General features: G+C 40.8%; 1 protein-coding gene across 4 annotated transcripts; it reads left to right on the top strand.

Annotated features, from left to right (window-relative positions):
* Window positions 1-25,591: 25,591 nt before the first annotated feature.
* Window positions 25,592-126,872, top strand: LOC127371589 (chemokine-like protein TAFA-1). 4 transcript variants are annotated; one of them, XR_007886420.1, is made up of 6 exons: window positions 25,607-26,350; window positions 28,593-28,729; window positions 108,008-108,148; window positions 119,072-119,196; window positions 120,559-120,650; window positions 121,878-122,988. XR_007886420.1 is itself a non-coding variant. In XM_051414470.1 (5 exons), exons 2-5 carry the CDS (start codon window positions 28,606-28,608, stop codon window positions 125,515-125,517), a joined length of 408 nt encoding a protein of 135 aa, XP_051270430.1. In that variant the 5' UTR covers window positions 25,601-26,350; window positions 28,593-28,605; the 3' UTR covers window positions 125,518-126,872. The 4 variants fall into 4 exon arrangements, 1 of the variants encoding a protein (XP_051270430.1); XR_007886419.1 differs by lacking the exon at window positions 121,878-122,988 and adding an exon at window positions 125,500-126,872 and having other exon boundaries at window positions 25,609-26,350; XR_007886418.1 differs by lacking the exon at window positions 121,878-122,988 and adding an exon at window positions 125,500-125,524 and having other exon boundaries at window positions 25,592-26,350; window positions 119,072-120,650.
* Window positions 126,873-144,179: the final 17,307 nt, after the last annotated feature.

The raw sequence follows: 144,179 nt of genomic DNA, 5'->3' as shown, positions 1-144,179 counted from the left end.
CTCTTCTCTCAAGCAACTCAAGAAAAAAAAAAGTTTATATAATTACCTTTGTTTATGGCTACTGGCAAATTACACATTATACACAATATCAGAATTAGTACAGCAACCTGTTTCCTATTCATGCCTACGTCTGTCATTTCTGTGTTGTTGTTAAAAGGCAAGATATGAAAATCTTTAAACCTTTGATTTATGCAGCTCAAACACTTCAGAGAACAAAGCAGCCATAGGCTAGCAAGAGGTTTGACAGCGCAGCCTCAATACAATGTATTCAGTCTGTGTGTTTGAAAAGGTCATTAATGATGGGCACGGACCCCTCTGGTCAAAATGCCGATATCTCTTTATAGGGCAAACAGGCCTGAGTCAGTCCCTGCTGTGACTCTCTGTCAAACCCTGGTGTGTGTCACTTTCCAAACAATACCAAACAAAATCACACACGTCATTCCTCATCTATTTTGTTATAAAAGACCACAAGCCTGCGAGCACTAAAGAGGAGAAAAAAAGGGTAAATTATATGCAAAGTGAGTGGAGTAGGGGGCGTTTGGTTTGGTAAGCTGCAACCTTGTTTCCATAGCGAACAATATGCCTCCCTGTTTGAAGAGAGGTCGTGGACAAAGAGAGCAGGTAGAGTGAGTAGAGGTAGGAGCAGGTTGGTGCTACACTGTGAGCGCAGTTTTGGTAATTCATAGGTGAAACAAGAGTAAAGAGCCATGCTAGCAGCTCTATATGGCTGTATTGAGGCAGAGTAACATGCTGATGCTAAGCAGGTGTAATGTTTACCACACACAAAACATTTCCAGGTTATAACTGAACCAGTGTGGGGTCAATATAGCACCGACAATACTGGGTTCATTATGCAATCTATTCAGTCAATTTTTAGTATTTTTGTTTTTTACTGTGAATGTTCACCATCTTAATTATGTTTATTAGCATGCTAGCATGTGTTAATTAGCACTAAACACAAAGTACAGCGAAGGATGATGGGAATGAAGATATTTGGTCATAAACCAAAGTATTGGACAATTTACCACTCAACCACAAGGGTGACTCGATGATGAAGCTAGATAAAAAGTTAAGGGACTCGTGTAGAAGTTCACCTTTGGACATTTGTAAATGATGTAGATGTTTCACAGGACAAGTGACATTTCTGACCTGCCGGTGGCGCTAGAGGAAGAGTTACAGGACCACTAAAGTCAGTAGGATTAATCGTTAGGGGACCATGAATGTCTGTACAAAATTTCAAGGAAATTCAAACCAGCATCACCAACAAACATCTGTGTATGCAAGTTAAAATTGGGCTAAATTTGTGTAAGCTCTGTTAAACATATACTGTTGTTTCAACCTTTTAAATATTATTTTAGTATGTAACCTAGCCATCTAAAAAAACCTTTTCGACCTCAGCAGAAGCCACAGATGAGAAAATAAATTAAAGAAAATACAGAAGAATAGGGAAACTGTTGCAGAGCAGAGGTGAGAGGAGAACAAAAAGTGAGCAGTGTATGTGGCAATGAGTGTGTAGTGATGTGAAATCAGTGAAACTTCATTCAACAATAAAAGAGGAGAAGGTGTCGTTTTCAGTGTCCTTGAATACAGCTCCATTGATATTTCCAGCCCCGCTGATAAGCACTTTCACATGTGTGTTTCATGTGTGTTTAAAAAAAACATACTATTCATGCTGTCTCATTGGGTCTATGTGTGACTAAACTATATGGATTTCTTCTTGAATGAAAAGTAGCGTTTCATTATGAAGATGCCAGCTGTTAACATCAGCAGTCATGTGGTTTCTGTTGCAGTTATTGCTGCTGTTGATATTGCAACTTTTACTGCTGTTGTTGTTCATAATGGAGATGATGCTGATTAGTGACGGAGTTGCTAGCTGTGAGGGTGATGAGTGCTGATAATGGTGATAATAATTACATTTGATCATACAAGATCTAATAACATGACAATAACATGGTTGTTGATTCATTTAATATGTCACATTTTCTTATCAGGAAATGTCTGTTTGCTGCTTTATTGTTGGTTAATAAACAAAATGGCAATTGAACATACAGATCTGAGTGACAAGCTCTCTCTTTTTTTTCTCACCATCATAAAAAAGAATTTGCCAGAAGACCACCTTTCATTTTATTTTCTGTCAGCATCAGGGAGCTTTTTGTGTTATCTGTACAAGCCGGGCCAGTTGTTCTTTATTATGCTTTTTATGAATTTCTACCTAATATTGTGAGTCTACTGACAAACACTGAGAAGATCATCGAATGGAATGTGACACCCCCAAAATAAGCCCTCGTGCACCAGCGCAGTTTTCACAGAAGCTCACAGAACTGATGAAGTGTGAGTGTAAAACAAAATTAATTAGCAAAAAGGCTAAGAGAGGGGTGATGGTGAGATGAACTTAAAGTACAGAGGCGGAGGGGCGGGTCCGGGTACAGATATAGCATACACAGAAGAATGAGACAAGGCAGCAGTGAGGGGAGAGCTGAGGGATAGGGAAATCAGCATTTCAATTACATGAAAGCAATTGTTTTTTATCTTGAGTGCAAGTTAATGAAACTAATTAGTCTTTGCAGCATGAACCCTCTGGCACGTCAGATAATCGCCAGAGGCTTAGATAGTGCCAGTCAATTTTTAGCTTACTGCAGTAGACGGGAAAAACAAACAGGGCTTTATCGCTCCAGCAGGCATTACACCTGGGGTTTACATCAACTTCAAGACCTCTTTTCACCTTCCCAGGTTACTTAATGGCCATTTACATGAGGTATCTGCAACATAACACTTCCATCATCTATAAGCCTTAGGGTCCTTAGAACAACTTAATTAGCATTTGATTGAGAACTCCATCAGGAAATTTTAACATTCTATCTGGAATAGTATGTAGCAGCCCTTAGAAAGCCAAGGCTTCCATCTGCTTTACCAAAGTGTGGGCATTTGATGCATTGCTATGCAGCACAGGTAGACAAAGACCTGCACATTGCTGTATCACAATAAGAATATTAAGAATTTCACTGAAAGCCTGAACTACCCAAGAGTGAAGACACCTGCAGTGGGCTTGTTTGTGTGACTCATTGTGTCAATGAAGAAGAATCAGAATCAGACAAGGCTCTAGTGCTGTGAAGGAGACCCGAATTTTACAGCACACACAAGGATAGACAATATGCTCAGGCTTTATCGTGGAATGCTCTCAAATATCTCACTAGACAATCAATGATACTTCATTTACACAGCACCGTTGCAAACAGAGTTACATAGCGCTTTACAGTAGAAGCAAACAATAAAAGAAAATCAAATAACATATATTATAAAACCAGATTAAGTAATTTAAGCCTTTAGAAGAGATTTAAAAGAAGATACTAAGTTTGCCAGGCAAGTCTGGAGGAGATACAAACATGGATGACCTTTTCTATAATGACCTGATAAATGTCTCAGTTGTACACAGAAGGACTGCACCACTTTTGTCACACCTCAAAAGACAACTCTTTCTTTGCTGTTAAATTGTCGATTTAACATCTATATAAGACTGTCTCACTTGCAATAACAGCAGAGATGCAACGACTGCACACAAGTGTTCCAGTTTAGCTTGGACACAAGCAGAAATCTAAAGGTTAGCTACAAGGTCTGTGATAATGGCATTTGGCCATGTAACAAGCCATGACAGCAGGTCAGAGAAGAGAAAGTGCAGGCCTCTTCATATACCATATATGTATTGATTTATTCTATTTTCTATGTCATTCTATACATTTAATTATGTTTTCCTATAGGTGTAGCATGAAGCAACCGCAAATTCTCATTTTGATATACAACCATGTGTTGTATAATGATAAATGCATTTCTTTGTTTCCGTGATTCCAAACAGTATGCAGAGTGAGAGCTATCCGTGGTGCTGAACTCAAACTCTAACATGACATACCAGTTGGTGGAGAGCTGTCCATGGTACTGTACTGTTATGTACAGAAGCCCTCTCACTGGCAACAAAAATAAAGACATCTGAAATGATAACCCTTTTCTGTGACATCTAACATGAACTTTAGTTTATAGCATATTCATAAAACAGCTTTCTAACAGCTACACAAGATTCATGAATAATTGATCTCCTTTGTTGTAGCCTAAGTTCATCTAGATTGTTAGCCACGTGTTTTGATGTGAATGTTTAAGCATGTTAAATATGCTTCTGGCAAATATTTTATGCATTCAGTTTAATTTTTAAATTGATGCTTACAGAGAACTTGTTCAAAGCAAACAGGCAAAAAAAGGCACTGAGTGATCCAAGGAGATTTAGAATTAAACTGAAAAGGTCAGAACTTTGTGGAGTTACAGCAATAGATTGCTCGCACATTGATCTCAGAAAGCATCACCTTGTGTTTCTTGTTTTAATACCAACTATTGATTGACTGACCTTCATGTATATAAATGGACACTACCCTCAATGTGGCCAGCATGGATTATTTCCACTTATATCTGTTTGTCAAAGCTCTTAGAACTCCCGGCTTGTCAATCAATAGTCAGAACTGCATGGGGATCTTTCGATCCACATCAGAAAGTAATGAAAAAACAGTATTAGGTGCATTGACTTCAGTCACATTAGGGGATGCATGGGTAAAACTGTTTTGCAAAGGCTTTTATATAATAATGCAATATCTTGATTTGCAGTTCATTTTTCATCAAGGGAGATTTGAGCAATAGTATTTACAATTTACTAACTTTCTAAACAATGTAGGGCATGAATTATATGAATATGACAAATTTATGGAAGCTTAACTACAGCCAGTATAAACTGAGTGCTTATTGAAGAGAACTACATAAAAACTTACAGGGTAAAGTTAGTGAAGATATTTGGCTCTGGTACCCAGTGCATGGCAACCCAGAATCTAGTGGGAGATAGAAGTTTGATGGTGAAGTACAGAAGCTCCAACTAGGTCAGAACTATTCCTGGTCTCCCACCATATGCTAAAAGGTGCTCCAGTATACTGGCGAGTGAGAGTGGAAGAATATCAATGTAGCTGCAAATTCATCAGCTGGCACTATGGGTATACAAACCTCGGGGTGTTTACTGCAGTGTAGTCAGTGTCCAGCAGCTGGTCAGCCATCCAGCTCTTTAATACTGGGCCTGGCTAAAACCCAGTCCACACACAGAAGAGAGATAGCTAGCATGCATATACCAGAGGCTATCTGATTTATCTATTCTTTGAAGCTGGTATTTAACAACAAGGTGCTAGCTCTGAGATTATACCAAATCAATACATCAGGGGAAAAGTATCAGAAACACGTACTAAAATCTCTGAAATCTAAAAAATAATTTAAACTTCATCTCTGGACTCAATTCCTGTTTAAACCTGACATTAACCAAAAACCGCTGCTGCTGATACATCTCTTCAGCTATGAAACACACACATACACACAAAAAAGGATTGGATGAGATTGGATGAATCTACAAATAGCGTAGGACCACAGTGTGGACCACAACCAGGTTGTGCACAGAAGGCGTGAAGAGGCGGCTCATGCATTTTTATTTTTTTAATACCAGGCAGCATCTTTGGACAACATCTTGCAACTGTGTAGGTACATCTCATGAATACATTGTGGGTTTTCTACTATTAGCTATTTCTGAGTGCTGAAAAGCAAGTAACGTTACAGAATATAATGTACTGTATGTCGCATTTGAAGGAAAGGAAGAGTTTTGAGTTTTTGGAAATACGTTTACTATGACCAGTTGCCTGGCAACCAGTGGAACATGACCAGGAAATAGTACGACATACGACACAACCATTTGTAGAATGGTGATATGACTTTTGTACACTTCGATTTTTATAGTACAGATTAAATAAACACACATAACTGTTGAACTAGAGGTGCTGACTGGTGGACCTTGTTACCTTCAGAGCCGGGTTAGCTGTTTGCCACTTTTTCCAGTGTTTGCACTAAGATAAGATAACTGGCGGCTGGCTGGAGTTTCATATTTAAATATTATTAAATGTATTTCTCAAAATGTCAAACTTTTCTTGAAATGAAGAACAGTAACACAAGTTGAGACGTTTGTGTCCCTCAGACACCCTCAGTGATACAGTGAAGACAACACTGGCTTATTATTCACTTACAATGCTAACTTTACAACTGTCATGTGGTAGAAGAACATGCCAGCATCACAGAACATCCCCGTCATCATTGTTTTTACTCTTGGAATCTCTGAGATGTGTCCCAGATCTTTAATTAAGTCTGCAGTGTCAGGAGGGGATGTCCATATTACTCCTCTGACATTTCAGCTCCACTGATATGGAAACCAGAAGTGCACAGATTCCATTAAGTGTGCAGGGTGCGTGGCGGCAGAAAACGGGACACCCACGGGATTCCTAAAGTGGCATTTCTTCGGCCTGTCATATCCGCTCTGCGAATAATGAAATCAGTTTGACTCCTTCACTCCTAGCTCAGCACTGTCTGATATATATTTTAGAGTTTTAGTGAAAAAATTTAAAACAAAAATGATGTGCAGCAGGGACAGTGATGAAGATGAAAAGTAAAAATGTTTATTTAAGTTGCTGTTTTAGAATTAAACAGCTTTCAGTGCAATGATAGAGGCTATGATTAGATGAAAGATATAGCAATTGCTCAATCAATAAAGTGTTTCCACCAAAGAAATCTATCCGTCTCATATTTTACAGTCTTGTTTATTTCCATACAAGATTCAAAGCATTACTTCTAACCAGAATTCCACAAAGTGCAGCACACCTGACTGAGCTCTCTATCATTTCCTTTTGCAGCCCAACTGCCTCATTAGAAAAATGTTTTCCTCATGGCTTCCATTAAAGGATAACATTGCCTGATTTCAGCTCAATTTAGAAATCATTAGATCCACACTGTCAGGGTTGTAATATTTCCAGTGGAGACTCTTTCACAAGTACAGTTCTGACGCCTAAAACGTGCATGGTTAGTGTTCCCTAGTAGGAAAAGTCTGATGTATCGTAGTATCAAATCCAATCCCATGTAGACCTGCTTAAGGTTTCTGAAAGGAGCCTTGTCTTTGTGAGTCCCGACCAATAAATGAACCCTAACAACACCATCCTCAGAGAAGAGGGCTGTGTCAGCCAAGCTGTCAGAGGAGCAGCTGGATTCTTTCTGAGCCGAATCTCTTGAAGACAATTGAACACTTTGTGTGTTACCTCACCAGAATGAAGCTTGAAGTAGGATTATCTGGTTATCTGCTTATGCCCTTGATATCTGCTATGACTGACTGCACAGGCAAAAACTGATGATGGGACAAAGAAATACTGGAGAAAGATTTTTGGGCTGCCACTGTAGCGAAAGGCTAAGGAGAGGCTGCTTTGAGGTGTAGAGAGATGAATTTCAAATCCTACTCCTGGAAATAAAACAAAAACAGCTGGTGCTAACTGCTCCAAGGCAACAACAACACGAAATGATATGCACTCTTCAGGGCCACATGTCATCATACAGAAACAAAAGCCTTAATTTATTCCAATAGACTTGAGGAGTTTATAACAATGGCTTCACTGTGCAAAACATTTTTTTACATCTTCTGAGTGTGTCTAGTATGTCTACATGAGAAGTATGTCAACCTCATGAACCTGCTTCTTCATGCCTAAAACATTCTCCACAAGGTGAGCATAAATCTATCACCCTGTCCTGTTTTTACATGGAAAATCTCTGCCTTGGTTAAAAAATGGGCTGCCAGCTCAGCGTCCTAAATTTCACTGGGCCTTGACAGGTTGATGCCATATTTACTGTGTGAAATATAATGCAATGAGATGTGGCTATTAGAATGGCTGTAGCTCTTTTTGATCAGAGCCCTCTGCAGCACAGAGCTGTCAGCGGAGCTCCATGAGTTTTTTATTGGGTCGGAGATGCACAGCTCATCAGGGAGCAGGAGTAAGAGATAGATGGATCCTATGGGGTTCATGTATACAAGTCCAACACAGACAAGCTCAATAGGTCTGGATGTTTCTGCGGTGTTGCTTTACTTATTGTTTAACAACCCTTTGCAGTGTGAAAACGGTGATGAACACACACTAATACTCAACTTTTTTCCACTCCTGTCAGATACTTTGCAGTGCTATAATGAGACAAGATGATGTATGTAAATAAACTGGAACATGAATTTGTGAGCATGAAAATCCTGCTAATAACACAACTTTCTTTAAATACACAATATCAAGTAATGATATTTGAGAACAGACTGCAGTTCAGAAACATACTTTAAACACTAAAACATTAAAACATTTAGTCAAATAGTTTTTTCACTGACAGATTTAAACTGACAACAGTTCAGTTCAGTATAGTTCCTAAAGTTTAACTACTAAGGTAATTCAAAACAAGTTTTTCTATCTGCTGATGCTATCGTTATTCATTTATTTTACATTTTTGTAAGTTTGCCCCTCTGTCTGCTGTTTCTAAATTTGCTTGCACTTCTCTGCTTAGATAAGCTAAAGTTATCACCTTTGGGGTATGAATGTAATCCCTGTCACCGGTTTAGGTCTACTGAAGTAAACAAATTACAAGCAGGCATGACCCCAACTAAGAGCATGGTAGAGTTGTTCAGATAGATAGATAGATAGATAGATAGATAGATAGATACTTAACTTTATTTATCCCGAGGGAAATTCAAGCATCAAGTAGCATACAAAACATACATTAGAATAAAATTAAAAAATTAAATTAAAATTAACAAAATAAAATTAAAGTTAACTAAAATAACATTAAAGTTAACAAAATATAATTAAAGTTAACTTAACAGCAATAGAAGCAAGAAAACATATTTTATCTCAGGTTTCCACATATTAAGGATCTGGCCATAATAATCTCTAAACTTTTATTTATTCATAATAGCATTCATTCCTTCTAACAAACATTAGTATGGGCACTGTAATTGACTTTAGCAAGCTATCTTTCAAGAATAATTGCTGATTATGAAAATCTACTTTTAGGCAACTTATATGCCATCTGTAAAAGTGTCATTTTGTCTGTAATAAAAGAGCTGATGATTCAAAACATCCAATTTTGCACAATTCCATAATATTTTAAGCTCCTTTAACCTCAGTTACAGAGTATTGAAGTGGCACAGTAAAACGGTGGATTGGTCCCACTTATTGCTTCGAAGATATAACCTTTTAGAGCCAATAATGAATTAACCTATGAATAAACCTATAAAAGATGGTATTAAGTATTTTGTTTTATGTAACTAAAATGTAAAATATAACAGCCACGAACTGAATAGCCTACTGAAAAGTGTAAACAAACCTGCAAACATGTGCTGTACATAGCACACAGCACATACTCTATTTTTATGCAGGTCACCACACGGCAGACATGCCTGTGACAACACAGCAGCACCTTCCATTTCTTTGAGGATATTAGCCGGGGAAGAATAAGAACATAGGCTGTACCAAATAACAATGAAATAGCCATGGCGTTCCCCAGACCAGATCCAGCTCCATTGTGCCAGCTGACATTGACGGAAGCCCTGAGCCTTCCTATAAGAGAAGCTTCTAATATCTCCCAGCCCGCTGATGACTGTGCCCTTTCTTCCCCTGTTCCCCATTGTGTCCAATCCACAGATTCAATTTACAGGCCTTTAAAAATGATTCAAACTTTTATTACGGTGCTCACCGAACAGAGCACCACTGAAATGAAATATAGGAGGAACAAGGCAGACATATTTTATTTGAAAGTTTTACTCAATTCTAATGTCACAGCTGGTACACAGTGTGGGGTCAGACTTTCATTGTTTTAGTTTTTAAGCTCCATTTTTACTAAGGCTGTAAAAATACATTTTACTATTTTTACGGAGCAAATGGGCAGTCTGATTTTAAAAGGACACTGATATATAGTAGATGGTCACAAAAAGTTTCTCTCATCCTCTTGCCTGTCTTCTTTCTCCAGATTAATTGGATGAAAAAAAACAAGACCACAGCAGTCACTTTGTCTCAGTAGGAAATAGAGAAAGCCTCGATATAGATTAATTTGAGACGAGATGACAATAACGCACAGTTATGATGCATTTACTTACTGTAGTGGAGATGAGGGAAGTGGAGGGAAATGGTTTGAAAGTTACCTCTAATGGCATGCTATAGTATGTATATTAAGATGATTATGCAGACCTCATGTCGTGTAAATATACAGAAATTATTCTAAGAGCTGCAGACAATATCCAGCCTTGCCCATGAGGTCTGCATTATACAGTACAGTAGGTTAGCTATGCATATATGTATAGGGAGAAAGAGGTTTGAATTGGGTGGCAAACTGCAGGTAGTGCCATCACCTCCCATCGCAGCAATGCAGTGAACTCATTGATCTGCTCACATGTAGGGGAGGGCCAGCTAAATCACACTTGGGAAATCATCTTTGACCTAAAATGTCACTAGTGGATTTCCACACGTAAAATAGGCAGTGGAATTGAATGTTAAGGGAAGAGGACAGCCTTGAGAGGATTGTCAGCATGGATTTCCTGGATTAGTGTTTGGGGGCAGTGGTGCGAAGTGACTGAAGCTGTGCTTGTGGCTACGGAAAGGTAATTAATTAAAAACGCTTGTAACGCACCCTGCTCCGTCTCATAATGCCAGTGCTGATTCGATGTAGTGAAGGAGGTTATCTGAGCAGACCGTGCCCAGAAATCATTTCATTAGGCCGGCATAGTCGATGCGTATGTATCTTTTCTCCACATCTCTCTTAATGTTATCATCTGCCTCTTCTAAAAATGCCAGACCATGTTTCTTAACAGTCTCCAACCTCAATCACTTAAGATTCATCCCATTAAAATCCAGAGCAGTCAATTTACCAGCATGCTTTAATAAATGAGTCAGGAGGCAGGACTTAGCGGGAGATTGGAGCTGATTGCGCCCTTGTTCTGTTCATTTGCACAGACCCCAGTTAATTGACTCCTGAGCAGCGATCCGTTGGACACACACTATCTGCTGCCAGCCTCCTCCTGACCCCACTCGCGGCAGGGAACAAAAGAGCAGCGCTTGTTTAAACAACCGGTTTGTTTTTCGTGTGTGGAATGTGCGCAGGTACTTGTTTGTGTGTGTGAAACAGAGACAGGGAGAAAGAAAAAGAAGAAGAAGGAGAAAAATATATATTTTGCAAGACTAATAGGCAAGACGAGTAACGGGAGATGAGATCAGCAGAACAAAAGTGAGAGGCAAGACTGATGTAGATAGCCAGTTGTGCTTAGTATAAGTCAGCAAATGATTCATAGCTCTATAAAAAGAGTAAGTATGCAATGAACATGTATAATACTTTGATGACAGCTGCAGCCTCTCGCCAGTTGTTGCACTAGATGCAACTGACGTGCAGGTAAAGCATAAACAAAACATTTACTTCTTATTGCTGGTCTAGTTCATCTTCACACTTGCTTTTTACAAACTAACCAAGAGGGATAGATTATTCAGTAAGATAATTTGGACAGAAGTTATTTGGACTGTCAGGTAACTCATTCATTAGACAGTTTTGGTCATCATCAGTGCTACAAGGACCCACATGGAGAAATCAAATTCCAAACAGCGTGTCAGGCAGCACATTACTGCATTTTTGAGCATATTTATCTTCTTTAGCAGTCACAGAGAGCTCATGAAAAATGACTGATTATGAACATTATTAGTCCAGACAGCGACTGGACCTAAAGTGATGAACAGTCAGAAACTGGACAAAAAAAGAGGCATTTGGTTCTGTAACATTATGGGGGGGAAAGTTAACATCACTTCACAATGTTTCACTCTATTTTTTTTACTCAATTGGGAAACTCCTAAAATAGACAGGGTAGGACACATTGTCCACACACACAGCTGCTTGAACTTCTTTTCTGATGTTTCAGGGAAATTCCCTACACTCACATATGTGTGACAAGCATGGGTTTCCATGGTTACAAAATAATCCTGCTTAACGTTAAATATAGGCTATATGTTGCTGTGTAAGAGTTGGAAAGATTGTTTTCTTAAGAGTTCCGGCTCAGCAGTTGGATTTCATCATAGTTTAGCTTTTGAATTTATGCTGAATCCACATATCTACTGTCACAAAATCCTTTCACACCACAACTGAAACCACACCAGAGTCAGCTTGAGAGCAGACCAAGACCCTTTTTTCAGGCAGTCTTGGTCCAGTTGTTTGCGCCAGAGTTGAATTTATAGTCCTAATAGAGATGGAAATAACAAATCCCTTTACAGATTCAAATCATGTCGTTCAGTTGAGATCAAAGATTCACTCTGAAGTTTGTTTGTTTTCTCCAATTCACTTCACCAATGTGAGTAAGTGAAAGCATCACAGTTCATACAGCCCGACGTTGAGGCTATCTTCAGTTCAGTTGTAAGTTCAATTTGTTGCTAGTTCAAGCTGTAACTCGCACTGTTCAGTTCAGTACAAAATTAGCCTATACAAGCACTCCTCATGAGGTTAATAGCTCATCAGCCAATTATCAACAACAGAGTTAGCAGATTATGATTGTTTCAGTGGCTTTCATTGTCTTTTAATATGCTTTTAACGAGAAAGTCTGCACTGTGAACCACAGCTGAATGGTACTTTCAGTCACCAATGAGGGGAGATCCCCACTGGTGACTACAATGAGGGGAGATCCCCACTGGTGACTACAATGAGGGGAGATCCCCACTGGTGACTACAATGAGGGGAGATCCCCACTGGTGACTACAATGAAAATGACAACAGTAATTCAGCCTAGTCAGTTCAGTTTAAAGATTTGGTCACACATACATACTGAACACTTCTACAGCCTCAGTGAACTGTACAGACCGGGCAAACGTACCACCAGTTTGTTTTAGAAGAGCCCAAGGGATAGGCATGAAAGCACCCTAAGCTTTGATCAGGTTGGGTTTCCTTCAATCCCACCAGCAGTCACGTCTATCAAACCATAGCTGTTAGGAAACTCTTGCCGACTGCAGTTCTGCCATGTACTGTGGTTTTCACTCAGGCTTTCAATCTGAAAGCATATCATACAGCATTGACAGTGTCATGTGAATGTCTGGGATTTCAGAGATTGAGCAAAGGAGCCCATTGCTTAAATTTCTGTCAGGGGTCAAAGGTGACAGATGAGCTTGTGACAGGTGAAGCAGGCACTTGTCAGCAGCTGTGCCACAAAGACAGAAGTAACCATGGCAATAAAGCATGAACATGTCAGCTCTGGGAGCCTGAACACGCTCTGTTCCTCTTCTATCATTATTCTGCTATGGATATACCAGCTGAAGAAAGCGCCACACAGAAGACTGCAAAACAACCAAAACAATAACATAGCTTGTAGAGTGATACTGAATGATGCTGGAATCGATGTTGTTGTGCTGAGTCCAAATATTTTCCACTTCTTTTTAACATGAAGCATATATCTGGATCCAGCGCTGCCGCTTAGTGACTCACAATTTTGGAAGCAGGGCATTGGATTTCCCTCATAAATGTTTTAAAATCCAGCAATATTTATGATCATCCACTTTTATGGCTAATCTATAGTAGAACCATTAAGCATGCATTAGTGAGTGAAGTATATTTGACCTAATCCTGGTCATCATTCAGAAGTCAATAGCCTGCATTAAGCCTGCCTAAATAAAAACTATGGCCTCGCAATCTTTTTGCACCAGTCACTTGAGTACCACTTTCAAGACCCTCTCCCTCCACCTCCTGCTAATTGGGACATTCATAACTCGAACATGATCCCTCTGTGACTATTTTAAACCTCAGGGATACAGAAGAAGAGGCAGGAGTGGGGGAACGAGAGACAGAGAGAAGAAGAGAGGTAAAAACAGACAGTCACATTAGGAACAGATGTATTGCTACATGTACAGTAAAAGGAAAAGTGACTTTGCTTCTATAGCCAGTCCACTCCACAATAGTCCCAAGAGTACCAGTATCCATCCAATTACCTCTCCTTCAAATGACCTTTATATTTATGACTTTAAATATTGTTTGAGCAGTAGCTGGATTCTTAAAATGCTCTGAATGGGCTTATCAAATTTGTGTCTTTATAATTACATCAAAGCAAGGAGCAAATGTATAAAAACTGGATTAGTGGCGCCATGGCAGCTTCCATGAAAACAGCCTAACAGGCAATTTGGCATCCTACTGAGTGCACTTCTAAGGTACAAACTAGAATATGAATATAGCTGTTTTTGAATGCCACAGTGTTCCTTTCTGCAACTTACTGCCGAGTCCCACACAATTGCTTAATATAACAAAAGGACCAATCCAAGCATTCACAAACAAAGGCTGAAACTTGTGATTTTCACTCTTGGGGAAAAAGAGAAGTCTGTCGGCGTGGTTCCACCTTCTAGAAACCAAGCCTGCTGCAGTGTAGTAGCTTTGGGCATATGTGCTGTGTTTGTGAGATAAATGGCAACACGTAGAAGACTCTTCACAACTCTCCACCTCCTTTGTCACCAAGTCAAACTCTCAGGCTGCTCTGGATCAGCTGTCTGGCTGAGGTGAATGGAGACATGAGGGGTAGGACGACTGTCAGGATCTGTTCCCAGCAGCCCTCGGCCACTGTGGCTTATCACACCCTCAAGTGCGTTATATCTCCGCAGCTCTCATCGCGCCCAGGGATCTGCTGAGAACAACAAAGAAAAACCTTCAGCAAAATGATTACCTCAGTTCAACCACGATGTGTCACATGGCTGTCGCCTAAGAAAATGCACCAGATAGGTTTCAGTTATGGCAACATTGTCAAGGCAGGTTAATGAGAAGAGACATGTTAACCTGCTTAAAATGCAATTATACTTAGCATTTTCTCCAGAGCTTTTAAATGGGTTTTCCCAGTGCTTTTAAGTGGTTTGAGACATTACATGTCTACTATTTGAATCCAATTTATAGACATATTGACCCATGAAAATCACATGCAAATGGGATCAGTCATGCCCAGGTTAAGTGAGTGATCTTGGCTGCGAGTAAGAACTTTGTGGCTCACAAATAGCAAATGGATGACTAGACCAGGCCCACTTGAGTCTCTCTCTCTCTCTCTCTCTCTCTCTCTCTCTCTCTCTCTCTCTCTCTCTTCCTCAATAACTCAGCCCCAGCATGAATATAAATGGAGACCGGTGAAGAGCAGGGACCGGGTGCCAGTGAATGGCTTTCTGCTCGGCCTCCGACAGCAGTGCTCCCCTAATGGGTTCAGCCTGACTGGATTCAATCATGTCCCCTGATACCCTCTGAAGAGGATGCAAATTGTCAATCAGACCTCTCTCCCCTCCCCTCATGCTTCCCCATCTTTTGCTGCTGTCTTCACCTCGTTCCCCGTGATCATCTTGCCATCATTCACCTTGCTCTTCTTTCCCATTTTCTCTTCTTACAGCTTTTTACATATTAGCCCCACCTCCTGCTTTCCTGTAAGGTCTGTCTCGATCTGCCCCGAAGATATTGACATGAATTTCCAGGTTGAATGAAGTAATGAGCGTGGAGAAGGTCATGTGCATGCAAAATTCAAGGAAAATATTGCTTGCCTAGGATGCATTTTTCAGCGTTTTGCGCTGCATGTGGCATTTTAAATGAAAAAACACCCTTCAACTCTAATGAGGAGATAAACAGAAGATTTTATGCTCATGGCATTTCTATCATTTCCATTCAACAGGTCCACTGAGTCAATAAACACTGGACAGCCCAGTAAAAATGAAAGAGGATAATTATGTTTTTGTTTAATACAACCATTTAAAGGCAAATAGCAACAGCTAGGAAGTGATGACATGTTTTGATTAGTAAAGGTTAATGTATTTATTGGATTGCCTCATAATGCAATCATATTTCATTAGCTTCATTTAAAAGCAATCAGACTGTGAAAGCTCTTGCTGGGGGGCAGGCACAATGAGGAGAAAATTAAATATATTTCCACAATAGATGACAACTTAATCCACCCTGCTAGGTACAGGTGCACCCAGCTTCCCTTTGAAATAGTGGGACCTCTTCATAAGTCTCATTATGTGCCAAAAACCACAGTGTCCTTGAGGCCTGGTATAAGACAAATACAATGTGACCAAATCTTGGTTAGAAAGAACAAAATGGGTAATTTCTCACTGCCTTTCAAAACAACCCACATGTGTTTTTTCTGATATTATGACCCATGGTCAAGTTCAAGTAAAGAGTGTTGACAATCAACAATCTCTGGTGTCATAGACAAACACTGTACGCCCACCATTCATGCATCTCAACCTTCTACCTAAAGGTGTGTTCACACAAAAAGCAAAACAGATTTTAGATGTGATATGATTGCAAAGTCAATGGAAATAGTGTGTGCAAACATACGCAATTTTTTCTAGTTGGTGCAAATTTAGACGAAACCTGTCTGCAAGTTGAAAGTGTTCCAATGTGGGTGTCGGGAGGATACTTCCATTCATTACCAGGAAGGTGGGGCAGGTTCCAGTCTAGGCTCTTGTCACCTCATGTCTAGACTACTGACATCAGTACAGCAGAGGCTCTACATACCTTCTGTCACAGATTAAAAACCTGCTCAGACTTCACCTTGCCCCATAAATTAATTTAAAAAAAATTAATTGTTATAAACGTAGCCCTTGAAGCAATTCAGCATATTTGATGAGGTTTGATGTACTTGTGTGATAATTGCAATTGTTATATCCACATGGTTGAATGTACTTATTGCTTTAGATAAAAGCGTCAGCTAAAGGAATGTAATGAAGGCACAAATGTAATTTTGTGGGGTGCCCTGGTGTGCACTTTGTAGGTGCTAATAAAATGTCACCTCAGACCACAATAGGTTTGTTGTCAGGAAAACTTGATGATCTCAAGTGATCAAATTAACCACAAGTCTCATAGCTTGTGCTATATATTACCAATGCTACAAAAAGCAAGCAAACTTACAAATACTTAAACAAGGTAAAACCAACTACTGTCATCTAAGTTACTGATAACTGTGAGACTATTTGGTTTCATAGTGAACAGGATTCAGGCTGCAATGGTAGGTAAATTGCTCGGCTCCGTTTTTTTTACCATTTCACAGCTTGCACTGTCAGAAACATTCACTACCATTCCTCCATAATTTTAAATAAAGTTGAAAAAGAACAAGATGGCACTGACAGAGGTGATGCACTGCAATTAGCTCTGATGAATTGCAAGACTTAGATACGGTGTAAATAATTGATTTTAAAAAGAAACATCAGATGTAGGCATTCCAAAACTACAAGCATCAGTGTCAGTGGGTGATGTATGGAAACCCAGTTAAGAGCCCATTTCCCTCCCATTCCACCGGGAGAGAAGAGGCCGCAGTAAATAACTACTACATTGCCAGAGGGGGAAAGGGAGAGAGTGGAGAGGAGTGGAGAGGAGAGGAGAGGAGAAAATCCCCTGTACTCTCACCACCTTTCTTTCTCTCTCTGCTTCCTGCTTATGCTACTTCATGCATTCATTTCCTCCTGCCCTCTCCCCATCGCCCCAGCCCCCATCTCCCCTCAGTATGTCTCAATCTCCTTTGCTTTCTTGCCCTCTCAATCCTGCTTCTTTCATTCCTATGTGCCTGGCGGACGATTGCTGAAAGGAAGGTGGAATTGGATGCCTCCCTCGCTGAGCTTCCTTTGAGACTTGTAGGAGATTTTGTTTTGCTGGAGTGAGGTGTTACAGCTCACTGGCTCATCGTCATCCAAAACATCAACTGTCTGTCTGTTACAGTCAGCTGTGGTCCGTAGGAGAGTTCAAAGCATTCATGATAACAAACATGCTTCTATCACACAATTCAGTACATACACGTGAGAGAAGAACATGATGATTTATTTATCATATATAATAGATGTTTTTTTTGTTGATGGCTTTCATCTTCTGTTCTGATTGAAGGGATGACAAAACATGTTTCTGCCATAGCCTGCTCCTCAGAGCTGTACTCAGGTTCTCGATTAAATTGCAGTCATTATTATCTAGATTTGGTGAGTCACTTTAACAGATGTGTGCTCTATAATGCTGCTTTCAAGTATGGTTGAGTCATCCCTAGTACCTTTCAATAAAGAGTTGGAAATCCCTCTCCAACTCCAATGAATCGTATTGGAAAATGCAATTCTTCGTGGGTGGAACTCTGGGTGTTTGGCATTCAGTGGCAGCTGAATTTTTCCTCAGGGCTTCACTGCCACTTCTGACAGATCATAATTGTCAGCAGAGGGAAAATGTTGAACACCCTTGTCTCATGGTTGATGAAAAAGGTCACTTTAGTTCTTCCATATTACAGTGACCTGCTGAGTCACTGGTACATTTGGCAGCCGCTGCGGTGGCTGACAACTTTTTCCTCCCCATCTTTCCACAGCAAAGAAACAGAGGGTTTAATCCCCTCCCACAGGTTGAAACCATCTCCTCTCTTATCTCCCTCTCTTTCTGTTTCTCTTTGAGTGATGGGCAGGCAGCTTGAGCTGTTATGGAAGGTAGCCAGACAGGTCAAAGGTGACTGAGCGGAATAATCCCTTTATGAAACCCTCCTCCCCCACTGAAGTAAAGCTGGCGTAAGGAAGGTCAGTGTGTAGGCTCTGTCCCTCCTCAGCATCAGCTGAAGATTGTACTGCTCTATTCACTCTCTTACCTTGAGAAGCACACAGCTGGCTTATCGCCCTGTGCAGCATGAATGCAGCAGAAGAGAGAAGCCAGATGAATGTTTGAATGGGGCTTGAGTGTGAATGCCTTACCTGTTTCACTCTCATCTGCTGCCAGTTTCTCTCTATCCTCTATCTCTTGTTTCTCTGTCTCTTACTTTTTTTCTCAATCTATTCTGCACATTCTCTGAGTCTATGTGCAGGGTATTGAATCCATACCCTGTCTGTGATCTGTGTGTTTTTAAGATCTCCCGAGTGAAGAGTGAATCTTGCTGAAAGGGATCATGTCCTTTTGCACAGGTCAGCTTGGGATCAAGCCTGTTCTACTGCTACACTGTGTCCAGATGAATACAGCAAAAATCAGTTGAGAAAACTTTCCAGTGGCTAAATGCAGGTCCCTGACATCAAAGAGGGAGTTTAACATTTTGTTGCTTTAAAGCAGCGCCAAACAATATTTTTATGGTAACAATAGAATAAATGACCATGGGTAATGTGAACACACAGACTCTGATATTTCCACTGTATGCTACCTGCCCAACACCAAATGGAAGACGATATTAATGACATTAATGGTGAACATAGTGGAGTATTTACCAGCTTAAGAGCCAGATATCTACTGTTCCTCCAGCATATTTACATTGATGTAAAAAAAACATGTTCTATTATTCATCATGTGACAATGTTATCTAATGGTTGAGTTGAGTTAATTAAAAGCAGCAAAGGATAAGTTTACAGTTTGGCTTTAGTATCTCAGGCTGAAAAATGAGAAAAGGATTTTGGTCATGGCCAAATAAGAAAGCTTGAAGGTAAAAAATAAAACTTAACTCGGTAGAAAATGTGTTGTGCAGTGTTGAACAGTGATCAGTTACTGTTAAGTCAAGTTTAGTCTCTTTTATGAATTTCTTTTGTGGTAAAATAAATTTCTTTTACTTTAGCAACTTTGCTGTTTTGGTTCACTCTGACTGCTCTCATCAGTGCCATTTCCAAACAAAGCACACAACTAGTTTTAGGGGAAAAGATATCCTAAACCCACTTTACATTACCTGCCCAGTACCTAACATCAGACAAAGTATTTAGCATTTAACAGCTAAAGAGTCAGATATTTCCTTCAGGAGTTGTTGGAGACAAAAAAGAACAGCAAAACAAAGAGTCTTCAAATGTCTGCTCTATGTATAAATAGATAACTGTTTTGGTAACATATGAGGTGTTAATATGTTGATGTCTTGTTCACAGCTTGTTGCAAACCCCCCAGGTGGCCATAAAATCTAATATTTAATTAATACAGATTTAAAAATTTACACTTTGTTTGCAGTATCCAATTTTATTATTAAGGTTTGACATTTGATTCAGCATACGGTAGCTCTAAACCAGAGTCTCCTCACTACACAGTCCCAATCTGTATATTCAAGCAGTCAAATAAATCACTCACTTTTTCTCACTCTGACTCCTTGATTCATTTCTGATATCAGTTAAGTAGGGCTGAGGGACATTGACAGCTATCATTCAGAGGAAGCCTTGAGCAATTACATATCTACTACTTTTCCAATTTGAAAAGTGAAAAGCAGTGGGTGCAGCTTTATTTTTTGTCTCCTTGTTCTCATCAGCATCACTCTCTTTATCACGCTTTTTTCTCTCAGCGAGTCCCCTGTCTCATCAGTTTAATAGTGGTGTATTGAGCAAAGCATTTCCACAGGTGGTCTCCTCGGGCCAGAACCCAACCCCACTGTCCCTGGTCCAATTACAGCAAGAAGGAGAGGACATTTTTATTGGTCTGTGAGGGGACATTTCCATGGCTGCCATCGTCTCCAGGAGTAGAGTCATCTAGCGCTCAATTACTCCTCCATTCTGAACTGGCAAGGGAAAGAAAACGTACCCTGCTGAGACTTGGTGAGTCCCAGCGCATTACCAGCACAGAATTTCTGACCTACTTCAAACACAAAAACCCCACAACTTATTTTCACTGCTACCTACAGTATATGATTGAATATGTGGCAAGTAATATTCCCTTGGAGTTTGGGGAGAGAGGCACCAGCACACAGACTCTTTAATAACAGGCTTTTCCATACACGTAACAAAAGCATTTAAAGCAATTTCAATAGGTTTGAGTGCAAAGATGTCATAAGTAATAAATCTCAAAGGTGCACATTAATAAAAAGTGAAAGCCAATTTAATAACAATAATACCTATGATTTGTGTAACACTTTATAAAACAGAGTAGGTATACAGAAGTGCTTTAATTCTTTTGTATGCGGATGATCTGGTTGTATTTCCTCCCTGCAGTACTTTTTTTCAATGGTATATATGAGTATAGCGTATGTATGCAAGTGTATGTATAGTTATTATTAAAAAAATGCAATAATAAAAATAATTAGTAAATGTTTGTTGAATTCTACTTAAAGGTCCAGTGTGTCACATTTAGGAGGATCTATTGGCAGAAATGGAATATAATATTCATATATGTATTCATTAGTGTATAATCACCTGAACAAAGGAATTGCGTTTTTGTTACCTTAGAATGAGCCGTTTATATTTACAGATGGCATGGGTCACCTTCCAATGGATTCCTCCAAGTTGTGTATTTCATGTTCTCATTTGATGTAAAAGCATGGCTTCTCATGGCTTACTTGATGCTGCTTGGTATAAAAAGAGCAGTATACAGAGACTGACAGTCATGAGAATGCTGATTTGTTTGCCAAGATTTATGGTGCTAGTCATATGTTCATTTGGCATAAATATACCCACAAGCCAGGCAGGAATAAGGAACCTCATAATTGGAGCATTAACAGATAGTACCTATTTTGCACACATTATATGTCTGAGATTTGGTGATCCTTGTGCAGGCGTGTATTTTTGGGTGACAAAGTTTTAGATTTTTGTGTTATACACTATTTTTTATTCATGAGGGGGTGTTTTTGATGTTTGAAATTGTACCTTTTTTCGGACATAGGGCCTGACCAATCAGGCCAACGTAGCTTCCAGTACTTCCTCAAAGGACACTGATTGATCCGGTACCACTGTCCGGCCACAAACGTATAGATTGAAGTCTGGCAAGATGGATTCCCCCATGATCTCCTGATCTTGCGAGTCCAGCTGCCTTGCAAGGTTAGCTTTGTATTCCCATCCATAAAACTTGACCTCTCTCCCTTTAGACTTTTTAAAGGTAGATAACAGTGCCATACTACATCAATCTTTATTAAATTTAAGGGAGTTATTAGATATAAAACATTTAAAATCAACCAGGCAGCATTACAGGGAAGTGACACTTTTGGTGTTATCTGATTTCATAGACAAATACATTTGCATGTGGGCATTTTAGCAGCTGCCCAAAGGCCCTCATAGAGGACCGCTGGCACCATGAGTGTAGAGCACATGCCACCAACCGAACGACACCATTACATTGACATCACTGAGGCCTGATGTGGTCATACTGTCAGAAGTCTCAACACAGATAATCATGTTTCAGCTGACAGTGCCCTGGTGGGTACTGGACTGAGGAGGCCCAAATATTGAAGAAAGTTGGTAGAGCAGTGTCAGAGGAATTGCTGGATAATTGGTGAAGACATACAACAGAAGTCCAGATTTTTTTCTAAAATGGTTGAAGGTACACACAGCAGCCAGTGGCCAGTTACAACAGCTGGAAACAAAAAACAGACTCTAGAGACTTAGCAGGTGTAGTAAAAACTAAAATCCTTACCTTGTTGAGAGGCGGGCTTACAGTCAGCAGTGCGAAGGTAGTCAGGACAGGCAAACCAATCGAAATGGCTATAGCAAGTAAGCAGGTCATAACAACAGCTTGAATGGCAAGATAACATGGCAGAGAATGACCACTGGTAGCTATAAATATGCCCTGCACTAATGCGATGATTAGGGGCAGCTGTAGAGACTGATAACTGGGTCAGGTGATAGCAAAACCGCAATTTACCACAAAGTCACTCACATACCATCAAACCCGACCACCTCCCCAAAATTTTATATTGTGGTACAATGTCACACTACTATTGCCTTTGTTATTAGACATAAACATAACCAGTGAATTAAAATAGTCCAATTATAGAGGAGTGAAGTGTGTCAATGACTAAGTGACTTGAATTTGCCTCTTTATGAAAATGAGCAAGTAATTAGAGACGTGACAGCTGAATTGATTTGTTTATGGCTATGAAATAACAATTGGCTTTTGTGGAACTGTGTATCACTTCCTTTCAGAGTTCCTACAGACATGTTAGGGTTTATTCTCACACACAAGACAAAAGCTAAAGGTAAAGCCTAAGAGGTTTTGTGTATTGACCAGTATATCCGCTAACCTTTTACATTTAAAATTCACTGTTACAAATCGACAATATCCTCAAAGCCTGGCTCACTCAGTAATGAACACCTGTGAGCCAAAGCAGAAAAAGGACGCTCTGATAAATGCGAAATAAATTATTTCTACAGATCAGGCTCCTTCATTTCATTAATCATCTTCTTCCCTTCACCATCCACCACTGAGCAAGAGTTGCTGCTGCATACTTCTTCCAAATGAATTTCCTCTCCCTGCCTTAATTTTTACTTCGTTCTTGCTATTTTCTTCCTCTCCTTCTGTCTCTGCCTCCTTGTGTCACTTTACCTTTTTCTCTGAAAGAATGTTTTATGGAGAGCGCCTTAAGAGAGTAGGTTAAGAAACACAACAACTTCCCTCATCACAAGAAGAAATGCTTGGTTTGCTCCAGTGAGGACTGTTGAGAAGTATGAAGGAATAATAGTGGACTAGAGCTTGTTTTTTAAAGGAAAGCAGAAAACTGCTGGGGGGTGGGTTAAAATGGTATTTTGGTACTGCTAGTGGGTACATATTAAAGCTTGTTGGCTGCACTGGAAGAAAGAATCTTATTAGCCAGAGGGAGGAACAGAACGAAAGAGAATGACAGAATGAGAAAGAAAGACGGAGAGCGAGAGAGGCTATTGGCAAACGCTGGTGTTTAACAGGGCTGCCCAGATCCAAACACAGAGTTGGCCAGCGATTGGTCGGTTGTGGTTAGGTCTTGGCAAAGGCTGCAGCGACAGCTGTTTGGAAATGATGGAAGCCCCTGAGAGGGGAGACAGGAAAGAGTGGGACCACGACAACAATCCAGAATTACTGTGAAATTCTGTTGTCCCAGTCCGTTCTCTCAACACAGCTCAGACTGACACAGAATGAGAAATAGGAAGCCGCAACAAATCAACAAAAGGAAGCAAATTAAGATACAAATGGGAGACTTGTGTTGGTACTGCACATTGCTGAAAGTAACATGTAGTAATTGGATGCCTTCAATCTTAAGTTCTCCTCTGAGGCTTGTTTGTGGGCCTGTTTCATTTCACGCCTTCATCTCAGTCTAGTGGGACAGATCATAAAGACATTAAGCGCTGAAGACAAAATGAAATTCAAGCGTGTATGCTATTAATGCCCCTCACAAAAGGAAATATCAACAACTATGCACAAATACAAATAAGCCTATTTACTGGTAATCAAGCCATTTTGTGCAAATATAGCTTGACAGTGTAGAAACACTAATCAATGTGGTAATTACTCGGCAGTTCCTGCTTAATGTGAATCTGGTCACTTAACATGTGGTGTGCTTTACCCAACAGAGATCCAGATGGCAGCTTCACTATTCATAACTGTGTCCCCATTAGATTATTACAGAACTATGTGAATACAAAGGACACAGTCCAAAGGCAAAAAAAACAAAACAAAAAAAACGGAACATAGCTTAAAACACATCCAGGAATAATTTGCCACACCACTCTTATTGCCCAGTTATCAGCTGTAAGAGGAGGTCTGCTACTACTATTTTACTCACTCACGTACCCACATCACTCTGTAAGTAATCCAACAAAGTAAACCCCCCCCCCCATCTCTTCCTCCATTTTGTTATACTGTGTTTTTTCAGATTCTGCCCATCTCTCCCCTGCAGATTGTAACTCTGTGGGGCTGTGCACATCTGGCTGTCAAATCTTACTATGGCATGTAAAAAACAAGCAGAGGTGATAGCAGCAGCACCAGAGATAGTCCAGGATGCCCTGTGGCATGGCACAGTGACCAGCAATTTAAGGGCTTGTTAACCATCTTGAAAATTCCACCCACTAGATAACTGGATTACAACAGGAAGCTGATCATTTTGCACCATGGCTCTCTGGAACATACATGGATAAACTGTAATCATAGCATGCAAAGAAAAGAGGGTGCAACTACAGCTCTGAGACAAAGTTTATCTGGAAATGTATCATCAAGTTCATCTGTCTGTACTCCCCCACAGTACCAACACTATCCTCACTGTCTGCCAGCTTATTTAGCCCCTCAGCTGTGTATTGTTGTGAGTAGCATAGGGTTCGTTTTCTGTGAAATGTCAGACTGTGAGTGAGTCAGCCATGGCAGGTGCGTGGGATTGGCATATACTGTAAATCTCTGGTTAACAGTATAATGAGTTAAAGGGGAGCTCCTCCATATGGAAGGAAATGTGTTGGAGGAAAACATACTCCACACAAACCAGACTGGTTGTTTCACCTGCCTGCATGGCTCAGCCACAGCGGAAACACACACATGCAGACACCCACACAAAAAAACACACACACACATACAAAAGACAATGGATTTCTGTCCTTCTGAGCCAGAACAGATTTGGTTTGCAAGTGACAGAAGGATGCTCACAGGTTCTTTCAGGCTGCCGCTGCAGATGCGAGTTTGTTTCAGTGGTGGGAAACAGCCAAAAGGGGCAGGCAGTAAAAACAAATCCCCACTCATCACCACGAACACAGGTAGAAAGAGCACAGCCGACTCGTAATGGATAATATGGAGATTGCAGTGCTCTGATGAGGCACTCTGCCTTCTATTAAAAGTGCCACGCTTGGAGCATATTTCACTTTCACCCCTCAAATGCTGGAAGGTGATGACTAAAAGAGGCATATTCAGTCATCCTCCCTCCACACCCGCTCCAACACTCACACACACACATGGGTACACGGATACACTCAGACACATCCGAAGTGAGCTGAAGGCTACACTCTCATGTCTCCTGACGTTGTGGATGGGAGGTTGGGATGTATAGAGGGGTAGGTTAATAAAGCATGCTTCATTTGCTGATGAAGTCTTGATGCAGAAGTGGGCAGTCTTGCTTTAAGACATGTGATCTGACTCTCTCTCAGCTCTCTCTCACTCTCTCTCTCTCTCTCTCTCTCTCTCTTTCTCTCTTTCCAGCTGGGCTACATTGTAATAGCCTACACACACACACACGCACGCTCACTCACACACTCTCCCTCTGCCTCTCTGACACAGACTCTCTACTTAGTGCGTTGGAGAGAGGACTGAGGCTCACACTATCAGCGCAGCTTCTCAATGGGGGGACGCAGCCAAGAGCAGACAGAGCAGTCATTCCACTGGAGCCTTCCGCTGCATGCGTGAGAAGGAGACGACAAGTGAGGGGGGTAAATTAGCTCCCTGTCATCACAACAGAGGAGTTCTACTGACGGAGAGGAGTGAAGGGAGGAGAGGACAAGAAATCTGATCGTATACGTGGCTGATACAGCAGTGACATGATCAGCCTCCCATCCCTCAAATCCTGGCCAGTTTGTGACTTAGAGCCCTGGGTGTCTTGCTTTTGGTGACTGACTGTGTTGCCACGGACTTCAAAAGAGAACCACGAAACGCTCCAGATTAGAGAATATTGACGAGAAGAACATCATTTTGTGCAGTGTTCGGCTTATCTGGTACTGGAATTTCAGGCGGGAATCCCTGGCTTCAAAGTATGGATGGATTAAAGACAGAGGAGTGAGTCTGCTGGGAAGGCAGGCAGTGATTCTGACTGAGCACCTTTCCTCCTGAACACACTGCTCAGGTAAGGGTGTGGGACTTTCAGGAATACCTCTGGTGTTTGGGGAAGGGATTTGTGGGGTGGGGTGGGGGGTACTTAGACAACTGTATCGTAGGATACCCACACAATACTGCTTGTTGAAAAATGTTGAGTAAAGGTGAAATGTCTGGCCTCAGTGTATGTAAGTAGTGAAATATGAAAAACAGCGTCTATTAAAAACATCCTGTATACCATAATACTAATAATTTTTAAGCAATATGTTATATAAGTTTTAATCATGTTTAAATGGGGCACATATGTTGCATTTATCTTGTAAAAAAAAACTACAAACACGAGTCAATGTACAGGCTGAAATAAATACTTTAAGTGCATGGTGTTTAATACAATTCTAGTTGAGATGTATTTAGACAGGAGCCTGTATCGTCTCGATCATTCTGAGTGTGTGGCAGTCAGACAGTATGATTCATCACTGAAGTTGCGATAAAAAAGCCCACTTATAATTACCTTAAATCAACGTTGCAGGCAGGTGCATGAGTAGGTTGTGCGCCTGCAGGTGTGTCTGCTGTTCTGTTCCTCGACCGCGTTTACTATCTCATGTTGGACTTTAGGAACAGAGGAGCTGTCCTCTCCCGTTTTATGTGAGACTACAATACTGAGAGTAAACTGTTTTCTTTCTTGCTTGGCAAACAATACATATATATATTTATTAAAGAAAATGAGGCTACAACAGCGACTAAGAGAGTTTGGGTCTGTGTTCCTGAAAGCTGCTCTCTTTTCCTCTGAAGTTCCTTTAAAACGATGCCCATACTTGTTTTCGTTTTATTTAAAGTCGGCCGTGTGTCTTCATCGCTGGTAAAACGCTGCTGGTAAGAGCACATTTTATTTTCGACAAGAATGCATTCCGATAACCGGGAGGAGCTCAGAGTCTATGCAATATGCAGTTAACCATGCAAGCGCAACGCTTCTTTTTGAATATGCACCCAGCTTGGCGAACAGAAATACTGTGTGGTTAAAAAAAGAGAGGAAAACATACCCATGGGAGCAGTTCACATTTCCACAAAACCGCGGATTATGTTGGATTTAGTGCAGGGGTGGGGATTTACAATGTGCTGTTCATAAGTATATGCTTAATTTTCGCTGAATATTAAGCAGCCTGAATGTCACTGAGGGCGCAAAACACATTAACACACACGGCACAATTTAGTAATGTCTAAATGGCTTTAATCTCAAATGCACATCAAAACACAAAGTGGTCTAGTTGGAGCAAGCAGTGGCTATAGTGCCTTTCTGGAAACAATTTACTGGATCAGACCATCATATTCCCCCAGAAAGTCCCCACCTCAGAGAAAAATGCCAAATGCAAAACAAATGCATTCAGCGCCTGCCATACAGCAAGTGCTTTAGGTGAAATATATTCTTCTTCAGAACTAATGATCAGTCCAAGGATTATTTGTTCTTCCAAACAGACATCAACAGTTTCATTGTATTTGGCAGGGAGCCTATAAACACACCAAGCCAGAGTTTTGTTTAGAGGAGGTGGGGTGATGCTTTTAAATTTCCCACTGTGGGGTCCTGAATGGAGAGAAGTGGTAATAACACCTGGAAAGGAGGAGAGACTCATTATTCAGTGAGGGCTAAGGCGTGTCTCCATATGCTGGCCCTCACCAGCCATTAGGCAGTTGCTGAACAAATCTGCAAGAAGGGTGTTCCTGCTTTGTAATGCAGCCTTTTATAAACTTTTAAAGTGTTCAAAGATTCAGTGTTGTTACTGTTTCTGTTAATGGAACTGTAGTTTTCATGAAGAGGTGACATATTTCATTATACAATTATTACAGTCTGACAAGAGATCGCAGCAGGTTATTTTCCTTTTTCTTTATTTCATTCTTTATTTTTGTGTGGTACATGTCCTTTTCACACTGCAGCAGGTTTGGACAAGGCAGATATTGACTAGATTAACTTAGTGTTTTCTCATTTGTTTGAGTCTTTCGTCTGCAGGATTTTTTCCTTGAAACCTTGATCTCTTTTTCTTTTCATTCCTAGCATTATTATTGGAAAGTAACCCATGCACATACCTTTTGAATAAATTATACTTTATATTGGTCTAAATATTTCTAGGTGATATCAGAGTATATCAGACAAACATCACCTATTTGTTTCTTTCAATCGATACATTTAACACAATATGTGTGTTGTGAATATATAGACATGCTATATAATACCCCTTTTTCCTTGTTGTTTCTCCCCCGCTGTGTGTGCTGTCCTGCAGACTCGGCCTTACCATGTCCTGGTTGTTGGCCATGTGGATTAGCCTCGGCTTCCTGCTGTTGTGCCAGGCCTCACTCTACCAGACCATCCAGCAGCACCATGTGGCCCGGCCCGGTCACACCGACATTCTCACCCTGGGTACGTGTATCTCCTTGTCATACTTCAGCTTCACAGCACAGCCTTAACGGTGCGAGACGTTGCCCCCTCGGTGGGACAGGAGTTCTTGGCTTTGCCTGTTTAAAAAGCAACAGCAAGAGACTGCTGCAGTATGTCAGAATGATTTGCCACAGTACTGTACTGTAACATGATGATTCACCATGCTTGCAGTCATACAGGATAAGCAAAGAGGGAGACTACTAATTGTGCTTCTGATTGCAGGTTACGTACTTATATTTAGTCATACTCAGATTTATGTACCCATATACATTTTGTGCTATTTATGGAAGAAATATTTAGACTCTATATATTGTTGCTGCATACTTCGGTTTGAATCTGACTATGGAAGCGCTGTTAGACAAAGAGCATCTTCAGACACTGAGAGTTAGCTGGTGGCAAGATGATTTGTGAGTGCGGTGAGGAATTCTTGACTACTACACCCTGAATCTTCCTGGCAGACTGTTACGAGTAGGACAAGCTGGGGCAAAAATCCCTATTACTCTGCTGGTAGCCAAGGGAGCTTTGATCACTGTGGCTTAGATGGAAATGACAATTATGTTTCCCTCTTTTGCACTGGAAACATTTGGCAATTAAGCCCGACGCCTTCTTCACCGTAGGGGCAAAAGGGGAGGGTAGACGCAGAGGCGGATCTAATTCTCTGATTATGGGAAAGCTTACCAGCATTTCTTATGGTGTATGTGGGAGTGTTACAGGGAAGGCAAAGGTTTTCTAGAGCAAAGCAAAGGCTTTCTTTAAGCTTCTAACAATGAGTGTGACTCCCATGCTGAACCCTCGTACAGAGTGTGGCTCTCTCCAGAAGCCAAGCGGCTGTTAAACATTGATGCTATCTTCTGCTTGGTTCCCTTTGTGTGCGTGTGTGTTGCATTGCCAGGCAAAAAGGCAGTAATTGAAGCACAGCAAGAGGACAAAAAAAAATAGAAAATCCAGCATCGAATTCTCCATGCTTGTGTTGAACATTGGTGACTTTAAGCAGCATGTCGGAGAATTGGCTTACTTTTACTATGGAACAGCTGACACATGAAAATCCCAGCTATGATAGATGGAAAGTTCTCAAAGTATCCCGGTCCCGTTAATTGGAACAAGAGGGTGAGGGATGAGCGACAGAGAGCTCTGAATGAATTTTTAAAGGCTGGCTTCTAGTTTTTCTGTTTTTTTCTTTTCTTTTTGACTGGTTGGCAAGTCGAGCTTGGTGCCAAAGATGTACAAGGAAGTGCAAGGCTCAGTAAGTGTCTCTTGAATAATGCAGTGGTCCCAAAGGGGGAGAAGGGGGAAAAAATAAGAACCCCCCACCCTCAAACCACCACCCCTGGTATAATTTAGAAGAGTCATCCAGGCAAAGGATAGTTATAACTGAGTGATCTTTAAGGCTTCCTGTCAGACCGATCAACTCACACAGTTACTGCATACAACACCGAGGACACTACGGACATGTACATGCTCACACATTTACACACCATTTTCTCACTGAGGCCATTATGGTGTGGCATTTTCATGGTTCCTCTGGGGATACTGGAGGTGTGTTCAGGACACATGAAGTCTGAGAGGATGCAAACTTACACACTGCAGAGGTGGATGATAAACACACACAAACACTGTTGGTTTGATATTTTTAAGTCTCAGGTTTCATTAACGTTATTAGACTGATTTAGGCTAAATAATGTCATGAACTGGTAATCAAAAGAGAGACATTTTACAGTATACACCAGCATTCACACTTAGTCCTGTTACAGTATTATTTTGACACAAGTACTCTCCAGAAAACTTTTGAAATTAAATAGAACTGTGATGGATGACAGCCATAATTGGTGCTGACAATCATAATCTGAGGGTGTGTTATGATATTTTACTAGTATAATCAGCAGGCTTCCCAGGGATAATGGTCTATCACAACTGGGTGCTCGAAGAGAACACGTCTCTGTCTGTTTTTTTTTCCTTCTGCTCGGCAACTGTACAATTTACTGTACATCGTGTTTTTCTAAGAGGATTAAGCTGACATCAATCTTACTCGGCTGTGGAGTGGCGTTAACCGATCTAACCAGAACTGCTCTCTCAGAATTGAAATGCTATGATGAATATTTGAATTAGAATTGATTTTATAATTTGAGAAGCTCTCTGGTTTCATTGAGGCCAGAACCCTCAGATATAAATAGATATGGCTATGTAGGACGTAGCACAAAAGAGATGTCTTGCCTTGAAAAATCCATTGGCTTTAATGCTATGCTGTTTTCCGTAATCAAATAATGTCCCTGTGTTTCTACAGGATGATGAAAAGATGTGTGCTGTACAGAAAATCAAGTTGTAAAATTGTTTAATTAATGAAGCACGAGAAGTAAAGGATTCAAATATCTATGCTGATAAACAGATTAATAGAAATTGTTTTTAATCTTAGACTCACACATGCCATCCATTTGCTGAGATTATTGATTCATTATCTTTAAAATTGCTTGATGACAAGATAAGTGAAGCTGTTGTCCTGTACCTTGCAATGTGACATGCTTTAACTACTGTATCGCCTTCTGGACAGTCAGAAGCCAAGTCTTGAAGTGAAATAGGGGGTTGGTTTATTGTAAGAAACCATGTCCTAAAATAAATTTCTGTGGGTCTTGGCATGCAGCCTGGCTGACTGCCTGAGAGACTGAGTGGTACAAAAACTCACAAACCACCCCACATAGACAAAGATACCCAGACAAAGGGGCTGTGTGGGTATCTGAGGAGGGAAAGTGAAGGTCATGTTGAGCTAGGTACGGATGTAATCCTCCAGCCTGTTGAAGCATCTAACAATGTTTGAGAAATCAACTTATCTGCCGTTTGCAACAGTGAACATGAGAGTGAATACTGAAAAAAATGTGCTGAGATAAAGTTTTGAGATCCATTTATTTATTTATTCCGAATGTTTCTGTGACAAATCGGTATAGTCACCGCTGAGGCGGAGATTGAGTAACGAGTTGCCTGACTGCTTCGTCACCTGCTCAGGAAGCGGCGCCGCTCCCTTTCCCATGAGCCTCTGCTCCACACAGCCTCCCCTGCGTCCTGCTAGTGCGGCTGAAGATTGATGGCGGACTGATTCTGGACAGCCAATTCTGGTCTCTCAAGAAATAATCCACTACATTGACAGATGAGCTGAATGTGACATGACACACACAAGCACTCTCCCCACCTGCCAACACAGTGAGCACGAGTGCTCACTGCCAAGACTGCTGCTGCACAAAATCAGGCCACTCTTGACAGCACATAGTATTGGACTCCATCACAAGTCACTAAAAGAGTAACCAATTGCTGGCAGAAGTTACTGTAGATTAGGTGTCTTCTAAAGATAAAATGAAAGTGCCTACTGATGTGTTTAGTGTATTGTGATTATATTACAGTTACCCTTGTTCAGCTGAAGTATGCATACGTCATGTTCATGTAATGTATCAATACCCAGAGGGGCAGTCTGAATATAACAACACTTTAGCAGCTGCTTTGTTTTATTATGGCTCTGACAGGGCAGTTTAAGAAAGTCTCAGATCTAATAGATGTGATTCTTGTTCCAGGTGGAGCTGTGAAACTAACTCCACTAGCCTGTTCCTCTTAGATTGCAGTCTGTTGCTGATGTTTTGTTTGACCACTTTTTTGTCAGCCATGGCACTACAGTATATATTGCACTGTTACAGGACTGTACTGATATTATTAAATGCCTTATTATGTAAGTTACCTGCTGTTCATTTGAAAGAGTGTCATAATCAAAAGCTGAAATTAAATGTGATTATACTGTGAGTGGCAGCCATAGGCATACTGGTTTTGTACATACACGGAAGATTTTATACATGACAGCACAAAATGGGTTATGATACAGCTGGAAAGGCTGAAAACTTATGCTGCTTTTGTGTTTTCATCCATTGATTTGAAATGTCTTGTAAAGTCTAATCACAAATGATTGGAAGGCCTTTTAATGAGCTCATTGTTCAATGTGCCATAATGCTCCTTCAGTGTAGAAAACTCTTTGAGGTGGAAGGAACGTGCAATTACTTTGATAAGCCAAGATGCATCATATGGTCAAATAAGAGTAACAATTTGATCATAAGGAAGGATGTGTTTTGTAAATTAAGAAATGCATCTTCTACTTTAAAAGCGCAACCTGTCAAAATACTGTACTGCTCGACTTTAGCTTTTTGTATCTATTGAAGCTCCAGTTTTTTAACTTGAGATCTAAAGATGGGGATTTTTTCTGGGGAAAGGAAAATCTGACAAGATACAGGTTGTCGAAAAAAACCTTGAACTTCATTTAGGATAGCTGTCTTTTCGTAAATGAGGACGGGGTAGAAGTCTGGAAGCTATACATGCACACAGTATGAATTGATTTTTTCCCCCTTCTTTTTTTATTCCTTTCTACTGCAGAACGGATGGCTGCTTTAGAAGATTGATGATTTTTCTGGCAGTGTTTGGGAATGTTAAGAAATTAGCTTCACTGGCTCACAAACTGAATGCACACCATTTTCAGCTCGGAACTCATTTTCATAGTTCTCAGACTCCTCATCGCAATAGCTCAGTGTTAGCGCCGGAAACAGAGACGTGAACGTGTACCTTTTTTTTTTACGCATTCATCTTCAAAGTGGTAATCTTGCTGCTTTGCTTTTTCTGTGGAGGTGTTTTTTATGAACAGAAGATCCATCCATACTATCCACAGGAGCAGCTTACCATATAGACTCTCTGTGTTTTTGTTTTGCCATTAAATCTGCTTTATTTACATCCTCATTAAACTGTGGGGACTAATTAGAGTGAGAATTGATGGTGAAAGAAAATTCAATTAAATTACAGTCACTTGAATGGATGATGCCTGAGTCATATAAGTGGATGAAAAGGAATCGTTTGATCTGCCTAGCAGCATTGGCTCATGTGGAAATACAGCCACATACAGTATAAACCACATACACATTTATGTACACACGTACACACACACACACACACACACAAACGAACACAAACACATCCGAGTCATTACTGTTCAGGGTTGTGGAATAGCCTTTTATGTGGTTGCAGTAGGCATGTTTCCATCCATGCTATTTTGCTATTCACTTGTGTGTGTTTCATGTAAAACCGCCAAGTGAAATCGGGTGATGAAAATCATAAATTATATGACACAAATTTAATTACAAACATTCATTTCTTGAACATGGCATCTACAAATCCAGTGTTTTGCCAACAGAGGAACTAAAATCCTATAATGTACCTCCACATGGGATTATAATTGCTTTGAGAACTCTGGGCTTAGGTGGAGAGCTCATCAGCACTATGTGATCCCACGTTCTATCACACAGCATGCCCTTCGAGGTAATGAAAGCAACCTTTCTAAAAACTAGGCAATAAGTGCCTGATCATTCAGGTGCCGAGCAGCACTCTCTCCGTGCCTGGCCTCTTCCCCCAGCCCTCCATCCTCCTGTCCCCCCTCCTCCCTCTCCCCTCCATCTCCTCGTCTCTATCGGCCCCTCAGACGATTTGTCATGGATCAGATGAGACAATTTGTCATGGATTAGTGCACTTAAATGTCTGTGTGATAGTGGAAGCAGTCACTGGAAAAGCTTAGGAATCCTATTACACTGCGTTTTATGGCCGGCAAGAGGGGAGGGAGGAGTGGAGGTTGAATTGGCACTTTCTATGGCCTGTATGCCATTTCTTGACTTTTTCCTCCACACATAATCAGATATTCACTTAGAGGTGAGCTCAACTAATGCGTCTAAACTGGGAAAGTAGACCAGACGTTATATTCTTGGTTCACCACTTGCTGCTATATGCTGGCATTTAACTGACCGTTTGCTAAGCCCCGCTACGCTACTGTTTCTACTGTCAAGCTTTCCGTTCCTCTGCTCATAAGCATCTTACTGTGTTAACAGTGCTAGATATACCCCTCAAGACTCATTTTTGTTTCCAGATGGTTTGTTTTAAAACAATAACCCTGTAAAGAGGTTTTAAATATGCTGTTGTTAGTCTAATACTAGCTTATTAGCTCCAACACAATGGAATTTTTCTAATGTAACTCACAAATTATTTGCAACTATTTGCAACGCCCCTTGCCTTAGCAAATAATGCTGGGTTACTCAGGCATGCTAACATCTGCAGTTAATGCTAGAGCAGACAAACAGTGTCAAAAACTGCTTAGATACAGGTTACAGAGTATAGTTTTATGAGAGCCTCATGCACACCTCATGGAGAAATTTAAAGCTTGTCAGGCCTGTCCTACCTAGTTACGGTTGCTACGGTTGTTGGGGGTTAGCAAATGGTCAATTAGGATGTTGTTTGCCTTTTCAAGATCGTTACAGTACAAACTTTACCCCCTACTGCACCTACTCATTTCACCGTATTAGCGATACATTTGTAGCTCAATGTGAACAGTCTGTATTTTGAGGGCTACTTGGAACAGTGAATGAGTCAGTGAGAAATAATTTATGTTTCTCTCACAGTTTCATATTCTCTCTTGCCAAACAGATTCTGATTCACCTGTGGCAATATTGCCATGTCATTAGTATTTACTTGCTCAGCGGTCTTTCTCATTTCAAGCCCTTAAGCGCATGTACTCTGGTGCATTCTCTCCCTCCTTGAGTGAGATTAGGTGGTAGTCGATTAGATCCTGTTCTTCTCTGATGTCAAATGATTGTCTCAGAGAGAGTGCACATGTGCCATTTAACACAGTTGGCTCTTTCCACCAATTATTTACAATAAATAGAAGAATATGATAATAGACAAACCAATCACACAGTGAAAAAGAGTGTTCAAATAACCCATCTGTCTACCAACACCTTGGGATACACGTCTATGTCTCATAGTCTATTTTCAGTTGCCTATTTTTAATAGTCCTCTATGTGTACTTTTTTTCTGTCAGGTTTTATTCATTCCAGCTCCTTGCAGCACATCCATTGTATTTATACTAAACAGAGTAGCAGAAAGTGACTGTATCATACATTATTACTATCTTTATTCATACAGTATCTTATGCAGCTTCTCTATCACCTCTAGGCCCCTGAAGCCCTTTAGTAGCGTCTTGCTGAAGTGAAATAGCTTGCTTATGTTAATGGACCAGAGACACACTGCCAGGTAATTGTGATGCAGCAGAGCTACTTTGTGGCATCATTTAGAACCACTGCGGGGGACAAATGTTACTCATTGAGTGTTTTGTTTGCAGAGGACTCACTTTGCCCCAGCACCTCATTTACCCAGTGGCAGTCAAATTAGGTTGTCTTAACCATACTACTAATTTACTCTCCAAATTGTTTCCCCTTTTTTTTTCAATCAATTTAGTAGAAAACATTAGTGACATACTGTATATATAAATATTTTAAGTCACAATTCAAGAAATGTGACAGACAGCCAACATAATCCAAAGATAACTTTTAAGTTGTATGCTGGAAGCTATCTGCTGGATGTAAATAGGAAACTGTTTGCTAACAAGCTTGCCTTATCAACTTTATTGGATTACAATATGTCAGTGTTGTGTTTACAACTTGTTTCCTCTGCTATAAGTGGCCAAAAAAAATATCATACCATATCATGTTACCCTTCTAAACGTACACACACCCCACTTACATACACTCACAAAATGTGTGAAAACCACTTCATCTTTGCACCTTCTGTGTTTCAGAATTGTTTTCACACTCCTTACAACATGAAATTTGAGATGCATATATTCAATTTGTTGCCAAGGTGACTTGCTTTCTCAGTTCAGTCCAGTGAATCACTCATTCGAGCCCTGACAGGGGACAAAAAATTGATTATGGGGTTTGGAATTATGGAAACAGAAATCCTCTTGCTTGAATATGTCCCCACTTGTCAGACAAATGATTGAAAGTCTGTCTAAATTTTCCACCCGGGGTGCTCTGTCAGCATTAGCTGAGGTCCATTTGTCTTGTCTGATGTGTCTGGATGAATCCATGCGGCTGCTGTGCCGAGGCAGCACCATATTGTCTTATCACAGCTTTATCTGACAGTAGACGTCTAATAATGGAACTTAGGTTGAGATGTCACAGTTAGCTGTTCATCACTGCTATACAGAATACAACACATGAGATGGACACAGCAAAATACCTGAATAAATAGACAGAATATCTTTTCACACTATTGTGTACCTTGTATTAAATGTGCCAGTCACTGTACATGGCAAGAACGGTGACAGACTGGTGAAAATGTGGGAGGACAATTAGTATACACTGGTCCTGCGATGTATCTTCATTTGCCACAGTATCTCCAGCTCATGTCAGGTTCACTGAACATGGCTCAATGCCCTCATACCTTCCTGCTCGGTGCCTGTTGGCCAGGAGAGTGAGAGAATGAAGGATGAGGTGGCACCTGCATGTGTCTGTCTGTAGCCTAATGACCCAGAGGAGCTTTCTCTCTCACACACTGCCTCTCCCCTCACTTTTATGCTCTTTATCTTAGCCGTTCTCCGGACACCTCTTCTGCCTATCAGCTTTGCAGCTCATCTGCCTCAGGTTATATCCCAATCTCATTCTTTTACTCACAAACTCCTCCTTACATCAGTTTCCTCTGTGGACTTGCCAAAAAAGACACGTTTAACTTCAATTATCTTGGGAAACTGAGCAAAGCTGGCAGTGTGTATATGCAAGGAAATATTATTTAGAACCTCAGGCAGCAAGGCGGGCTGTGTAGGATTTTCTCTTCCTCATTTTGTGTCCCATAGGTTTATGGGTAGGAGCTACTGAGCTTTTCTAGCAAAAAGACCTTTTGACCTGCTTTCTGTAAATTTTGTGAGTTGAGTTTAAATGAGGATTAATGCCTGCTCTAAGGAACCTGTTCAACCTTTTCCCTGAAGGCATCAACAAAAGTATGAGGATGGCATACATGTGTACAAAATAAGTTATTGGAACTGAGCTGATAGAGCTGAATACCTTTCCACATGCCGACTTTGATCATAACATCTTTTCCTCGTCCTTGTGGATTTCATTCCTCTCTGAGGCATAAACTGCAAGGCACACATGCATGCTAAATAAAGAGTGCTGGAACTGTACTGATGTATAACTGGATCCCTCACCTCATCTTCTATCATAATATTTTTTTCTCTGTCCTTGTGGAGTTGAATCTGCATCAAGGCCTGTGAGCTTAAGCTCCTTCATGAAAGACAAACAAAAACATCAGTTTTTATAATCTTGCTGCTAAGCTTTTACATTTGTAGGAGATTCAGGCCAAGTCAGGGTGCAAAATCTTTTCATCCCTTGCATCCACAAAGGGAGAGCTGCAGTATGGCCCGACATTAAGCCCGAAAGCAAACTGCGCAGGTTAATGTATGCTATCCATACCACAGCAAAGGTAAAAGCAGGAAAATCAATGGACTGGACATTCAGGTTTAAGCTCCAGATACCGTTTAATATTTAACCGAGTTTGTGCTGTAAAAATGATTTCCTTAGACAAGTTAAATGCTGGAATTTTTCTCTTTTCTTACAAGCCATGTTCCCCATTGATGGCCTATGTTCCTGTAAACGTGTGTGACTTGGTGTAAGCGTGTAATGAAAAGTCTACTCAGCTGAGCCAATGTGCTCTATTCTCGTCAGGATCAAGGGCTTTAGTTTCGCTCTCAGCAGATGCAAAGAAGCACAAGAACAGTGTGATGTTTCTCTGAAGAGAGAAGTACCTCTGGCTCACTTACTGTATATTAGCTTTTAGTATTACATTCCACCTCTTCCCCTGTTTTGCTGAGTGCAAGCCTCTTGTAGAGCTGCGCTCACATCTCAACACGACTCCCCCTCTTCTCTTAGGTGCAATCAAAGCATAGTCTTTGATTTAACCATGAATAAAATACAGAAATGTTTTGTGATACATTCACTGGAGTGAACAGCACCTCTGTGTAGTTTGGATGCTACACTTTTTCTCTTTTTTTGTACAGAATTTTTTTTACAGATTGCATGTCAGGCAGAGAGCTAGAAGAAAGAGAAGAAGCTGGATCTGTCTGAGCACTATTCATTCACTATTTTAGTCACTTATGTCATACCTCCACACCTTTATCTTCTGTCTAAATACAGGATGGATATGCTCATATGCTATTAGCATGGTGATAATTCTCTATATATGATGGAGCATCACCTTTAGCAGGAGTTGTTGGGATAGAGGAGCTGTGTGCATCTTGTCAGGGCAGTCAAACCAGACTGTGTCTCTGTGCACCAGCATGCTGCTGTAGTGATGTTATTACAGTTTGGGATGATTCACATGAGAGGGCAGGCAGGCAGGCAGTCAGAAAGCGTCACAGTTTTTTTTTCTTAGCTTTTCAGTAAATGAGAAACGTCACCCACAGCTGCAGCTGGGGCAGGCTTGAGGGGGTACATATTCAAAGAGCAATGACTATTTGTTCCACTGGTGTAATGCAGGCGGCGTTATACACCAGAGGGTAAAAGAACACACACTAAGAAGGGTGATGGTAAAGAGAATACTTAGCTAGTGAAGAGGAAGAGGTAGGGCAGAGTAGTGAAGACAATGGAAACCTCGAACAAGGCTAATTAGGGGCTGGAAATATGAGTTTGACTCAGAAAATATCTGTTTCTGACAGGCTGCTCACTGCTCTGACATTGTGAAATCCACCCTTGAAAAATTCATAGCATAGTGTGTGTGTGTGTGTGTGTGTTGTGTGTGTGTGTGTGTGTGTGTGTGTGTGTGTGTGTGTGTGTTGTGTATGTGCATGTTGCCTTTTGAGTGCACAACATTGTGTCTGGGGTTGAAATGTGCAAATAGAAAAGGTATCATTTCCCCACTGAGGTACAATAGTGTTATCACATTTACAACCTTGAACTTTCTGTTGGATTGTACCTTTTGATAACTTGGTGTTATTTATGTGTCATACAGCTTCCAGTCCAGCCTTATTTTTATTGACTTTTCTTACAGTAGAATAGCAATATAATTTACAGTAACATTCCATGTATTTCTCTTTGCGTATAGTTTGTACGTATTCGAGTGCATGTCACATTTGTATCTAATGGTGTGTCATTATTCTTTATTTACTTAGCTTAAATTGGACAAACTTTACAATGTCAAATCAATCTTAAATTAACTGCTGTTCTAGCTCACAAAAATGCCTCAAATAAAGATAAAGGGATGTGGGAATAAAATTTATGGCAGCATGTTTGAGAAGGGTTATTGCTTGTGGAGACCATGTCCTCCTATGAGAGACTGAAAGCTCAGTGTAATTCAATCACCAAAGATGTCAACAGTCAGTGTATAGTTTTGACCTAACCATTAGGGGCCAGCATGTGCTCTGATTTATCTTAATTCTGTATTGTTTCATCAAGTCAGGTTTGGTCTTATTTATTTTTTCTGATTTGACTTTTCCCATTTGACAGTTTTTACTGTGGTATAAAAGTGTAACTTAGTTCTAATCAAGTTTTAGGTGATTCAATTCTGCAATGGTTGGGACTCGGATCTGGTTAAAATTAGATCTATATTGGTTTTGGCTCTGGTCAAAACTCTACTTGAAATATTGTTTGGTACAATTAAGTATGCAGATACACAAACTCCATGAAATCAAATTGCAAAGAACAAAGTACAAAAAACAAAACAGAACTTTGACAAATGAAATTAAGGTTTTGAATATATATATATTCAACCAGACTCTATGTAAACACCACCAGGAATGACAGAGATTAGCACCAAAGTGGCAAAAAAAATTGTCTGAAAGCATCAGTAGATTAATCAATTATTCAGTCGACTATATTTTGATAATCGATTAATCGTTTCAATAAAGTAAAAATGCATTCAATATGGAAAATGTACTATGTTTCTTTGCCATATATGATATTAAACTGAATTAATTTGAATTTTGGACTTATGGTTAGATAAATCAAGAAACCTGAAGACCTGATTATGATATTCTGACATTTTATAGGTAAAACAAATAATCGTCAGATTCAATGATAATGAAAATAATTGGTTGTGGCCCGAATTGGCCTATAGACAGTATAAAACTATTTATCATTTAATGTTAAACTCAATTGCATGCTCTTTTTACCTTTTGTGTCACTGCATGAGTCTTTTTACAGTGTGCATAATATCCAAGTATCTGACACACCATCAAGACATCTGATTGTATCAGTGTTCCTAAATGGTGGGAACCATCCTCTCAGAATCGAAAATCTACAGTTTCTGTGATAAATGTTTCACGTATAACTGCCAGAATAGGATGCAGACACCTGGAATTAACTTTGAGCACCACTTCAGCGCTGAATCAATGAAGGGAGATTTTCCGGAGCCTGAGGAGATGAAAGCCCCACAGTTGTGCCTAACAGATGTTATCCAACACCAGCGCTGGAGATGAGGGGCCCTCTTTCTCACTCTAGGTGCGGCGTGCTAATGTTAGTAGTATTGGTGATATTGGAAGGTGAATACAAGCCCCTCAGAAAGTCTTACAGGCTCTCATGAACATGCCATCTCATCCTGAGGTGAATTGGATGAGGAGTGAGTACAGATCTCGTAAGTCCCCTCTAGGAGTCATGGCTCTCTCTGCAAGGGCACTCGTAATAGGTGTCTTACACATGGGACAGCAGCGATAAAACAGCCTCTTTTTCATGAGGAAGAGGGGATTATGTAGTGGTAGAGGAGGAATGTGGCACTTGTACTGTACATGTGAAAGATAAAAATCAACAGTAGGGGTATAAATTGTAGGTTTAACATTTGTAATACTGTAAAACATATAGGAACCATAAAGTAGTGACTAACCTTACCAATCTCTTATTGTTAGCCGACCAGGAAGCTTATTCTTTGTGGCTGAATATGAGAGTAAAGACAATTAGGCTCTCGTTTTCTGTGGATGTATGAATCCTGTTCAGGACTTGCTGCCAGTTGGAGGATGCAGCAATGTGTCTGAACCGTGAGAAAATTTGGCTGATCAATCTCATGTCCCCTGTCCAATGACTAGACCACCATCGATCATCGTTTACCCGTTACATCTCATTCCCAGCAAGATGCTTAGTTGCCATGTTGTAACAGTTTCCTCTGGACATTTGCATGCCTGGCTTGATTTACCTGTTTGTGTTTGCCTGTGTGTTTGTGACAAAGAGGGGAGAAGAGAATGAGCTTATGTGTATGCAAAAGAACAAGATAGGATGTGTCTGTGTGAGCCAACCAACCAGCTTGCTGCGGTGCTGTCGCTGAAGCCCGGCCAGACAGATGGCATCCATTTGATCAGGGAGATGCTGTAATGGTGGGCCAGGAGCAGCTAAGAGAGGCTGTTATTGGGTCTTCATGAGCAGAGCATACTTCCAGTCTGCCAGGCAGTGAAATCTTTAACCTTTTTAAAAAGCTTACCTTTTTTCCCCCTACTTCTCCACTGATGTAGTGGCTGATATGCCAGATTGTCATAATTATATTCTCAGAGCTCACGCTGTGTATATCATCAGTTTTTGGATGTAGACATGCCTGTGTGTCCACATTTAAAAGAGTTCGTCTTTTACTAACCATGCTAGTGGTTGTATGTACTTATGTCACGTAATTAGTTTTGTAGGCATTTGGTCATGAACCAAAGTATTGCAGAAACTGAAACTGAAAGATGTGGTACTGCTAAGAATAAACTATGCTGGCAGTCCTCATTGTAATAAAGAAATATGCCACCCAGATGTAAACAGTATTTTTAGGTGTTCTTAATACTGTAGTTCTTGGATGATAATGGAGTTTGGCATGGTGGCATTGACTTTATCAGACTGTGGCTGATGGGTGAGGGTGAATTTCACTGCCTGCTTTGGTCTTTTTATGGAATCTGTGGACAATAAAATAATAAAATCATGCCAGGCTTGTCCTTGTGGCATTGTACTACTGTATGTGATACAATAGGGGGCTCATGATGGGCTTATTTCTATGATTAATTAACAGATTTAAAGAGAATTCATTTCTCTGTACAAGTTTGATATCACCTAAGGTGTTTTCTAACATCCCCCAAACAAGCTCATCTTCACTGTGTTTGCAGCGCTACTTTTATATAGATTGTGTCCAGCTGTTTTTAAAGGTGTTAGATTTGAATGGGAATAGCTTTGTGTCTCAAAATAGTTTTTTTTACTTAAGTCCAACACAAAACATGCTATATTCAGAGTACACATTTTCCTTGTATTTGATATTAGATTAAAGGCGACATCTTAAGCGCACAGTGTGTTTAATTTCACTAAGAATACTGCGATTGTCTCCCCTTCTTTTCCTCTCGGTTACTTGTCATGGGGCCGAGGCATTTTCAGGATCACATTTGGCCCTTATCTCGTCACACTTGCAAATCCATTTTTTAAAAGGTTAGACATTAATGGCAAGAATCCCCTCCTTTCTCCTCCTCTTCTCCCTCCCACTTCTCAGATATGAGATTACACATTTCACCCTGAGCAACAGACAGAAACTAATCCGCAGTCCATGTGAGATATTAGGCCTATGCTCGCCGTGTGGCTGACAGCTCTGCAGGGCCAAGTTTTGATATTGGGCATTTAACAGACCACTGTAAAAATCCAGCTTCAGTTAGGCACTAAACCACACACAGATGTACACGCATGCAGACCCCCACACACTTGCTTTTTCACCATCCATGTTCTTAAATGAACTTCAACACAGCAGATGTTTCACGCTAGTGTTGATGAAAAACTATGTAGTGTCATTTCAAGTTTAGCAAATGTTAAATAGCAAGATAAGCATTAAGCCTATCGGAGTAAGTGTGATAAGTATCCCATTAAGTGCCCTATGGCTTCCACTTTCTCTCTGAATCAGTGGATCCTAAGTGGAGGAATTAATATTTAATGCTACTGGTAGAGTGCTACAGACACTTCCTGGGTGATTGCATCAAACTTGTGGTAGGTTTGACAGTATCAAACCCACCTCTTGACTCAGTCAATTGGCTCATCTAAAACATGAGCTACATCTATAACCAACATTCCTTTCATGTTGCCCCTATTTTGCTAGACATTTACATTTATTTTCTGCTTTTACCTGAATTTATCCCAGAGAAATGACGCCACATGGTAACTGTTGAGCCTGTTGAAAGAAAGAAAAATGTTTCTTACCACATACTGCCATGGATATCATCCATCTCATCATCATTCGAGATTTCGCTTCTCTGATGGATTCGAGCTCACACTTTCTACAAATGGATGAGATGAGCCTCCTGCACTGTCAAAACTTTCATTTATAATTGCCAACGCAAATCCCTACTAAGAAAGATTCAGTGAAAACAAAAGACCTGAAAAAAACAGCCTCAAATCACAGAGATGCCGATTCACACAGGAGTAATATTAGGACAAATGTGACAAATTTTTGGTGAAATTTGGTAATTTGCTGTGGATTTTTTACTTTACAAAGATCAAAGATGACCTCCACAATTATAACAAATTACTGTACAGTGTATCTGTCCGCAGCTAATCGCACATACTACTGGACCCATCAGACTGCTCTTTTTTATACTGAATGCTGACTCCTCACTCCTCTTAACCAGCCAGTAGGGATCAAAAACTGCTTCAGTTTGGAATCTTGTTTCCGCTAGGGTCAACTTACTATGTTGGACACATTAGTGTGGGCGGATTGTTTGAATTTTCATTTTAAAATTGGCCTTTTGGAATTGCGTGAGGTTTGTCTCCGTATGGCCTGTCTACTCTGGTTACCCCTTGATAATGTAACCATATTGTCTACCCTTCATTCTACTACTCATTCGTACACACTGGACACACAGCCTGCCCTGTGCTCCCTGTTCCCCACCCACATGCCCCCAGACACAACTGCGTGGCTTTGCACTATACTCAGCGCACTCTTCTAGTAGGAACTGTGGGCAGTTTTTTCATTGGCTTCTGTATTTTACAGCACTAATAATGGCAGCAGTATCAAACACACCGTCAGTATTTGAATATGAGTAACTACTGTTCAATCTGTTTTAAATGAAAGACAGACTGGACTGCAGTTTTAAGCCAGGGGGGAATTTACTCAGCATTCATCATGCATGTCCAATTCATTAGCATCTAACGCTTTATAGGGGTATCATAAATTTCAGATCTAAATTGCAACATCAAGAACTTAACCCTATTAATAAATTACCACCACACACTATGTGGATTTGTGTGAACCAACATTTCTGTGGCTTGAATAAATCAGTGCAGGGGTGTTAAAACATAGCAGGTCTTTATCATTGCTCAGGACGTGTGGATGTGGTTTTTGTGGTAAACCACCCAGCAGGCTCTGACGTTGAATTATTTTTTTATTTATAATTTTCAGCCATGTTTTTAGTTTGACTTATAAACAAGTAAACAAGGCTTGTTGACATGACTCTAAAATGTGAAATGGAAGCATGCACAGTTTTTCCCTATTTGCTGTACAAAAATTTAGAGCAACATGTGAAACTTACATCAAAGGCAGCAAAGTGTCAAGCTCTTGCTCATTCCTGATCTTAGATTAAAAACTATTCACTAGATGTAGATCATATTAGTGACATGACATACGTTTTGACATCTGTGGACATGCTTCTTTGAGACCCCATCATTCAGTACCACATTGATGAGATTAAAGTGTCTTTTGTCTCCTCAAAAAACAGCATGGTCCCTGCACAGCTCTGTGTACAGCATAGAATATACGCCAGTTGACAGATGGCCAATTTTCTATTGTGCTGCTGTTGTGAATACAGCCGTGAGCTCTGGACCATGTTAATGAGTTACTGTATGTGTGTTTGAGATGCGCGCCACACCAAGCCAAGGATATTCACAGAGTTGCAAAGGCGTACGGGGAGCGGGGGCTGTCAGTTTGTGTGCTTAGACCCTCCATTCACACCAGTCCGCTGGTCTAAATCCAATTCATCAGCCCTTAATGGACTGCACAAATTGTCTCTCTAGGATCTTAACTCAAGGAGTGGATGGACTTAGCAGGAACAGAGTGGGAGCATATGACGCATAGTGTTGAGCACAGAATAAAGGGTTAGTGCTTCAGAATCAGTCATTAACATGTAAAAACATCAAAGTATTTGTATCTATAATTCAATTTAAATTTGTGATTTTTTTCTTCAGAAATAAGGGAATTCCAAACAGCCAAGAAGAATTATTGGCTTAGAAACCAAACATTCACTCTGGCTTCTTTCTCTCTGAATTCAGACTGAGCACCAAAGATGAATCCAGCACAATCAATTAGAGTCAATTAGTTCCCCATTTTTTCTTAAATGCTCAAGAAAGGTGTGTCTGCATTGTAAAATTTATGCAGATAAAAATAAATTACAGACGGGTAGCTCAGCCAAAAAGGGCAAATGGGCTGTTGCTCGGGCAATTTAGCTTTTTTTTCGCCTTGGCAGAATGAATGTGTGTAACCGTGGTTGAGTGGCTGAATGTCACTGCACATATTTTCAGTGTACATGCACCTGCAACTAAAATTACAGATGGCATGTTTCAATAGCAATGAGCATCTGTCACAGAGCGATGTTCATAGGCTGGTGGATTCGGCTGTGAGTGGTGCGGTAGAGATGTGAAAGCTATCCTTTCCTATCCTATCCTCCTAAAATCCATTTACTCTCTCCATTTCCCTGCATTTGAACATGATCACACAGCTCACAGGGCTCAACAGCAGCAACAACAACAACACTAGTAAATTGTCAGTCATTTACTCAGGGGCACCAACACTTACTGGGCACTCTGTTCAACTCCATCATGCCTTTGATCCCATTTGTGAATGGTGTGTATTTATGTATGTGTGTGTGAGAGTATACTATACAACAACAAATACATTGTAAGAGTCCAGATCTAAAAAGGAACATCATATCATTGCTTTTAAACAGAAGCACTTACTGTAGAAATTTCATTGCAAACACAGCTTTAACTCTTTCGCCCCCACATTTTTTCTTTTTGGTTTCTCAGCTTTGTTTGACTGCACTTTCTCCAGCTGTCGAATTACCACCCCTCTGACTTGTTTCACTACAATTGATTACTTAGTACAATTTGGAATGGAGAGTAACACAGGTGGTTGACTATCTCACTTTATCTATTTTGCTTCCCTCTCTGTGTTTTAAATGGAAAGGAGAGTGGGAGAGAATAAACCCATCTGCACCAAAAATGATTCATCAGTTCTCTTCCATAGTTGATAACACCCCTAACAATCTGGGAGTGCAAATAGTCTGCAGATACTGCTGCTGAAACCTCACCTGTTGTCAGACAACACGCAGTAAATTCCAGACATCACCAGCTGTCAACACATACACACAGTGAGGAAGCCTTTTCTTTCTTGAGAAAACATCAGCTAATATTGGAGAATGTGAAGGTAAACTCTTGGATATTGTTATTTTGATGCTGTCATTAGGCGTAATCATATTTTTTATTGTTCTGAACTGCTGCTGTGCTATGAGAATCAGTCTGGTCTGTGAGATTTTATCTTGAAGTGATGGAGCTTTCCCTTCTAGCCTTACTTTAAATGAGGGACTCATTTCCTTCTCCTCTTCTCTTGTATGCGGCTCTCCTGACCTTACTTCATGCTCCACTTGGCAGGAACACTTAAAGACTTCTCTCCATCCATCGCTATACACTGTCTCCCTCTCTTTCTCTCCCTGACATAACTGAGGGGATCGACTCTTCATGATTTTTTAATGTCTCCCACATCTTGGGACTCTGTGGCTGAGGTGAAGAGTGTTTTATGTGATCAATGTTTTCCAGACTCTACATCTTGTTTTAATCAGAATATCATCTCACTGCTTGGGCCTGCTGAGACAGGTGTGCCGTCTCCTTTTTGCTTTCCCTCTGTCACCTTTGGTCTTGCACTTTTCCCTCCACCTCTTCCTTTCCCAGAAGTGTGAGCATATTATTTAAGTCTTCCCTGTGAGAGGTCTCCCCAGGGCAAAGGTAGGAGTGAACGTGTATGGTGTGAAAAAAAGGAGAGCTTTGACTCAGAGGTCAGTTACGTGATGCAGAGTGGAGGGTAAAGCCAGGGCAATGCACATTGATCGAGCCGGGCAAATCCTTTCCTGAAATATAAATCATCGCCACATTACCACTTCTGTTTAACCCTGTGAATTGATTTGTCATCCTATTATCCACCCTAAAGGAGATTTTGACACAAAGGCATATGGTTTAGGATGTTAAAATAAAAGACACAAGTGTGAGATTTTAGTTTATGTTCACCCTATCCTGCTATTACACTTCACTTACATTCCTTTTAAATACCCACTGAGGAGGACGACCCATGTGAGAACGCAACTATCGGAATCCCTGCCAGCTCCCTTGTACAAAGTCTGTGTGAGGTCATCATCCAGAGAATTCACAGTTAGTGACTGGCGTGAAACTTTTTTTTTTACTTTTTCCCTCACCCCTCACCTTAACCAGAGTATTTCCAGTAGGTGAGAATGCGTCTGACTCCTGCTGTGTGCTACATGTGTGAAAAAAGGCAACTTCAGACAATGTCTAGACCTGGTTCTCCAGTACACTGTTCATATGAGAAAACAACTTTAGAGGTGTGAGGCTGTCATATTATTTCTGTGCCAACAATTAAGAGCTGTAAAAAACTTCCAAGTCATATTCAAATAAAACTTAAAATCCTTTGTATATTTGTTTCTCCCCTTTTTCTCTAGTAGTAGCTTAGATTTTAGCTTTCACTGGATTCATTTTAAAGGTAAATATTGTCATTTTAGGGATCAGAGTGGCAAACGGTGTACAGTATAGTCTATCAGAGGCTTTTTATCGGGTCTCGTAGTGCTTTGGTGTGGGTTGGATCAAAAGTGCTCATCAGATCAGAAGGATGCCAGATCAGGCCTGAACCCGCACTGCAAAGGTCGCGGTTCACTCCATTATTCATCAGGTTCCCATGCTAAAGCCCACGGAGTGTTAAGAAAGAAAAGAGAAGGATAGAGAGAGATCGAGAGATTGATTTAGAGAGGCGTCCCTATTTCTATACCTGTCCTCCCACAGAGACCCCTGCCAAAAGCCCTCCTTTGCCATTCCAAAAGCCCCAGCTCTCCTGTGGATAAGGAACAAAGGATGGGGGCAAAATGAATGAGGGATCAGCAGAAAGCAAGAAGCAGGAGAAGGAGAGCACCTCCCTCTTGTGTGGCCTGACCTGCTATCTCAGAGTCCCCTTCTCTTGATTTAGCCATCTCTCTGTCTCCCACCACTACCATCCCTCTGAGATAGGAGACCAAAACAGAAAGATTCCCTTTATCTCCCCAAATATGACACCTACAATGGCACCTTGATGTCAGCAGCTGCCAGCACCACTTCGCTCCAAGACCCTCAATTACTGGCCAAGATGAGTAGAAGTGCCAAGAACAGAGAGAATATTAATTTGGTAGGATCCCTATGAAATGCCCCAGCCTTCCCCTATCACCAGCAGCACCAGCAGCAGCTCGGCATCCAGCAATCATTGTGTCATCTCACCCCTTTCAGTGAAGCGCGTACCTGTTATTCTCTGTAAAAGATAGAAAAGAGCTGAAAACACAAAGCAGGAGATGGGGTGAAAAAAAAAAACACATTCACACTTTCCCTGTAAAATCTAAATACGTCTGGGGCCCTTGTTGTACATTCTGTTCAGCTATTGTATTCCCTGCAGAGCGTACATGCTGTAGTTGTTCCGGTTTGTTTTGTTTATTTATTTTTACGTGGTGGTATGGGCTTAGCATTGGCCGGCAGCAAAGCTCTCTCTAAACAGTGGCCCACACTATACAGCTTCTCTGGAAATCCTGACGTCCTTGCTCCCCAAGGGAATTTGTCAGTAAAAGAGCACGAGAGGTGAGATCTATAACTGAGCACATATCACTTTCGCCTCCCCATCCGCCCCTGCAATCTCTGCTATCCCGTCAACACACACACGCACCACCTCCGCAGAACAATGAGAGAATTCTGTGATCCCCTGTTGTGCAAAAAAAGCTCACTCCCCCACTCAACTTTTTTTTTTTTAATAGCAGCATACAGTATCAGCAGAATTACTGCGGTTCGGCTTCGACGCTGCAGCAGCCTTGCTAGAGTGTGTCAAGCCCAGAGGGGTTTATGGCTTTGATCTAACGCACAATACCCAGTGTGTGAGGGGGGAAAGTGTGCATACGTGCACACACACCCGTACGTAAATGAGCGCAGGGCTTGCCCGCAAGTGCTTGTACAAACACATACACTGCTGCAGACACACAAGCAAGCACACACTCACACACACACACATCCCCTTTGATATAGTTCCAGGCTTTTAGTGGGTGATTAGGAGAGGCGACCCAGCTAAGGTCTAGAGTGATAGGAGGAAGCAGGAGCCTGCTGCTCTTTAGTTAGAGGAAACCAATACTCTGTCTGTAGATAGAGGAGTAATTATGCTCAAGGGTTGAGGGGAGAAAGAAAGGAGTGAGCATTTTGGAGAAGAAGCCAATGAGGGGAGGAGGATTAGGGTGAGGGTGAGTGTGAGGAAGACTGTGCTGGGGGGTTGATTTCAGATTCCCCACTGTGTCACCCCCACAGACAGCAATTAGAATTTCTCCAGAGGGATTCTAGTGTATGTTTATGGTATGTATGTGTGTGCATGTGTGTGAGGCTAAGAATATGTGTATTTACATTATGGTGCAGGGTGCATTTGCAGTACTGAATTCATCCAGTGCAGCATTAATGCAGTCAAGGCTGATGCTGCGGTGCATGCACATACGTGTGTGAGTGTGCACACGCCTGTTTACTGAATCCACTCCAACACTTGTTGGTGGTCTAAGGGCTATGAAATATTAATGCCCCCTCTCTCTTAATGATTCATAAATTGTATTCCGATACTCACCACTCTGCTTCTCCTCGCAACTTTCCACTCCTTATAATTGGACCATTGGCTTGGTTAAAAAAAAAAAAAAAAGAGAGAGAGAGAGAGAGTGAGAGAGAGAGAGAGAGAGAGAGAGAGAGAGAGAGAGAGAGAGAGAGAGAGAGAGAGAGACGAGTGCGGAGTGTGAGGCATGAGATGAAAATCAAGTTTTCCTCCCTCCTCACACATTCCAGCAAGCTGCATGCAAGTGCTGAGGGATCATAATGTCAGTAAATAGTATTCATGAACAAATGCTCTCTGAGGGAATGTGTTTTTAGCATTCACACCAACACTGAACCGCGCTGTGTATTTGGCCGGGAAAACCGCTGCAGACTGCCAGTGACACCTTACAAAATATCAGCTTTAGCAGACAGGAAACAAGGGAGCACTCTATTTACTGTAATAAGCCCTCCATTATCGGGAGAAAGTTCAAATCATGTTTTATTTTCACATTAAGATATGGCGAAGCTTCACTCTAATGTGTGCTAATCTAAAAGAAACACATTCACATTATGTTTGTTTTATTTATTTATTACCCAGCATCGATCGGAGCCACAAAATCACCACTCAGGACTAAATGAAAAGAAAATAAGCCTCTCACTCTATAGTTTCTTTATCTCTTGGTCCCCTTCACCTTGCTCTCTTTTGGATTCAATAACACTTTAAAAGATGGGGGACATTAATATTAGGATAGAAGAAATCTCCAGTGTGAAGATATTGACTGCTTTAGGTGCTCTTTCTCGCCATCTTAACACTCTCATAGACACACCTAACCACATACAGAGGCATAAGTGGCTTGTGTGTAAGATCAGCTGGATGTCTGTTTACAATAATAGTTGAAGTAATAAACCTTACAGCTCTACTGAATTGCCTGTCTCATTGTAACTTATAGAGGTGATTGGCTTTAAATGGTGTCATGTCTACACTCATTGAGAGATACATTTGCGCTTTAGATGAGCTTCAACGTAATCTCCTTCATTACACACACAAACATGTAATGAGGGATAAGCTGCTGGGGCTTTTGTCGCAGGTGGGTTGCCATTCTTGTAGAAGTAGAAGAATCAAACAAACTCAGCATGAAAAAACAGATGACTGTAATTTGCACATGCAGAGACCTCCTTAAATATCAGATGTCAGGACACAAAGGACACTTGTGTGTTCAGTCATACTCATGTTCATTTGCGGATTCATCAGGAATTATCTGTACTTAAATTCTTTATCGCTCTTGTAAATAGAGGATATGATGAATATTACTTATCAATCATGCACACACTAGAATCTAAGTGGATTTTATCATCCATATCTGTAATATAAGACATAGAATGCAGTTGCACCTAATTGTTGGACTAAAAATTGGATTTTTGGAAAACAGGAGCAACTGAACAATCAGCCCAAAGATTTAGCAAGAAGCACTCAATAAACCAGGGCCAAGTGGCTCCTCAATCACCCCCAAAGCCCTACTGACTACAGCAAAGGTCAGTTCCTCTGAGAATGTATTGAAACGACAGGTCCTAGATATCTTTTCTGGTGACAGGAGACCCTTTTTTTCTCTGCCTGAACCCACACTAACCAATGACTAATGAAGATTAATCCAGTATATCATGGACATAACAACTTCCAGGAGCTAATAAATCCTCCCAGTGCTGTTGTACAGACAAACAGAGACAATGGGACAGAGAGACAGGTAGGGAAAAGGGAAGATTGTGCGGGGAAAGAGCACCGGGGGGGTTGCTGATGCACTCTTTCTCACTCTTTGTGCTGCAGATGTTTTCCTTGGGATAGCATGGAGCTATGTGGGTCAGAGGCCACAACTGGGGTGATGTGTGATGTAAGATCATGACAGTACTTGCTGCAGAGTTGGATATGTAATAAATTTCACACACACAAAAAATATAAATAAAGAAAAAATAATAGGAAACATTGACATGGCCTGACATGTGGATGTGGCATCCACACATGTGATTGTTATAATGAGCATATCACCAGTCTGTCATTACACTATACATGTCAGTGCAGGCAGAGTTCCATCCCACTTGTTCTGTGATAATGTCACCCACGCACAAGAGAGTCAAGTTAACATGGCTGCCATGGAAGGAAAAGCCCAAGTGTCCGCTGTCAATGAGGTAGTGATAACTATTGAACATATAACATTCAATTACATCCTCTGCATATTAAACACACTGCTGAATGGGGAAGTTAAGACAAGATTCTGTCCAGGACTGTGGACACACATGGGGCTGGACACAAGCATGCACTCACAAAGCCATCTTCTTCATTTAAACAGTATTTATTTCATTATATTTATTTTTAATGAGGCTAGCAGAACAGAGTCTGGCAAAGAGAGAAAATAGATAGCTAGCAGGTAAAGCGTTTTATCACTGGGACAAAAGTAAAGGTTGGCTGGCCACCAGCATGATGCAACATGGTGACATTATTATCATCTGTCCTTATATAAGCTGTTCCTGAATACAGTAGGTACAGTGTTATTTTTTATTGAGATAAGTCACCTAACTTTTCTTCATAGCGCTCATCTTATCCTTTTCTATTTTAAATTTTTTTCCGCCCTGCCACACAAAGAAACACAACCACGTCTGTACTCTCAAGGGTACGACACAGATATCACACAAGTCATTAACTGCCCCCACATTTCCCATCATTTCCTCCCAAAATGAGATACAATACATTCTGAGGCGTGCAACCATCTCCCTTCTCTTCCGTCTAAGTGATGTATTCAAGCCAGCAGCAACCACCCCCTCCCCCCTTTATCTTTCCGCCCACTCTGGGGGTATGTTGTGATGGGTGGAGACATGCGGCACTCAAGGCCCCCGGGCCCTTCCACATCTGGAGCCTGCCACTAACGCTCTGTTCCAGCAGGCTCTTGAGCTGCAGTGATGACCACCACAGGACACCCCTCATCCCGTGCCCCTGTCGCTGCCATCTCCTCTGGGTGGGTGGGGTTACACCTCTGCCAGCTGACATGGATGCTGTGCCTGTTTATGCATGTGTTGATTCAAACAATGCTCCACTTCATTTATGTGCCAGACTAGACAGTGTTAGACCACCATAATGCGACTTGTCTTGCACTCTGACTTGCCTGTCTGCTACATTTCTGTACTGCCAACACAGGCATTGACTGAGCATTGTCTGAGCATTGTCTGTTTACTCACTCGCCTCAGGGTGTTCCAGCACAAAGCTGCTGCATAGACTGTAAATGCCTTTCCTAACGTTCCTGTCACTGCCTCCCACCTCTACCCATGTCAATATGTCATATTTATAGTATACACTGCACACCATAATAGCAAGTGCTAGCTTTTGATTAGGTTGATGTCTCGCGGTAATCCACTTTTGATGCTATGTATAGAGGGGGAATCGAAAAGGGCAATCTCCCAAGACGTCCTTCACAACCAAACACTTAGTCTGGACTGATGTTTCGCCCAATGTTTAAGGTAGGAGAGGAGAGGGAGGGAGAGGAGAGCAGAGAGGAGTGGAAACCCTCCTATATAATAGCAAGGGATTGTTCCGTGACGCGGCCCTACCGAGAGAGATAGCCCTCCATCTCACTTATCTCCTGTTTGCTCAATTTCCTCTGTGTGCGACAGTGCACCTGGGGTCTGGCTGCAGCCTCCCAGTGCTCCTCAGCGGCAGCCCCCATGAGATAATAGCCAATACCGCTCTCCCCACTCCTAAATCAGACGAGGCCAAAAGACCTTGTGCTTTGTTTAAGATTTCCAATGAACAAACCCATGTCTCTGTGGCAGCAAGCCATTACAAAACCAGACAGACTTATATCAGACTCCTTTTTGCTCAACTAATAGCACAAAGAGAAAAACGAAAGCTCTTTGGTCTCAGACAGAGGTCGTGTCAACTAAAAGGGGCTATTTGGCTATTGTGTGCTGCAGGATGATTACCCCATAGATGATAAAGAAAAGTATTCCACTATGATTACCTTGAAGTCAGTAATCCACAGAGTCACCTCAAATCAGAGCATTACTTACAGTATGATTGGCTGTTAATGGGCGCGGATTGTGTGAGCGACACGACACACTGATTACAGCGATAGCAAAGCACTCTGTATACAAAGTTGCAGAGCTGCCACTAATGCTTTGATGTCCTCTACCATTATCTTCCCACTCGACACCTTGTCGTCTTTGTGTTTGTTGAAGGAGTCAGATGCAATTATCAGACGCTTGCGGCTGTGTCAATCAGTCTCCCGTCTCCCAGATACCTTATTCCTCTTTCAACTTGGACGTCATATCTGTCATTATTAAAACATAACAGCTGCCTTTAATGAAAGGTAGTCACACGCCTCAGCTCGAGCCTTTCAAATTCAGGTGACTGCTGAAGACCTCCAAGTTTGGAAATGGCTAACAAAACAGCTGGTAATTGGATATTTTTTGTAGCATTTATATCCAAAACAGTTGTGAATGACTGAAATGATAGCCAAGCATGAATGCTGACTAAGTTTTCTTTCTAGAAATGTTAGGAAACCAATTTGGTCACATATTTGCAACACTAGCCTGGATCATTTTATTGGTAGATGTAAAACGCTGATGCCCTTTGTGCCTGTTGGCCTTCCTGTGGGGTGCGAGGTTGATACTGTGTGTAGACAGATCTGTATTTTAAAGTGTCCGGGAGTGTCTCAGCCTCACTGCAGCAAAGATGGGCCAAACAGATAGACTGATATAGCATACAGTAACATCCCAAGGGTACGCTCTTTCTGGTCAAAGAGGAAAAGAACCGCAGGTGAATCGTTAGGAAATCCAAACCCTCAAAAACCCAAGCACAAATCAATGAGCAGAGCTGCCTGTAAGGAGCGCACAAACCAAACAGCCTTCGACTTCCCGATTGCCGCACTATCAACATTTCATGTTGATGTGACGGGATCAGCAGCACGCGGGGAAAACCACTTGGGCCCCGTCCATCATGGTCAAGACATATGAGCTGCTAAGGCCCCTTAGAGATGAAAACACAGATATTACCTACACACACTCAGGCACACATTCACATATATAGTCATGCTTGCTCACACATAATATTAGCAACAGAGCTATCAGAGCTTGTAAGCTGCAAATCCATTTGATATTAGAAATCTGAACAGAACAACAAGATAATCAGCAACACCCTGATACGCAGCTCCTCTTTCACTGCACTACACTTCCAGATTTTCTTCCCCTTTTACAATAAGCTTCACTCTAAAGGAATCCAATCTTAATATGTAGCATACTAGTGAGGGCTTTTAATGTCTCCTGTTTCTGCTCTCTAAAATGCCAAATCATTGCTAACCTACTTAACCCAGCACCTCCGGAAAGGATGAGAGATTACAGCAGACTTTTATCCCTCTAGTAAAAACCACACTTGCCAGGGAGATAATCAGGTGGGGTGGTTCTTTCCTAATAGGGCCCTCTCTAACTAATTCTCTTAAATGATAGATTAAACAAGGAGACACTTGGTGGTGCAGAGCGTGGTGGGGAGATCCAAGAGATCCGTGATTGAAATCAGAATTCAAGACGTGTGATGAGGGAGAGGGAAAGCGATACAAGCAGGAGTAGGAAGTGCATTCAGCGGAGTGAGCTAAGTCTCAGCAAGTCCTTCAACGCATAAATTCCTAATAATGCCGGTTTAGACACACAAATGTTAACTGAATTGCTTTACCACATGCGGCTGTATTGCTAATCAATTACCACTTATGGGATGAACCAACAAGCCAGGTTGGGTATAATGGGAGACAGTTTAAGCCTTTTATGGTACAGTGGATATGGTTCTTTAAAAGTAAGGCCTCAGTTTCAGAGTTGTCTCTGGAGAGCCACCATTAAGATGGAAGCGATAGGAAGTAGTAAGTTAGACACAATCAAACCAAGGATCATAAAGAAACAGATGGTGCTAGGCTGCCTGTTTACACTACTAGTCTTAACTGCTGGGACATTAAACACACCCACACTGGTATACTTACAATCACTCACATTAGCATGACTCAGACAAGAGAATTGGACAATGTCAAGAGAAAGTCAAGAATGCTTGTTAGCGTTAATGGAATGTCTGGCGCCGTTGTAAAATGCAGCAACGTATCATTTAATGTTTTTTTTCCTGTCATTGCTCCGACTCAGCTCAGAGATGCTACAGTCACTGCTCTTGTCTCTTTTACGACAGCTAGGAGGTGTAAGTTAACTTTTCACGTTGAAGAGAGGCACTTAACATTGATGTGTGCACGCTGAGATATTTGCTGGTTCATTTACTTGCGAGTGGACATGCTGTGCTCTCTCTTGTGTGCTGCTGCTGTGTGTGTGTGTGTGTGTGTGTGTGTCTGTGCACAGATGCATACTCGTGTTAAATGTTAGAGGTTTTTGCATACTGAAGCATGTATTCTTTGTAACTGCAATGTTTCAGTGCAGGACTGTGGTTTTAAACACTCCCCAATCCGACCTCCTAAAGCTTGTTCTCATTCAGTTGGCGATAGTCCGTTTGTCTGCGACTCCCAGCTCATTAAACATGCCGGTCTCTTTTGCCTCACAAGTACTGTTATCTAAGAGATGAGCAAACACACAAATAATAACTCACCCACATGTAATTATGTCAGATTATTGTCACATTACAGTAATTTCATTTGATCGCCAGCCTCCTCGTTATCATATTTAATCTATGCAAACCCCCATAACTGTCCTCCTGCTTTTCCTTCTAGAAGGCATGTGCTTTGACACAATGTTACATACAATTATATATAATTGGTGATGCTTCATAAAGACCTTCTCCTCTCAAGAGCAGCCTGATGATTACTTATTGAGATACATATCTCTTACAATGCCCAGCCACTGTTCCTCAATGTCACAATTTATTAGTCGGTCTAGTAGTCACATTGACTATCTTCATACTCAAAAACGCACAAGTTACTCTAGATTACCCAGCGAGGGTGCAATGAATTTTCTGATTCCATTAAGCTGAGAGGAGTCCTGTTGGAGACAAGGAAGCTTTTGTGCAATTTGCTTTTAGAATGATTGTGCAGGGCGAATTGTAAATAATATTAATAGGTATCATGGTGAAACTGAAAATTGCTGATGGAAAAAGAGACAGGCTGGAGAAAATAAAGAGTGCAGAGGCACGAGAGTGTAGAGTGTAAATGTTTCAGAACAATTGATACTGATATTGATCAAATGTTTCCTTGCCTATGTCAGATAAAAGTCAGCACTGGATCTGAATTTAAACATTTGCCACCTGCATCCGACACTCTACATATTCAATATCACCACTACTGTAAATAAATGACCAACATCTAAACTTTACTTGTACGCTGGGTCAAAAGGTAACAATATGTCAACTTTTCTGCTTCACAGAAAAGTGTGAAAATACCCAGACTTTGCTCTGCTAGTATAGTAATGGGCTCAGTTAAAAATAATACTTTGGCAAACAAAAGTGTTATTAATCCCTACTATGGTTTTTGAAAGGACATACATGCCTCAGAGGGCAGACTGCAGCTTTTGTGATTGTTAAAAACTAAAATCTATTAGACAGCCAGGCCTTGGAAGTGTAATTAGGCAGCTACCTGGCAAAATTCTCTCTGATGCCAAAGTTTTCAAAGCCCACCCTGCTTCAAAGCAAAGGAACCCTGAAGAAAGGAATCAATTAATTAATTATTTAATATTTACTGACTATACACCGGAATAAACAAAATCTTTTTAAAGCACCTAATGCAACCTCTAAGCTAGGCTCCTCAGAGAGTAAACAATGGCTTGTTTTAGCCTTCCATTTCTCCGTGCAGTCTCTGCATTTGCTTTCCATTGTGTTGGCTGCTCGCCGCACTCGGTAAGCTGGAAATGTTAAAAACATGTGATGCAAAGCAAAGGACATTGTCTTCTGTTTGCAATTATATGACTTATTCATATGAATGTGCGAGGAAAAGAGGTATTAGAAGAAGATACGTGGAAAGCATAAAAGAGACGGGGGACTGAGACTGGGCACTATAGTAACAAATGGCAGCTTTTGCTCTGACTCACCTTTTGGCGAGGGCCTGGTGGACATTGGGCGATGCTAATGTTGAGTGACGCGACAGCCCATCGGCTAATGGAAAGTAAACAAAACGTCTGCTTCACACGCTTGGTGACCAGTCTGAAACCAAAATCTTCCTTGCGTTCTGTCACACAAATATTTCTAATTTCATAAAGAATCTCATTTTAGTGTTGCATGGATTGTAGCACATCACAGCCTAGCAATAAATTCCTTTTTCTGTCTTAATATTTTTAAACCTATCCGTGCAAAACTGTTACAGTACTGTAGCAAACTTTTCTATGTGCAAATAATGAGGTTGTTGAGTGTGATTATTGTGATGTCAACATGATAAATGTGTTTTTGTTTAAGTTTAGAAATATTAGATGTTCCACCACTGGCCATCTTAAATGTTTGTGGTATTACAACGTAACACAATAGATTATTTTTTGGGGAAATAACAAGATGGAAAAATCAAAATTAAACAGCATCAGAGGACTGAGCTAATCAGTGTCTTTTGAGGTGAAGCAAACTTTGCCTTCTGACTTTGCATTAAGTATAGTCAAGTCTTTAAACTCAATCAGCCTTCTCTCAGCACATATTTCTAAATCTGTTTGAGGATCAGCTGAATTAAGTCATATGCATCAAGCAGCAAGCAAATGTGTGTAAGACTAAAGGCACATACACAATGCTCACTTTACATTCAGAAAGGGTGAGGATACTCAAGAGTATTGCACATACAGTGTGTCTGAGGGGAACTCCTTTCATTTCACACTAATTTAATGATTCACTGCACATGGAAATAGCATGAGTGCTATAGAGAGTATGAACATGCCTTTACAAATGTGGGTTCTAAAGCCAGCAGGATTTGACATGATTGCTATCAGATCTCACTGTAGAAGAGCTGCAGCAGCAGACAATGAGAAGTAAATCACATCCGCATAGACGATTCACAGATGATAGATTAGGTATTCAACATCTCAGGGAGAGTGCTGTTATTGTAAATAATGACCCTATCAACCTCCCGCATTATGCACAAAACCTGTTCTTCAAACATTACAGCACGACCAATGTTGTTATTCAACATCAGTAGTGCTGTCACACTGCATTGCCAGAGGTAAAGCCTCCTCTGACAGCCGTGCCCTTATTGCCTAACACTTAATTAGCTAGAATGTTTTATCTACCGTCTGATTTCAGCAGCTAGCAATGGATATTTTCAGAAGAGCATCCTTGGGTTTGCGCAAACACTACACTATTACCCTAGGCAGTCTTCACCTGATGAATTGCCAAGCTAGAGCAAGGACCAGTGACACACAAGTTGAATGCAAGCATGTGAGAATAAATCTTTATTTACTTGAACCCCGACATCAATCAGATTCTCATCCTTCCATCATCAGTTGTTAAGGAGGTGTGTTATAATTGTTGCCCTTAGACGCTGAGAACCATGCAATGCTATGCAGTGCTGCAGATTCTATGCACAAGGGTTGAGGGTTGCCATGGAGACAGATATCTGGACTACCTAAGTTATGATTTATCAAAACACCCTCAGGTATGTAGCCTAGATACTTGAGGCTCTCAGAGGAAGAAACTCAGCTGCACAAACGGCTGGTCAGTCAGGAAGGCATTGTGTGCCTGTCACAGACACAATGACGGTTTAAGAGTCAGCCTTTGAGACATTTCATATCGGGGAGTCAAAAGGAAGGGGACATTCTGGCTTTTGTGATGAACTATGCAACTTGCCATGTTTTTGATGTGTATATTCTGCTAAACTGATTGAGTTACGCAAACAGTGTGGATAATAATAGGAGCGAAATCAGTCACGACTTTTGGAATTTGAGTTGGCTCAGGGGCTGTAACCCAAGTGAACTGGAATCATTACGACCTCTTGGACCTGGCTCGGCAGAAATAAAGCTCCATGCTCAGAGCTGAGGGAGAGGAGGTCAGGGGCCAAATGGTGTCTGGGGAACGGGTCAGTGATTACAGTAAGAGGCCCGGTCGCTCATCGATCCCTCGGCTCAGGCTAGAGCGGGTGAACGACTGGAGCTCTCACAGACACTCAGAGACAAAAATGGAGCTGATGCAAGGAAACGGGAAGAGATGGGGGCCAAGGAGAGGCCAGGGACACTGAGAAACAGAGGCACGCACTATGAAGTCTTTCCAAATGAGAGGAGGAAGGGCCATGTCAGCAAGTGTTGTGTACAGGCAACACAAAATGTGTGAAGTGAACCTGAACTGAGCACCCTGGAGAAATGCTCTGTTCTTGGTCTAGTGGTAAACAAAAAAAAAGAAAAACTTAAATTCAGTGTATTCAATTTGCTTCTTGGAGTATTTGTGTGCAGATGCACAATATATAAATATAAACTCTACATTGACATGCAAAATACTTTTGACTGCACCAAAACTTTAATTACTTTCAAACATGGCAGTGATTATCTAGCTTGCAACCATTTCTTACTAAGAATCACAGACTAATGTAGTCCAGTAATCACAGTGAGTAGGGCTTATTGAAAAGCTAATTGCCTATTAGGCTCAACTTGTTGCCTTTTTCCTAGCCTGGTTATGAGGTTGAGGACTAAAGGGCTTGAGAAAAATATGAGGCAATGTTTTCAAACTTCAGAGAGAAGCTGTCAAGCTGTAATGGAAAATGCCAAGTTCTGCAATGATGGTTTTACACAGCCAGAGCAACAGAAAATATTTATAAAGTTCGAGTCACTCCATCATGCTCGGCCTGTGTGAAAGGACTTTAAAGTACTTTTTCTAAAATGCCTACACTAAAATAAACATCAATACTGCATAATATGCACTTGAATTCACATGCTAATACATTGAAATTTCATCTGTGCTGTATGTCGTGCATGTATAGCATATTTGACAAATAAAGCTGACTTTTGAAAAAAATAAGCAACGTGAAATATGCTGGTGGTAGTTAGGAAGAATTTGTTATGTCATTTTTTGCTTTCAAGTCTTTCTCATATTGCAAGACCAGCAAGATTACCATCTATACACACTAAAACAAAGAGTTATAGTTCAACTAGTCACACGTGTACACACGCACAAAGTGGACAATCTCATCAAATTGTCCACCCACTCCCCCAGCCAGCCCCACTTCTTCTCTGCACTATTATTTTCCTTTCCAAGCCCTCTTCATACCAGTCCCCATGCAGCCCTCACAGTCATTTTACCCCCACTGAGTTAATCAGAGGTGGAGGCTACAGCAGTATGCCTGTAGAGTATACACTATAATCTGCCTAAACACACACATACAGCACAAACACACACACACACACACACACACACACACACACACACACACACACACACACACTGCACCTGTACAATCAGGCTACTTGGCTCTCTCCTGGTGTGAGTAGAAGAGAGGGTTGGACCAGGCAGCACTGATGATGGCCTGAGTGGTAATCATTACCTGATGGCGCTAAAGGGGCCCATTCAGGCCTAGGCTCCTGGCCCCTACACCCCAGTGCAGGACTGTATTATAGCCCCCCAACAACATCCATCATAAAAATGCAAATAGATGCATTTCGTGCTTCATACATCTCCTTTTTTCATTTTACACCCTGAGAAATCTTTGCTGTTTGTTTCGGTGTCACTTGAGGACAAGAAAGCGATTCCTGAAATTGTAGATTACCATGCCTGTCGAAGGATGGTGTTTAAAAACAGCAACTACCAATGTTTCATCCCAGTGCTCACAGAAAGCAACACAAGTTTGAGCCAAAGCCACCTCCAACTGAATGCTCGTGGGGGTGCTAAATATAGAAACCATTTTCCATATTTCTTTTCATCAACACCAGGGCCATTGCCCAGCATATCATTTTCTCATCATGCAAATTGGCAGAAACTTGTACCATTTGCGTTGTTCATCTATTTGGCAGACACAGCCTGTTCACTTGATTCGACCACATTGCAAAGCTAACTGGAGGTTTGTGGTTGTTTATTTGACTTCAACGCATTGTAGTGGAAAGTGAAATATATAAAAGTGAGAGATGAGACTAGAGAAGTTTGGAAGTGTGATTTGATCTGCTGATGCATATGTATGAACTTAATGGTGCAGTGGCATGTGAAGAGTGGAATACAACTTCTTGAGTCTAAATTAAAATGGAAATAATGCGTTCTGGGGAAAAAAAATTGTGATGGGAATATGAACAAAACTCCACTTTGAACAATTATTATGAACAACAAAAGTCTGCTGCCCCTCATTGTTTCTGGGTGGGGGATACTCTAACTCAAAAACGTGTAAATAATTCATGCTTATGCTTATGTATTCATTTTAGGGAAAGATGACCAACTCCAGCCAAAGTACCAGAGGCAGTGAAAAGTGTTTGCATAGTCTTGATGCTGTTGAGAAAATATAAATAAATATAAACAAAGAAGATGCTGGTGAAAATAGTGTGATATTAGGATGAAAATGCAACAAGAGGCGGAGTGTCTGCTATTGGCATGATCTGGCACAGTGCAGGAGGATAGGAGAAGGGGTTGAGTTGGTAGAAAGTAACGGAGAGGTTGAAAGGGGCCTTAACTTCCTAATGGATCAGATCTACTGCCACTAACTAACTAAATTTAAGGATGGAATATGTAGCCAAGAAATCTGGCTGAGGCCGTCTAATTTACATCTACAGAATCTCTGTTTTGTATATATATGTTATTGGACTATTATCACAGATGCATTTACATGTATTATACTTTATAGAATATAACATTGCATAACAAGGAAATATTGAACTATAGTACACAAGTACCTCAAATTTGTTCTTGTACTTGTGTTAGATTCCACTAGTGCCACCAAGGCTGCATCACCGTTGCTACTCTCGAAATTAAGTTTTCTTTTAAATGAAGCATCATCAAATGGAGTGACGCCTGCAAGCTAGTTCAGGCAGTCAACTCGAGCTGCACTGCTAAACACATGACATGCCTCACACTCCATAATCACGAATCAAACACATCCTTCCAATCTGGAGGTCTATTTAAGCTGCAAAATTTCCCAGCTCTCCAATGCTGCTGCTACTGCCCTGCATCAGTATTTTATCCACCTGTAGGCTAGGAGGTTGAAGGTGTTTACTCATCACTCACCAATATCTCTATGTAAACATATCTGCGGGGAGTGATGAGGTAGCCAAAATCTAACTATATTATACTGCTGTAATAAACATTTTTAAATTTGAGTTGTCAAACTGAACTGATGTTTGTGATCAATTCTAAATCAGCAATTGAATCGCATTTCCGATTTGCTGCTAGTTACTTCCCAGAAATAACAAGATGCATTTATGTTGATTTATCATGTCTTTGGTTTGATGAGCTGTACCAGCAGGATGTTGTGAATATATCTTTAATGAATATGTGTATCAGTGTCATAAGTGAATGGTTTATAGCAATGTCAAACTGTGGTAGATGTCTGCATGCTTCATTTTCATCTAGAGATCTTATGTGTGGTCTATTTCCTGGCCATCACTTCAGACTGGTTATTGTGTCAATTTTAGATATGTTAGATAATTGACACCAAGTAGAGCTTGAAGATGTCTGTAACGTTTTCAGTGGGGTACCCTATGCAGCAGTTTTTTGATATTTAAAGATGTCAATAGCACAGATAGAAAAAGCCCTTTGACCAAGAACAAAATTTTATTCAGACTCACGTCTTGGACTGTATTGCTATTCTCTACTGCAGAACACTTTTTTTTTTTTTTTTTTTTTTACAAATGCCAGAGTCCCAAAAAAGGTTGGATCAAAATCTTAAGTGAGATTTTTTTTCCCCCAGCAAGTACACTTTTCTTTTGACATGGGTAAAGTTGCCACAAACATCCAGACTTTCAGTGCTAGAAATTCCTGCATAGAAAATACCTTGTGTGTGCTCAAGGGGGAGAAAAAATGTCTCCAGGCATATTTTGTGAGGTGAATGATAAAATGATGCCCACAGGAAACAATATAGTTGCACAGTGAGAAGAAATTACACTTAAATTCAACCAAACTTGTGTTTCTATTCCTGTAGTGGGTCCTATAGGCGCTTTTTTGACACTTAATCCACAGTGATGTGTGTCTTTGAAACATATTTCCACTACCGTATGGCTCTCCTCTTATACCACTACAAGACTTGGGGGTATTTTTTTTCTCTACGACCATTAAGAAGTGTAGCACTTCCATCTCTTCACTCTTAATTACTTGTGATCACTCATCTCATTTCTAAAAGCGTCTATTCACAGCACCCCAGCTTGACAAAGACAACAACAGAGAGGATGCTCTTATTGCAGGGATTGAAGAAAGAGAGGGAGGAGGAAGAGTGTGAGCGTGTATGTCAAGTCAAATTGTTTTTACATTTCATCTTGTTGGCTCCTTATCCATTCAACTGTTTATCTGCATCTCTGCTGGGGTATGTGCAAGCTCCTGGCGTGTGTCTCTGTGTATGTTTGTGTGCTGCAGCTTCCAAAGTAAGGAGGCAGACAGCTTGCTGTGTCAAGGGCTGTAGGGGGAATGTTCAAACCCTAGTCAGCGGGGGATTGTGTGTGAAATACAGATGTTAGAAATGGCTCGACTGTTTGCCTATTGTTATCACTGCTCTTTGGCTAAGAGAAGAACAGTCTTGGGTTTTGACTTGACAAGGGAGAAACAGAATGATAAATTGTCCCACCAGCTTTCATCCAACCCACCACCCCCACGCTTCCCCCTGCATCGCCGCCCCACCCTGCTGTAGATAGCATAAAAAAACAACAGATTACAAAGTAATACACAGACAGCTACACAATGAGGAAAGGAGATAGGAGTCCCCACCCTCTTGTCTCACCAGCTGTCACACAGGAAAACATGGCATGAGTTAATAAGCCAAAGAGAGGGTTACAACAAGTTTTTTTTTTAAACACTGTTGTGTATTTATAGCTAGAAATCTACATGCTTAATGATGAAATGAAGATATTAAAGTTGTGGAGAGTGGCCATTGTGTAAAATTATCATGGTGATAATGATTTTTAAAACCCATGTCACTAGTGTTGCATATACATACTAATTAGGCAGAAGAAGAAAGAAGTCAACTCTCTGATCTCTGCTGCTGAATGCTGACAATGGGCAGTTTGGCTACAGCAGTAATTAAGTGCAGCATATGAGTTGCTCAACAAAGTAACATGTAATGTTCCTCTGTAAAACGAGGTCTATTTGTAAAAAAAAAAAATTTTCAGACACATCTTTAGCAGATACGTCACCGTTTGAACTGTTTGTGTGGCCTATGTTCAGGCTGACACTGCATAAAGGAGGACATAACAAAACAAAAATGTTTGGCAGTAAAAATAGCATAGAACAGAAAGCCTCTTGGCTAATTAAAGAACTGGCACATAACGAGAACAAAGTTGGGTGTTAGTCTGAAGGTGGGGGTGTCTATGCACTAATTAATCTGCAGAGAGCATTGACATGCTTGTGGCCAGCGATGCTAATAAGTCCATGCATTTTAAGGCAAACCTATACTAACATATGCAAGATGCTCTTTAAGAGCGGCAAACCTTCAGAATAAAGAAGCAATAAAAGGACCAGTTTGTAGGATTTAATGGCATCTCGGTGTGTAGTTGCAGATTGCTGCTCCCTCGCTTCGCCCTCCCCTTCCAGAAACGAATGAGAAACCACAGTAGTGCGTGAAAGACATAGATGACCTTATCTACAGTCAGTGTTTGGTTTGTCCCTCCTGGGCTACCGTAGAAATATAATGGTTTAACATGGCAGACTCCATAGAAGAGGACCTGTGGCATCTGTAGATGTAAAGGTGACAACATTCTTATTTTCAAGAGATTATACACTAATGAAAACATAGTTATGATTTTATTCCATTTCTGCCAATAGATCCTCCTAAATGTTTCACACCGGACTTTAATAAACTGTGAAACTCTGAAAATTAGAGAGTATTCCTGAAACCTTCATCAGTGCTGATCTGAACACAGACTGGCTAGTTTAATGCAGCATAATAGCAGTACTACTTTGCTTGCTTTCACCTACTTTTTTGACTCCAGTGCTTATGCCTTTTTAATTCTCCATTACTCAATTCTGTCCGTGATACTGTTATCAGAAACTATAATGCCCTACCTTAATACTGCCATCAATCTGTCACTGACCCGCGCCAGGCCCGCATCAAAAAAGACACTTGGCCGCTGGCCCACACCGGGCCGCTGGCCCTCATCAAAAGATACTTGCCACCGGGCCTACCAACTTTTCCAGGGGAAGCCCTGCACACTACAATCCTAACCATTACACTCCCACACACAAACGTAACTGTCAACCCACCATCCACCCCTCCAAAGGAAAAAAAAAAATCAAAATTTCTCCACCCTGAGCTGCAGGAGCACTCTGGTTGATGTGTAACATTAATTTCTCATGATGTCAGTCAGCTTTCATCAGCGTTGAACTTTAGCGTACCCACCAGATGACCGTCCGGGACAGACGTGGGAAGACACCAGAGGGGCCATGTGAGAAGATGACTGTCCCCTCTGCTCTGGTGGTGGCATACGCCCACCTCACTCTGAACTGCCATCACAAAAAAGGTGAAACTTGTACATTTTAATATCCTCTGCCTGAATGCCTTTCCCTAGCTGCGTGGTCATGTTTCCCAGAATGCCTTCACTGGCTCTCCAATTACAGTAGAGAACAAAACAGAAGAAGGGAGCAGAAGTGTGTAATGGAAACACACACTGCCTGGGAGTTTGGGGATGAATGAGCCAGTGTATGTGTGCATCTAGGTTTCTTTCACTGGTATCCAGGTGCAATATTTATATACATTGTTATCTAAAACCCTGGTGTAAAGCCTTATGTAAATCCAATGTGGAAGAGTTGATTATGCTCTTCATTAAACCGTGGTCAGCTTACAACATAAGCTATTGTATCTATACACAATGTGGACAAATTGGAATGATGATTGTATATATTTACATTTTGGAGTTTGAAGTTTTGGTGTAAAAAATCTAAATAGGTTTTATTCTTGTGCAGATTAAAGAGTCAGGGCAACAGTGACACAGAATTTGACCTGGTACTGTTAGGTATCCGATAGCTCCCGCAGGAATGGAGCAGAGAAATAGTTGAACAGTAGCGATGTGGTAGGTGGAACCTAAGATGCTGTTTGCAAAGCTTAGCAGCTTCCTCTCCTCACACTGTTCACCTTTTGTGGGCAGAGCAGCATTTTCCATCCATCATGCATCACCTCTCCATGATAACATAGCTTCCACAGCCAGCTGGTTTTACATTATGTATTGTGAGCCAAGTGATCTTATGCAGGCTTATTGCCACTAAAGGAGCAGCCAGTGCCTCTCTTACTAAAAGGATTTTTTTTTTTTTTGGTCTGTCTGACTTGTTTGCCTTTTTGCATTTATAGGAAGAGGCTTTTAATGTAGCACATGCTTGTGCTATACAGAGAAAGACCGTCCCTTTTTTGGTTTATCATTGGTTCAACTAATCCAATTGGTCATGGTTAGACAGGAGCAGAAACATGTCTCTGCGTTATCTTACAGTACTTCGAGCTCTGAACTTCAATGATTTTTCTTTTTGGGTCATGTGGGAGAGTGTGCTTTTATCTACCACAGTGATAGTATTGGTTTATTAAGTGCCTTGAATAATCCTTAAAATCATTCCCAAATGCCCTGTCCCCAAAAATGGGAAGAAGGTAATTCTATTATTCTATTTTTCAGATGGTGGATTTTGTGATACCCTCAGTTTACAGTTGAAAAACCATCAATGAGTAATAGTGGGGGGAAAACTCTTTGTTTGTTTCAGGCTGCTGTCAGAGACATTTTTGCTGTGGCACAGAGGAAAATATCACCTCACACAGTTTCAATGAATGACTCAGTAAAACATGTTTTACCACGTGTAAATATTCAGTCAGCGTGCACTCCCCATAGGGATCTATGTGGACTATCAATATGATGGATTAGTCTTTGCCTACTGGAGAAAAAAAATAATTACTCAAAGCAATAATTACACCAGCCCCATGCTGAATTGCACAACACTCCGCCAGTAGATAAGCTTTCATTGTCAAAGTGCTGAAGTGAATAACATACAACTTGAAGGACAAGTAGAGATCAACAAACTTTGCAGGTTATCTTTGTGGATATTTTTTTGCCTCTTGTATTTCTTAAATGATTAATGGAGTTATATGATCCAGGTTAACCCACAATTCGTACCTGAAACATCAGATTTCAGCTCCCCATCAAAGAAATGCTTTGTGGAAACTAGCCAGTCACAACACTTCTCAGAGCCAGACATGTTCACCTCAGCCTCTGGTTTCCCCATCTCCCTGTTGAAGTCGATGGTTTCCCTGGCTAGACAAGGCCAAATGTTACAAGCACAAATCATCCATCCAGTAATTAGAGCTGGATTTTGAATAGCGACCCTTAATTTGGTCAAAGTTGTGGCTGTTAGTTATTATTGAGTAAAAATGTGAGTGATTTCTGAATGCCGTGCCACATCATTACAACCTCTTACAGTGCATTTCTCTGGTGAGCTGTTAGACTGTCGTGCATATTAATGGTCAGCTCACTTGTGTTTTTGTGTAGTACACAAACATACATTCAGAGTGCTGTTGCTGATGTATTCATTAAATCACTGAAGTCAACACCACTAGATTCAGCAGTTTAATAAGCCCTTTAATAGGAGAGAAAGCGTTTTGATTATAACTTTCCAACTGGGGTTACAGCGCTTTGGACCTTTCCATGAGCCTGCGTGTTCATCTATGCAGGCATGCAAGCTCATTGTATGATAAGATAAGTCTGTTGCTGGTGAAGAAACAAGCAGCGCTCCAGTAATTAATTTATCATTGAGTGACAGTTACGCTTTGGGGCAGAAGCTCGCCTGTCTTTGATAAACAGATAGGAGTTGATTTATGTAGAAGTCCAGGGCACATGTGCTTATCTGTGTGTTTCTCTGTCGGCTTATTTCATGTTCGCTGACATGCATCCAATGCATGTTTATACATAAGTCACTCACAAGCTTGCTTCCAGCTGTGTTTTTATTTATATTTTTAAGGTCTTTTGAGTCTTCCTAAAGATGTTTCATAGTCAGGAGATCCCTCAAGCTGGTGCAGGAAAAACAACAGGGGAGCAGAGGTCAATTGAGAGCGCAGTGCACATCAGAGGAAACAATGGTTGCTGAATTATTGAGTCCTTCCTGTCCCATCAGCCATTTGTCCCAGGCCTAATGGGTTTTTCTCTCTAAAAGGCAGTGTAAGAGAGAGTAAGGAATGTACTTTCTTTTTTTTATGAGGTAAAAAACAAAACTGGGGTTTCCTCCTTATAGGAAGGAGCCACCTGCCTTAGTTTGTTGAAAAAAGCTGCATCCAAAATGAACTCTTTAACTTTTTCTTTGGGTTGTCACATTGCTTTAAACTAATTACATTTACATTTTGACTGCATCATTTATTCAGAGTAACTGTTCCTAAACTGGTCTGAAACACTGAGATTACACCCCCATGGCGCATGGATGAGGGGTAGGAGGGAGAGGGTGTTAGGGTGTTCAATACACACTCAGATACACACAAATATGTACTGAAAAAGAGGCATTGACTGACCAGCTGTCTGACTGGAGCCGTCTGCAGCCGTAGAGGAATCTGTCTGCCAGCATCTTCGATTAATCCACACTTCCTGGGGCTGCTTGGATTTAACTCTCACCACACTGCAGTCAAGTCAATATGAAATTGGCGCACACAAACATACACACATTTGCAAGCACACATCAGAAATGTGTTCAGTGAAACAGACAGACAGTTGGTAGAAACAGTCACACACACACACACACACACACACACACACACACACACACACACACACACACACACACACACAACAACACACAACAGCCTTCACACCTTTCCAGAGCATGTGTGTGCTCCTGTGGGTTTTATTGGGTGGGCTGCCATCCAGCCATGAGTTCAGGAATCTGGTCTGTCAGCTGGCAGTCAGGACTCGGCAGGTGTCTCCTCAGCACAAAAGCGTAGTCAAGGGCCAATAAACAACCACAGCAGGGGAACCCAGGGCCAAATCAATAGTGAGACCATGTATTCTCCCTGTACTAGCAGCAACATCTTCTTAATCACATAAAAACTCGCCTGCTCCGACATTCACACACACCTCTGCCTCAGCGACATGGAAGTGACACGCCGTGGGCTGCAAATGTCTCCTCTGGAAACCATGCCGTCAGTCGGTACGCTCGCCTAAAACTACAGCTGTTGTCCCCCAGTGTCTGTTTTGCTGTGATTGCTGTCAGGTCATTCAAATCAACACTTGGAAAATAACAGCCCTTTTTCCTGCGCTCCTTTTCCCCCTGTATTAGCTGTTCATCTAATTCACTGAACTGGTAATATTTTATTTAGTTGCATGCAATGTTATCAAATAGAAAGTAATGTGTTGTTGGTTGAATGCCAACTTGCGAAATCTGCAATTCTTCCATGACTGGAAATGACTAGAATGGATGCATCTAAATATGTTGGGGAGTCAGTTGGCTGGATAAAGTTTAACTGAGCTTTGAGTGACTCACAGTGAACTCAGATGCACTCATGTGGTTACTATGCCGATGTTGCTGGAACTAACTGTTTTAGCTCTCTGCATGTTAACTTGGAGTTCATGTGAAATATTAAGTGTTATTGGAATTGTAGCACAATGGATTTAGAACCTAAGGGGACAAGGGGATATCAAATAAATCATACAGTAACAATGTCTTTAAATAAGACATGGTGATTGTTATATAACCTCTTTCATAGTCATCCAGCAATCGAGGGCTAACTAAGGTTTTACAGCACAGTATAGTTGGAAATATAAAAGGAGGTGGTGCAAAATGCGTACCCAGTGTGTAGGGCTACTGATTGATTCTACTCCATTGTCACTGGTTTATTTTTACACAAAGACTGATTTGTTTCATGGCATAAACATCGCACAAATTCATTAAACCTTTTCTTAACTTAATAGCCAGGATATAACACCACATTACAGTTTGCCTCTTCCTCAGGTCATTGTTGCACCATGGTAAAATAATTTTACTGCCTTTTATTAAAGTTATCTCCCTGCCTCACATCTTTTAAATCTCACTCATTACTTGGCTTTACCATGGCTGGAAATGTACTTTCTCTCCCCATTCCTTTATTCACCCTCAAAGGGTACATGCACTGAGATATTGGTAACTGTATGCATGCACACATACACCCTCAGACTTCAAAGACGCACACTGTCAGCAGCAATCAGCAGACCAGAAGATGTTAACTAAGTATAGGGCTCCCCTATAGATTCCAGTAAAAAGCTGCATGGGGTTGCAGCACCGCAGAGCCTTAATACAGCTGATTGGTGTTTCCTCAACCCAAGAGCTTGAGCCGTCAGAAGTCAGACTTAGCCTAGAGCACTGTTACATTTAGACAGTCAGACCCAGCACAGTTAGTCTGAATGTAGATAGAGATTCAATAAATAATGCAGTGGTGTATGTTGTTAGATCATAAACATATTCATAATACATACAGTAGCTGTAGCAGCAGTGTGTGCTGTCTGGTCTCATGATAGCTTTCATTGATTCTAATACACCGTTAATAACGTCATGTTGAGAACAGAATGAACAAAGGCTTCACTGGGCGCAGTGTAGCACCCACTAGTAAACACACTAGAGTTTGTGAATACTTTATATTTTATGTATGTATATATATTTATTATATGTTCTAATCAGGTGAATTAAATCGGTTCACAGCCTGTTTTATTTTAATAGCTGAGCCTGTACAGTGTTGTGGACTACAATAGCCATGAAACCCATATAATACCCTAATATTCCAGTGATTTTCAAATATCTTGGACTGACAATCTTAAGTGATTTTGAGAAATTAAATGTATTCTTTTACAGTTCAATTTTTAAGCAATACGTAATTTATGACATTGGAATTGGGGGCTTTTGCCTTTATTGGATAAGACAGCTGAAAATAGACCAGAAAGGGGGAGAGAGAAGGGATGGCATGCAGCAGAGGGCCACAGGTTGGACTTGAACCCATGGCTGCTGCAGCATTGTACCAGCCTTGGTACATGGGGTATCAGCTCTACCAGGTGAGCTCTCTTTCCTTTTAACCAGGAAAGATTAATCACTGATAATATGTTTTATCATGCCGTCTCTCTATCTGGTACACTGCAACACCTCCCTGATCAAATTTAAATTTTTAAGATTAGAATGGCTTGCTGTGCACATAAGATCATAGAAAGCTTTGGTTCTCAAATGTAATGCTTCAGAATACATATTTTATATTTTATATACAGTATTTATGGGTGAGAAAATGGTTTGTGAATATGAGCCAAGACCTTCTAAGATGGCTCTTCGTAGAAACAGACGGGGGGGGAATCCCTGTGTGGGATCTGTTTTACACATCATTTAACTGAGAAATTGTGTTTCCTTTTCAACGTATCTCAGCAGCCATTAGTGAGCATTTGCCCCTGCTTGCTAGAAGTTTTGGTACGCCGGCATTACAGCCACATGGCTAACTGCCATTATCTCAACTTAGGATCCACCAGAGCCCGAACAATTACAAGGGTCCGTGTTCTTGTGAATATGTGTCACATTAAATTTGCTCTGACACGAAGGAAGGAGGGAAGTGAGGACTGAAATGCTGTAGGGATTAATGTTGAGCTGGGAAGCCCATTTCTTCAAGGCATTAGCTGCCTGGTGGAGCACTGAGGGCCTGACAGGGAACTATGACACAGCGTGTTGAGCCATTTGGGAGTGTCACAGTTGAACACACACACGTTTTCTTGGCCCCCAAGTGTGTGTGACTGTAAGCTGCCGCACACATTACACACCTAACTCTTGTACCTCAGAGAGAACAGGTAGCGCTGAAGTACTCAGAGGACTGCTGCGCGTCGACACACATGACTGTTTTCAGTAGCATTAGCATGTAAGACGCTCCTTCTAAAGTTGCATTTTCGATCTAAAAAATGTGGAACAAATTAATTATCATAAAAGTGTAGGAAATTTGTATAAATGGGAGAAGACATATTGTCAACAGGACCCCGGGCCAAATAGAGGTTGATAAATGATGCCGAAATCTACCCTCAACCGTCTGAGTTGTATGTAAATAAGTTTGGCCTACAGGTTTGTTCTATTTGAAGGGACGCAGCTCTAAAAACAGGCCAGAGGATTTCAGATTGGTGTTTTAACGGTGTGACCTTTGAGTGAGTTGAATACATGCAGACAGCAGCGTGGAGCCTGATGAATAGCTTGGGTCTTTTCCCAGCTGGGAGAGCAGATGCTGAGAGGAGAAACAGAACATGTTTTTCTATCCTCCTGCACTCTCTTTTTCTCCCTGCTTCTAATCTTATACAGTATTAGATATGTGGGGAGGGGGGGGGTTCAGGAGATGACACACTATTAACTCTCCTGGCGTTAATCTTAATGCCTCATGCTAGAGGACTATACACAATCCATTTTAATGCAATTAGCTCTTGCCAGGAAGGATGAGTTATTCAATGGGAGCATAATTGCATCCTCAAGTTTTTACACTGGTTCATTCCAGGGATGTAATTACTTTCATACATGGTTTAACACATGGCGCCACTGACATACAGTACACTGAGGCACTCATGCAGACACAGAGACAGTCGTATGAAATTAAGTAGACAAGCAATATATCACACAATTTTACCTGATTATTCAAAGTAGAAAAGTAGAATTGCCCAGCATTAAGTTTCATCAGTGGTGACATTCACGTAGAATTCCCAAACAGCAGACCCAGACGCAGCGGGTGCAGAGATTGATGGGCTGGCTTTGGATATGTCACCCTGAGGGGGACAACTGTGTCTTCCTGCTGCCCTACAAAGCCATCTAGCTGCTTTGTATTAAAATCAGGATGACAAAAGCTCTAAACATTACCCTTTTATATTTCAGAGGAAGATAAAGTAGAACGCACTTTACACATGCTGGCATTTTTCTTCCTCAGACTGTTTACTCCTTCCTCTCTCTTGCCATCATCACTCTTTTTGGCTTTAAAAGTCTGCTTTGTCTAAAGTATTTCCAAGGGAGTTGGTAACACCATGCTCAACACACACCCCTACCCCACCCAGCTATTTTTCTTACGAGTTATTTTTTTCTGTTTTAGTGTTTAGTATAGTTCATTGATTAGTTCTTGGAAAAATTTTAAGCTTTAAATGAAACTGTAGCATGATTAGTTCAGGTTTGAAGTTGCGTTCTCAGAGCTGATTTTTCTCTCCCTTAAGGATAATAGACTTTGAAAACATGAGGACATTGCAGGATGATGACATCTAGTTGAGAACTATTGCATGGATACAAAGCACAAAGAGTGGTTTCTTAAAACTTGATATATTCTCTCGCTCTTGCTCACTGTGAATAGCTTAAACACTAAGTCCCCATTCCGTTTCCCTCATATTGTAGTGTATTACACATAAGGCAAAGATGGAAGGCTTACAGCATTGTTCCTGCGAGGCCAGTGCTTAACCAGCGATGTCTATGTAAATAAAGGTTCTGCGTAATGGGGGGGAGCAGTGAAGACATAAGCCCAATGAGCTGACGCAAGGGAGATTGTTCCTCTGCTCAAAGTCTATAAATAATGGAGATGAAAGGGAACTAGGCCTTGAATTGATGTTGAGTGGCCGTGGGCAGCCCACGGGCCCCTGTCAGAGCCAGGGGGAAGCAGGCCCTACGTCCACCCACAACTCCCGTCCCAAGCCTCAAGTTAAATTTGGTAAGACAGCATTGCTGAGCCATTTACAATGAGTGTGTTGATCAATTGTTATGCAACTGTTTCACTTCTCCTACCATTGTATTTTATTGAGCTTATACATGTATGTGGAGAGAGACCAGAATGACTTATTTTTAAAAGCTTGTAGCATTTGCTTTGGCATCCAGGAGCAAATTCAAATTAATTCCTGAAATGTTAACAATTACATGATGTAATTAAATCCTGATTCTAATAGCACTTAAAAAGGCACATGATCTTGAAGTTACTCAGACAGCTTTAGAATAGTCATTCCTCTCAGATCCTGAAAAAGATGTCTGCACTCAACCCCAATTCTCTGACACAGCTGTCGAAGGTCGGCCCTCACTGCTCCTATGATGAACCAAGTGCCCTTTATAGTCACTCCCTCCCATGTGCCCCTGCAGCAGCAGGAGCAGCATGTCCAGATGCACTGACCCCTCTTCTGTGTAGCAAATCGCTGACATGCCGCTTTTTCCGGCAAACTCGACACATTTCCCAGTGTTGCTTGAGACCCTTAGAGGGCTTTGCCGATCCCCCAACCAGTGCAGCACACATGACCTTGACTGCAGAAACTGGAAGCACTCCGGTATACAGACAGATGTCAGAGCTGTCATGGCAGAACTGTGGGCGGAGGTCACCGACGATGGGAGGGGGGAGATGCACACCAAAATCCTAACCCCTAAGCAGGTGAGGAACAGTATGACTGACACCTGCTCACCTTCAACTTTAAGGTAGCTGGACCTGTCATCCCATACATAGACATGCCCTTTCCTGCCGTGCACCACACACGCTTCATTCGGGTGAGCTATTATGTTTTGGCACTGGAGCATCAGATGTCTACTGCCGGGTTCAGACCAAAACCGACAGTGGACCACACATACAGTATATAAATGTGTACGCATAGACATGCTCAGTTCAGCCTCAGCTATCTAACAGTGCTTCATTGCCTTAATCCTAGACTCTAGTAAGCTATTATACTAGCTTACTTACTGACCTGCTCGTATAGCCATGTTGCTCCAGTAACTGCCAGGATTATTTAGATATGTTTACCTCTAAGCTGAATAGATGCTCTGTGAATGCATGCAAATGAAGTAAGTGTGTGTGAATATGTGTGTGTGCGTATGGAAACATCTTTTACACTGAAAATTGGTACAGAAGCCCAACACAAGGAGAAAAATTTACATGGCTGCAAGTGTGATACTACATAATAACCCCTCACCATAACCCACTTCGCTGGAGAAAACTGACACCCAGCCAGAGCTAGTGTGTCTATTATCGTGCTCTCGCCATGCTCAGGCACATCTCGTGATGCAGACATCCCGCCAACTCATTTATAAATGATCTGAGAGTATGATACAGCCCTAGGAAAAAAAAATAGAAAAACGTGTAGCTGTCCAAGTGAATTTCACTGACATGGTGCTTTATATAGAGCAGACTGGACTTCAGAGTGGAGGGAGCGAGAGAGTGAATTCCGTTTGGTGTTGAACTCCACTGTTGTACCTTCAGGCTACAGTTGTGGACACACAAGGTCCCGCTGTGACATCCATCTCATTGACTTGGTGCTGCAGTATTTACCATTCTGTTCCTGTATAAAAGGCACCTTCTCCAGTCATTGTCTCCCCCGCCAAATCCAGCAAAATATAAAGCCTTTTCTGAAGATGAAGTTAACTTTCACCATTTCCCTATGAATCTTTCATTCTATTAGCTGTGTTAATTTACCACAGCACATGTCTGCATAATGATAATACTGTTAGCACCAGCCATCTCTAGAGGAACTATCTGGAAGTAGAACACTCTACTTGTGTTTTTCTCTACATGTCCCAGGGAGGCACGTCGGGAATGTGACAGTAGCATCTCTTGTAAAACTGCTAACCCACGGCTCCATCTTTGGCAACTATATTAATAAACAAGTTTATACACACATTAGCAGATCGACAGTACCAGAATAGAACGGAATGACAAAACAGTAAGCATGGAAGTGGAAATAAGGCAAGCTCCAAGACGAAGATGAAAATATTTTGGTATCAAGTATCACAAAGCTCTTAAGACTGCTAGAAAAGCTTTTCCATCATCATTGTAATGAACTAGTATTGTCAAAATTCTACTGTTTTAAAGCCCATGCCCAGTTGACCTGCTTTTTACCTATACTGTCCATCTAGCTAAATCTCCACTTCTTCATTCTTTTACAATTTTACCACTCCTGAACTCCACATGAAAACCTTCATATGCTCTCTTGAGATAATCCCTGTTGAATTATTTCAGTGTGTCAATGACACAATTAGTTCCAGCATCTTCTCAATTAAGAGCTAAGTGTCCCTGATGAAAACAGCAGTAACCACAACAAGCCAATATAATTTGTTATCCCAACCAGAGTGACAAGACATAAGACTGGAAGTTTTCCAGTTCTATTCCGCTGACCTGCACCATCTACAGGCAAGCAAAAAATATGGCTACTGCAAATGTGACACCACCTTGAGCCAGTGTTACAACTGGTATATAGCTTTCTTGTTTTTGTGTGTGCATGCTTGTGTGTGAGTAAGAAATAATGTTGGGGACAGTCATTCTGGAGAAAGATAGTTGTTTGTTGAGTCTCACTCCCAGGTCGTCAAATACAGATCCAATCAGCTTTCTCTAGAATGACTGACCCCACCTTTAATACTAATTCTTTATTATTTATTCTCTGCCTGTCTGCCTTAGGCAATGCTGTTTCATTTCAATCGACTGTACATGCTACCATGAAATTAACTACAATGAAATTGTGCAGATGAGAATGCACCAGATTAGTATGTTTCAGTGGCTGGTGCATGCATCTCAGCAGAGAAGAGGGGACATAGAGGCACCAAAGCATATTTGAGCCATTTACAATTAAGGTCATTCTAAATTTGCAAGCCTCTCGACAACCTGCTTGCTATGAGTTTCAATCTAGCTGTCCTTTGTTCATTTTTGACAAGGCGATGTACCCTAGGGTAAAGCCAGACACATTAACCTTGCCCATCCTCCTGGAGCATCTGCTGCAGGGTACCCTCCATCAAAGCTGCACTTCCACCAGAGGTGTGGCAGGTCCTCTGTCACAACTTGGTGCTTAAGATGGATGGGTGTGAGCCCCAGTGCCCAGGTGAACTACAGTAGGCCCTCTCTGCCATGGTGCTGCTAGCTGCCAGCCCACCAGCTGACCTGGCTGGAGCTGACAGCTACCTGGCCCAGGCACAAAGCTGGATTAGGCAGCAGAGAGCAGACAGCACCCTTCTGGTACTAGGACCACAAGCCTTGTGACGATTACTTAGCAGGTTTGATTCAGAGTAAAATCAAGCCCACCTACAACATCACTCATAGTGTAAGATTGAGAAGGCTCGCATAGAGTTTGTGTAAGCAGTTACTTTAAATACACAAGGTGACTCATAGGTGTTATCCCACTGCCTACTGTTGTCTAAGTGGAGATGCTGGATAATGAGCTGGCATGATTGATCAGAGGCTGTCAAGGGACATCAGCTGGAGTGTGGCCAGTAGTGCTCACCAGTCAGCATGAGACCACCATCAGAGGGTAGCCACAGGCTGCAGGGAGGTCCTGTACCACACTACTCACTACATCAGACCTTCAGAGCAAGAAGGGTGAATAAATCCCACATACTGAAATTCTTTTTTTCTTTTTGGTCAGTCTCCTTCATTGCCACAAACTTTTGGCTGTGTTGCAGGTATACTTGAGTGGTGATCTGTGTTGTATGTCGTGGCAGTGCATTGCTGAATAACTGTATGATGTGGTAATTGCATGGAGCCACAGATAATAACAGCTGTGGAGATTGTTAGAGGACTCTGAGAAACACAATTTTTTTCTTTGTTTTCTTTGTCATCTCCCTTCCTTTTTGCGCCATTTGGGGTTTTTTTCATTGTTGTTTTCACACTTTTATTGTATGCGTCTCTCAGGAGTCTGTGTTCATAGGCACAGTGAGATTGCTTCTAAACGGACTGCTGGTCTTTCTTGGTAGGAGATAGAGTGGCCATCATTCAGGCCCTCGCCTCCTCCCAGCTTGCCTGGTCACCCATCCCCAACTGAGTGACAATGAGGCTGGGCAGCAGAGGAGGCGCAGGGAGGCGAATATGACAGGGAGCAGGCGGCTGTGAATATGGATGGAGGTTCTGCTGGGGAGGTGGAAGTGCTGTTTGGTAGGAGAGGAGGAGGAGGAGGTGGGGAGTCACAGAAGCCTGGATGCAGGGACCATTGCTCGTCTGTCAGCAAAGTGGCAGAGCAGACAGACTGCCTCTGTGCTGAGCTTTCCCCGCTCAAGAGCACAGTAACGCTTAAACACAGAGGAACATCCAAAAATGTTACTGCTCAGTGACTGCTCAGCACAGGACCACACATCTGAGAAGCGACTTGGCCCAGGGGCTCAGCAGAGTGAAGTGTAACTAATACAGGAGTAATAAATACATTTGGCCACCACCTATTTCAAAATTCAAAATGCTGTTAAAATGCCAGCCTGTGTTAGGATTTTGCCTTGCTATCTAGAAGAATTATTTTTTTTCATAAAAATCACTGACCTGTGGGTTACAGTTACTGCTGTAACTCAACAGAAAAGCACATAATGCTAATGACTAATTTCTCTTTTGACAATACACTGCCTTAGATCCAGTCATATTGATGAAAAAGGTTCATAGCTAATGATGTGAGTTTTACCAATGACAGCAAACTTACGATTCATGTCTCACCACCTTGGCTTTGGTTAAAGGCTTTGTGGATATTGTGGGGAAACTCTTTGTGGCTGTTATTAGAGCTTTATTTTGTGTTGAGCAAATTGAGGATATACCTGGGTATATCTGTAGTTGATCTGGGCTCCCAAGAATCCAACTACAAGACCAGCAATTATTGTCACAAGTGATGTACACCCTATGGGCTTCAAGAAGGCGTCCTTCCTCTGAGGGGAACACAGTGACTGGGCTCAATTCACAGGGAGCTGATACTGTATACTGTGTGTGTGGGGGTGTGTGTGTGTGTGTGTGTGTGTGTGTGTGTGTGTGTGTGAGTACACTGAAAGCTTTATTTGCTCCTTTTTTCTGTATGATGCTTTTCTTCTTAAAGGTTAATTGAATCTGTTGACCCTAGAAATGCTTCTTTTTTCCATTCAGGAAAAAACGTATTAGTCTTACTTCCTGCAAAGAGCAAAAACAGACAAACTCAAAGGGACATACCTACATTTTCCTGCCATACTAGTGTGGCATTTAGCGTTGTGTTGTCTGTAAAACGAGGAATCTATCTTTTTATTCATCACAAGCCAATGTATCAGACTTTTTAATCCCATACTGTTGGCACAATACCACACATGTGTACCGCAGGTAAGAACCTTTCTATAGGAACACTGGGTTTCCCTTAATTATGCTCCACTCATCCCTACCATCGATCAGCACCTCTGTGTGACGGCAGGAAATCACATCATATTACTAGCCCTTCGCTAATGTCGTTAGCGGATATTGTTCTGAGGCGAAGTGTGGACTTGCCCAATGTGATTAGGCCCTATGATGAATTTGCCCTGTTGTTTGGAGACCGTTAACTGACTAGAATGATTGACCTGAACCAAGAACCTTCTGGGCATTTATTGATGTTCCCCGAGTGTTATTCCTTTAATGACTGCAGTCTGATCATTGCCAGCTTTATGGCTTGAGGGAAGCTAAGTTGAGTTAGCAAAGTTAGACTAAATGAAGTTTTAGGGGTTCATGGCCACAAAGCAGGGTCACTGTGCACACATGTGGTTTGGAAGAGTGTGCCAAGTGTTTATCTCCTGGATTGCTGTTTTTAGTGAATGTTGGTGATAGCTGTAGGGGCTAGATAGGTAAAGGAGAGCCAAATGCCTGTAGTGCTCAGTTTTTGTACATCTGAGTATGTTAGGTCTCTCCTGGGGTGAGGCCTGGCAGTTTTAGCTAAGACAGAGTGGTCATGGTACTCCGTGTGTCCTCTAGGTTTATTTTCAGCAGCCTCAAGAGGTACAAGAAAGGGCAGAAGTCAGAGGGTTGAGAATTACCCAGAGTTTCTGAAATTCGTCAGAGAAAAGGTTTTTTTCTTTTTTGCCAGCAACTGTCCTTCCTCCTTACCTTTTTCTACAGTATATCTCCCAGTTATTGACGTTGTGTGTTTGTGTGTGTGTGTGTGTGTGGGTGTGGGTGTGTGTGTGTGTGTGTGTGTGTGTGTGTGTGTGTGTGTGTGTACACACTCTTAGAATAGCCTATGCCCTGCGTAGGTTGAGGTGTAGTCTGTCAATCAGTGGGTTATCTGTGCACTCAAGCAGTCCCAAGAGTCAGACCCTTACCTGTTAAATTAACTCCCCCAGGGCATTTTGGCGGAGAGCTGGGGAATGTGAAGAAACATACAGCAGATAACATTTTAGAACAGAAGGTGGGTAGCCAGCGTTTCAGCTGTGCTCATCTGCTCACCTGAGTAGTGTCTGGCAAGGGTGGCTCAACAACTGTGACAAAATGAACACAGGTTTTAGGTCTAAAACAAGGCTATTCACTTAGTTTCTCAGCAAATGAACAATTTTCTCTGTTTGCTTGCTCTTTGCAGTACGAGTTGTTGGGGACATTTGTTTCTCCATCTCTTTCTCTCCTCATTTCCTGTTATTTCTCTTCTGTCGTCTCCCTCATAAAGGCCTGAAATGCACTCAGAACACTTTGTTTTTCAGCTCATTTAAAGCAATAGTAACACTTATTGTTCCTGCCACTGGTTTTGTCAGCCTTTGCATGGGGACACGGGGGAACTGCTTGTGTTTTCAACTGTTTGATTTTTGCACTGACAACAGTGCCGCTCGCTGTAAATTAAGAGCCATATAAGAGGTCAGTGCATTCCATCTTATAGTCCAATAAGATAGTCCTTATATAGTCCAATCCATATGCCGTCTTTGCACATATGAAATGTGTTATACTGCGGTTTCGGATTGTATAATTCTGTCAAAAGCAAATCAATCTTATAAAAAATGTGTGGATGACTCATAGCTACAGTTATTATCCATAATGCATTATTGTTTTAATTGATCTTTTTTGCCAACAGTGTCAACTGGTTGCTTGAGTCATTTACATCTGCCATAGCAGGAGAGACAAAGGGGAAAAGGAAATGGGCTGGTGTCTTATTGTTTGCTGAAATTTTAGGTTTACTCATTCATACTGTCAAACTAAAGTACAATATCTTGGCAATTATCTCTTGCAATTATCTCCAGCCTTATAAAAGCAACAGATCCTGTGGTCCTTCTGTACTTACTAGGCAATTGGAAAAAATACTCTCTTCTGAAACAGGGCATAGAGCATTTGAAAAACACACCATGCTTGTGTTCATCAATACTGAGCTATATCCTTTTGAAGCCATCTTCATTGTCTGTCATCTGCAGCCCTGCAACAAAGACCCATAAACCTCCTCATTAGAGTCAACAAAGCACATGCTCATAATGCTCCATCCTATCATTATCTATTATATATGACATATGTCATGTATGTCATCATATTTGTAGGCGGATAACAGCCCTCATGTATCAAGCTGATTAATTTCTACAGTCAGCTCCTTGGTTTTTTTTCTATACTTTTTTTAATAATTATTTTCATATATGCATATCAAAATGTACAATTCACGAGGAAGACATTTTCTTATCAAAATCTTAAATTAAACAAAACTAAAAAAGGGATGGGTGGGAAAAGGGAGATATGACAACTAGCCAACTCCTTTGTGTGAGATTACTGCCCACATGCCTATCAGACTGTGTCTAGCCCATTAGTTGTATGTAAGCCTGCCTATCATGTTCATGTGGTCATGGTAACCGCCAATCCCCCCTCTGTGCCTCTACCCACACACACTGTCCATGACCACCACACATCCCAGATGTGTAGTTGCCCACCAGCAGGGGAAGGAGAAGGATGATCGTGCTGCATGTTGATTTGAAAACAGCCATTCGCCATGTGCTGACTGCCCACACTGTGAAATAAACTCCTGCCTACAGGTATACACACGTTTAGGATGGCACATTGGTACTGCACAGGGGAAAAAGGAAACACTGTACAAGCATGCTTGAGTCTTTTTGTATATTAAGGCATAATTCAGTAAATAACCTTAAACACCAACTGCATGGTAACAGCCAGCGGCCTTTTCAAGACTCATTCTCAACAGGAGATTAAAATGAGAGAAATGAATACAAGCCATAACATTGCAGAGACACATTATTTATTACTTGTATTCTCAGTGTTTAAATGTGCATTAATAAACACTGTCCAATTCGAGATATAGACCATTGTTGCGAAAATCATTGAATATGACACTTGGTGTATATTAATGAATATATTACACATATGATGAATGCATGTGTGCTTAATTATGTTATTTGATTATAATGTATCATAGATGCTGTCATTTTGCTTATATACTCCATGTTCCATAAAATATGAATCTTTGGAGAGTTGCATACAGAGTGTTTTTGCATTTTGCTCTGTCGCTTTCAATTGTTGCATACACAGCAGGAAGATTATGGCTACTTTAACAATGTAGGGATTGGAGAATACATGAATACTTAAGTGTCTGGTAAAAATGATGTAATGGTGATGTAAGTCACTGAAAGCCATTAGTCAGAACAGTTAAACCTGAACCATTTTTTCTGCTCCAATTCACCTTTTGGTAGTATCCTTATGGTCTTCTCTGGCCTTCACTGGTGCCTGTATACAACATGGTGAATGTGTGGTTTATGTGTGCTTGTATGCGTTTGCCTCCAAAATACTTAAGTGGTGGTTTGGCATGAAAATGAATGAGAACTGTTGATATTTACTCATTCTATATGATGGACAATGATGGACCAGGACATGGGCCTTTGGTATTCACTTTGAATGTCTGTTCAGCACTGATGTCAGCCTTTCAACTGTTGGAATAAAACATTGTAGATCCCTTGCACAGTTGCCCTGAGCTCGACCATACGTTTGCATACAAGGATCTGAGCCTTAGTGGAGCTGACAATATCACTTCATGACTCACTGTACGCACAGTGGAAATCCTTTGATCCCAATCACTTTGAGTGTGGGATGTGAGACACATACACACATATGTTTTCCCCCCACCACAGGGGATGCTGCTACAGTTCAGAGGCAAATGTTGTCATATTTACCCCACTACATCTATTTGATAATGTTACTTACTAGTTACTTTTTCACTCAGATTAAAAATACAAAATATATTCAACAAATATATTTTATCATACGATAGGGGGACTGGGGAGAAATTCATGTGCTACCCAGCACTATATAAAATCATTAAAATTAGCCCTACCAGCTGCAACATTAAAGTGATAGGTACACATTCATACATCAATGATTATAATCCAATAATATAAAATACATTTTTCTGAATTGTTTTTTTTTTATATATTAAATTAGATTAGATTCAACTTTATTGTCATTGTACAAGTAGAAGTACTAGACAACGAAGTGCAGTTAAGCATCTAACCAGAAGTGCAGAGTAATGTGCATATGTACAGGGATATATAAAACAAATATACTAGCAGGATATTTACAGTATGAACAGCATTAACAGAATGAACAGAGTAAGGTGAATACACTAAGATATATACAGCTATTAAGTTAAGATATTTACAGTATAAATAGATTAGCAGTAAATTATATAGTGCGGATGTAAGTACAAGTATTAAATTGGTTGACATATACAGACAGCTAGATATGATTACACTATAGGTAGATATAAAAAACGCAGAAAGAAAAACAGTTCAGTCCATGGAGGGTGGGGTGGAGTGGGAGTTACTTTTGGTACTTTGAGTATATTTTGATGCTTATACTTTTGTACTTTTACTCGAGTAGAATTTGGAATGCAGGACAATTACTTGTACCAGAGTACACTGTGGTATTTCTACTTTTACTTATGTAATAGATCTGAGAGTACTCTCTGCAGCACAGCTCAATAGAGCCAATTAGAACAGGAAGCATTTAGTGATTCATGCAACATTTGACACATCCCAGTGGATCTCCTCTTCCTATCCTTTCTCTCTCTCTCTCTCTCTCTCTCTCTCTCTCTCTCTCTCTCTCTCTCTCTCTCTCTCTCTCTCTCTCTCTCTGTTCCCTTTCTTTCAATCAGTCCCTCTGTGTATGCGTATGTCTCTTACAGGCAGATCAGAATGAGACTCCTCCATCCTGTTCAACTCCATTAAGCAGCTAGTGTGCCTCAGTTCACCACAAATCATAATCTGCTCATGGTGAGAGAAACTATTCAGCATGGATGGGACTTGATGCCAGAAAATCACATTGAGTTTAAGTGAGGGAGTGTGTGTGTGTGTTTCTTAGAGAGAGTCAAACTGTATTATTTGCATGTCACACCTAACACACATCATAACTACACTCATGTCACCTTGTGTACCAAACGCTATCACTATTGCCATCACTATCGCAGATGTGACATTTCTTGGCACACGGCTGACTGCTTTTTCAATCTTTTCCACTCCTAACTCCTAACATAGAGTGTGTCAGGGCTTCCTTCTCACCTCAGCAGGGGACTGGTGTGGGAGTGTGTGTGTGGGGGGTCAGATCAAGACCCCCTCCCTCTGTGTAGACCTCACAGTTGGACACAGCAAGACCTGTCAGCCACCACTGCAGCACGTTATATTGATAAATCTCGCCAGAATTCAGACTCGACAGACCAGCGTGTCACTGCAGCAAAAAGCTATTCCCTACACCTCCCAAGTCAACAAGATGGATCTATTGCTGTGCTGCTTTAGTCAAAATTGTTCATGTGGTTGCTGTTTTTGGAAGCTTATCACAGAATTTTTGTTGCTTGTAACAAGAATTGAGGGTGATTGGCAGAGAGGGTAGAAATGCACCAAAGAATGGGATGGAAGGAAACACAGAAGCCAAAGAATTTATATTATAGTTGCTACCCTCTTTTTCTCTTCCAACCTCTCTAAGGCCATTATTAGCACGCATGAGTCTTCTGTTCTTCTGTGCTCCTGGGGAGGCTCTCACCCGGCCAGTTCATATTTAGTTTCCTGAATGAAACATTCATAACTCAGGTATGTGGTCTTAAAAACAATGAGTGCTGCTGCTTCAGAAAGGCCTGCATCAATCACAAGCCTGGAGAAGCCGAGCATGAGATAAAAACAAGCGCCCTTGTCAAAGCAATTTGGGCTCACCTCGGGGGCGGCATTGAGGGTTAGGGGCACAAGGGTTCGGCAGTGAGATCCACAGGAACTAACAACATCGTTTGCATTTTCAGGGCCCACCCATGTCTCGGTGGGATTATTATTTTTGCCTTTCAGCTGGTTTATCTCTTAAATACACAGAGCCATACAGTAGAGCAGCCTCATGTTAGCTCTGCCTGGTTTATTTTCAGACTTCAGCCTCCCTCGGTTGTGTAACCTACCTCTCAGCCCCCGCTATTTTTCTAAACACATTAGTGCTGAATTATGGGTATGCATCATGTAATTATTGAAGAAATGCCCACAGAAAAGGCTTTCCCAAGAGACTCAACTGTTGTTATTGTTGTTATTATTATCATCATTAGTGCTATCAGCTTGTCTGCAGAATAAATATTCCGACTCGCAATTGTAGGACAATTGCTGATTAATCCAGTACAAACAAGGCCTTGCAATTTGTGCCTCAAGAACAAGCACAAAGAGTTCCTCTGCTCAGTAACCCCCTCTATCTCACACCATATCGGCCCCTCTCCCATCCTCCCGCGTTCTCTCCGATGCTGTTGAATCTCTAATTAAACCACTAACGGGAGAAAAAGGGAGCACCCTGGGATGCTCTGACCCACCCAGCAATAAACCTCTATGGGAAGCTAACAAGAACCCCCCTCCTCTCTTCTCCGTCATCTTCCCTGCTTCTTCCACTTGCAGTCGGACTCAAACTATTTGCTTTGATTATTATAAATAGTGCATTTCCAATTTGCGGTCCAATTGAGACCCCGTCAGACCCCCTACCTCTTTAAATTTCACACCCCTGTGGGTTTCCTCACATGAGTAGGAAGTAGCTGCACACAGGAAACATGCAGAGTGGATACATGCTGATACCGTTGCTTTTCAGTAAGTGGTGAGCAGTAGCCTACAACTTGCTGCATGCCTTTCTTCTCTCCCTTGCTCCCTCTTTTTCAGTTTCGAAACACACAGCTGCCACATATTTTAGCATGTGGTCCAGGTGCTGCTGGTTGTCTAAAAGCTACCCTTGTGCTGAAGAGAAGGTAGAGCCTCAAGGTCTCCTCTGCCAATAAAGAAAGAAAAATAGAAAAAGGAAATTAGTAAGAGTCTACTCAGTCACACACACGCATTGGCAATTGGCGTGTCCCAGAAGAATAGACACATTCTCCAAATTGTTTGGCTTAAGAACACAATTTTGAACAAACTGAAGCAAAACAGGGGATATATTGTACATACTTGAAACTGTTTGGTAAAGTGCCAGCTGGTGTATACAGCAGAGCTCTTCTTCCAGTGAAAATGTGTTCCAAATGAGAGTGGGTGCACAGCTTCAATCACAACTGAGGGAAAGGACGATGTAAAAATAGTGTTGACAGTCAGCGAAATTCACTCACATGTGGAAGGATAGGTTTGGATTTATGCGTGTGTTAACACAACCACATGTCCTGAATATGTTGAAGGAGTAATTGGATGCTATAATTATTGCTTTTCTTCATACCGGCCATGCAGTGATCCCTCCCTAATGCGACCAGTTATCTTTCAAAGTTACTGGCCTCATATTAACTAAACTTTAGAATGCATTTTTATGCTGAACCAGGACTGTGGAGTTCATCCCTTATTTATTACAGTCAGAAGGATGAGGTCATGTATTCTGTATTCTTGGTGCATTCAAACCCACAATGACGTATTTTCTGCCATTTAGATAGACCTGGAAATATTTTAACCTATCCTTTAAGGTTGACACGGAATGTATTATTTTTACCCAACAAAATCATTAATATGCATATAAGATTTATTACATATATCATAAATAAATACACCCACCTTAGGTTGGCTATTATTTTCAGGGCCTTAAAATACAAAATCTTAGTCAGCATCACTGACCGTTGCTTTTTTCCTGTCTCCATGTGGGTTGCATTCATGATGCAGGCAGATGTCACCGTAGAGCGGGTGTAGATGTTGAAGTGTAGGTGTTTTTGAAAGCAGACTGGGTCCAGTTGTGACAAAAGTGAGTCAGGCAATGGAAAAGGGGCTGGTAGCTACTTTCCTTCCTTCCTTCCTCCTCCTCCTCCTCCTCCTCCTCTCTGTAACTCTGTGGGGATTTAGTTATTGTGTATTTTCTCTCCTGTTTGGCAGGTAGTTTTGCCTGATAAATGAGCAGTATTTGAATCGAACAAAGAGCAGAGGAAATTGCATTCAACAGTAAAAAAGTTTCCTTATCCTCTCTTCTTTTCCACCTCTATTTTCCTTTTTTTTCTTTACTTCTCCTTCTTTGACTCAAAAAATTGAGCAGGATAGGTGACAGTGCTTGGTGGTGCTACTAGAGCTGTGAAAAGAGTGTAGGGGGGCATCTTTATGTCTGACAAAATGGAAATGTTGAGAACTGGCACTCACGTACTGTACCTGCTCTCAATAGAAGAAAGCTGTAAAAGCTCTGTTCCTACCAATGCCAGAAGCAGGCTCATTTTCTCACTGAGATGAAGAAGAAAAGAAACTTCTTTCAACCTGCATCCGCTCCTCTATGCTGAGAACAAGGGAAGCTTTCAGTTTAAGTGGAGTGTTCAGGAGAAAGAGCGAGTGAGAGTGAAACAGACAGGGAGGAAGAGGGAAAGTGAACGAGGCAGTGAGCTAGCTTCGGGAGCCATTTCATCACTCATTGTGTTGTGAGACTGTCCCACTGCTTGGGCTCAGTGGTGCCAACTGCTCGGAGGAAAGCATCCTGCTGAGTGCTGTCTATTGGCTGCCACTCTGAGAAGATTTGAGGCAACATAAAATGGGCAGTTTTGCATAATTCTAACCTAATTTCTGCTGTAGAAATTTTTATAAACTTCTCAGCTCTATATTGAAGTCAAACGCTCAAGACCTTCAACCTTTTGGACATAATGTTTCTGCTAATGTGGTTCAGTGCCTCTGGAATTAGCTGAAACTAAAAGTACATTGTCAAACCTGTCACTTGATCGTTTTTCTCTTTGTTTGACTTCAATTCAACATGGGACGTTATAATTGAATAGCAGTTTTACTACTGCAGGTGACCTCCCGTAGTGAAAATTGTGTTTTGAATAATGACTCAAACAATAGTCACTCCAACTGTGTCACGACCCTGTTTCTTTTATTTTGTGTGTCAGCGCTTATTGTTCGATTTTTTTTTTTTCACCACTCTGCAGGGAGAAATCACATGTGACGTAGGCTTACCTAAAAAGCATAAGTGTTTCTCTAACAAGCGTGTTTGTGTGCAAGTAAGCATTTGTGTGTGACTGAGTGTGTGCCAATTGCCCCGCAGTGAAGACGATTTCTTTGCAGCCAGAGATTATCCCTGCAACTGCCAACACGAGACCTTCATTATGCCACAGTCCCATGCAAATCATCCACACTTCAAAAAAAATAAAAACGATCTCTGAAAAGGTTAGAAGGGGCCCGTCCGCCTGTCTCAGTGTCGTCCTTTTTCAAGGTGAGCTCCCCAGCGCCATCATAATTGAAAATTAAGTGTTTGCCGCGGTATAATTAAATGGTGACTTTTGAACTCAAATGAGACCTCAGATGCATATTAAGATATTAGGGCGCTCGCTTCTGTTCACACACACGTGCTCACACTCGCAGACATGCACAGTCAAACACACACACACATGCAATGACAAGGTAACAAACGGTGACAGCTTCTTAATTATCACCCTGCCTAAGTCATTAAAGCACAGCCTCCTACAGCACCTTTCGATTTCTACAGCCCATAAGTTCGGGGAATATCTCATTTATTTTTAATTAATTATCAGATAGCGCCATAAAGATGGTGGTAATGACGAGGGAGAGGGCTTAACGGGTCTTTGGGGGCTAATTCAGAGGACTTAGTATGTTAACTTTGGGTTTTGGGTGAGGAGGAATCAAAAAGGTTGTTACTCTTATGAAAGAGATATCTGTTTAAAACACTATTTTTGGTAACATGTAGGCAAACAGTTAAGACTACACTGTGGATATGCAGAGCTTTCATGTAGTAGACATGCGTATAAGGGGTCCCTGCATAACAGCTTAATTGAAACAGATTAGTCAGGGTAAGGCTTGTGGACCATCTTTTAAAAGTGCTGCTCACCATGTAATATTATTTTCATTTACTGACCACTTGCTACCTAATATCTCAGTTCCAATTATCTCACTCTGCAGAAAACTGTGAAATACTATTATTACTTTCACTATTATAGATTCCTAATGAGTCATAAATTAAAGCGGGGGGATATTTTGATATGTGAAACAGAGAGAAAAATGCCGAGAGCCTTTTTCCATTTCAACAAATGGAATCATCAATGGAGTTTGGTTAGTATAAATCTTTTAGCAATGTTAATATAAATATGATTAATGATTACGGATGTAAGCATTTTTATTCATACAGAATTATCCATTAGTTTGGGCTCACTTAAATTAATTTTGTTTGCCTTCTATTGCCTTCTATTTGATTCTACTCTTTTTCAAATCTTCAACTCAAGTTTTACAATAGCACTTCAATAATGCAAAATAAACACTGTAGTATCAGATGACAGGGTGAGGATATCAGACCACATATAAAGTGAAAATGATACTCACTGATATGTTCCATTTGTTCTGCTTTTGATGTAGTATTTTAAGTTTTGTAGGTCAATTGACAGATGGACTTGAGTCCAGTAATAGCATCACTTAACTGGGATCAGCACAAAACCATAACACTCACATACATGTGATGCTTTGAGCTCAGCAGTGATTTGAATTGATTAGATCGCTGTGTATCCTACTTAGTGAGAGAGGAGGTCTGCATTTAAAAAAATCACAACAGCTCTTAATCTTGGCCCTGAATGAGGGCAGAGGCAATCAATAGCATTAGAATGTAGTTCTTACTTCCACTTATCTTGGTCTCATTCGGTAATATAAGGAGTAAAGAGAACAGGAGCCGTGAAAAGGCTCAGTGTATAATTCAAGCCAAATGTCAGCAAGATATATGGTGATGCCTGGAAATGTGGTTCAGCCCACAGCAGCTCAAGGAACTGAGCGCAGCACAAGACCAGGCATTCAACCGGATATCGCAACCTGCTTCTTCAACTAGAGATTGAGTGAAATCTTTTGATATCGACTGGATTTTGAACTTAAGTATTTTTCCTGCGGCTCAGCCTTATTCACTGACTGCATGGGAAATATTTCAATGACATATTACACTTCATTTTGTATCTCTCGCCTCTGTCCACTGCTGTATAAAGCCGCCTGCGCACCGTGGATAAATCACTTCCCAGCCAGCTTATTACATGAAATGAAGGAATTCATCATGGTGACAGTTGGCCGTTGCAAGGCGTTCACTGTGATTTATCTGGGAGAAATTGATTGATTCATTAACAATAAGTGAACAGTGCTTTGCTGAAGGGGCAGTAGCGTGGCACCCCTTGCCACATGCCACTGCGCGTTGTAGGAACACGTATCCAGTATGGAGGTCTTAGCTGCGTGTCCCCTGTAGTATCATACAGGGGCTCCTACATCAGCAGCTCAGCTCATTACCTGCCCCGTGTAGTCAGTGGCTCAGAGCTGGGAGCAGGCACTTTGTGGCAAAGAACAGAGCGTTCCTAATTAGTTCATCCATATGCCTTCCAACATAATGGACAGTGGACAGACAATTAACAGAGCTTTTGCTCAGAACCAGTAGAAGGTAAAGTGCATAGGGCTGCATTACTTCTAGTAACACTGCAGATGCAAGATCTATACTGAGCCATACATGACAGTTATGAATGCCCTTTACAGTACAGTACAGTATGCGCACTGATCAAAAGCTTGAACCTTTGCTTGACTGAATTGAGAAATGTTCTATGTTCTATGTGGTTAACTTTCTATGCGTCCTTCAAGGCCTATGTCTGCACTTTAACTTAACTTTGTGTCTTTTCCAAGGCTGTAGTGTTCCCAAACTGTATGACAGGAATGATGTGTTTAACAAGGTTTAAGAAGAGAGTTGACGGGGGAATTTTTTGATGCCAAATTTAAGGGTTTTTCATGCCTCACTGCTGGAGTGTTTCAGGAAGCGTAAGTCCCTCCTTATTTCTAATTGCATTAGTGAGAAAAATCTAAAAGTTTTGATTTGAGGTAGTGATACTGATTAAAGAGTTTTTCAGGGGCCTTCTTTGCCACCAGATTGTGCATCAGTTGTGCGATTGAAAGTCTTCAGGTATTCTTGCAGGGCTGACCCATATTCCTGTTTATCCTCCTACAAGAGGAGCAAATAAATATAGCGGAAAAGTTCTGTTAAACTGTGTCCTCTAAGAAAAGTTTTAGTTAAATGTTGTGACAAGGTCAGTGAGAGACCTAGTGTTGATGAAGAAAGGAAAAAAAGGGATGTGCCTTGTGATGAGTTATATGAGGAGACACAGCAGTATGGTGAGCTTACCGGCTGGCAACCTGCTCCATCTGTCTTTTTATCCGACTTCCTGTTCCACCGTCTCCTTTCATCCCTTTCATTTGCCTCTCTCATAGGGCTGCAACTACTTTTAGGATTAACTAATAAATCACTTAATTGATTAAATGTCTATAAAACTCCTAAAAACATGAGCTATACTTAATTAATCCAGATACCAGATTTCAAAATGTTATATTGGTCTAACTTGTTTACACAGGAAACCAACATATTCACATTTAAATTGCTCCAACCAGAAAATTTTGGGTGTTGTTAGCCATGCTAGCAGTGTGCCTCTAGATATGAATGAATGTCAGTCAGTCAGTTGGTCCACCGTTTTGGTCACGCCTGTTATATCTATTAAATGGGTCGCCATGAATCGTTGCACAGACATTCATGGTCTCCATAACAATAATTGTTGCTTGGTTAGCACTGTCATCAGGTCAAATTTTTATGACCAAAATTAAAGCAGAACTAATGGATTTTCTTTTATCCTCAGCTGTACTTTGTTTATAGTGCTAATTAGCAAACTCCCAGCCAGTCTCATCACTCTGAAAACAGCTGTGCCAATCACAGGGAAGCATGACAACAATACAGAGACAATTCTTCAAGAAATCATATTGTTTTCTGGATGGTGCAGAGCAGCACAGTGTGAACACGCAGGATTACAAATCTGCAGGCAGAGACAGATGGTGGGTTTTTTAGTAATTTAATTTGTACAAGAGTAGTAGAAATAAGTAATAAACATGTTGATCATGTGTCCTAAACGTTCATCACTGGTTGGAGAGTGAAAACTTAAAAGGCTTTGTTTACATTACATTTACGTTTATCATTTTGCCGTCATTGCTGCACATTCGGTCCAAGTATTTAGTTTGCTCTCATTAATAAAAGAAAAAGAAACACTGTTCGGCACCAAAATATTACACAGACAGAATGTCAAGAGATTCAGGAGAAAACTTAAAGTTCAGAGCCCTGCTTGTGCTGCTCGTTGCCCCACTTTGAAAATGTTTTTTCCTGATTGGAAAACCTTTTTATTACAATTTGAGTCTTATTTTTATAGATTTGGCCATCCTATTTATTGGCCATGAAAACATAGTGTTTATCAAATAATTGCCAAAATCTGGGAACACACTTCATTACAACAAAGCAATACAGGGACAGAAACATATTATTACCAATAGAAATCATTGCCAAAACTATGACAAATAAGACCCAGGTCATCTAAAAACAGAATTTCCCTTTAAGTGATGAACTGAATGTAAAAAATTGCCAGTTTGTTCCTTCTCCCATAAGTTTGTCTGTAAAAGATGCCGCTGTGCTGCAATGCATTGAGAGGAGGCACAGTATAGTCAGAGTGACACCCTCTGGGGTTCTAAGGTTACAAAAGAGACCCAAGAATGCAACATAGTCTGCGTCTCAACTTGTTCCTCCGTCTTATCAGAGCCCTCCAGCTGATGCCAACAGAGGTGTATAGGCCAGAGAGGGCATGCCAAGCTCTACTCGTGACGTCAACAAAAAGCTGCACTATTCTCAGAAGGCCACATGCCAAATTTGAAGGTGATTAATTAAATTCCAAAGAGAGCAGGCGGGTCTGAAGACATTTCTATTTTGAATAGAGTTGGCATCTTCCTCAGCCACAGCAACTCTGAGAATGAAAGATAGGAGACCTTTAAAACACATTTAAACAAGCTGCCATTGTTTGCAGCTGAATGAGTCTGTCTGGTTTAAAACATACAACAGTTTACTGTTACAAAATGCCACCAGTTGGATAAATAATGGAGCTCATCCAGAAAAGTCTGTGAAGATAAACATAGGGGTGTCATAGTACAGTAACTACTTGGGATTTACTCTCCTCTCGATCAACCATCTGTTGCTGAGCCTTGAGAGCTGCACTCTAATTTAATTTGTGTGCAAGAAACAGCTGGCAAATATCGTTATTGCATTTTCTTCCATTTAGAGTGCATAGGTGTTGACAGATCAGAGCAATAATGTGAAAATTAATGTACAAATTACTCCATGATGAAATTAATCAAAAACACACTTCTTTGCAACAGTGTCAAGCAAAATACAATCAGTACAATTCCATTAGTTGCCATTTAAGAACACTTATTTGCACCTTGCTGAATGCCTCCTTTGTATGACAGACTTAATTGCAATAATTACCACAACTCGTAAGAGCCATTTTGAAAGTCTGTGTGTGTGTGTGTGTGTGTGTGTGTGTGTGTGTGTGTGTGTGTGTGAGTGTTTTTTCATGATCCCCTTCTGCTTGTTCTCCATTGTGGCATATATGTGTCACACCCAATGCAGGCTTTTTAGGGCAAAGGTGCATTTTTATTGCAACAAATGCCAGCCAGTGGGGCACCTGAGCCTCGATGACCTCTGGTCAGTGATGAGAGACCATGCATAGTGCGGTCTGCACGTCACACTTGTGATCAGATGCTATACCTCCCTCATACAGTCCGCCGTCCGAGATGTCTTTAATGGGAGAGAGACATAAGAAGGGAAGGCATGTAGGGAGTGAGAAAAGTGAAATGGAGACATTTTAAGACAAGTATTAGAGTGAAAGATAGCGTGGCATTTTGTGTGTGTGTGTGTGTGTGTGTGTGTGTGTGTGTGTGTGTGTGTGTGTGTGTGTGTGTGTGTGTGTGTGTGTGTGTGTGTGTGTCTGTATGTGTCTGTGTGTGTGTGTGTGTGTGAGTGAAAGCAAGACACAGAGAGGAGCTGATGAGTCTCTAACAAGCGGCTTCATCAGAGTGAGGAATGAGCTGCCAAGCCGGATCTTTCTTTTGACCTACCTTGGAGAGCGATGGAGAGATGGATGGATGGATGGACAGATGGGAGGATGAATGGATGGAGGGAGACAGAACAGAGAGAAATAGGGAGAGCCTCGACTGAAGTGCTTTGCAGAGGCTCCTTTCTTCATTGCCTGTCAAGGCAGCTCGTCTGTCTGCCAGGAGACAATCACTTATCTCCTAGCTCTGATCCCACAGTCACGGCGTGGCGCACCACCAGTACACAGGCAATGACCAGGGAAATGATGCAGCACACATGATGGATAAAAACGATACACACGGTGACTGCTGCTTTTGGCATCACACCAGCCATATTTCTTCCCAAGTTGATGGGTTAAGGGTAGGGGCATTTACAAGTACAATCTATGGATGAAAGGTATATATCAGCATGGTAAAGTAGTTAAGCTGGACCTTTATGTACCTGCAAATTGTGTTTAACCTTATTTTTCTCCTGGATAAAATATTCACTAAATGTCAACACAATTCAGTATTTCCAATATTTTTATTTTCCTTTGAAGGGAGATTTTCTGGTTGTTTTCTTGCTCTCTTTCTCATCTTCTCTCTCTCTCTTTCTATCAGAGAGCTCAGTGCATGCATTGCTCTTGCATTAGTATGCATACTGAGTACAGTCACACTTTGATGTGCAGCCACATGATTTCACAGTCCACCCTGGTGGCACAGATCAAATTTACAGGTATGTAGAGGCAAGACTGATGAGGAGATTCAGGTTTTCATTTCATTTCTACTCAAGGGTTTCACAGTTACGAGACAATATAATGCCAAAGGTACATGCACTGTATGTGGATATTAGACGTTAATGTTGAGACAAAACTCTAAAAATTTAATAATTTGGTCGTTTTGTCACCATAACTTTTTGTAAGTGAATTTTGAGGCATCAGAAAAGGGTTTGGAAAACAATTTTTTAAACATTTAATTCATTTTATCTCTGTGTTTGGTTGCAAGCCAGTCTTCTAATAGGACCGAGTGACCTTGAGAATCAGCATGGGCACGAGTTCAAAAGAAAGTCATGATTCTAATCTTTATAATTAATGGGTACAAGAGCCTGCGTCATTCATTACGGCTGATATTTAATCTCATAGATGGGGGATAGTTTCTGTGACTGAATCATGGCATATTTCAATTCATGACTGATTCCTCTCCGCCGAGGATTGCTATGGAAGATGAAGTAATCATTCAGTCAAAAAAAGAAAAGAGTGAAAGTTAGTCAGGCTTTTTCTTTTCACAGAGCTCCAGCATTCTGTCAGTGGAGTGCATTCCAATGTTACAGCATTTGATAAGAAGCCACAGGAAGCTGAAAAACATTTGATTGCAATATTATCTCTGCACACAGAGAAAACATGGGATTCATATAAAAAAAACACTCTTAATAAACACTTAAGTGATGATTCAAAGAGATGTCATAACTGGGAAAAGTTTGCTGTTGTCTTTGTCTGCAGGGATGTGTGATGGCGGCTTGTTAATGATAAACTCGTCAATCATTTTGTAATGAATCATCTCTCATCTCATTGCCCTGCTACGTGGTTTATTTTTCTCTGTTGTGGCCTCAACAATGGAAACAGATGAGACTGAGACTCTTCTCCCACTTGTGTTACCACATCAAGATGTTATCTCCAGCTTAAAAGCTTATCAAGCCGACAGTAATGATATTGAGTGACTGAATTGTGTGTTTTGATGGATATCGCTGTGAGTAATCTGATGCCAAATTGTGTTCCAGTTCTCATATTGTTCCGATTTTAGAGTCTGCAAATAACTACGCTCCCGTTCTCCTCTCATTCTTGCCCCCACTGATCCACCCCCAACCACCCCCCTCACCCATCTCTCGCCTCACTTATAGACATTTGTCATAGCTATGATTCCTTCCCACAGGTAGAGAAATAGGTTGGAGACTCGTTTTAGTGCTCAGTGACACAAAAATAGATTATTATTGTCCAATGTCTGTTTGGCCCCAAGTTAATGCACATAGTGTACTGTGCTATATTTTCAATAGTCTCCATTATGCTCTCTGCTAGGACTGAGATCCTGTCTCTAAAGGTATCTGCAATGCTTTATGAGGAGGATAATTGGCTTCTACAATAAAGAAACATCACTGAGGATGGTGGGAATTAACAGTGAAGACTCCTGTCATTAAAAATCATTGTTCCACATAATCTTTGGCTACAATTACATTTAATCATGTGTTGGAAATGCATGGAAAGGGTCCCTTCTTTGTGATGCCTTTTTCTGGAAACTTAAGGCTGGGTTATGCTGGAAAATAACTAGTTTGTCCAACAACAAATTGAGTACATCAGAAGGCAGGGTTAGGTTTATATCTGTTCAGAATGGCCACACTCAAAGACTCAAAAAGATAAAAAGAAAAAGGCTGTCATGGAGAGATGAGTGTTTAAATACAAGGATATCAGCCCACATTTTCAGACAGTCTCTCCTGGAAGGCATTTAAAGTATTGCACTCATCTGTACTCACATAATATGACAGAAATAGTTTATAGGCATTTTAATGGAAAATCAATTGAGAAAATCCAGCAATTTAAATACCTGACAAGTCAAGATATTGATATTGATGCTACAATCATATAAAAATCAAACATTGCCATAAAACAGTCCTGCATTGCAACATTGCCCATAATGACCCAATATAACCACAGATATTAAAGGATGGAAATATCTGATTGTCGACAAAGTCAGAAAATCTCACAGTATAAGTTGCCATATCGTCAATACAGTTCAATATATATACTGTATATGAAAAAGTAAGAGTTACAGATTTGTATTCAGAAAAATTTAATTATTAAATTAAATACGTATATAATTATTAAATTCCCACCAATTAAATTAGGGGAACCTAATAACAAATGGTGCATTTTAGCTAAATGACCTTTGTGCCCTTTGTTTGATCAATGATTTAATCTATTGATTTAGTGTATGGCATAAAATATAATAGACAGGTAGGAAAATGTGGCAGTTGCTTGATCAATTTAAATAAAACTTCTCCCATCATAATGAATTATCGTTTTTCATGACAGCTTCATGCTCCTGTCTTCTTCATAGTCCACAACACACTCCTGTCCTTGCCGCTACCGAGAGCAAGGTCAGACGTTAAATGCCACATCTGACATCGTTACTCTGCATCGTCAAACAGGAGCTAAGTGTTTAGCACATTGATTTTCCTTGGGGAAGTGATCAATGCCCTGCCATATAATTATCATCTCACGAATGTGTCATTTAAAAGCCAACATCCGCTTTAATAAGGTGCTTAGTGGAAAACTCTTTGTCATGTACATGTCAGACAATGTCTGCTGTGTCTCAACCAGTAGTATGTCAATATAGGCTCACTTTCCACAGCTTTCTAGCCACAATTGCACTAGCAGCCTGGACTTATGTGTAAAATGCTGTGTGTGCATACGATAAAATAAATGAATAAATAAATGAATAATTAAATGAATAAGTAAGAGAACATTAACAGACACACGGTGAGATGCAGCCAATTGCCTTCATGCTAAAAGGCAGCACTAAAACATGCAAACATTCCAGTGAGAGGGATTTGAGCATATTAACATTTATTGCATATGGGGCCCAGTAATGTAAGCCACGGAACTCCCTGATTGCTCAGCTTTACAGAAAGTGGGCAGATTATTTTCACAGCAAAGTGCCCTTTCCCTACATACACTACTCTGAGAATTTGTGCATGCATCCATAATTTGATGTTAAGTGCCTGCTGATGCATTATGCATATTAGATAATGCATTGTGTGTAATCCAGGCAGACCTCGCCTGAACCTTGAGTGACATGTAGTTCTAGACCCCACACGCAGAAGCCCCAGCATGGTGTGATTGTATGGTTGAGACAGCCACCGTGTTCTCTGCAACATCACTCCTCCACTGTGTCATTCTGTGTCACACAGTTTCAAAATAGACTTTTAGTCCAGACAGAAGCTCTGATGTATCATATTCAACAGTCCTGTATAGCATTTTATAACTTCATTTTTAGTCATTATCAGACCTTTTTCCTTTTTTCTTATTTTTTCTTAGAAGAGGTGAGTGGAAACACATGGTCTATATTCAGGCCACTTTCCAGGGCTCAAAGAATTAAATTGTTTTCTACCAAGGAATGTCACTTTTTAAAGGCTGCTCTATGGTGCCGTTCAAAAAGGCAGTTTTGTGATTTTGAATGGACAATTTAGTTTCTCATTTCACCATCCGAGTCTCATTTAGAGCGAGCAGTGACCTGTGTCATATGGACATTGGATAGAGGTCAGGCACCGCCAACTGTACTGCAGGGTGCAGTAAAACACAGAGAGGTGCAGCCACACCTGCATGCTTGGATCCAATGGTTGTGTTGGTTTGTAATGACACAGCAGTCACATAGCAAAAGAGAGGATTAAAGTAAGAAACAAGAAGACATAAATAGAAGTTTGCTGACTTTATCTAATGTGCCTCTTTATATGACCATGACAGCATATAGTAAATTCTGTACAATAGTGTTTCTGGCACTGCACTACACTATTTCTGGCTTCGCCCTCTTGTCATATAAATAAGATAAGCGGGATGTATGTGAAGGGACATGAGCCATCTCTCCCCTTTACTGTGGGTTTTTATTGTGATACCACATTTAAAATGCAATGAAGTCCTTCTCCATACAAAATATAACTGTCATGCGCATAAAATAGCATTCAACAAAATTATCCTTACACCTGAAAGACCACAGAACTAGGTTACATCCTGCATATATTTACCATATTCATCCCCCTTTTCAATTCGTCTCTAAAGTAACTTCTGAGAACTTTTAATGTTTTTTCTCCAAAGCAGTGTTTGTTTGTTTCGTTTTTTTTAACCTGCTGGCTATTAGTTTTCATCGCTTTTCTGAACAACCATGTGGGTAATAAAAGCCTGAATTGACATTTAAGCTATAATGGTTGTCAGCAGCCCCTCTATTGCCCCTCCCTTCACCAGGCTTGAGCTTGGCAGTGGGTCTTCTTGCAGTGAGTCCATGACACGGAGAGTTATATATGCCAGGGCATTACAGAACCCTTCTTAATCCGGTTTGTCACGCTGCTCCCTCTGGACTGGGGTAATTTCATGGTGCTGAACTGGTATTGATAGAGCCTTGGTAAATGAGGCACGCAGCAATCGTTAACTTTAATAACCATAAAGATGTGAGCATTGGAGTCATACAGGCCCACGAGAGGAAACCCATACAGGTGATTAAGAATCGACCAGGGCCGTGGCCAGCAGCACCTCGCATCTCTTATTCCTACTAATGGAATTACCTGTTAAAGATGTCAAGACTATTACCACCAATGGTGCAATTGCTGCACTATACTTTTCCTATTCAGTACACTGGAGCATATTTCCATTTCTCCATGCATGAAGAAAGGCTATTAAAACCCAGGTGCATATGGAGATTTTTCTTTAACTGGTTTTCTCCTTATTCATCAAACCCATTCTTTGGTAGGTTTCTGTACGTTGGACCCACTGTAGTAGAGTAGTATTCAGCATTCTGTGAGAGTATGGCTAGATTAAGAAGTAAGCCATACTAGCAAAGGGGAAAAAAACAACATTGATTTGTGCGACTCTAGTATAGCTGGGTCAGTGGTTCCTGTCAGTCAGCTTGAGCTCTGGAGTGTCTTTTTCCCCCCCTTCCCCTCTCCCCCCTCTCCTCCTCCCTCCCTCAGGTTTGTGGTAGCTCCAGGCGCTACTATAGCTGCTATGTCCACTTGTTTGTCTACTCCCATTACTGTGGGTGATGCTGCCTCAGGAGGAAAGTGTAATCCAGGCCACAGAAGGGTCAGTGAGAAACCAGCCTGAAGCCTTCATACTGGCTGAGGTCAGAGAAACCATACGGATCACTGATGCTGATGGGTACTTGATAAACAGTGAATCCACTCTAGCTCCTGATACATCACTGACATGTGGGTCAAAAGGTTTTTAGAATGGATGGATAAACAACGGTTAACAATGCCTGAGATTAATTTGTTTGTTAATCTTCGAGACAGTCTGCACTGTAAATCGTCCCAAAGCTCACGTACCTCCCACTTCTTCTTTTAATGGGTTTAGTGGTAAATGGTTCATACTCCTCTGGTAGTCCTCCTCCTTGAGGCTACCTTTTCATTATTCATTGTCGAGAGTCAGCTCTCTGGGAAAGGGCCTCAGAGTGAGAACAAGTGGCTGGGGCTCAAGCCTTAGTGGACGATTTACTTTCAAAGGCTAGGAGAACTTCAGCACTGCAAAGACGTACTACATGTCCAAACCATAAGAGGAATGGTGTCTTTTTATGCTTCTACCGACAAAGGACACAGTCAGTGTCCATGTTAACACCTCCAGACAGTGACATGCATAACAGCAGACCTCTAATGTGGCACATACACAGAAATATGCACTATGCATGCAGTCACTTACTCGTTTTCTCACTACTTCACACATCTACTCCATACTCCATGAGGTGTTATTCGGGGAGCATTAGCAGTGATATAGTCCATCATGAAAACATAGCGGAGAGGACTAATTCTACTCCTCCAAGGGATTTCTCTCCACGCACTATTCATTTTAACTGGTCCTGTAGTAGAGGTAGAGGAGTAGAGGAATTTGAGCAGTAAATGAGGGTTGTGTAATTTCTGGTAAAATATATAAACCGAATCAGTTGCCAAGAGGAAGGACATGAAAAGTTGTTCCCTGGCACTGCCTCTAAGGCCTCCATTTGGAATCCACTCGATGGTGCTTTGTAGCGTGTTTAAACATTATCCTAAGTAATCAGGGGGAGTGTTCATGAAGTTCTAACTTGATGTTTAAGTAATGAAAAGCTAAATTCTGATGAGCGTCATTAAACATATATGCAGTGGGACAGCTGGCCCAGGGCCACTTTGATGCCTTTGCTTCTTGAAACAGATCATTAATATGCGTCTTTCTTCCACCCTCAAATCTGAAAAACATAAAACTAATCGGGACAAACAGACTAGAGCTTTTTTTTCATTTTGGACATATCTGACAACTTTTCAATCAGATTAATTTTATTTTGTTTAAAACTGCATCACAAGTCATAAAAAGGGGTCAGTCTCCATTATGCATGATTTCACTGAGAGAAAAGTTGACAGAAAAAAAAAAACTCAATAAACAATCTGCCTGTTCAATAAAACTTTGTGGGGGTTTGAATTGTCTTCTCTGGCGCACAGTACAAAGTAACTTTGTTTACTCGTAAAAAGGCATTTGGCTTCTGTGAGAGTCTCAGTTTGTCTTCCAAATGTGCATAATTTTCAGCAATAATTTGAAATTCAGCTCTCACTGTGTTTCTTGAATAAGAACTCAGTGTCAAATTTACATTTCTAAGCTCTACACATGTCTACATTTATTTACTGACAATGGTAACCATAATTCCTGTTGCTACCTGAGATGTAAATTGACAATTAGAAGCACTGAGACTGTGGATAGCTGTCAGTTACACAGATGCACTGGGGAACAACAACAAGCCCACAGAAAAGGAGGAATTGTGAAGAAAGATGGACTGTGGTTGATGCAGCAGCAGCTGCCTGTCTGGCAAAACAAAACAGGCACTCCAGCATGCAGGCGGAAACGGCTCATTTTCACCCGAGTGTGCACTGATTAAGTTGTTATGACGAGTCCTTGAGAGGCTTAAGTTTTCCCGGCTGCTGTGTTCCTTCCCTCGGCCATATGTCATTACTTAATAACTGTAGCAGTGTGTGAGAGAGAGATGGAGTTAGAAAGGAGGTGACAGAAATGCTTGCTGATGGTGAGCCAGTGATTACCGCTCTTGGCCACTCTGCATAGATTATAGCTGTTGACGCTGAAGCTGAGCCAAGGTGTAGTGGGAAAACTTTGTGGTTTGGTGACATATCACGAGCACCTGCATTTATCTCTGTGTCAAAAAATTGCCGGATGCAGCTAGATCAGAGGGAAATCAGTTGCCAGTAGAGTACATTCTTTGTCACTCAGAGGATAAAAAGAAACTGTCACTTTCATTCCTGTGAGCCTGGAGTCTTTGGTTGAATAAACTGTCACGAGTTTGTTACTGTGACCTTGAGTTTATGCACAGAAACAATGTCATAGACAGACAGTGAGCCATCTATCTATGGCAGCAAAGACAGACACTCCTGTAGCTTAAACTTGGCTAAGAAAATACTTCTAGGTCTGTCTAAAAAAAGTTACAGATGCTAGCCTTGCAACACGTATTACAAACAACCCATAATGCAACATTCTCTGTTGGAGACAGTGTCACAATTAAAAAAGAGCGTCTGATGTTATGAACACGTATCTAGTCCTAGAATGTAAGACAACCCACACTTTTCTAAACATAATTTCCATAAAATATATTGTCCTGTATTTGGGCCAACATGGTACATCATTTAAGCATAACATGTTGTTTATATGTGAATCATTGGATTTTTGCTTTTTTCAAAGTGTCAAGTGTAAATTTCCCTTGTTTACAAATCTGAAATTCTCAGTGCTTAAATATGCTAATATGAAATATTGCTTTTTTATTGTGAGTTCCCATTCCTTCTTCCCCATCTATCTCCACATTTTACAATCTTACCTCATTAACAGCTCCTAATTGGCCATTGGGGCTAAGCTGAAAACAATGAAGCATTGATTTCCTTAAACATAATCACCTTGTCCAGTCATTTAATGGCTGCTGTCACTGTGGGCCGCCAAGAGAAAAATGACCAGTCAGTGGTCCCATCGATGCCCTTCACCTCCACTCACCAAAGGCTAGAGTGCACAGCCACCCACTCCATCTTAGCAGGTTGGTTTAACCCCTTTAGCCGCCTGACAGGCTCCAAGCACTACATCCATCCATTGTTGTAATCCCATAATGCACACACAGTAACTGTTGTGCACTTGATTGTTTTAGTAGAAGATATAAACAATGGAATACCACAAAATATCATAAGCATAAATAAACAGACAAACTGATATGAGCACAAACACACACTCTCAGACGCAGATAATGGATGGTCATTTACCCCACCAACTACCTGAATGGGATTGTGTCCAGTCCAAGTGGCCATTTGTCGTCTAAGTGGCTCTCATGACTGGCCCAGTAGAGTCATCGTGAAACCATTTACACTGCTCTCTCCTCCACATACCAGATGGTTCATAGTGATCATGCCTAATGTCCACCTGGCTGATGGCTGGACCTTGCCCCTTGGCTGATACACACAGGCATGTGCTGTGTGTGTGTGTGTGTGTGCGTGTGTGCGTGTGTGTGTGTGCGTGTGTGCGTGTGTGTGTGTGTGTGTGTGTGTGTGTGTAGGTGTGTGTGTGTGTGTGTGTGTGTGTGTGTGTGTGTGTGTGTGTGTTAGTGATAATCATGAATTCTGATGGCAATAATTATAATCTTCATCATAATGATCATAATAATCAAAATAATAGGTTCTGTCCTAATAACTTCTAAGTCTAAAAATAAAACATATACAACAAACACAACAATATTCCATTAAAGAATAAAGAATTAGCATTTTTACAAGTTTAAGCCCCACAAACCATGTAGCCTTTACATTACTGATGATCATTGAGCAAATCGTACCAATTTGTACAGTAATCCATTGAATGCAACTCCTGTCCAATGTTAAATTCACATCATGTGACTTTTCAGTAATGTCTTCTAAAGGGTTAGACTTCTTCCTGTATAATATAATACAAACGCTACTGGAATTAGATCACGGAATATCAGCTGAACATACTATGGACTGACAAATCATAGTTTAGACCTATTCAGTGTAACCACTGGGTAGACCGCAAAGTCCACAAAGAGAAATGGGTTCCCAAAATATTTGGAGCCCAATTGCACCTTTGTATTTAAAAAACAATCTTGGGTCACTAATGCTTTCCTGGACTGGAAAACAAATTCCAAATCGAAGGGTATTTGGGGGGGGGACATGGTTACAATAGTATTCCCCCATGTTATGCAACAACGACATAGACTAAATGGATGGTTATCATTTAATTCTTCTTCTTTTGGGGCCAAAATTATTTCAAATGTAAATAATACATTTGGCATCTGAATTATATTGTTTTAATCTATGATAAAATGGCTTTTATTGAAGGAAAGAAGAAAAAATCAATTATGATTCTAAACTTTTAAATGGAACTACAGCTAACCCATGAGTGGATTAGTTCTCCCAGCAGAATGCAGCTCACATTCTTGGAGAGCTCGTTCAAAGAACAGAGCCTTGTGTGCCAAATCTAACTGTATAAGCAATCGCAATAAATGGTGAATTTATGGACTTGAGTGTCTCTGACTAAAATGAGGAAACATACAATCTTGAAAATGTTATGCTCAAAATTGCTTCTAGGACCCACTGAAGAAATGAATCCAGAAGTCTTGATAGGGGTTGCCTTTTGTTGTCCCTTGTCAGATGTTTGTTGGGTACAACTCTGTGGTGCTAACCTGCAAATCCGGCTCTGAATCTAGCCGTGGGGATTCAACCCAATTCAGTATTCTGTGATGCAACGTAAAGTCCTCACTTATTCAGAGATCTGCTTTGACTTGAAAGCAAGTCTGCAGGTCAGGAAGCTGTCAGTAAAATATTCAACAAGCCAACACATTGTGGGGTTTGGGGTTTTAGCACACTCAAGGGATTTTCGCCTCACTTTTATAGTCTGTGTTCTGCCTCTTCCCGCCCAGAAATATCTAACAACAAGCGCTTAGAGAGTGACATTAATACTGCACGACAGCACGGTCCAGCAGGACTGCAAATGTTTGCCTTTTAATCCAGGACTCTGCAGCCTTTGGTCTGGCCACGGCCGACATTGATGGGAATGGGAGAAGAAAACTGTTGCCAAACTTGTCGAGGCTGCTGGGAGCTCAGCTCCGTAATTCTTGACCCGAGCCATTTCAAACATTTGCACAGCCAACCAAGCTAGAGAAACACACACCGGTTGTTGTCATGCCAGTGGAAGCAAATGCATCTTCTTGCCGCAGCAGGGTGTTCTCTTTAAAACTTGGTAGGGCCAAGTGAAATAAGACACAAACAAGATGGAATGTGGCATTTGCTTGTCTCCCTTTCTTTTTGCACTCTATCCATTCTGTGGATTGGAAAGGATAAGTTCTACCCTTCTCCTTTCCTCTTCTCTTCTCTCCTCTCCTCTCCTCTCTCCTCTCCTCTCCGGGGATGAGCTCTAGTTTAATTGTTGGACGCTAGTGTCTGTTGCGGTGGCTGTCAAGGGAAGATAAAGAGTTTTTCCTGGGGCATATGGAAAGGGGAGAGCGGTGATGGAGGGCCTCTCTCCTGCAGCTCCGCTGGCTGCATTAGCCCCACGCTTTATAATTGTGTGAAGGGGGCACTTCCAGTGGCTCCCTCATTACTCACTGGCATGGCCAGTCCCTGGCAGCCAGACACACCTTGTCCTCTAGCTCTCTCTCTCTGCCTGTCTCACTCATTTCAGGATGTCCCTCAGCTCCATCACCCCCCTCTCCCTCCCCTGGGCATTCCTTCCTATTGTTATTTTGACCCAGTATCGCCATCGGCGCATATCGCCTTCTCTTTTCACAGAATTTTTTTGACATCCTCCTTTGTCAGACTGGGACCTATTGTACAGCATTTGCTCTGACTGATGTCACCTATGCTTTGGAGTTAATGCTTTAGTATAGTATAGCCCAAGACTGTGTTGGCTTAGTCAAGGGACTCAAGGGTCTCAGCAATCTCAGTCTATGACTGAAGCCTGTGACTGCCAGGTGCTCACTACAGAAGCGTAGACAAAAGATCTGTCTCATTTTAATCATATTGACAACATATGGAAGATATCAAGGATGCAAAAGGGGGCACATTAATACATAGTGAGTGCATGATGTGATCTTCATCACGGGCTGATTTGTATGGAGTGAGAACAGCCAGCACTGAGTGAGAGGCAATTAGATGACATAATTGAGATGCCTTGAGGGCCAATTTGTTCCACATACTTACAGTGGAAGTGCCCAATGATTGTACTGCAGCGTGCCTCACATGATATGATCTGAGGTAGTTGAGTTTCCCTATGCCTGTCTTTCATTCACATATTTTTTCTTGATTGGATTTATGAAAACGCATGTATAGCCAGTTTAAGGTCCAGTGTGTACGATTTAGTGACATCTAGCAGTGTAATTTTAGATTGCAATTCACTCGCTTCACCCTCCACTTCCAAGCGTGAAGAAGAAATAGCTGTGAAACATGCAAAGAATGCTAACAGCCCTATCTAGTGCCAGTGTTTGGTTTGTCCATTCTGGCCAACTGTAGAAAAATGGCGGCCCAACCTGCGGCCTCCATGGAAGAGAACCTGCTCTCTCTGTAGATAAAAAGGGCTCATTCTAAGGTAACGAAAACACAACAATTCTTTTTTTCAGGTGATCATACACTAATAAACACATACCTATGGTTATTATATTCGATTTCTGCCAATAGATTCTCCTAAATGTTACACACTGGACCTATAATGAAAAGTCACAGTACCTTTGCTTCAGTTAATTTTCAGTAACATGTTTTCTATTAATCTCTCCCATTTAGTGACCATTCACCTCTGTATTTGTGTCTGTCTGCAGAGGGAGGTACGTGTGAGGTGATTGCCGCCCACCGATGCTGTAACAAGAATCGCATTGAGGAGCGTTCTCAGACAGTCAAGTGCTCCTGTTTACCGGGGAAAGTGGCCGGGACGACACGCAACAAACCATCTTGTGTGGATGGTGAGTAGATCTTATGTGTTTTAACACTGTGCTGCTGCTGACCATTTCGTACTGAGGGCTTTTTTCTCTTTGATACATGTTACTCGGCCCATTATCCCTAAGAATTATTTACATAATACATCCAACATGCTTGAAGTTTAGTGACTCAGTGACTTGTCCTGCCTAACTGCAGCTTTCTACACAAAATGTGATGTATAGGGGAGGGTTTAAATGTGGAGCTAATTTTAAGATAAGACAAGATATACTTTAATAAATTATCCCAGAGGGTATATTTGGCATGAGCAGTAGTGCTACACACAGCTGCAATCAACTTAAATAGATAGATAGAATACCTAACAGTGCAATACACAATAATAAGATACATATAAAAAAATAGGAAAGATATGTAAAATATTGCACATGCATTGTGAGATAAAACATACATATAAATAGATATTATAAAATCTATGAAAAAACAGCTAAAAATTAAGAATGAAATCATAAAAAACATAAATCCATTATTCAGAACTAATTGCAACAGTGCCTCATTACTCATGAGACACAACATAAGTAAGCCTTGAGCTGGTTGTTTGTTGAGTAATGTTACAGAGAGAAAAGAAGTTACTTTATATACTGCTAGGAAGCTTAATCATCATAAATTAGAAGTTGATTAGTTTGCTATAATAATCTACACCCGCAAAGTCACTAGTGTAGTGGAGTATATGATACATTATTTGCCTCAAAAATGTAGAAAGTAACATAAAATAAAAATACTCAAGTAAAGTCCAAGGATCATAAAATTATACTCAGTACAGTACTTGAGTAAATGTACATTTCACCACTGATCCAAAATGAGATCATTGTCAGGTTTGAATAATTTTTTTCAAAAATAATGATTCTTCATATGCTTTAATAAACACCTCAGACAAAGACCTACTTCATTTTCCAATATACCTTTCTCTGCTGTCTCTCTCTGATATTTCTAAATATAAAAATACACTGAACCATTAAGAACCTAGTGCTGTGCTGCTGGGCATCATGGGAGATAGAGGATGATCCAGTTGGGCTGTTGAACACCTGAGTAGGGAGCACGTTGCAGATCACATCGCCTAAGGCAGCTCAGGCTGATGGAAATGAATAACTAATAAACACAAGTCAGGGAAGCTCCAGGCTAGTGCACCTGAATTACCTCAGCTGAGAAAAACAATCAGGCAGAGGCAGCTCCATGGGGAAAAAAAGCTGACAGGAAGTCACAAGTCTACTGAGAAGGAACTGCGACACCCCTTTCACTCCACGGAGCTCATTTATTGCTCCTCAGTCCCGATCTTTTCACCCCCACCTTCAACAGAGATCAAAGTCATCTCTCTGACTGCCCTCTTGCAAAGAAATGACACCAAAATATCTTCATTATGAGGGATGTTACATGAAGGGCCAGACAGGTTCGCTCAGTGGGTTTCACAGGGTTGGTTAGCCACAGCTGACACTCAAGAAGATCCTAGAACATGAATTACATATGAGCAAAGGACAATACAAAAGAACTTTCTCTCCGTTTGATCAATCATTACCCAAAACCCTATAAAACTTTTTTGGTGAACAGTGGAATTTTTGGTCCTTGAGATATTTTTCTCAAGAAATAGATGTTTGCACTGGGATTGGAGGCATCGTCTGAATGAAACATTTACAGAGCTCTGAGAGTGTGTTGTCCTTGTACAGAGAGACACACGACCAGACATTGTCTCCTCCGCAGCACCCAACAGACAAGGGACTCTGGACTCCTTTTATATTCACTCAGATTGTGTCTCACTAGACATGGCCTTGACAGACCTAAAATCCCAGAAAAACCTTAACTTCAGACTGAGACATTTTCTTGCCCACAACCCTAAAGATGAAAACCATGTTATAATAAAAGGGGATATAAGGACATCCAAAGAAGTAGCCAATAGAAGTTTGACAAAGATATACAATTCAAAAACTAAATTAGATGGACCAAGGAATGGAGGTGGAGAAGAAGCAGATGTTGTTAACACTTCATGCTTCTGTGCTTTCGGGCTCTCGCAGCGAAAGAGTCCTTGCTGTTAGTGTATTGATTAACAGGCACTCATAGAGGGAGTGGTGATAAAAATGGAAATGACAAGTCACTGAGCAGGAAGCTACTGTATTGAGCACCATTGCACCACACTGAAAGAGTTAAGGCGACCTCACCTCTAATCATTTGGTTTGCTTTATTTGGGGCCTTAGCCTTCTCTCTTGGATAATTTTCACCTGCTTGGCTGTTTGTTATTTATTTAACACTGAAACCACCATGGGATAAGGGCTGAAGGGCAGACGAAATAATTATGTGATTATTCATAAGAGCTCATTTGTAGTCGGAAGTGTCATGCATTGCAAACACAGCATTTAACTAAAGGATCTTTTTTTTGTAAGTATGGAACTAAATGGACACACAATGGAGGAGAGGGGGGGACTCCATTCAAGGGTTTTGATTATCTAGAAAAGCTTTACCTGAAAGTTGCATGTGTTTGTCAACTGGGCCCCGCAGGCTGCCGTTGCGCTATGTGAGGGATTATAGACTTGTGGAGTCAGTGGTCTGTCCCCTCAGCAGCGCACCGGCCTGGCCCAGATGGAGCTTTCTCCCCAGGTCCCAGCGTTATTAATGTTCCGTCCAGATGAGGAACGATGCCGCAGCCCAGCTCATCTCACCACCCCCTGGGGGACACCTGCCGCCACTGTACCATACACAGGTTATGTTCCCACAAAAATATATAAAAAATTATATATATAAAGAATAGCCAGTGCTCTGATAGAACAAATCAAAAGTATATCTTCAGAGGTCGTTTGGTTTGGACACACATACAGTGCCTGGAGGAATGAAAACTCCTTTATCTTTGGCCAAATTTTGCAGAAACTGGCAGTCTCCCTGATGTGCTGTATTATCGGCCATTAGCATCAAACTCCAACATCAAAGCACACAGTGAAGATCACTCCCATTGTCGAGTGTTTACTACCTTAAGAATATGGGCCACACAGGGTTATTCTAGCTGCTATTGGTAACTGTTTGGGTTGTTTTTAATATATGGGGATGTGACGACAGCTTGTGTTGGGAGGCGTCATGTTCAGTGGGGGTCTGCTGTCAGATTATCCCCGTAGTGGGAATTGATTATTAGCTTTGACAAGGAGAACTATGTCCCAGTTATGTCAGGGCCAACGAGGCTCTTACTGAAGAACATCCCTTTTAACAAGTCAAACGCTCATATCTCTCCAGCCTCGCCGGGCCGATCACATGCACTCAGATTAGGCGCTCATCACTGCACCACTGCCTTTATCCCAGTGTATGAGACATGTAAGCCCTCAGCCACAGTATGGACATACACACACACATACACATGCATACATATGCACTCATACTCAACACATGCATGCAGATGCCCTAATATGCACACATGCTACCACTTTGTGTTGTCATGTAGCTGCTGTAGCAGTAAACTCTTTCAACAAGAGATGCACGCAGATGCCCGCTTGCTGCTGATCACTGATGGGGAATGAACCCTTCTGTTTGGCTGCAGGCGGGTATAGCTGAGCATGACAGGTTGTCATGGTACATTTGAGATACATCCAGGGGGGAGACACATGGACACTACTTGAGGGGAGGGACAAGAAGTGCTGCAGTTCTGCCTCATATTTTACTGGTCAAACTGATGCAAGCAGAATATCATAAGCATGCTAGAGTGAGATGCAGTTTGATACCGTCTTTAAAACATCGTCTCATACCAAGGAGGGTCACCATTGTTATCAGCGGAATATAGTTTATCAAACAATGCGCTTATTGGCAAACCTTGTCTTTAAATGGGTTTTGTGCATACAAATATCACAAGAGTTTGTAAAACAAAAAGAGTTTATTCATTTCTGTCCCAGCTTGCATGGATCTAAAAGTCCAAACTGATGACACTCAAGAACAGCCAAGCAAACATCCCATCCTCCTATTATAAAACCTCTGCCCCCCACAGTTCAGCTCTCTCATTGTTCTATAGCCCTCTGCTGCTGTATGTGGTTGCCAAGACGCAAACCTGCTGCAGATACCGCCTGAGGGGATGGACAGAAGGAGCACATTATACTGTACCAAAGAAAACAATAACTCCTTTCTCTTACTGACAAACACACAGGCAAACGTAAGGAGAGACTAACAAACAGTGAAATTCTCCTGGATCAAAAAAGATGTTTGTGTCTTTGGAGAAGTTGAGGATAATGATTGTGAGGCAGGTTTTCTCCTCCATCTTTTGTCACATCCCACTGAGCTCTCACAGCACTGACGGTGTAATTAGACTCTCAACCTTTAACCTGCCAGGAGAGGATCTGACCCTCAGTTGGAGTTGAAAGGCCTCCTTAGTTTTGTTTTTCCTCTATTTTTTTAAGCAACATCCTATTCCTTTTCTGCTCTCACAACTGGAGTAACAAGTCTGTCAAGAGAGGAGTAACCGTAAGGCAGATCTGTGTCAGCTGTGTGGGAGATACATTTTGGTAAATCGGTTTTGTACCCACATGAAGGAAAGGAAATAACCACACAACAAAAGGAGTCATTGTTCATCCATTAATAGGCACATACATACACACCTACACTCCCTCCAACTCCACAAGCACAGAGTTACACTCATTGATACTCAAAGTGCACACACAGACACACTTGAAAAGGAATCATTTAGATACGGTATAGTATGGTTTTTTAATGTAATAATATTAATAGCAAATACCACTATACCACATATATATATTTTTTTAGTCGTAATTTTGATATAGAATTACTTTACAGGCTGCATTTTGCATTATCCTATATAAATGTTGCTGTTTGTACGTGTAACTGTGTATTCCAGTTTTACCTGAATGAATCCAAGGTCATGCAAAGTAGGAAACCCTCTCTCTGGCGTTTCTAAGAATTAATTAGAATTCAAAAACAATCAAATGAAAACACAGGAATTCTTCTTCAAGTCTGCAGGGTGCAAATTCAGAAATTCCGAAAAGCTGTGTGATTAGAAAGCAAAACGATATTTTCTGAATAGCTAATCAAACCTCAGCCCTCTCTTTTCTGAGAGGGGCAGAGATTAATGCAGAATAATGACTCTCTGAAGCTGACCTCGGGTTCAGGGGTCCAAGTCTCAGCCTCGCTGTAATTATACACTTGCTTCATTTGCTTCATGCTCCCGTGACCCTTTCAATACTTTACTTCTGTTGCACAAACCTTGCACTCATACCTCTGTGTCATTACGCTGAAAATGTGTTTTTTTAATCAAGCACTTCACGGTAACTCTTTTTGCTTTCATGCATGATTATGGGAATGATTGACTGATTGATTCATTGACTGTTTTGTTTGGTTAATAACTAAGTAATCAGCACACCTGCAGAGCACTGATGTAAACTGATGAGGTAAAGAGGAAGAGACAAAGGCCTGACCTGAATGAGTCAGTGAAAGAAGAGAAGTCAAGCTTGTTGTTTACCATTATCAGGAGGTATCGATTCTGCAGCCCAACCTGTAAATTTCATCCAACAAAATGGCACGAGAATTTAAAGCCTAATTGCTGTCTTGACTGAATGCGAGTGATATGAGAGTGAGTCACCAAAAAAACAGACACTACGGCTGACACCATTTGGAAAGCCATCGTTTTGCTATGATTAATCTAAGTACACCGAGTGCTGTGTGGACCACTTCAAGTTAAAAAACATTAACTATTCATTGAGCCCACAGACACGTATTCACGTTTTGACACAGACGGAAATCAATTCTCTTCCTCATCTGTCAAGGTGTTCAAACATTCTGCTACCTGGCAGGGACGTGTCAGCGAGTTCAATCCATCACACGGCCCGCTCACCAGTGATCTGACAGATGCACTTGTAAAAGGTCCATCGCTTCATGTTTTTCAATCAATTCAAGTCCCAATCTCGGTTGTTTGTCCATCAAAGCTAAAGACTCCAGCCTGCTACATGGCTAACATCTTGAATCAAACACTCTTTCAGTCCTTGTTTGTTGATTATTCCAAGCCCATCTGTCATCTTTGACAGTGTACAGCAGCTCCTTTATGGTAACATGCGAGGATTGTGTTTATTGGTGTTGGTGCTTTAAATAACATTGAAGGCTTTAAGCTTGCAGATGGATCTAACAAAAAATTCATGGTCGGCCCAAAAGGGCAGTTGGGACAGTGGTCAGTTGTAAAAGTCGCCCCACCTCTCGCGCTCCCCAGCAGACACAGAAGAGGAGTAAAGTTTGCTGATGTTGGAACAAAGGTTATACCCTCTACACTGACGGCTGCACTGGGAGTAGTTAAAGTAAAACGACTGTTGGAGGTCAGTGGTCACCAGAGAGTGATGCATGGATCCCGGCCCAGAGATGGCTTTTCTCCACCGGTCAAGGTCAGAGCCAGATATCCTGGCCCGGGTACAGCCACAGACATGAAGTGTGTGTGTTCACATTAGGCTCGACACAACTGTCTGTTTTTTATCCTTGTTGCCATTTACAGTGTGTTGCCAAGCTTTATTAAATGTCTTCCACATGTACTGACTGAAATAGATATTTAAGGCAAAAATCTTATTTGAACATGAATATTTATAAGATGTATTTCATAGTCACTGCTCATTAAAATTTTACTCTCCTTTTGGTACAAGAAGGGAAGCTGTCAAAATATTAATTAGGGTTGTGCAAACATGCATTTTTAAAAGATGGCGGATTATCAGCATTATCTGGTCAGTGCTGTGGAATAACTTTAATGGGGTTTTTTTCTCTCTCTTTCTTTTTGATCACTGTCTTGCCACCCCGCTCTAGTGTAAAATTTCTGGATGGTGACATATTTTCTGCCTAACACACTGCAAGAGTCATGAAGGCTACTTAAGCACTTAAGCTTAAGATGTGGGAATTAGGCAACATCCATGCTGTTATTCTTAAGTTTATAAAGATCCCCCAGACATATTTTAAGACATGTAAAAATACTATGGTCTGATATGTATTTTTTTCACAAATATGTAAATTACCAAGGTACATTTCTTAAAATCATATCTACTTTCTGTTATTGAAAATCCAGAATTTATGAATATACAAATATTTTTTGTTTCATTACCAGACACAATGTCTCCTTCTTCCCTGAAAAGTCCATTCTCAGGCAAATGTGATTATGCACAGATTTTACTAAGTTGCATATTGGACCATTATAGTAATGTCACAAAATCCTGCTTGTACGTGCACACCTAAAACAGAGATTGAAGATGGCCGCTGAGAAACGTTCCCCCATCAACAGACACTTTTTTTTTAAGACATCATTCATAATGACGGTTAAACCTCGATATGAAGTAATAATAAGGTAAAATTATTATTATTTGTGTTTATTATTATTAATATTAGGGGGACTTTAAGTGTTATAATATAGATCTAATGTCCAATCTCAATATCTATTTCCATAAGCTGGAGATACTACAGCAGAGAGACTAAGGGGGTAAACCCAAATTTTAGCATTAAAAAACAAATGAATCTCAGGGGAAGCCTTTAAAGCCAAAGACCTTATAATACAGCAAACAAACAAGGTGAAAGGATGAGGCAAAAAGTTTATGTATGAGTAGAGACACAAAACCCTGATGCTTCAGTGATCCTGTGTTCACATGATGATTTTTTCCTTTGTTACAGTGTTAGCACTAACTACTGAGCAACCATGATGCTGTAATGAAGGCAAGAAAAAATACTATGAAAAACTTCACAGTAATAACCGTCATAAATGATCTGCTGTGATTTGTGTGCAGATTTCAGGGCACAGAGATTGAGGTGAATTCCCCTCTGTGAAGTACAGTTAATATTCAACTTTCATGCCAAGCGGCTCTCATGATTTAGCAACACGCGTGATGCAGCGTTTAAATCTCCTGCCTCGTGTTTGCTTCACTTTTCTCTCCCTTTTCCTGCTTTTTCTCTGGTTCCATTTGAAGGAATTGACTTTTTCTCTGCAGGTATTACTTCACCATTTTCAATTTCAAGTGAATTCTGCATTCACATTGTTGCATATAAATCCTCCATGGTTGGTGGTATAATGAAACACAACTCCTCCATTCCCCCTCGCTCCGTAGCGAGAAGAAAGAGGCTTAACAGAGTGGCAGCACATCATCATCACTCTATAGAGCTGATTAAACACATCTCCTCAAGCCTCGTCATAATTTGCCGCCTAACGAGGACTTCCTGCATAGTTATGGTGTTGCACCTAAAACACAGCTCAATGTAAACATGATTAATGGTGTGAAATACATATTTAGCCTACATTTGAAGACAGAGGGAGGAAAAAATAAGATAGAGAGAGCACAGTGGATGATGGACCAACATGTGGTAATTAGTGGGTAAGGTAAACAGCCATGGGGGAAGCCAAAGGGCGGGTTCACAGCCTGTTAGTGGATGCTCTCATTCTGGCATTGAGTATCCTGAGGGCTCATGGAGAGAGAGGCAAAGGAGGAAGTCAGGAAATGCATCAAGTTCACTGAACAGCAGTGGGGTATTCAGTCTTTTTCTGCTATATATTTGTGTATGTGTGTGAGAGAGAGAGAGACTGCACTTTAACAGTTTTCTTCCATCAGTTGGCGACGACATGTTGCTTATACTCACAATTGATTGGTGGTTGGACTGTAACCTTGGCAACCCATGCTGGGGGGGAAATTTTGTTTTTTCCGAACGGTTCAAAAAATGGGTTTGGAAAATAAAATGATAGTGGTTTAACTCATTGCATTCACCAGGTCATTTGACCTTCACATCCTTTTTATGTCAACATGATAAAAGAAAAAAGGGCGTTTTAAGATTTAAACAGCAAATTTTATGAAAACATTGGAAAAAAACAGTTGTGGAAAAAGATGATTTATCATCTGCAAAACTGCTCAGAACTTGTCACGTTTGGTGTCAGAAAACTAAGGAGGAGGAGGAGTGTGAAAAACAACAAAGCTCTTCACACATCAGGGTTAATAAATAAATCATAATTTACTTAAACTAGAATGGTTTGAATTTGTGGGTTGTGATTTCATTCAAAGACAGCTGCAAGACATAAGGATTTTTAAAAAGAACAAAACGCTAGAAAAATATATAACATTTATTTTTGTGTGTTTTTTCGCTTGTCTGATATAAACACTGTTACAAGCAGTGTCTTAATTGGATTAAACAAGGTGCCAGTACCCTACTTCAGCACACACCTAACCCAAAACACATCATAACCCTATCATAATGCTGTAATTTAGTAAAATTATATACACTTTCTTTCTTTCATCTTTGTGAGTATCATTTTGGACTTCATAGAAATGTGTCTCGAACAGTACATACAGTAGGCAAAATGTGTGCTATACAATGCTATATTTATACAATAATACTATATCATTACAGTATAATTATGATTGGTGGTTTGTTGTTAAATTGAGCCTATAAGTTCCACTGTAATTACCAAAGAACATAATATATCTCTGTGGTGATGACATAGTTTGAATTGGATTCTGACACTGTTTATTTGTGTTGAGCACAATGGGCAGTGCCTGCTCTTCCTCTATCTGCCTTCTCTCTTTCTTTCTCTCTCAGTCTCCTGATCTTATCCCAGACCTAACTAAAAGGGGTACCTTACTTTAACATGAATTTCAGCCCTTTACACAGACTAAATTGGAAGAAAAGCATTTAAATTACCGTTGAATGTTTATCAACCATTGACCATTAATGTTAGCAGGCTAGTTAGTTAACTAGTAAAGTGCAACTAACTATGCAGATCACCGGCATCATGATGGATGTCCACTGTTTAATGTAGACCACACAGACAGGAGCTGTTCATCAGTCTGGGGATGAACTACAAACAGTCCACTAGTAAAATACTTTAGTTTCCTGTTTACAGTGGGATTACGTTCAGTAATCTTGTTGGTATACAATATCTTTGAAGCATCTAAGTCATGTTACTTTTAGGAAACTGTTTCACAACTTTTATCATATACACCTTGCTCAGGTGTTCATCTGAAAAACATCACAATTATATGGATGTGGAGGAGCAAGGGAGCACATTTTATCATGTTATTTACTGAACATATGGACTTTGGTAAGTTAATTAAGTAACCAACGTTTATTTTTTCTTAAGGGATGACTCACATATCATAAAAGGTGTATTTTTGGTATCATCTATCACCTAAAACATATTTTCAGATTTTTCAGATGCACACACACATACAGCACACCCACAGACATGCGTAGAGAAAGAGGAAAGGAAGGAGGGGAGATCTTGATGAGAAGATGAGAACATATTTGTTTTTGTCAGATAGCTGGAGGAAGAATTCAGTCGATGTTAATGAGAGGCAATTAGTTTTGATTAAAAATGAGATTGCTCCCCTACATGCAATGTAGCCATATCAAAACAAAATAATGATTAATTTCTGTTGGTATAAGACATTATTGTCAACAGCAAAAGTACCCATGCAGCAACGATACAATTGCTCTGAAGCCGGAGAGAAGGAAAAACATTCATTTAGGGACTTGGCTGGATGTTCCTCTGGAGTTGCTCATAATAAAGTGTGTGGGTGCTTGCGTGTATGCATGCACATATACAAGTGTGCCAGTGTGTGTAGAATATGTACACAAAATGTGTTTGCGTGGGAGGTTTCTGCATATGTTTAACTTTTTGTAATCATCCTGCCTACATTTTAAACTCTGGTTACACCTCATGTTTTTAATTGTATGTTATTATTTGTTTTATCTTTAATGCCCATGTAAGGCTAATTTTAATTATGCCCCCTGCTTGCATTTTTATCTATGTATTTGTTACATTACAGTCTTTTTCCACTTCTTTTCTCTTGTGTCAGTATCATCAGGATTCGTTTTGGCATCTGTGCTGTGTGCATACATAAGTAAAGGTGTGTGTGTGCGCGTGTTTGCGATAAACTAACCTGTTTTCGTTATGTATCTGTGCTCACCTTCCCCAGCGTCCATTGTAATTGGGAAATGGTGGTGTGAGATGGAACCATGTCTGGAGGGAGAAGAGTGTAAGACTCTGCCTGACAACTCTGGATGGATGTGCTCCTCTGGGAACAAAATCAAGACCACAAGAGTGAGACCTCACACACATTCACACGCACACTTAAGCACAAATGTTTGTACATGCATTCACAGACCTACACTCGCAATGCACAGACGCACACTCACATGTACAAGACACGTATATGCCTTTTCTGTATGTACTGTAAATGCACATTTAACACAAGCATTCACATACCTGCACACACATCCACACATGCACACGGGCACACACCATCTTCAAACACAATATGCCCAAATGCCAGACAGATTTCACTTTACTATTCAACCTTTCTCCCTGGACTGAAAAATCAAGAAGCTGTGTTTGGATACTTTGATTAAACGCTTTAAGCTTCTCTGCCAACTACCTGCCTCATTTTTAATTAATCTTCTGTCATTTAACAATCAAACATGCAAAGTCTCAAACCTGTGGGTAAAAAAGGGTGTGCACTGCACAAATCACACTGTATAGAGAATACTCAGAAAGCACAGCACATCTGTGCCCTCTGTATAACAAGGTGGAATCAGTTCGGTGTAAGCAACCAATCTAAAGGCCCATAGTAGTAAAGAACAAACATAAAGCAGGCAGTAAACAAACAGGTGGGCTCTGCCTCAGGCTACACTCCTCTCAGAGATAAAGTTAACGGGCACTCTGCTTCTTCACTGCCTCTCGGCTCTGTAAACTGACTCCGAATGTGGCATGCAAAAATAATGAAGGGAGTTAAGCCTTCGAAGCCAGTCCAGTCCAGCACTCTGTGACAGGTTGATCACCCGATTTGTATTCATTTAATTGACTCGCCCCCCCACCTGCTCGCGATCAGCAAACCCTCGTCTACTCTTAGTGCTTGGTGACAATGACTTTGAATAGAAGCAGAGACTAATGTGATGGTAGGGAAAGAGGGAACAGCCAGTGAAGGTTAGACCACACGGGGCTTCCCAAGGTTGTTCTGCAGATTTATATGCCAACAGATAGACATAAAGCTTTCACTGGGCCCCTTCACAGCCACCACAGTCCCAAAAGTTTCAGAAAGAAGTTGATCGAACGGGGCCTTGCCATCCTGTCAAGGTAAGGCATAGTGCTTGGTTCACTTTAAAGAATGCATCTCTAATTCTCAATTATGTCCTTTGCACAATTTCAGATAACTAAATTAAAATCATGATTGTCTTTATATAAGATGGGACATATTATATTTTATTTAATATCTTGAGATACATTAATCAAGATTGTGCACTTCTGCACACAAATGGAGAATGAGCATTAATACATATTTATGAGTAAAATGGCTTAGGTAAACTATTATCAGAGCCTTAAGAGAAGAGGGCCAAAAAGACAGGCCCGAAGCTGCTTTTCTACCCAATACACATATGTCCTTTTTTCTTGACCCTCTCTTTGCAGAACACCCAGCCATACTCCCCTTTTTAGCTTCCGGAAGCAAAATGCAGAGGATGCGTCAACAGAAATTGAGCTGCATTCTTGCTTCTGTAAAGGTTAGTCTTTTTCTCAAGCTGTTGTTTGCTTTTGTTTTCCCGTCTCTCTCTCTCTCACACACACACATCACTGTAATGCACTTGAGTGTCGGGCGGTAGGAGTGGGGCCAACTCATGTTCAATGACTTCTCATTAACCCAAATACTCAGTGCGAAATAATCAAGTGTGTGTTTACATGCTGTGCATGATTAGGCAGGCGTGACACAAATACTGAACGCATCGCCACCCACTGTAAATATTTATCACCCAGCACAGGCAGTGCATGCATAAATAGAAAGTAAGTTGCTGCATTTTCCTATAAACGGTGGCACATGTATCACGAAAATTTATCAGTCAGTACGTAGATGGGTAAAGACGCTAAAACACTGCAGCAGCTCGCTCACAGAGTTCTGTAGAAACACACACACACACACACACACACACAGAGAGAGAGTCAGGTCCACCCCTTAGCAGAGCCCTGCTGTCTGTGAACAGTGTGTAATGGCAGGATCAGTCCCTCTTCCTTTCATTGCCTCCTTTGTTCCATGTCCTGTTTTTGCTATCGGCCACTGTGTGGGTTTGATTACAGTGCCTTACACCGCTCTGCCAATCCCATTAGTCACTAATCTGTGACATGCTACTTGCTCCTCTCTGTGTGTGTGCTCCTAGTTGTGTATGAACGCACATGTTTTGATGTGTTTGATATGTCTGTGTTTGTGTGTGTACACTCACATGTGTGCACGAGACCCACAGGCAAAGCCTCTTCCCTTTTCGTTGTGTGGCTTCTTATCAGAGGCCACTTGATATCCTGATCCCCCTCCGAGGGTCTTGTTGAAACAGCTATCAGCACACAGCATAGCCCACAGGCTACATGAAAGGCCTTTTATCCTGCACTCTGCTCTTTTTTAATCAACATTCCTCATTCACCTGCCTCTCAGGCCAAATTGACTCATTTGTGTTTGTACCGTAACTAGCCAGTAAGCCCACAACATGGCATTGTTTTTTTTCTTTTTGGAACTCTCAGCTATGTTATTTCACCTGCTGGCTTTCATTTTGCTCTGAAAAGTGTCAGTGAAGCACGATGAGGCAGACACACACACACACACACACACACACACACACACGTTCACCTGCACACAGACTTCATCACTATCTTTCATTAAAACAAATTGGCATGAAAAGTAAGAAGCCAAGCAAAGCCAGTGCCTGACATCCATGTTTCTTCTTTTCTTTCTTTATGTCTTTCAGAGAGGGAGCCCTTCATTGCCTGTTCTGTAGCAGCAGACAAGGCAGGCCCTTTTGTTTGTGGAAGTCACAGTGAGAGCAAGGCTGGGGGAGAACCTTCCAAAACACTCGCCCACCATAGATCTGCATTACCCGCTCCACTTGCTAAATAGATCAAGCCATTTTCTGCTCCCTCCAAAACAATTATACACCTTAAGAGACAGGCAGAATGAGAGAGGCTGTAATGAAAACATATTTTCTCCCACTCGCTCTTCTTCCCTGCTTTTGATAATAGTGAAAAGAATCACGTTCATTTGATAACCTCACTGTTAGTGTGCTAGATTGAATATGAATTTGTCATCAGTATTAAGGCAAGAATGTCATACATACGTAATACAAGCCTCATCTGCCATTCAATGAATTTTAATGACTTATTTAGTCATTTCACACTTCAACATAACCACTTATGTAAAGAAGTTGTTTTAACTGTGCAAATGTGCAATAGCATTTCCACTATGGGGTATGTAATTGTTCAGATTAGTGAGTGCTAAGCACTGTACTCAAGTGGATACCCGAACATCTTTCACACTTAACAGTGTGCGTTATTAAAAGAAGCAGAGGGCACTATTTCAAGCAAAATAACACACTGTGACAGGATGTAGCCCATCTGTGAGACAGTTTCAGAGCAAAAGTGACCTGCCAGCAGATGCATCACCATCTAATTTGTCAAATCGGGAGGCCGCACTCTGCAGTTGATAAAAATGAACTCCAAGCGGCCATGCAACATACAGTTCAACTTCACAGAGAAATCATCTGTTCCACCACTGAGCTTGACAACACTTCTCCTCCTCCTCCAGTCCTGAATAATGTCATCATGAAAACAAACACACAATCATACACATATGGCATATTTAACAGTGTTTCATTTGAGATTAATAATCAAATACTTGTTTGAAAGGTATGAGGTTATAAACTGAGAGATGCAATCCGAGCTGCCAAGAATGGCCAGATTGTTGACATTTTTATTATACAGGTTTAGGGTGGAGGAGTTCATTCCAAGTGCTACTGATTAATTTATATCCATTTTCTTTGCTTTTTCCATTGTCAATGTCACATTAAATGGATCTTGATGTATTTTGTTGTCTGGAGTCTTCTGTTTTTAGAGGGTGCTCTTTAGTGCTGTTTGAAGAGGTTTCTGAGCTGGCATGATTGATTTGTTCAGCACTAAACGAGAAAGGGGGAAAGGGTAGGCTGTGTTTGCACTAAATTCTTTTGCTAAGGCAATTGTCCTTGGCTCCTTTTACTAACTGAAGTCTGAGTAAATTGCAATTTAATGCGGCCAGCAAATTAGAATGCAGACAGCTTAGTTGCCAGCAAAGATGGGATAGGCAGGAAATCCTTAAGCAATCCGCTGCTACCTGCTGCACTTTTCATTTGAAGAGACAGAGGACAAAAAAGAACAGAGGACACTTTTAGTCACACACACATGCATGTGGGTTGAAATGACAGTATTTGCATACAACCCCTGTTCTCCCACTAACAAACCTCTGGTGGATTGTGTCTTAGATAGAGAGTGAGCCGTAAAATGTGTAACCTGTTACTGCTCTTGCTCTGGCAGAGGTCATTCTCTGCTCCAACATTTTGATATGTCGTCCTACAATAGATGATACAGATGCAAATGCTGGAAAGATGAGCCCAGAGGATTACTGTGTTTAAGGATCATAGGGAAAAAGGATCAAATCTGTACAAAGAGAGACACTGTGACAAGACCTGGAGGAGGAATCAACATGAAAAAAATTGAGAATTAGAACGTTCAGAGCCCACAGAGGAACAGCTGCAATGCAATTACCCAAATAGGCATGATGTAGTCAGCAAGGGAGAATACATCTGAGCTACTAAATATTTCCTTAACATGGGGCTGTGCGACAGCTTATCTGACATCTGTATTAACAAGTTAAAAAAATGAATTTTCTTTTAAAAGAAGTCATCCAATGGGGTTCTACTTCTTTCTTTTGATGCTTCCCGTTTTTCAGGGACTCTCTGGCATCAGTATCTTCAAGACAGACCTTCTGTAGAAAATACTCAGCAGATTCCTTTGCAAAGGCTGTGCAATGTGAATTTGTTATTTTAGTTTAGTTTAAATGTTATTACTATTATGCGTCTGGATCTAGATTTGATTCTAGATACAAATGATAATGATCAATCAATAATTACTCTATTTACTCCTTTAGGTATCAGAATGTATTTAAATCTTTTTCTAGATACTAAGGGTTCTGCTAGCTAACTAACAAACACTAAAAGGACTGAAAACAGTAAGTTGATTTCACACATTCACCCCATTGGCAGAGTTTTGCTAAATAACGAAGATGAAGACTGTTTGTTGTTTATCAGTTTATTCTGTCAAATCAACTACTGTCTACCAACAATATAACTGCAATGCATTATGTTTTCAGACATACTCAATGATGTTGATGCTAAATTATAGCCAAATTATAACGCCTGAGAGTCTCCTCCTCTGCTTTGTTCTCTGAAGCATAATCTCAAAATAACACACAATACAGTAGGTGAATACAGGTGCACATAATTATACTCTCAGAAAATGGTTAATAAAATCATTTGGCTAGCATGTCCGACACATTGGAGCTCTGAGACTCTCTGTGTAATACATCTGACAGAGTCCCAAGCAGCCCCCTCCACAATCAAATCCACACACCTGGCTACCACCTGCCAAGCCTCCTGGAAATGTCATGACTGTATTTCTTAGTTGAACAGGATTATGGGGTTTCTAATTGGCCCCACGGTGTGCAGGCGACTTCAGGTTTCTTCTCTGTACAATCTTAAAAGCAGTGAAATAACTGAAAAATGTGATGAAAGTGTGGTAAAGAAATATTCTGGAAAACATGCTTTTGCTGCACAGACAGTCATAAGAGGGCAAGGAACCCAACTGCTTTAACTGTGGTAGACATCGTGCACACAGTTTTTATTGAGCTTCAGGTTGAGCAGGATGCTGAAAAGCAGGACATTCAATAGCAGTCTCAAGGTTGCACAATGTACCATTGAAATGTGTCCAGGTCTGCAACTGAGGCTGAATAAGAGTCCCTGAACCAGAGTCACGGAGAGACAGCTCAGACTCCACAGCGGGTGCCCTGATCCCATTTAGCAATGCCAAAGTCATTTTATCGGGTTGGAGGAAAATGCTCAGTTATGATTGGCTGGCTTGGTATGAAGGTGCAAACTGGGGGGGTTGGGCAAAGGGATGTGGCTAAAACGGTCTAAGATAAAGTCAAAAATATGCCAGAGTGTCAATTTGTGAAGCAGACGTACACAGCATGGAAACACACCATGATATTTCTGTACAAAGAGCTTTCCTGATATATCCCGGTATAGCCTACCTATAAATGCCAAACACACCTCCATTTTCAGTGCTGTTTCCACTCGTATAAGCTGTCTGTTTTTAGTAGCAGCAGGAACCAGGAGGTGAGACAGGGCTGTACAAAGCCTCCACAGTTCAAAAGACTCCCCTTGTTTTTGAAACACGCGAACGGAGCAATTCCTCTGGGTCTAATCCTCGCACACTTGTATGCCTTTGTTCTATCTAAGTGTATGTGTGTTTTCTCTCCTCTCCTCTTCCTCCTCTGTGTTGCAGATTCATCCCAGGACCTAACAGAGAGCTCCCATCGCAGGGCTGCGTGCCAGGCTCTTCCCCTCATCTACCCTTTCTCTTCCCACCGAACGGACTAAAACTATTACATCCACGGCTACTGACTGGATTACCTGCGACCACAGAAAGGATATCCACCCAGATAAAACAGCTTTGCTCGTGTGGTGCCAAGGATTTGAAACCAGACTAATCCTCTGTTTGATCAATGAGCCTCATGTTGGTGACTCTCCTCTTCCACACAGCTGTGGCCAGTTTCCGACCTACTCTCTCTCTGTTTCCCTCACTCCGTCTCCCCCCTCAAAAACTGAAACAGCTTAGCAGGGGTTATTTAGAGGTTGTTAAAACATTATTTGATAGACATTCGCCCCCTGTCTGAAGGTAAATCGGTTGAGGAGCTTACATGGACCCGAACATAAATGCGGAACTGAGGGCACAAGGAAGGAAATTACCTTGATATTCTTTTATTTCCGTGTTGAAGGCATTTGTATTTGACTCGCTACCCCAGCAGGACAGCTTGCTGTGACTACACTGAGGAGATTTGGTTGAAAAACACTGGATTTTCTGTGACTAAGGCCACTAGCAGCCTATAATGAGTTAATGAAGAATCTTTGAGAGGCTTTACGGTCCGTCCTCATGGCCTCGCTTTCATCCTTCATGATGGACATTTTGACTTTGTTCGAGGGCATGCCCGATGTAAATTCATGAGCACCTCTTTTATGTGTATGTAAGATAATTTGTGTATATATACATATATAAATACATAACATATAAGATGACAGATCCAAGAAGCTGAAAAATATATTTAAGACTCTATTAGGCACTCAAGCCCCGTGGTGGAATATTGATCAGCCACTGAATATAAGTGCAGTTCATACTGAGAGAGGCTGTTGTCCCAATATGGTGTGTGTGTGTGTATAGGACTGCAGTGTATGCTTGCATTGGAAAAAGCCACAACAGAGTCATAAAAATAAGTATTGGTCACTTTTCGTCATTCAGCGATGTCCTTGGTTAAGCCAGAAAATGCTTGTAGTTTCTGTAAAGATGAGGAAAACACTGTATAGAACTGCCTCACAAAAGAAAGCAGCACTAACAACTACCCCTGAGCTTTCCACTGGGATACAGTAGGGACATGGAACAGTAGCAGAAAGACTCGGACCATAATCGGACAGTTAGTCACGGGCAACTGCCTGACTGTTTCTTGTGTAGATCTCCCTCTCACACACTAGAGAGAGGTGATTTATTCAAAATGACAGTGAGAAAGTATTAGTCACAATGGAGAAACAAACAGTTATCCCCCAGTAGATAAAAGTACATTACAGGACAGCCTTATGAGAAATAAAAATGATTTTCTATACTGATATGCTGTCTCTCATTCCTTCATATGGTAACAGATATTTTGAAAAATGTTCCTCCTATGACAATTTGATATGTTGTAATATGTGGGTGGAAGATCTTGTCAGAGTTTCATTTATGTGATATGTTAAGACTGTGAAATTTTTTGCTTGAGTAAACAAGCAATCAACAACAGTATAAGGCAATGTGAAAATGACTTACGGGCAGACAAAAACACATACACACACACACATGCAGTAAACACACAAATGAATGTGTGACGCTTCATTTATACAATTCCCTTGGTGGCAGAGAGGATTTATCAGAACAGCACATTCAATTCATTCATGCAATTAGAATAAAGATTTCCAATATCGTGCCAGGCAAAATTCCAGATGATTTTCAATATCAACCTTCTCTCTCAGCTGATATGAGATTTGTTTCTTCTCCCAGCGGACGCACTAGTGTACATTCATCATTTAGGAATTTGGCTGGTTTCATGGAGCCCGGCGCCTCGCTGAGCAGTCACAGAAGGTATGAAAAAGACAGACACATCAATCTCCCAGTGGTCTTGCCAGAATCATGAAGAAATATGCAAAGGGAGAGGGAGCAAGAGCGTGTTTTTTCCTCCTCAATGAGCCGTTCCCTTCTTTGTTTTCTCATATCTAATAGGATTCACCGTCCTGCAGTCTTATTGAGCTTGTGCAAAAGAAAATGAGTGGGGGAATGAGTTTGTGTACAAAAGTGTCTCTGGGTGCTTTTCTGTTGCTGTAAATGAATACATGTGAGTGTATGTGTGCATTTGTCTGTTTTGCCAGGCTTCTGTGTGTATTTTTAGAGAGGGTAACCAGAGTCTGTCAGACAGGCATCCCGCAACGACGCACTGAAGATTATCCTCAAATTCAGTGCTTGTGTAGAAAATCAAGGGATTTCTCCCTCCCTACTTAGGCAAGTTCTAAGTGGGTTTTTGCTTAAAAGGTGCTTGGGGATCAGAAATGGAAGAGGTGCTTTTTCTTATTCTCCTTCATGCACTCCTTAGTTCTATCTAGAAAATGATGGAGTCATGCTGTGTAGGGAGGTCCTGCTCCATTTTAGGCAGAGCAGAAAGGAACACAGCGTGAATTGATAACAGGGGCTGGGTCCTCCTCCCTCTCCGCGGTGCTGCGCAATCTCAAAAGAGAGACATCCATCAAGTCCTGCCGACCTCCCACAGAGACACAGAGACAGCCATGTCCACATCACGCTGGACGGCTAATCAACGCCTGACAGCAAGGACAACCTTTTTCATACAGCCAAGACGTGTGCAGAACATGCCAGATAGTGTTGTTTATAAAACTTGCATTAGTAACTTCCAAGGGTATCTGAAGTAAAACACAAACTTTTGCACTGCGTATAATTTAAATGCTTGGTTGCTTTTAGGAGCCTCCACTCCTCTTGGACATTACTTCTTGTCTTTGCACTTTATTACATTCATATTCTTTAATAATACTGTATAGCAACCTATCATTTGTGTAAAGGGAACACTCTTTACCTGTGGGGGCTTTGTGGTCCATAATTATAGTCATTATGGTCATGAGTCACTGTAAATGTCGCCTTTACAATTAACATCCACTGGAGCTGGACAACTAGGAGCATCTCAAAATCATTAATGACACTAAAACTTAAAGTCTCAATGATGCTTTTCTGTGACTTTGTATGAAAAGTAATGATAACAGACAGTCTTTTGTCGATTCTTGAATAACTGTTTTCATCACTGGAAATAAGAAATGTACACACTTAGTGTTGAAGAGGGTGTGATTATTTTCAAGACCATATCATCATCCTTCATAAAGATCAAAAAGTTTATAGAAAGCAACTACACTTTTTTGAAAGTGTGAAACTAAACAGCAAACAACACAGTGAAACACACCAGCGCTCCACTGCAACGCCATTGTTTGCAAGAAATGAACACACACTCTGATGGGTAGACAATACATCACTGTCATAGTCCCATGACACTGCGCCATGCCCGCCAACCACCAATACACTTGTCAGCGAAATGACTTGCCAGTCTATGATTGTCAGCAGCTGCCATAATGACAAATTATTTATCTGCTGCTTTACCGTTTTCCTCACCTTATTTCCCCTTGTGTTTCCACCCAAAAGTGTAGCTACTGGCCCCCACCAGTGGCACCAATATCCTCACAGACCAGCCTCCCTAAGAGACTTCAAGCGTTACACTTCCCCATTAAAGAGAAAGCATTTTTTCATGGCATTGTGTCTACACAGCTGGGCAGACGTCGACACACAGGCCCTCAATTGTTTGCTACTTGAGATTGAATGACCGAGAGCGGGATTTGAAAAAGAGAGAGATCAGGTAGAGAAGGAGCAAATACATTGTTCTGTGCCTGAGGGGAGTACAAGCATGGTGTGTATATTTGTATAAGTCACACAAATTTAGTGAAGTCTTATTCCAGTCTCCAATTATACATCAAACATTATAGCAATGTATTTTAGGGTAATACATACATTTATTGAAAGACTCTTTCAGTCATTTGTTTTCATGACCTCTTCCTGGGGGAACGCAGGGGATGCAGAAAGGCCTTTGGTCGCTACACAGTCACACAGCAGGACGAGGACACACAGCACACCTTGCAGGCTCAATAAACACATTTCTATTCACATATGAAAACAAAGAATTGCAGGGTTTTTTCAATATATACTGACTGACCATAAATAAAAACCACAGTGCAATGCAATATAATGCAATAGAAATTCACCTTTGTGCCTTAGTGTTGCATTAGGTTACATCTTCACGTTTTGTTTTTTGCTGTGGCCACTAGTTGTATTAATTTAGCTATCTATTTATCTAGATATCAGTATATCAGTTAGATATTGTTCTTTCAAATTATGTTTAGAATATGATCTTGCAAATAAGTGGAAAAATACTAAAGTTAAGTATGTTAAAAATAACACTATATAAAATATTTATAATAAGCAGGAACAGATTGTACAGGCATTTCCTTAAGTGGAGGTCAGATGAAATTTCATGTTGTCTGTCCAAGTTTGTATGGAGAGTTCACAACAACAGCTTGGCCTTCAGGCTGCCTGCCAGAGACAAAGCACTGTGCTGTCAGTCCAAACCTGCCCACACACACATAGGCTGCAGTGAACTTAAAGTCTGGATGATGGAAAGGAAAACTAGAGCATTTCTATTGCCTACACACCAACTGAAAAGTTTTGCCATGTCACTGGGTTCATCTCTCTTTCACTCTGTGTTAAGTGACCAGTTTCACATTATTCTTGATGTGAATCTGATGACTCTCACTTAATTGCCATGACTGCTTTGAAAATTTTTGACCGACTTAAAAAAGAAATTACAAAAACACTATCAAACTCACATAATTCTGCAAAGGTAAACAACTCTAACCTTTTTGATACAAGAAGTGTATGAATCATTCATTACCCGGCTCTGTCTCTACATTACTCTTCAAGGACTTAACTCACTAAAAGTCCTTTACATTCTGTTGCCTTTGAAACTGAATCACTGTCAATTGTCATTAAATTATATCACGAAACAGAAAGCATGAAACTATAATGACAGAAATGCATAGATATCTTTACACTAACATTTTAAAAACTCACTACAATTACACAGAAAAAATAATTAAAACAATCCAAAAAATATAGACACCATTTTGGGTAATTACATAGTAAAGAAATAAGCAACAAATAACAGTCAGTAAATCAATATAATGACCAGCTGTATTGGTAGAATTAGCAGTAATTGCTGTAGTAATTATTGGGTAAAATGAAAGCAAAATAAAGACATTTGGTTGGTAACTAATTGTTAAAGTGAGTGGTATAGCCCACATACAGGGTAAGACAGATGGTCGCTTTTGTGTAGACTGCCATAGAGGCTAACATATTACTTTGGTAGTATTTAGCATTGACTGTCAGCATGTTAATATTATGCAGCATCCATGACACAACTAACCATAATTTATTTGTAATTTTCAGTCTTACCTTCTGAAAAGGCAAAAATGTGGCAGCCAATGTCTATAACAGTTCTTTCCCAAAAGCGGATGGTAGATATGGCAACTGCTGGAAATGTCACTGTACTTAACCCATAATTATCTTTCCACTGCCTGTAAAGTGTAGTGTGCATTGTTTCTTTCAAACATATGGGTGGTTTCAACATAAGTAAGGGCATGTTAATAAGAACTTTTGCTGTAATTACTTTGCCATCTTTACTTTCCCCGTCTTTAAAGTGTACAGTAGCCTGCCAGTAACCCATTTGGATGAAATATGCAAATATTTTCCAAATATTGAACAAAGACATGGTAGGTACCATGACATGTCACTGTCATTACCTTTCCACTGTCTGTCAAGTGTAGTGTGAACTCTTCTTTAGGAACATACAGCTAATTTCCATATGACAGAGGACAGCATGGCAGTATCAAGATAATTACCTTTCACAATGGATATCAAGCGTATAACATTTCCTTGAAATTGTTTCATAGTTTCCCCATAACCAATGAAGATGTTGTTTTCATTCACCCTAATTAAGCCTATTACAAATAAAGAGGCAAAATGAATTTCAAGTATGTGAATAAAAACCTGTTATTGTCATAACTTAATTTCACATACTAATATTCCCATGCCTGGGAAGAAAATAAAAACCATATAGCTGTTTTCTACTCTTTTAATGCTTACTCCTGCTTATAACATTTGTACATTCACAAACAGGTGAAATAAAATTGAAGGGTTACCCTGTTTGGAATCACTGTTTTAAATCCAAATGTTGTGACATTTGGCAAATGGAAGTTAAAAAATCTAACCTGTTGTTTCTCTCTCTCATGCCACATACCAATTGAAAGGGTTCAGACATTAACATGATTGCATTTATGATGATAGAATAATCGCCTGTTAAATATGGGGTTGGAACACTCACAATTTTTCATTTTGCTTTGCAAAAAAGTTTAATTGGTACATTGCATTTGCAGATGTGGATTTTAGCAGTACCATAAATTGTTGTGTTGCATTGCACAACCTGTGTCTTTTATCTTACAATAAGGCAGTGGAGTTAGAGACAGTTCTCTCAGTCTTTAGTCTGGGTTAGTGGTAAAGTAGATTGTCTAATGGGTGCAGGATGGAACCGCTATTCCCAATTCCATTCTCAGCCAATGAGCTGCTTCGCTCTCTGGTATGCAAATGAGAGGCACAAGGGCAAGCAGGGATTGTGAAGGACATAGTCGTGGACCAGGAGGAGACAGAGCCACCCTGGAGGGCCAAGCATGCCTCATTTAGATTCAACACTATCATTTCACTTAGGCAGGTGAAATCTAAGTGCGATGCTTGCACTCCATACAGTGCCAAGAACACAAGCAGAGACAATTGTGTGTGACCTGTAGTCGTTATCCAAATCTTGTTGAGGCTATCAAACTGGAATTTAATGTGAATTATCATAATGTGCTATCCAGGGCCTAAATGCACATAACTCACACAAGCAGCCTAAGCTGTTTAGCAAATCACTATAACCTAGCAACAGGCATACAGACACACAAGAACGCATAAGAGCAAAACACCTCCCTTTATCTAAGTAGCCAGTATAGCAAATCTTGCTGCTAGAATGAAATGTTAACATGAGCATGGTGCAGAAATCAATTCAGATGTTATTCCCACGACAGTGCCTGGATGTGATTGTCCAAGGTATTTCTATTTTGTATTACCTTCCCCATCTTGTTTTTCCCCAAGCTATCATCCCAAATAGAATGGTGTCTGTGTCTCAAGGCGATGGCCATTGATCCACATTGGAAGTGAGATACTGCTGCCTGAGCCATCGGCGCAATGCATTTTATTCGTCAGGCCATATTGATGAGTGCAGCTAGACAGACAGAACATACAAAAAGTCCTGTTGTAACACATGGCTGTGCTGCTACAGTATGCATCATGATGCTTTCGTAAGGACTGCAAATTACTTGAATGTCTAACTAATGACATCAAATTGTGTTGTGGCAGTTCTACAGATAACATGTTCCTTCTTACTATAATGTATGTTCACATTTATAAAAACAGGTACATGAATGATATACTATATAATTGGCATTTATATCTCGTAAACATGGTAATCTTTTTGATGTCAAAAAGAAGAGTTCAGATGATTGCACCATAATTCTGTGTAAGTCCATGGTCATTTTGACACAATGCTACATGATGACCGTAGAAAATCTGGCTAACACAAACTTAAGGTGGCAACAATGCATGAACAAATAGTATGTATAAGCATATGGATGCATGTGAAACATCTAGAATGTAAAACAAAGAGTGCCCTGTTCACTCTTTCTCCCTCGTGGATCTATTAGAGAGAAGTTGAGCCTTTTGGATAGATGCAGTCCGCTAGGACGTCTCAATATTATCTAATTTAGTTTCATATTCCAAGTAAACTTGTTCTACTTTCACATTTTAAACTAGTTACACTCATCCTCACAGACGAAGATATCCAATGTCCCTATTTGACATCAGGCCTGCCAGGAACAGCTTTTCAGACATACTGTAGTTCTGCAAAGCTATCATTAGAAATTTAAAATTGGTGACTTTGGAAACCAAGTGACTCATGTAGCATTACAATTTTTTTGTATTTGCTTTTCTGTTAGCTGGCACAAGGTTAACTTCCAATCATATCCTTCTCTCCAGCAGACAGTAGATAGAATACAAATAGGCTTTATGTATACATAGTATTAGATAGATTTGTTATTTTTTAACAGGGGGGTTGCCCAGTGGGAGAATGCTATACCGAAGAATAATAATATATCAGAAACAGATAATCTTGCTCTTTGTTTTCAGTATTAATATTAATATTATTATATTAATTTTGTTTGGTCACCAAAGCCTCACATATCCATGATATATTCCTCAAAGACACTGCTATCCTGATATACACTTACATAATTTCCCTTTATGTACTTGCATGTGCCACAAAACTAACAAATGTCATCCATGTCGTTGTGGCCCAGTGATGGTCAGTAGGGTAGGACTTCCAACTCTGACTGAACACCCATATATTGAACTGCTCTCTTAAATGACCCCTGGCACGAAAGCCACTGATTGCCTATAGTGTGCATCATGATGATATAAAATGCACTTACAGCAGCAATAACTATGCTTCACTGAAGCACGCTTGTACATATGAAAGCAGTTCTGGGTATTTTAAACAGAGCACTTTTCATATATAGCATATATAGCAGAGCTTTGATGTGAAAGGTTCAACTAGAGTGAAACTGTGATCCCCAGATACAGTACACTGTATGGGGATGTCCCCTGCCACCACTCTCATTTCATATAACACTGGCACTGCATTTTCCTGAACTGCTCAGAGCAAAACTATTTAAACTCACTCCCCAAATGAACAACTTAGTAAATGAATGCCTGGACTGTGTCATCGATTAAACAGCACAGTCTTTCTCCTACAGTATGATTCATAGGCAGGGTGTGTGCACTCAGCCACATAATCTCTCTTTTTCATTTCAGCACCTCCAGAATTGCCTTCTAAACACAAATAATGACAGTGGCAGCAAAGCTCTGCCAGCCTATCCACGAGCTCATAAGAAATGTGTTGATCATTTGGCTGATTCATAATTTTCCACTATCCGGAAGCACAGTTCTGTGCTGCAGCAGTCAGATATTTGTTTAACTCTATGCTAAACAGCAATATATTGATATCACTGTGGCTACACAAAGAGACAATTAAATTACACCCTTTAAGGATGTTGTGGTAACTACACAAATGGTAGACTGTTCAATTCATATGATGAATAATGTGCAGTTGTGCTGTTAGTGTATACTACAGAATTAATTTATATTTCTTTCTTGTAGAATTGTTTTAATCTTGAGGAATGTAGTCTGAGAGTCTACTAGTCCCAGTCATGTTGAGATACATGAAATACTGATAAGTTACATTTTGTTCAAAATGGAAAGCCAAGGGCTGTTACACATTGTACCATTTTCTCTGCCGTGTCAGAGGATTTGTCATGGACTTCCAGAGATTTCAACACAGTGGAGGTGATTAAAGCTCATCAGTGAAAGTAAGAGATGGTCTGTAAATGTGAATTATTTTTATTAAGTTCTCATCCAGGTTATCCAACAGTAAGCAACTTGAGCTGATTAATCAAATTGCTACCTTATCTAACATTCACTAGCCATGCTAACATTAGCCCTCAAATAGCTTTTAAACCTTTTTCAGTGCATAACATTTAGGAGGATCTATTTACAGAAATGGAATATAATTTGATCACATACATACATTTTAAATGGATATCTGGTGTTCCTCCAGGACATTGATTGACTTCTGCTTTGCTTTGAGTGAAAGTCCTCATACTTATTTTACTTGATTTATACCTGCATTTTAACGTGATGAATAATCATTTAAATGGGTTATATCTTAGAAGGGCTATACCGTGATTTCTAAGGTTTCAGAGCTGGGAAAAACAACATTGATTCAAAAGTGACATTTAATTTTGTTATTGTATAGATATGTGGTGTTCACCCAGTCAAGGCTATTGATTAACTTATATTGAGTTTTGCTCCAAAGGCTCCGTGGTAATGAGCGGTATTCAAATGGCTTTAATAATTTTATTATACTTTTTTAGATGCCTGTTTAAATGGTTGACTTCACTCTTGAAAGGGCTTCCTCAGATTTACACAACTTGAAAATTTCTCTTAAACTGGAATCATACCAAATCCAGACAAAACCTTTTCTTGACCTGTGTTGATTTAAGATGAGAGGCACAGGATGTCACAGGCACTACGTGGCGAATCTATTTTATTAAATATTTTAAGATGTTATGTTTCCTATGTTAGATGTATAAAAACTGCAATCACTTTAAAGCCAGTTTGGACAGGAGGAATGATTACACACACCAACAACTCTCTGTTATATTTAGTTATAGTGGCACCCTTCAGACCCTGTCCCCTTATTTGGAAAGTGCACATTTCTGACTATATCTGACTTTATTTTTGAATGCAGACATTTTGTGCAATATTTATGGCGCATATATGTATTTTATTTGATCTCATTGTCTTTTATTTTGTGGATTCTACAGATTGCAAACCATGAAGCTCTCATCCAGTGATCCATTACAGAGACTACAGTGGGAACATGTGATGGTGTTTCAACATTTGGATAACTGCATTTGCGGCTGCCATTTTGTTTGAACCTAAACTACCCTACTGAAGTCAAGTACAGCTTTAAAGCACTCCAAAGGGTTGTCATGGAGCTGGAAACCAACGCACTCTCCAGGATCGGTATCAAAGACTGTCAGTGTGCTGTGTGTAATGGCGAAGTGGACAGGATGCAAATGTTCACCATCTTGGATTGTTATTGCTCCTTCCATTGCACTGATGGTGGACTTGACATGTTATGCATTCTTAAAGCTATAAAAAAGACTTATAGGTTGACATGACAAAGTTAGTTAGTTAGTTAGTTCGACAAATAAGAATTCAGAATATTGAACATGAATAAATCATTTTCAGTAAAGATATTTTCTTCAGTGTACTTGATACTATGATATTTTGTAACACATAACATAAAGTCTAAAACAGATCATCATCTTGGCCTTTTTCCCATCCTATCAAGTCTAGCTCAAAGACACCTTAGAATATTTCTGCCACAATTCATTCACTTTAATATAACAAAAATCGAGGTTACACAATAATTCCTGGTAACTCAAACTTCACAAGATGATATAATGCATATCAACCATGGTGTCTTACATGGCGTGTAACTTTAAAGCCTATGCCTGACTTTTTGTGCGACTGAAAGAACTGAAAAACCTTCCACCTGAACCTCCCCCCGTCTTTATTACATTAATCATACTCGCGTATATTAAATGAAATCCATTTAAATACCCCTGGTTGCACAAATAATTTGTGTAGCCAGGTTGAAAGAGTTGGGAGTCAAAGGCGGCATAATTAGACGGGACGATTCTGAAACCTAATACAAGATGTAATTAAGGAAATTAATAAGGTGCCAGCCCCCTTTCACTGGGTGCTCCGCCTGATGATTAATCACAGCCTGGGCTAATTTGATTTGTGACAAGGAAAGGGATGACTTGCTAAGTCAGTTAGGAGAGCCCAGTTCGACAGCATATGACATTAATAAAACATGAATTGTGGGGGTTCAGGGAGGAACAAAAATCCACTTGCGATCTACATGAAGCAATCAGATTAAAGAAGTCTTTGGATAGATAGTGTTGTGACAAAGTCACTGACAGGGGAGTGACTGGAATTTAATCAATGTCTCTGATGTTACAGTATTGTTATCACTGAATAATTGGACTCAACACCTTTATAAATAAACAAGTGTTGACCCGTGGTAAATCCAAACTACATTCCAGACATAATGTGAACTTTTAAGAAGCTGAGAACAGTGTGTGACAGATCGAAGCAGTAAAGTTGTGAAAGATGATGGCAGGGCATTAATCACTGCGCAATCAGATTGGAGGATAGATGGTGCAGTACTTGTTCAGGGACACAAAGAGCCTGCCCCATGGCTCAAAAGGTCACAAATCATTGGACATCCGCAAGCACAGAGATTAAGGTTTATAGAGACGACCCTGTCTATTGCTCTGCTGTCATTGTAATATGACACAATTCACCTCCCGCTCTCTCCAGGTGATGGTGAATGAAAAGTTGAGTGGAGGCAAGGAAACAGTATCTTATTCATTTCTCAAGTCAAAATGATTTGTCCTATATTTTGGCAGGTAACTGGGAGGGGAGGCTGGCTGTTTATATTGTTTGTTGCCCATGTAGAAGGTAGACATAATAACAAGAACACCTGTATGCATATGATGTTTAAGCTTCAACCCCTCTGCCTTACAGATGTTGACCAAGCAGCAACCTCCGTGGCTGGAAAATGAAGCCAACCCCAAGTAACAAAAACTGCAGTTCTTCGATAGGCCACTTGAGGCTGGCTACAGAAATTAGTCAATCACCATAATGCCCCACATTAAAATGCCCAACTTTACAGCAGAACCAAACATGTTTACAGCCTGGTGCAAAAAACCGGTTTCAGTCTCTATAGCTACAGTAAATTCCCCATTCATGACAACTTCATGAGGGGTACATTTTTAAATAACTCAGCCACTTAAATTATAACAAGGCTTAAAGTTATGCATAATTAAGGGCATGACCGCTAGTACCAGGTGGGTGCCGTCACAGCCTGCTGTTTTCAGTAACCAGGCTTCATTCAACCTGCCTCAGCTCCACCCACAATCCAGGTCTTTGCCCATTCCTGGATTAGCCGGGAACTGGCGGAGTCACAGCTGCTTGATACCTGTGGGTGACTTCACAGAGACAACGTCCATATTTAATCTATACAGTCTATGATGTTGATTGACAGATGTTGAGTCAGTATCTCTCTATCATAGAACTTTATGGTAATATTTGAGGTCATAGTACAGTGTGTGGTGGTGTTACTGTACAGATAATGCTGTTATTGTGTCTATTGCCTGAATGTACACACAGAAGTGCATTCAGGAGCAATTACATTCACATGCAATGCATTCCTAAATATATGCCATATACATGTTGTGGATGCAACTAAAACGTTAACAATTATCAGACGTATGCATATGCACACATGCACAAAAACACTAATAAACACCAAGCCCATAAACGCACTCTCTCCCAAGAGCCTACAGAGTATCCCCATTGTTGCCAAACCAGTAGTCCCCCTGTGTTCAATTTCCCAGGTTGACAGAGTCATGGCCTGACCAGGGAGTGTGCAAGTGGGGAGCCAACCCCCTGGGGACTGCAATGAAACCAGCTGCAGAATGAGAAATAGTCAACAGCCATTAGAACCACGTCCCTGAAGACTCTGGTGACTTGGGGAGTTTGTCATACACACTTACTGCTGCGATCCAGTGCAGATGCTGCTAATTAAGCTGTCATAAGCAGAGAGCATTATACACAGCATCACCAGCTCTTTATCCATTTCATACATAGGATGTCATGTATGTGCTAAGACATGCCGACAGTCGGTTGTTATTGCATATTCATAGGTATTTATAGAAGGGACATTAATCAAAGCCTTATGTGATCCAGAGAGGAAGTGTGTTCATTGAATTATTGACATAAACCCTCACAAAATAACTTAAAAAATCTACGTATGAAATGGAAATGACAATAATGTTACTGACCACGGTAAGATGTTTAACTGCACAGTTTCATGTAATTTCATCACAGAAAAAACAAGCACTTAGGTCATGCCATTAAACATATAAGGTTTTCATAGGTTTTCATTTTGCTTAAAAGGAAAAACAAGTATTCCTTCATATTGAAAGTCTGGCATATTTTACCTGTTCCATTAGTGGCCAGTATCAACATATTCAGTAGATCCAGTACTATAGTTAAAAATACAGAGTTGGGAAAATGTAATTTTCTGTTAACCTGACCACACTCAGGATTCTTTAAAAATAATAATTCCCCTTAGTAATGAGATCAGTTTAGTCACCTGGTTAATTGTAAAATATGGGGGCACAGCTTTGCAATAGATATACCATTCAACCACACAAGCAGATGAGTTTAACATGCATACAGTATCTGTATCAGTATCTGTTTATGGTGCCTTGTCCACTGACTTGTAAAGTTGTGTCTACAAGTGTCTTTGCATATTTTAGCAGTTAAGCTGCCAAGGAAAATGTTATCATAAGAATGAATGTTGTGGCCTTACAAACCCAGACCACATCTTACGAGTTTGGTTTCCTCTACAAGATTTAAGTCTGAAAAACATCCACTAAATACGATGGCCGACAAGGGCAAACGCGCCGCAAATGGCAAAACACTGCAAACACGGGAATGATGCAAACACGGGAATGATGCAAATCCAAAAACACAAAAACACATAAAACAAATCCAACAGAAAAATGCTGCAATCACAAAAACAAAGCAGAAGCAAAAACTTGCAAACCCACAAAACAAATGCCAAAGAAAAATGCTGCAAGTACCAAAAACGCACAAAACAACAAAACAACTCCAAGAGAGAAACGCTGCAAATTCACTCCACAAAACGGAAGGTTTTTTTTAAACACTTGGCCGTAATCTTTTATAATATTATAATATTATATAATATTATAATTATGTTATATATTATAATAATTACATTATATTTTTATAATAATATAATATTATAGAAGAATATTATACAAATATTATAATAATTATAATATTAAATCATATTAAATAGTATTAAATATGATTTAATATGATGGATGATATAACATTATAATATTATAAAAGATTACGGCCAAGTGTGTAGCCCCTTCAGACCCGCCTTATGTTCCAAGGTTGTGAAAAATATAATAATGACTTTTTCCCATCCTTAATTCAACCAGAAATGAGAATCAATAAGAAAAATTTTTTTAATCAAAACCCTTTAATTGTTATTTTTCTTGTCCATTTCAATGGACATCCGGTCCAAACAATTCTTAAAATACCAACATCATATGACAACATCATACCTATTTTTTGACTGTTAAATGTTGCAAAAAGTAAAAAAGAAGCCCCTGTCAAGTGACGTCCATTGTAATGGACACAGGGTCTGAAGGGGTTAAAAAAGACATAAAGGAAAACATACCTTGTTACTGTCTTCTCCAAAACTTAGCCAACTTTCTTCTTCTTCTTCTTCTTCTTCTTCTTCTTCTTCTTCATGTCTTTCGGGTCTGGTCCCACAGGACTGGTCCATCCCTCAGGTCGGGTCCCCCTTGTGGCCTGGCGCACTTCCGTTTTGTGGAGTGAATTTGCAGCGTTTCTCTCTTGGAGTTGTTTTGTTGTTTTGTGTGTTTTTGGTATTTGCAGCATTTTTCTTTGGCAGTTGTTTTGTGGGTTTGTAAGTTTTTGCTTCTGCTTCGTTTCTGTGATTGCAGCATTTTTCTGTTGCTGCGTTTTTCTGTTGGATTTGTTTTATGTGTCTGTGTGTTTTTGGATTTGCATCATTCCCGTGTTTGCAGCGCTTTGCCATTTGCAGCGATTTGCCGTTTGCGGCACGTTTGCCCTTGTCGGCCACCGTAACTAAAGGATAGATTTAGTCTAGTCAGACATCCTCTGTAGTATTCAGTAAACTGTTGGGAGTGTTCAAATACTGATGTACCTCATCACCCTTTGGAACTTCAATTACATCTATTGAAACTTTTGTAAATGTAAAACACAATTGTGCAACTGCATAGCCCATATCTTGTCTCTATTTATCCATAAACTGAGTTTGGTGGAAGCAATTTGACAATGATGTCAGAGCATCAAACCATGTATTTCTAGTGTGAACATAATGAAAGCCTATTTCACCCAAACAGACAGTTTGTGTTGATGTCTGTGTGAAATTCATGCACCTGTTATACAACCTGTTTGAAATAATGATATCTGTCTTTACCCATGGCCTTGCCAGACCTCAGTGGCAGAGGCAAATGTGTGGGCAGGCTTTGACAGGCTAGAAAAGATGGCAAGAGCTGTGAAAAATAAGGGTGAGGTTATAAAAATAAATGCTGGACATAATTAACTGTATTGACTACACATGATGATACATATTGTAAGTCTGTCCACATATTTTCCTCAAGAAATGGATGAAGCTGGAGGTGGAACAGGTCAAGCTGTCAGAAATACAGCACCTGGGATGTGAGTAGGTGTAAATAGCAGTCAGGCTATCTGGCTGAGTTGTGTCGTGCCCTGCCAGTTGTAATAGAGATGTGAATGCCCCACTGACAACCAGTAGCTACCTGGTCAGGGATGCTCATGAGGGGAATATTTACTTTAGTTTGAGGAAGATCTACAGCATCAGTCAAGCATAGTCATAGCTCTAACATTTACCCTGAGCAAACGGCGAGATATGTCCTATGAATGAAAGTCAATATACCTGTCTGCTCGACAGACGGACCGGCAGACACACAGTCCGATCTAGACGTGACTCAGTCCACTGCCTCCAACAGCTTCCTGCCTTGATGCACAAGGTGTGTTGGCAGACACTAAAAGGTCGATATAAGTAATGACTTCTACTCATTTCAGTGTAGTGAGGAGCACTGATGCCTCAAATAAGAATGTAAGGAAGTGAAAATAAACTAAACATTAGGCTACATCTGTTTCACCTCAGACTGTTTGCAGTTTTTGAGTGTGTGCAGGGCCGAATGTGTCGGCCTGTGTCTATTTTTCCTCTCTCCCAGATGTCGGATACCAGGGCTGCTGCTTGGCAGCGGATGCAGATGCTGCCATTGACTCTTTGGTCACCGCCGCCAGCTGAAGCCCTTCACCAACACAGCGCTCTTCCTGGCAGCAGTTGCAGGTGCTGCCCTTACTGACGTGTACACAAAAGTTGTTTCTCCTGCCAGACTGTGCATCATTACGCCAGTGATGTTGTTCAGGAGAATGTTGTGCTGTGACCTTGTCAGAGACGCTTACAATTTATGTTTGTTCTTCTCTGTTACCGTTCATTTTCTCATCTCATATCTCATATTTTATCTTTCTATTATTTTGTTATTTTGCTATTTTGTTATAGTTTTCACTCAGTAAAGATTTTTCTGTCATGCCCGTGTCCAATGCCAACTGTGAAAACCAGTAGAGACAGTAACTGTGATTGAAATAAAGTGGGCATGTGTCCTTGATTGAAATACTGAATCCGACAATGTGCACAACCCAGACCAAAGGAGCAGGAAAGGCCACCGGGAAAAGGCCCTAGCAAAATCCAAAGACCACAAGCAACCAATGCCAGACTTACAGTACCCAGCCAAGCCACAGTCAGCCAACCAACCCCAGCTTAGCTTAGGTTGAGTGGCGTAAGTACTGACGGTGTAGTTGGTGCAATGCACCAGGGCCCAGCTGATTATAAGGGCCCACGAGGAGGCTCCTTTAGCACCTTCACATACTACGTTCAACAGTGACTAGAAGCGTGAGCAGCAGAAAGATTAAGTGGATTGGCTATACTCTCAATAAAGAACAGCAGAGCAAGGCATTTGGACTTGAGCAGTGTTATTAATGACTTTGCTGAGCGAAAGGCCCATAGGGTGAACTTATGTGCCTAATCGGTGCGTAAAGGTGTCTCTTTGTTATTGAGTGGAATCAGGGATTTAAATTGTGTAACTAACATAAAATTAAATAGGCTATCCTAGTTGTTGTGCCAAAGATATATACATGTAGATACCACACTGGTATGCTGCTGTTCATTGGAGCAATGTGTCAATGCAGCTGCCATATTGGTACAGGGAAGTCACATCTACTAATGCCAATAAAATCTATGAGAGCAGGAATCCTATCCACAATTAAATTCATCATGACTCGCTGAATCTTTGGTTTGTTACAAATGCCAGATGCCAGAACCAGAGGTTGGAAAAAAATAGACACTGATGCGTTTTGTCTTTTGAATATTTAAAACACCAGCATTGGTGATCACAAGCAAACATGACAGGTTTTTGAAATAAGGCCTCAAACTCTCTCAAGGACTCTTCCTTTCCTACAGCTTACATCATATATAGCCACATATCCCCCAACCCACTGGAGGTTTACCCAAGGACAATCGTTCACATGTTGACATCTGTCAAGGCAGCTGAGAACAGGGCAGTCTGATCTCATGGGTTTTTCCTACATTTACACTGCTGTGCACTACCCCATTTCACACAAGCAAAGGTGTGCAGGAGTAATAATGAGGAGATGGTTTATGACTTTCCCTGTGGACATCTTATGCTATTACACTATAATGAGCACTTATAGTTCCCTTGATCATGGCCCAGGGTTTCCTGTACACTACCTGCCAAGCACACAACAATCAATTAAAAAGGACCCTCCTCTCATGGGTTTAAATTACCAGCAAGATGGATACCGCGGAGCGGAATGGTAGGATTCATGAAGAACTGCCAAAATAAATCCAAAGATAATCAGTATCTATTATAGGATTTATTGTTGTCACTTCATATAGAGACATCAAGATAGCTTCCTATCTTGATGTTGGATGGGTTTTAAAATCTTGTCTGGGATGGCTGGTTAATTAGATTGTGATTGCTGTGAGGCATCAGTAAAAATGCACATTGACCTGACTTTAGATCCACCGATTAATCTTTATGCCAGTTAAGTTTTCCTGTACACTTGTGAGTGTGTACTTGAATGGTTCTAAAACAGAAAATAATATAAAAAGAAACAAATCACTCTCCCCGCATTAACAATAAACAAAACAAATCGCTGTTTTGCATTCGTACACTGACCATTAACCAAATTAATACTGTTATTAAACCAAATGCAAATACGCTAGCCACAATTCTTATTTGTTCAACATCTCTCACACTTTCAATTAGCCCAACTCATTAAATAATAAAAACAAGACT

This window comes from Dicentrarchus labrax, unplaced genomic scaffold, assembly GCF_905237075.1.
Source record: "Dicentrarchus labrax unplaced genomic scaffold, dlabrax2021, whole genome shotgun sequence".
Classification (NCBI taxonomy): Eukaryota; Metazoa; Chordata; class Actinopteri; family Moronidae; genus Dicentrarchus; species Dicentrarchus labrax.
Note: the sequence above shows the minus strand (reverse complement) of the source record. Positions and strands in the feature narration are given on the sequence as shown.

What these genes read in the sequence shown, in the direction of transcription:
- LOC127371589 (XM_051414470.1), top strand. Translation starts at nt 28,606, where the DNA reads ATGTCCTGGTTGTTGGCCATGTGGATTAGCCTCGGCTTCCTGCTGTTG. An exon ending in CACCGACATTCTCACCCTGG is followed by an intron (nt 28,730 to 108,007) that starts GTACGTGTATCT and finishes GTCTGTCTGCAG; the next exon opens with AGGGAGGTACGTGTGAGGTG. An exon ending in CAAACCATCTTGTGTGGATG is followed by an intron (nt 108,149 to 119,071) that starts GTGAGTAGATCT and finishes CACCTTCCCCAG; the next exon opens with CGTCCATTGTAATTGGGAAA.